The sequence below is a fragment of the Rhipicephalus microplus genome, chromosome 10 (genome assembly GCF_043290135.1).
Source record: "Rhipicephalus microplus isolate Deutch F79 chromosome 10, USDA_Rmic, whole genome shotgun sequence".
NCBI classification, from domain to species: domain Eukaryota; kingdom Metazoa; phylum Arthropoda; class Arachnida; order Ixodida; family Ixodidae; genus Rhipicephalus; species Rhipicephalus microplus.
The window spans coordinates 4,862,825-5,007,003 of NC_134709.1; the positions used below are offsets into that span (position 1 = coordinate 4,862,825).

The window sequence follows — 144,179 nt, forward strand, 5'->3', positions numbered from 1 at the left end:
TTTACTGAGGAGTGCAACTGGTTTCACTTTTTCCCCCTTAGCAATTGATTGCTAAAATGCTTCAAGGAGGTTGAAAGAGATATAGAAAAAGACGAGAAGAATAAACGGGGCACTACCCTCTAGGAGTACGTAAAACTGCCCTTCCGAGGCAGGCACAGCTGTCGGTAGCAGTGCGGGGCTTGTGTTCTCGGCAGCGCATACTTAGGCACCAAATGGCTCCCGTGCAGTCGCTGAGAAATGACCTTCTAACGATAAGCTTGCAAGAGGCCGCTCCTGTTTGTGCTCGCCCGAGGAGGCTTTCAGAAGGCGCAAGTTGGGGGGGGGGGGGGGGGAATGGGAGAAGACTTTCAAGAAACGGCGACGGGGGGGGGGGGGGAGTTGCGTTAAGCGCGAACGCGATAACGCGTTCTCTTTCAGGTGCTGAAAGGAACCGGTGACGTCATTCGTTGGCACGGCTGGCGAAGGCGCTCGGTGGTGCTCTAGGCTAACGAGCACCCACTAGCAACATGCCGGCTCCGTCGAAAGCGGGACCGACGTTGAACGAAGCGTTTGAGCCTTTTTGGGCATTCATCGCAGTGTGAAGTGTATAAGCACCTCTCAGCTCGGCGTGGGTTTGTTTTGGAACAGCGCGTCGACGTTGTGGATGAATGGGCGGACGTCAGCCGCTGCTCGCGCTAATTAAAGAAAAGAAGAAGAGTAAATTTGAAGGCTCATTTTCTTTGTTACACACAATAATAATGAATACTAATGGACAGTGATGCCAAGGAAAGTGTAACAGATGTTATTAGTAGTAAATGTAACGCAGATGTAAAGAAATAAAAGTAGACGAAAATATATTTTACCGCTTGTAAACTGGGAATCCACGGCGTTCGAGTAAATCTTATGTTCTACCAACTCAGCTACAGCGGTAGTAAAAAAAAAAATCAAAACGTGAGCCCTTAAAGTTGCATTTATTTTAGTGATTGTTAGCAAACGTTTCGTTTTGGCAGACCCTTCAAGCCTTCAAGTAATATGCAAGGCATTATTAGTCAGCTGCCAGCTCGTGAAAAGATGATGTGTTACGTGATGCCAACAGGCAAGAAAAAAAAATGTTTTCTGCACTGACCGCAATGACAACTGGTGGCGCTCACTGGCACTCCCATGTTTAAGTGCGCATGTATACCCCATAATGCAAACGGAGGGATAGCCGCCGCCACAGCTCAGCTGGTAGAGCAGTTGGTAGGGCGTTGAAGGTTGGTGGTTCGGCAAGCTCCGGGAACTCATCGCAAGTTTCGGTTTCAAGGAACTTGCAAGCTCGTAGTGGTTGCCGGGCATCCGAAGATATGGTTAACTGGAGTGAGGTTCGAAGCATTTTGGTGAGTTTGATCTATCTATCTATCTATCTATCTATCTATCTATCTATCTATCTATCTATCTATCTATCTATCTATCTATCTATCTATCTATCTATCTATCTATCTATCTATCTATCTATCTATCTATCTATCTATCTATCTATCTATCTATCTATCTATCTATCTATCTATCTATCTATCTATCTATCTATCTATCTATCTATCTATCTATCTATCTATCTATCTATCTATCTATCTATCTATCTATCTATCTATCTATCTATCTATCTATCCATCTATCTATCTATCTATCTATCTATCTATCTATCTATCTATCTATCTATCTATCTATCTATCTATCCGCTTACGTTGGGTGCTCTTGTGGTCACCCCCTTAACTTGGCATGAACCGAAATTTAGCATGGGAGGGTAATATGATTTGACGAATAGGACGCGCTGGTCAAGACATGAATAATGGCCACTATCCCGTCGTGTACGTCGTCAAACACGTCCCGCCAGACAGTGGCACATACCCACGGGCAGGTATGTGCCGCTGGTATGCGGGTATGTGCTAAAGGTGATTGACACAGTAGCTACCCAGGAACGATTAGAACACACATGTGCAACTTTAACGCGTAAACGTGAAATAATACTCGGCATCGGTAGCGTCGACCCAATGAAGGCATAGAATAGATGTCAGTGCTAAGTAAAACCTGACATAGGCAGCGTAGAACCACCGACGAATGCAAAGAATAAACTTCAGGGTCGCCTCGCCGCGGCGGTTTAGTGGTTAAAATACTCGGCTGCTGACCCGCAGGTCGCGGGATCGAATCCCGGCTGCGGTGGCTGCATTTCCGACGGAGGCAGACATATTGTAGGCCCGTGTGCTCATATTTGGGTGCACGTTAAATAATTCTAGGTGGTCGAAGTTTACGGAGCCCTCCACTACGGCGTCTCTCATAATCATATGGTGGTTTTGGGACGTTAAACCCCACATATCAATAAACTTCAGGGTCCCAGCAGGAATCGAATTCAAACATTCTGCGTGGCATTCAAGCATTCTACCACAGAGCTACGCCGGGTCTGAGAACTACTTTTTAAATAGACGCTAGTCTTCGTGAAACGTCAATAGTGGTTGCAGTACTGCGTACTTAATTTTATAAAAATAACATATCTACTCCCTTGATAAAGCCGTCAGGTCGGGCTAACGTCAGTTGTGGTCAGTTACCATGCGCTGAAGTTGATCGATGTAGCAGTGTCCAGGGCCGGCATCAGCGCTTCATGTCAGCTTCTGGTTTTGCGGATACGCATGTTCCAGTTGAGATCGTTGCGCAAGTGCAAACAACTGGTGATATAAACATCGGCAACTCTTCAACATATGTCTGTGCGTATATTCAGCGTCATATATTCATATATTCAGCGTCATCTCATCAGGCGTCGCTCGATCAACAACAACAAAAATACGCAACATGGTCACCTTTTCATCGCATACTTCGCATAACGTCGATTCCCTGGTACGTGAAATCTGCCTTTTTTTCGCTTTCTCAAGTTCTTATGAATAAAAAAATTCAATACCCTTTTAAAGAACTTTTTTTGTTTATATGTCTTTTCTTATTCCATATCTTGTGAATTTTAAATCAGGAGTAACGCGGGGATCCACGTGCGTTTGTAGCGCTTGCTTCCGCTCCTTATCGTCCCTCGCTCAGCGATATTAAAAGTTGGATCGTGCTCAGTTATCTCGCTTGGTTGGCGTGTCAACTACGCGAAAGATAAAGACAGCAAGTTCAAGCGGACAGAGAACGGAAGCCGCAGTGAGCTACGCCGAACAAGTCAACCATGCATTCGTCGAAAATAGCCTAATCGGGCAACACACGTTTTCCGCGGCGATGCTGTGTGCTAACCCGGGGATTTCTTGTTCCGCGAAGGTTCTTCGGCGTTTCGTAAACGCAACAGGTGAGCACAAGAATTTGGACCCATTATTTGATCTGGTATATATTTTGCACGAGTAAAAATGACTAAATTTCCCACTTCTCTGTAAGCCTGGCTGTACTGACAGAAGTGCAATGTCAATTGACTAATTGGTGAAGATGGCAGTCATGTTTCTATCGGGAAAATGCGTTTATTGAACGGCTTGAATTCGAGTTGGCTCGGCTGCTTATAGTTTTAGCTTCTTTTACTTTTGGCGTGTAGTTGTAATGATGTCAAGTTATTGTAAGCTGCTTCCTGCTCATTAAATTCTTGTAGCCGTGGTTTGAAAATTTGTGAGTTTTTACTTCTAATAGAGTAACTAAAGTACACGTGACGGACTAAATGCTCCTAAAATTATTACGGAGAATGTAGATGAACTCAGCGTTTTGACACGTGAACGTTTCTTTGTCGATGCAACGCTGTTGCCCTGACGAAGACAAGTCCACTTGCCGAAACACTGTTTCCAGCGACGTTCTTTATCGAAAAACTTCCGATGGCTTCAAGGCTTGTCGTGCCTCTGAACTGCAGTCTCGTTTGATACTCAAGTTCGGTAAGAAAACTATGCGAGCCGTCGTAACAAACGTGATTGAGTCAAATACGACGTGCCCTGCTCGCGATTAATAATAGTTTTCGCATTTTGGTTCGGATATCCTAGGTTCAACGTTTGCCCATTTTATCCGTATGTCAGATGTAAGTTAAAGCTGCTTTTGTAGACTCTATTTTGCAGCGCATGCACAACTACCCAGATATTTAATGTGAAAGGAGAAAGGACAACGCAGTAATAGGAACCGCATGGTCATGTTAGGGTGTGTGTGGGTGCATGTATTCATAAAATGGTGAGTTAGAATTGAGCTGTTATTTTAGGTGCAAGTCCCCTTAGGTATCGGCTTGTCGGCGTCTTCTATTCTCTCTGCATTTCACGTAGTCACGGTTCATCATAGAAGTGGTTATGCACCTCAGTGGGTAAATCCTACTATTCGCCACCTTTCCACCACAGATGAAGAAGACAACAGATGACACAACAAATAGCCGACGACGTTTGTGGAGCAGAAACTGGACATGCAGGGAAGGAGAACAATCACCACCTAAGCCTCATTGTGACGCTGTTTGCCGCGGATGTCAGTGAAGATGGAACACCCATCCCGACGTGCTTTACCCCTCGCCAGTTTTTTTTTCCCCTTTTATTGGAGGTATACCTCATTGAAGTAAAATGACACAGCAGAGTGTCGTAATATTGACGGAGACAGTAGCGGCTTCGACGAAGATTTAGTATTTTCGCTCGATGACCGCGCTTTCGAAAGTGTGTTAGTTTTATAAATTCTGGTTTATCGCATTCTTCTGCACTTTTTCACTTTTTTTAAAGGAACATTATTATTGTTCCTATCTAATTTCTCTTTCTTTTTTTAGCAAGCGTTGTAAAAAAATTATCTATTATGAGGTACAGTGTGGCCAATCCCCCATGTGGGTATGAGCCAAGATATCCTAGGCGACAAGACAAGACAAGAAAGTGTGATAAGAGCGGTAGTTCGAAAATGCAATATTACAAAAAGAAATATTGCGACGCCACGTAAAAGCAAAAAAAAGGGGGTAAACCGGATTAGTTCTGTTGAAAGGATGACAATATTGAAGGTCGTTTTGAAAATTCTGCTGTAACATTTTGCTCGAGAAAGAGCTTAATGTCGAAAGGCGATACGTTGGAGGAGAGCTTTGGACAATAAAAACGTTGAAACGCTTTATTTACGTGCTTGTCAGAGCAGTGCAGCGCTCTTGTTTTTCAAGGAGCTTGGTGCAGCATTAGAGCTGGTGGCCTTTTTTTTTTTCTCGAAAAGTGGTGACATAAGTCAGTGTAGAACGTTGATATAAATGGTGACGGCCTCGCAGGGACGATGTCGTCTTCGATCGAGTGCGCTACTGCCACGCCTTTCGAGGCCGTAAAATGCGAGGTGACGGGTGGAACGTGGCAAACATGGTGACGACGCCTCTTGTCTCAAAGATTTAGGGTTCTGAACTTCAAATTTCCACGCAAGGAAGCAACGGGCAGCGACAAATATGTAGATAAACTAAAAAGAAAATGGAAACAAAAGCCAGGGCGGAGCCCTGCGTCGTTGGAACCGGTATAACATGAAAGTAAAATGTGTCTTTACAGAATTAGTACTTATTAGGAAGCTTCTTACGCAGCTTAAATATGAGAGCTTCGAAAATGTATGTTCGTGTTTGGCAGCAGCGTTTGACGTAGATACTCCCACGTTGACGCCTGTCGCATCAACATCGTGACGACCAACGCCCACGATCATGGTCTAAACGTCGTGATAGCGTAAGTTTTTAATATATACCTGAACACAGCGTTTCGTTTATACGGCACAAAGATGACTCCAGCAAGCACATAATAAACACTTGTACTCGATGTACTCGAGAAACGGCACTGTGTGCGCTGCCAAGTACAGTTGGGTAATCTGGCTCGTGCACACTGTGCTTCAGCTACACGCGAAGCAGGTATTCGCAACTTGAGCGGTGAATGCGTGCTGGCGTTCCACGTCCCGCTGGCCCTGTATCAAGGCGCGACAATCATCCTTTGACAGTGTTGCATTTCTCTAGCGCTTTCTGCAGCAGTTTTATTAGTCGGTGGCGGGGACGCGCGACACCGTTGGTGACTCTCTCTCTCTTTGTGTGTGTGTGTGTGTGTGTGTGTGTGTGTGTGTGCTATGGTTTCCAACATTTAGATATGGCATGTCGCAGTCTGAAGACAGAAACTGTTTGTCGCAGATAAGCTATCTCTTAGCCGCAACTGACATTTCTTTTTTAATTAATTTTGCCCAAATGTTTAACTACTCGCAAAGCGAAGGGAGATGAGGATATGATAATAATTGTTGGAGTTTAACGGCCCAAAACCACCATATGATTGTGAGAGATGTCGTAGTGAAGGGCTCCGCAAATTTCGACCACCTGGGGTTCTTTAACGGGCACATCAATCTAAATGAACCAGCGTCAAGCATTTTTATCTCCACAAAAAACTTGGTCACAGCAGCCGAGTTTCGATCCAGCGACCTGCGAGTCAGAAGCCGAGTGCCTCAACCATTAGAGCACTGTGGCGGGTATACATATAGCGAAGTGAGAAAGCTTGTGGAAGGGCGCATGGTATGTTTAGAAATGACCATGACGAACCAACGAGGACACCGTTTGTGTCGGCTACTCTTGTGCCTATGTATGCATGCCTTAGCTTCTTTCATGATCAATCCTTACAAAGGACACAAAGGCGCTGAATCGGGCTTATTGGTAATTCATGATTGCAAAGACGCGAGAAACGACAAACGAACACACAGAGACATGATTTTCTTTTTTTAAGAGAGAGGCTGCTCTTCGTCGAAGCTCTCGCGAGTGGGAATCTCTGCAGATCGTAAGGTCGTGGTGGATTTACCCCGAGGAAGGGGGTAAATCCCATTACGGATATGTGCAGCTTCTCCCCACCACTCCCAATACTCTCTACTCGCACAACCCACCAACACGCCAATTTCTTCTCCCACGAATCCTACCACTTCAGTCACCCGCTTCAATCACACTTCATTCTACCTTCTTCGTTCGATTTCATTCAACTCCTTACCACTACGCCCGCTACTGCTCCCCCAATACCACCACTTCAGTCACCCACTTTATTCTACAAACTTCGTTTCATTTTATTCAACCTCACTCGCCCTCTACTGGTCCCACCGATCCTCTGACATTCCATCAGCTCTTCATTCAATCCACTTTATTCCACTTCGTTCAACCCTATTGCACGCCACCAGCTACGCTGTCTCGTCCGCCAAGTGGAGCTGACAATTTTTCGCAGTAGCAGATTTCCGGTAAAATCTTTGGTTGCGAACTTTCGGCGGGGCTCGGCTGACCTGCACAAGATCAAAATGCCATAGCAAGTCAACCACGTCGATACGAGAAGGGAACGCGTGATACGACAGCCTGAGAGTACGGGGTAGTCCCTCCCCGAGAAGAAATGTCCCCCGAATTCGTCTCGTGTTCGCTGGCCCGCGCACAAGCTACACGGCAGGCAACCGGGACGGTGGTCAGCGACGAGTCCTCGGGGAATTGTATGCGCGCATTGCCGCGTCCGCTGAAGCGATAGAAAGTTTGCCGACGTTGGCGCCAGCTACTGCGGTTTCCTTACCAAGTCTGTGTGTGTTGTGTAGGAGGGTGCCCGTGTACTGATTATTTCGCGACAATTTTGCGCTGCTTATTTCATTTTCGGCCTTCCCACTCCGCAGAAGGGGCCTGTTTATTTGCCCGGCGCCGGGTGACGGGGACTGGCCGGCGCCGCGGCCGGCCTTTATTGCCTTATTGGCCGCGCGAGAATTGCTCTGTTGTCGCACCCCGCAGGCGCCTCACTGTCAAGAAGCGAGGCGCTGGCACGCTTTTCTTTTTCTTCATGACGTGTCTTGGCTCCATATCAATGCTTCTTACATTACATTTTTTTCTTTGCATTTCCCCAATCGCAAGATGACCTCGAGATATGATATTCTGTATTTCACATCTCCTCTTCTTCTCTCGTTTTCTCTTTGTCGTCTCACTTTCTATTACATTGTCTCTTTACTCTTACTTATCATTAACCTATACGTATGGATAAAGAAATAGAAGTTGAAAGACTCCTTTTTTTAGAGGCAATATAATGATAACGAACAGACAATGATGGCAAGGACAGTATAGTCGGTGTGATTAGTAGTAAGTGAAATGTAGTAACGAGGATATAGAGAGATTCAAATTCGCGTCCTCTGCTTGGCAGCCCAGTATTGTACCAATACACAACGCCGATACTTCGAACTCTTTTGCAAACTGTGCAGGCGTCCCGTTCCGTAAGGCACCGTGTTAACATGCGTTTTAAAGTGATTTAGAACAGTGAAGTAGCATCTAGGCGTAACACAATGCCCATTGCGTAAGGAGTGAATCGTTGAGTTTTCCGACCTATTTGATGAGCCTTCCGGCGTAATTCTTCATCGTCATAAGCCACACCATCAGCAAAGGGTCCATAATACCTTGCAGGTGTGTAGCGGCTACCACGCTTTACCGAAGAATGGTGAATAATGGCATAGTGTATGCTTCCCCACTTCACAAGGATTATGATGAATTATGGCGTAACGGGTACCATGCACCTGCACTTGTAGTAGGTACTCAAGAGCGTTTAAAAATGTTCTATGAAGGCCGCTCTTCTAGCTTTCGCTGTGGCTTTGCTGCGTTTTCCGCGCTGGCCTAAAGGTATTTTTTTTATTCGCCCTATTATGTTATATACTTCGTTCTTCCTTACTTGGTGCCTTTAGATATCTATCATCCTTCATTACTTCCGCTTCTTCCACGGGTTCCCTTTCCCGATGTTTTATTTCATTTAGGTTTTTCTTCTTCTTCTTCTTCGTCAGCAAAGTCCTATGGATGGCAAACATCCGGTCGTCGCGGTGTCATGCCACGGCCTCCTTTACCTTGATGCCGGTTGTTTGTCTTGCGACCGCTAGAGCCACTGTGTCAACAAATGAGCGGTAGTGGCCTGTATTCGACTCGCGTATATACGGCACTTCTTCTAAGTCCCAAGCTTCTTCGGGCAGAAAGAAGCGTGCCCGCTGGTTCACCTTGTTACAGCTACGCGCGGAGCACTTTAGGGGGCCGGGCTGCCGACATGTAGTATTGCTGCCGTACGCTGTAGTAGGTCATACTAGGCAGTCGTACGCTGTCATATCCTTGCGTATTCTGTGATATTCTGTAGCATGCCGTAGGGTGCTGTAATATGCTGCAGTACGCTTCGTACGTTGTCGTATACTGCTATATGCTTAATTTTTAGCATTAAAATGTTTTATGCCGGCGTTCCTCAAGACTTCAGTGACGTATTTCTGTCACGGAAATGACGTCGCAAATGTACACGATCGACCGCCAGAGTCACTTGCGACAGCCAAAGCCACTGTGAGAACATGAGTGGGGGTTGCATGTATCCGAGTGGCGTAAATACGTCACTTCCGCCAAGTTTCAAACTTCCTCGGAAATGAAGAATCGTTGCTAGTGGTCCACCGTATTACTATTTCATTTCCTCACAAGTGGCAGTTTGGCTCTGTTCCGGTTGCGCTAGATCACTAAAGAGTGTGTGAGGTTCGCTTCCTCGGGACCTCTCGAGACTGTACACTTTCCTTACAGTGAAAGCTGTTATTAGATAACAGTAACAGGCGTTTTCGGCACCGTAGTTGTCCGCTGCCGCTGGTGCCCATAACTATTATTGCGCTAATTAAGAAAAACGAAATTTATAATAGAAACATCAAGGACACAATGGAATATGAACCCGGGTCTCTGCGTAGCAGCCCGGTATTCAAAGCCACCTCTGTGCTTGAAATTTCTGCGGAAACAGACCCTGTACAGGCTTCATATCGGGGATTCAATCACAGTAATATAACGTTTTAGCAGAGTAAAATAAATGCGAATAACTTTTAACGAGTTGGTCGCTTTTTCCTTTGAACCCATTACGATAGGCTGAGTTATATTTCTTCATGGTCAACGTTCACCGCATCAGCAAAGTGCACACAACGTCTTACTAATCTGTAGCGGGTGCCCCGCTATTGCTTGAAATAACGAATAGTGGTGTAACAAGTCCTTTCCCACAGCACAAAATTAGGATGATTTATGACGTAGTGGGTGCTAAGCAAGTTTTTACTTGTAGTAAAATGAAGTCGAGAGTTCGGTGGTTACTCGTCTGGTTGGGATGAAACATGATGAAAAAGACTAAGTACACCGACCAAATAAACGCTTTAAAGCTTCTATTCGAAAGCCTTGTTCACATGGGGAAGTTTTGTGAACAAAGCTTCTGGAAGCTGAAACGTTGTTTTCTTTTTACCTTTTATTTTGTATGTGCACTTCATTTTCTTCATCATGTACTTGTAGCCTCAAGAATGTTTAAGGTAAAAAAAAAAAAAGACCTAGAAAGACTGCTTTTTCAGCTTTCTCTGTGCTATGAATTCTGCGCATACCAGGTGCTTTTCTTGGTTGTACTTATTCTGATAAATAGACACTTGTCTTCCTATAATTCAGCACAGTATACCCATATAGCAACATATACGGTATACGTTCAAGAGTTGCTGGAACTCGGAGAAATACAGTGACAAGGGTCACGTGTGATATTCAAAGCACCGCATCGTAAAGTGGACCTCGTTTCGATAATACTGACGCCTGTGCTCTGATAGGAGCTGTGCTACGTTTCGTCATACCATAAGTTTTCCCTTTAACTCATGGTATGGCAATCTTTTTAGGAGGGGTGGGGCTATGGCTTTTTTTAGCAGTCTGCGCAAGCGTCAAAGAATGTGTGTCGTCCAAAATTGGTGTACCTTTTTTTGTTTCTTTCTTGTAATAAATTTGAATTTCAAGTTAGCGTTCGTGGTCATGTCTACTCTTCTATCCTTGCATTTTGCGCTTCAAATTTGCTCCTTATTATCTTACAAACTCGTCCAACTTTCCGCGCTTCTATCTCTTTACCGACATTGTAGTCGACGTTCTTGGTGAGCCGATGATGAGCACACAACTGCTGCTCTTACAAAAAAAAAAAAAAAAGAAAGAGGAGGAAGGGGGGCGTCTAGCTACTAGCACTTGACTCAAAAAAGCCGAAAAATGGAGCCTGGACAAACAACGGCCACCTGCACATGACACCGATTTTCACAGTGTGTGGTATTGACCGAAATTTTTATTCATTATAATTATTTACAATTATGCCGGTCATTTTTTGTGATTTTTAAATTTTTTGATACTGACGATTCCATCAGGAATCATTACAGGAAGAGCATATTGACTTGTTACAATATAACAATATAATAATAGAAGATTAATAATTAATAATATTAATATTAAGTATTAATATTAAGTATTATTAGAAAACAGTCAATTACGCGAAAAGAAGATACTGGCAGTTTACAAGAAAAACAACAAAATGTAATAGTTCATCATAACAACAGTACATCCTTATTTAGACTGATTTATCAGCGCAAAAAAACGGGAAATTTAGAAAGACACACACACACAGCGCTGTGTGTGTGTGTGTGTGTGTGTGTGTGTGTGTGTGCGTGTGTGTGTGTGTGTGTGTGTGTGTGCGTGTGTGTGTGTGTGTTATACAGAAAAATAAAAGGTGGTTAAAGAGGTATAAAAAACAGAAAACTTAATTAAGAATACAGTGATGAAAAAAATTGTGAAAATAAAGCGAAGTGGCAATGTGTAGGATAAACGTAACTATAGGTACAGCATAATAGCAAAACATATATATACATAAGTACTAGTAAGACAAGTAGATCATAACTAGGCAGCGTGTAGCTGATTTTCAAGCAATGTTAAGAATGAGGATAACGTCGCGCTTTTCAGGATCTTCTTTATTTTTCTATGTTATCACGTCTATAAAGTCAATGTGACCGGAATAATGATATATGTAAATCTTATTCTGCGGTGAAACTTGATCGAATGTGCTTAGCGCACCTAATTGTGCCATGTTGCCATGCACTAAGTGTGCTGTCTGTGAAGCGTAGGCAGGTGCGAGGCTTTAGCACAGATGATATCAGTAGCCTGCTTTTTTGACGGGAACGACAATGATTGACCAAATGCGCCTGAATTGTCTCGAACTCAGCGTCTTAAAAGACCATTAGCGAGAAGCACGAGACACTTTCGCGTCCAGTTCCTGTTTTCCGTCCTCGTTTTGTGCGTTGCAGTCTAATTCATGTCTTATCGACACGCCCAAACACTCGGCTTCTCCATTAATTGGAAATTTCTGTACTTTCCCAGTTGTCTCGCGTCTCACCCATGAAGTTCCCTTCTCCAAAGCATAACTCAATCTACCCGCTATTCAATGTCAATACTTGTAGAGTTTGCAACGGAAAATTAAGAAATAAGGAAGAAAACAGGCCCGCTGAAACACCTCGCAGCGTTCAGCGTAAATTAGTATGAAGTGGCGCTATCTGAACGTGTGTACGTAGTACAACTTCGTCTGTGATACCGTGGTTTTAAGCTTGTCTGAATTGCGCAATACGTCGTGTAACTGTTAATTGCTTGTGTAGTAGCTGCAGGAATCGTTACCTCGTGTAGAAATATTGGGTGGCTTTAGTGTTAAAGGCTTCTTTGTATGTTATGAATTCTACAATAAATGGCAAAGCTCTCTTGACCGATTTGACATGTCAGCAGGCTGGCTGCAACTGCGCTAGAGAGTAATTAGGCGAATTTAAATGAGCGTTGGGAGACCTCGGTGCTTGATTACGCAGCACAGGCCTGTCGGAGGCACGTGGTGCGGCTCGCAAAACAGGGAGTCGTTGTTGGCTGTAAAAAGCAATAGCGAATGGCCGCGGTGGGCATTGTCAATTAAAAGTTCTTTCGTCCGCTGGCAGGAGCCAAACTGTCTTACTGATTGCTGCGTGCATTTTCGTCCCCATGCGCCGTGTTGTCTTTTTTTTTTCTTCCGGAAGCCCATTCGGCCTTATTGTGGCCCTTCCGTTAGTACGACCCCGGTTGGCATCTCTCGCAGCGTTTCCTATTAGTGAAGTGCGCCGGGCACTTATCGCTCTAATTGATTGCGCAGTCATGTGAAGAGGAGGAAAACGCTAGACCTCTCTTTTTCCTCTCGCACATTACGCTAACAAGCTGCCGAATTTTATTTTCTGCCACTCCGCTTTATTCACTGAGAAGAATTAAGCGATTAAACTTTAATTCTGAGCAGGCGCAGTGTGCGTCGTAAATGTTCCAACACTTTATTCCAGGTAGCCGCTGGTCATCACCGTCTCTCCGAGCTCGTTGTGTCGCGCTGCACTGATTTTTGAAGCGCAGTTCTTCGGTGCCCACTCCTGCATTAAGCAGCGCAACTGTTGCTGTTGCCGCTGGTGGCGCAACCGACGGAGGTGAAAAAATAAAAAGAGAATAAAAAATACCAAGGACCGAAAAGGATTTACACCCTGACCCTCGGCGTATAGTATCCTACCACAGAGCCACGCTGGTGCTTTAAATACGTTCGCAAAAGGACACTATAAAGGCGTCATGTCGGGCGAGAAATAGCGTAAACTTACGTAATATAGCGTGCAGAATGGTAAGATAACAACCATTCATCACAGTGCTAATTGCGCAACGTTCGTCTGCTTTGATACCTCCCATTCACAGCAAAGTGATGAGCTGTAATTCGTCATCATCAGATGGACCCATCATTAACAAAACGCCCGTTATAATACCTTGTGTCGCGGGTACCTCAATTCTCCGAACAAAGAATAATAAGAGCGCAGGGGGTGTGGTCGTACTTCACAAAAAGTGCTTTATGGTCTAGTGGATACCTTGTCGAAAGCCAGAACTTCAAACACTGTACGCCTTGCCCCAACACGAAGCTGCGCTCAGAATTCCCATAAGGCAGTATCGTAATCGCCGCAGGCGTTTTTTGGCGCCGGGCATAGACGTGGACTTTACACACTGCACATAATTATTTTGTACTTCTGCGGGTAACTTTAATGTGTATTTCTAACGACAGCATGATATTATATATCAATGGCTGCCTGGACATATCGGTATTACCGGAAATCAATTAGCCGATGATGCAGCCCGCTCAGCCCATGAAGGAACCCGTGTAATCCCGATTCCTCTATCAAGGAATGATGCAGCAAGACAACTTTACCTGCTGGCTCGAGATCTCACACGCACATTCTGGTCGTCTACCAGCTTCCAAAGGTGTCAATTTTATGAACTGGATCCTTCGCTCAAGCTAAAGCTACCATCACAACTTTCCCGCTCCGATGCGACACTGTTATGCCGCCTTTGGTTGGGTGTTGCATTTACAAAGGTGTACTCCTTTCGCATTGGTATGGCAGACACTCCTACATGCGACTACTGCGGAGATGAAGTAGATGAACATCGAACACGTCCTGTGCAGCTGCGCTTGCTACGACACACAGCGATGCCAGCTCCGGATGGTTTTGAATCAACTTGACCCCGGACCATTTTGTGTGCAGAAGATACTAGGACCTTGGGCATCTGCCTCAGTTGCGCAGAAAGCAACTAAAGCACTGCTACTTTACCTAAAGTCAACAAACCTGAGCGACCGCCTGTAGACTGTGTGTGCTCCCCGAGTGTGCTCGGGATTGTGTGTACCTTCTCATCTCTCTGCAACCTCTTTTCTCCCCTTTATCCCTTCCCCAGTGCAGGGTAGCAAACCGGATGTGCGTCTGGTTAACCTCCCTGCCTTTCCTTGCATCTTTATCTCTTTCTCTCTCTCTCTCTCTCTCTCTCTCTCTAACGACAGCTAATACAAGAGACATGTAAACCCACTTTTGAAGGTGTAATGCGAAAAACTCGATGAATCGCGTTCTCAGAACCGTTTTTAGATGTTTCAAGGCAACTTACAATGAGCTTTATGTTGCAGATAATGTATTTTTGGTGGGCGTCACGATGGTTACAAGACATTTGATGATTACACGAAGTAAAAAAAATAGACACCAGTATTTTTTGTTAACGCGAATGCATTTGATTGTCGGGGCGTGTCAGGCGTCTGTCCGTGTCGGCACGCGGGTCTTTTCTCTGCCTCGGTCTCTCTCCCATAGCAACAGCTGTGGTCGCAGCCTCGCCCCTAGCGACCGGAGCAGGTGGTGCGGGTGCAGCAGCAGAGAGTAAGTGGAGAGGAGGAGCGCGCCCTAGCTTGTGAGGGGGCTCGCATTGCAGGAGCTCGGCCGAGCTCCCGCGTGTGTGCAGAGAGTGTTGGAGAGGGCAGTGCTTCGCCTCTCCTCTTGCCGTTTGCTTTCCTTCCTCAGCCCCACTCTCCCGTTCGCTCGCTCGTACGTATACATAAATGGAGTGAAGCGCGCGTCTCACTCTCGACCGTTCGCTGGATGATGAATGTGCAAATAATTGGTTATGGTACAAATCCTCGTCTTGTCATTAATTTGCGCCATTAAAATTACTACTCCGTGAACTCACGGTGCACGATTGCCTTCGGATAGGTGGGAGCAATTTGTAAAGTTTTGTATTAGCCTTAAAGTTAATCATTAAGTTACTTGGCCTCCGTGTTCTCGGAAAACAGAAAGCTATAGCGTTCTGTTTGGCACGAAAGAATGAAATAGCATTCCCACGAAGACGCCGAAAAGCCTGCCAAACACTGATCGACAACACAAACGAAACACGTCGCTAAACGCGGTGATTTTAAGAAATGTTTCACTGTAGCGACTCACGGGGAATGCACTGGGAAAGCTTTATTTTTGTCCTGCCGCGTAGTGGGCTTCTTCTCTCTCGTAGGGACTCGCTCGGAAGAATCTTGTTTTCAGGGAGCGAGTCTAGTCGGGCTCGGGGGGATGTCTTTAAAGATGAATACTAGGACACCCACAGAAAAGCTGGGAAGGGGCGAAGCACGTAGGGAAGGCTGTTTCAGCTCCACAAACCTGACAACTTGGGAAGGGGGGGAGGCATACTTCGGCGAACTCACTCATGATTCGACTCATACGTACTCACTCAGACTCAGATCGAGCCTGAGTTTGAGTGAATCGGGATGAGTAATGTTTCGGTGAGTTTGAGTCTGAGTGAGTCCTGCTCAGAAAAAAATTCCTGAGTCTGAGCGCGAGTGAGTCGAAAGGGCAAAATGTATTTAATGAGTACGTCTGAGTTAGCCCCACAAGTTTTTTTGACCTATGTGGGCAAGCATCCAATATTTTGATAGATATTTCTTTGACGAGGCACAAGTGGTGCCTAGTAAGCCTAAAAATGGACATGTAGGGAAAGGTATACCCGCTCCACCAACGTCATCGGAAAACTGCGTCGAAATGCAGCTTGCTGTTCTTGTTCATCCTTCTTGTTCTTTTTCTCTACATGATTTATTTCAGTCCTGTATGGCACGTAGGAAAAGGTGTTTCAGCTCCACAAACGTCGTCGGCTATTTGTTGGACGAACTGTTTTCGCCTTCTTTGTTTTCATCGTACTGTGGATGAGTGGTGGGATTCGGCCATCGGGATACCTGCCCGTTCTTCTGGTAGGCCGGGACATCAGGAGACACACGACAGACTTAGACTCTAGGGTATTTTGCACTTACAGCCTGACTGCATCATAGTTTTCTTGCACCTACTGCATGCCTCTAAGTGAATAAAAACCATTCCAAACGCCACCTAAGTGCACATTTGATCATGTATCTGCACGCACAGGCCCGTCAACAAGCTCGGCTGAAAAGAGGCTTTCTGCAACCGCGAAGGAGCGGTACATTAGTGTCACATCGTTTTAGAAGATGCCTCCAGACTGGGCGTGCGTCGCCATTGTTTTTCAAGCAAACCAGCACCGCTGAACGCGTGCTCACGACGGCGTGGCGAGTGCTAAGCTCAGAACGGGCCCCGCATTTCCTCTTTTTTTGTGTGTAGATTTTCCATCTTTCTCCTCACGCGGGCCTCATTAGCCCGATCATTTCGTTCGCTGCTTGTGGCGCACCGTAACTTTCACTCTTCTCATTTGCGCACGCCGCCTGCGCTTCGTGGAACCGCACCGGAAAACTTGGAAGACTGGAGTGCTTCTGAAAACCCTCGGCGCGAAATGCCGTGGCGTCGACATCCTTCTCGTGCTTCCATGATTACTTGTACAAGGAGATCATGATTCCTGTAATGTTTCTCACTAGTCGAGGCACTGAGCATTTTCGCACTTTCGACGAGGAGTGCAAACAAAGCGAAAGTGATTATATTTAGTGAGTGATCAACAGCTCTATAGAAACCAGAGCACAGATAGTGAAATAAAGTCGGGGTAGTATTGAGGCAGGTGCATCTAGCAACTCAAACGAGGTCAGCCCCGCCGCGGTGGTCTAGTGGCTAAGGTACTCGGCTGCTGACCCGCAGGGCGCGGGTTCGAATCCCGGCTGCGGTGGCTGCATTTCCGATGGAGGCGGAAATGCTGTAGGCCTGTGTGCTCAGATTTGGGTGCACGTTAAAGAACCCCAGGTGGTCTAAATTTCCGGAGCCCTCCACTACGGCGTCTCTCATAATCATACGGTGGTTTTGGGACGTTAAACCCCACATATCAATCAATCAATCAATCAATCAATCAATCAATCAATCAATCAAACGAGGTCAATGCTGGCGACTGCGTTGTTTTCAGGAAGAGGCCGATTCCGTGGCGCTTGCGAGGCCTATATTAGGCGCCCACGCTGCGTTCCTCAAAGGCCGGTATGAGTGGAGAGAGCACACCTTGTGAAATATGCAATTAATGACTATTTTTGCACGATATATGTTCAACATAAATGAATTTGCTACAGTAGAAAGAAAAAGTAAAGTGTTTTGAACATTGCATTATTTGATTAGCTGAACCGCGTATACCTTCTCCTGGTTTCTTTGGAGGCTGCTACAAAGCTTGGCTCTCAAATGGAACGCCCTTTCGCGCTCCTGTCGTTGTTTTTCTTGTGATTTCATGTTTCTTTTTATATTTTCTTCGTTTTTATTTTCCATAACTCATGATACCGCAGAGGTCTCCCTCACTCGTGACCAGAAAGCGTGGTCCCAAAAATAAATCCACCGCGCGCACGCTATGAACCACGTTCACTGTGCACTCCCGTTGACTCCTCGCTAACTCGTTAATTTTTGACTCGCAACTTTCGAGTTTCTTAGAACTTCTTTCGCTATTTGTTTCTTGTTTTGATTGGGATAAATATGTCTAGTTACTAGCCCACTGAAGGAATAAAACGAATGCAATAAACAAGCGGTACCACATCGCACAGTTCTCGTTGCGGAAGCTTCAGTTTTTATCGTGGCCTGCTCGTGCGGTGTGGTGCTTCCCGAGTTCTCTACCTCCAATCTTTCGTGCTCCAAGTGTCCTTCCTTCACCTTTACTCCAAAGGAAGCAGGGGATGTCTACCAGATGGTTTTCCAACTGGATGTCTCGTGGACGTAAAGAAAACCGGTGGGTCCTCCCGGATTACTGCAGCCGCCTGGCTTTCAACTTCATTTAAGTGCGGATCCCTTAAGGGGGGCAGGCTGTCGTGTGCTGTCATTGTTATTTGGCGTAACGCATGCTAAACCACATATAGCATAACCAGCGGCAGCGTATTGAGAGTGCGCTAGCGCCAAAGACAAGTCTTCTTCCTTTTGTTTTTCGAGCGCCTCAGTGCGCACTTTAGTACTATGGCTACGAAAACAAAACAACACAAACCACGTGTAAAAATTGCAACAAGAAGCAAGCGGGAAATAGAAGAGGAGAAAGGGAACAAAAGAGATGTAAAATAGTGATACCCTGAAATGAAGAGCAAAACACGCGAAAAATCTGAAAAAGAAAACAAGAAAGAGAGGAGGAAATAAAGAGGCAACCAAAGTGGCCATTTATGCTGAGGGTTTTTTTTGAATAAAATGAAAACGCGATTTCGTAAAACAATGTCTCAACGCACGCCATCGTAGCATCCATGTACTTGGAAGACCATTACGCAGAGTTTCCGGTTCCGCTTATAATAAGTGGATCTGGGCTTCATTTTTCTTGTTTACGAGTCGCTTGTAGAATTTTCGCATCGCCTGTTGTGCTTTTGTGGAGCTTATTTGCACTTTCGAAGTAAATCTTAGGCGTCTACAAGTCCACACTATATTGCGGTTTGCTCTATTTTGCCGGCATCATCAATGCCAGCCGTACGTAGAGTGACGACTATTAGTGGTCGAGTGATGAGTCGCTCAACTACTGACGTCACACGTGACATCTGTTCTAAAACCGCAAGCCGCCAAGCTGTTGAGCTGCGAGCAGACCCTGCATCTATACTTCGAGTAGATGAGTGTTGAACTCCAACATACGTGAGGGGAATCAACACGTAACGTTAACCATGCACTGGCATTCAGCCGAATTGAGACTACCCTGGAGACACAAGTAAATGTGGGCTTTCCTTCAAAGTGGGACATATGTTGGCTGCGCATAATAAAGCGATACTTTTTCAACTCCTCTTAACTGAGTGACATTTCTCTATCGCAAATGACAGTTTCAAGAATGGGAAAACTTGTCCAATTTTAGCTTCTTGAGGGCTTCTTCGCGAAAGTCACGCCGCTTTTTTTGGGCTTATTTTGTGATGGTTATTTGCTTGTTAGCTTTGTAGTACCTGGCAGCTCTGCCGCTACGAAGCAGTAATGCTTCATACCAAGTTTACGGAACTGTGAATGCGTGAATTTAGAAGTGTGGCGTGATATAAAATGTGGCGTCAAGTCTGCGAGCACATGCGTGACACATTAAACCCACTTTCCTCAATTACCATATCGTTGTTAGGCTATGGGCTAAAAAAAATAAGGGTGTCTATACTGCACAAAGACAACTGAAACTGAGGATCAAATGAGCCTATACTAGTACACTTTTATATGCAAGCTTGAACATGCCCATACACAAAAAAGTAGTGCGCATTCTTCGAAGTTATAAAATCTGGGGAGTGGAGAGGCATGTAGGAAAGGGTGTTACTTCCCAAGTAGGAAAGGGTGTTTCAGCTCCACTAACGTGAAACCTGGAGAGGGGCGAAGGCCCCGCCGCGGTGGTCTAGTGGCTAAGGTACTCGGCCGCTGACCCGCAGGTCGCGGGTTCAAATCCCGGCTGCGGCAGCTGCATTTCCGATGGAGGCGGAAATGTCGTAGGCCCGTGTGCCCAGATTTGGGTGCACGTTAAAGAACCCCAGGTGGTCAAAATTTCCGGAGCCCTCCACTACGGCGTCTCTCATAATCACGTGATGATTTTGGGACGTTAAACCCCACAAATCAATCAATGGAGAGGGGCGAAGTTTGCGGTGTGTTGAGAGATTTCGTTATGAGGCACTGTGGGGTAGAGTATTTCCGCTCCACTTATAACATCGTCGGAAGGCAGCTTAGGTGCTTCTTCTTATTCTTCCCTATGTTTAAGCTTCCCGCGGCATGAAAGGGAGGGTGTTCCTACTCCACTACCCTCATTGCCTATTTGTTAGGCCAATTGTCGCCTTCATTTTTCGCGGACCGGTTAGGAGTAGTGCCATGGATATACCCTTTTTGTGGCGCATGTACCCGTTTTTATAACGTACCGGGACAACATGACACGCCGTTACGACAATGGATCCTTACAACTCACCCTAAGGTTCCCTTAGGTGCTCACCCTAAGGTGCCTCGCACATAAATGTATGGCATAGGCCCCCATTCCTGGATTTACCATTGGGTAATGCTCCTCCTGGGCTTGTAGATGCCAACATATTGGGCGCACCATTTTCGACAATCCCAACGCTCCGAGTTAACGATCGTGTGAGCCAAGCTACATTCGCTACACTGTTTTTGTGCCATTGCGGCGTTACGATGGGGCAACTGTCCCACAGAGTGGGCACGCCGATTAAAGTGAGTCGATTCGCAAATGCCGAATTTTGTATTACTACCCCTATTTCATTGAGTACTTGGAATGTTTATTGTCTTTTTTATTATATATTGTACTTTGTTTCCCATGCCCCTCCGGCTTGGGCCCTTACTTGGCCCCGCAGTGTGTCGTAAATAAATAGAGGAATAAATCTTTGTACCGATTCTAGAGACATCTCATTACTGAATGACGCCTTACCGGCTGAAGACCTGCCAATCAGGCGCACTCTATTGCTATAACGAGAAAAAGAAAAGCTTATACAGAGGTTTGTTTTATTTAAAAAAATCTTATTGTTCATGAAATATATTTTTCGCACCTATACGATATTCAGGTGCCGGTTTCTATTTTTTTATAAATTCGTAACAAATAGGGCTAAATACACTGTTAGTACAAATGGGGTGTCATAAACCAATGAGGTATACATGGTGCTACAGGTTCTGAGTTGTGCTAAGGATGAACACACACAAAAAATCATTGACACATGCAGACGTCTGTCGATTCAACCTCACAACTTGCTGAACATGCTCGTCAAAAGAATGACGTGCATTAAAGGGATTACAAAATGGAGATAGGCGATTACCGAAAGGAAAGGCACCGCTTTCTGCTTTCCCAAACCATTTATTGCGCCACACTATGGCAAACTTTTTCTCGCTTCGTTCGGGTTGCATTACTCGGTGAGGGCGTTTTTATTTTGTCGCTTGTGCGGTCGCGGCAGCCAACTCTGTTTGGCATTGATTCGTACGCGGCTGAACGATACTGAAGCCTCCGCTATTACATTTTTTTTCGTCTTTTTTTGAGAAGGTATTCGTCTGCGACATAGGCGTACGCAAAGCCGTTACGCTTATGTCGTTTCTCGAACCGACATCAATGGAGAGATTTTCATGTTCTTCTTGCGCACGAGGAATACGAAAGCTTATTTCTAGCTCGATTTTTCTCTTTTTCTCCTCTGCCGATATCTTTTCTGCAGGCGCTGTTTTGAGAGTACTGCACTCAACAATGACTTGCTTATGTCAACTTCCCTGTGCCGTATATACTCGTGCATAACCCGTCCCCTTGTATAGCCCGCTCTCCGCACTTTCAGATGCAAAAACATGAAAAAAAGAACCAGAACGATAGCCTACGAGATTACGCACAGTGGTAGGCTTGCCATTTCGCCCCCATATCGGAATCCATCCGGTACGTTATCGGGGGTGTGTGGCCTACTTGCGGATTTCGTTTTGCATAGTGTGCCACGTCACTCTAACGTCGTGTGGCAGAGGACAATCAGCTCTGAAACCACACCGACGAGGTGAGCTCGTCTGACAGTCATAAGACGTTGAATAGGGAAATAAAATTTTGCCCCGCCGTGGTGGTCTAGTGGCTAAGGTACTCGGCTGCTGACCCGCAGGTCGCGGGTTCGATTCCCGGCTGCGGCGGCTGCATTTCTGATGGAGGCGGAAATGTTGCAGGCTCGTGTGCTCAGATTTGGGCGCACGTTAAAGAACCCCAGGTGGTCGAAATTTCCGGAGCCCTCCACTACGGCGTCTCTCATAATCATATAGTGGTTTTGGGACGTTAAACCCCACAAATCAATCAAATAAAATGTTCATGCTTATGACATTTTTTTTAAAAGAGCCAATGCACTTTTACTAAAACTCAAAAACGCACCTCTTCGCTACTGATAATATGGTCATGCCTCCTCAAGCAACTTTTTGCCAGTATGTATCTCTCCCCTAAATACCTCAAATCTGTATTGGGGCTGAAATTTACATAGCCCGATATTGACGGTATTGAAGAGTAATGACTTGATTGAAACATTTATATTCGGCTTGAATTAGCTCCTAAAATAGGTCTCCAACGATTCGAATGTGCAATTAACAATATTTTTTGATAAAAATAACATTCTTGTGCTTCCATCGGTGCCGTACTTCGGCGCATGGGCGTGGTGGCAATTACTAGACTTGAAGAGCGAGTGGTCCTTCCTGGCAAAAGGCGCACTATTCTGGACTGCCATCAGTGTTTGTCTGTTCTTCACTTTTGTTGAAGGGCCCCGCCGTGGGGATCTAGTGGAAAAGGTACTCGGCTGCTGACTTGCAGGTCGCGGGATGAAATCCCGGCTGCGGCGGCTGCACTTCCGATGGAGGCGGAAATGTTGTAGGCCCGTGTGCTCAGATTTGGGCACACGTTAAAGAACCCCAGGTGGTCGAAATTTCCGGAACCCTCCACTACGGCGTCTCTCATAATCATATGGTAGTTTTGAAACGTTAAACCCCACATATCAAGCAACCGTCTGTTGAAGGCCTTGAAAAGTCGTCCAGCTGTTCTTCTTCTGAGCTCGTTTTATGCCATGCTGTTTCGAATCACTTATTCTTCAAGGAATGACATCTTCATTTCATAAATGTATTGTTTCAAATATACCACGTTAGAGCAAAAAGAGGACAGAATACTGCAGCGCTAAACTCGAAAATAAACACAAAGAAGCAAGAAAAAAAAAACACGATGGCAATGTAATTAGAACCTAAATGAAACGGATGGCATGAAACCATGGTGATCTTTTTGGTCGCGACTGTTTGACGCAGCGCTGAAGGTTTAATGAATGTGGCTCACTTTGAAATAAAAATAGCATTTGGCTCATTTTTTTATCAGAAACTGCCTTTTCGACTTCACTTCAAGTCGGGAATTGCCCACTTTTCATTCTAGATATTTTACAAGGTAAATATACTTAGACGCTTTTTACGCTCGATTGAAATGCTTGATTTCGGCTCCTGCATATGGCTCCTAAAAAAAAAAAAACGACACGGTGCGTTGATGGGGTGCTCTCGTTCAACGGTGATAAGGCATTGAATAGTGGAATGAACTGTTCGTAGTTGTCATCAGTTGTTTTTTTTTTTTTAATTATTCACCACAGTATAGTTGCAGTAGTGCTATACAGTCGGTTATGTGTTGTTACATGCCTGATTCGTGTATAAACCACGCACGCGGAGATTTGATGAAAAAAAGTGGGGATTGTACAAGAGTGTGTACGGCATATATTTTTTACGTTCCGCATTTTCTTGAGATTAGGAACGGCGTTGCGAAGAATCTCGCAGTTCTTAGTATGGTCCCGACTGTTCATGCATGTGTGTGCGTGCTGGATTTTTGTGAGCATCCAATTTCGTTTTATTGTCCCTTTAAAGACGCCTCAATTTTCTTCTTGAGGGACTCGCATCTCTGCGTGTACGTATTTGCGCGGTACACCGTCGGTTTCTGTCCGTCGATAAGACTTTGGGTGTATGCGTGCGTACGATGAAGTTGTGCGTTTAGGTGCCCGGTTTACGCGCAAGTGCGTCTGATATGTGCTTGATATGTGCGAGATATTTTTTTTCTGTGTTCCAGGGAACGCCGTATATAACCAGACGCTGCGAAAGAATTAAGCAAAGCCCACCTATTGCATATTGTTCCCAGCCCCGCCGTGGTGATCTGGCTAAGGTACTCGGCTGCTGACTCGCAGGTCGCAGGGTCGGATCCCGGCTGCGGCGGCTGCATTTCCGATGGAGGCGGAAGTGTTGTAGGCCCGTGTGCTCAGATTTGGGTGCACGTTAAAGAACCCCAGGTGGCTGAAATTTCCGAAATCTTCGGAAATTTCGACGTCTCTCATACGACGTCTCCCATAATCGTCTGGTGGTTTTGGTACGTTAAACCCCGCATATCAATGAATAACGCAACAGGTACACTCATCTTGTCATTAAAATGTCAGGGCATATGCATAGGCATGCTCAAATGATAGCTGTTCTGTTTCCAACAATTGCTTACTCACTTTCTTGGCTAATAAAAGAAGGCCGCGAAATGCGAAAACTGACACGTGACTAAATGCTGCGTGCATCGGAAAGCAGTGCCGTCAAACAGGATCACTGTGAGCTAGCATGTCAAAATTTTGCTCCCACCTTTTGCGGGTGGGGGGGGGGGGGGGCGTATTCTCGCATTATAATTTCCAAATTGCGTGTTATCGTTATCAGCCGAAAAAAATGAGTACGTAATTAGTTCACTGCGGAAACAGCACAGTTACATGCCATTTGAGGATGCCTCATTGGCATTTTAAGGATTAGTCTTATATGGGTCGAGTTAGAAACGTACTATTAACACTAATTAACTAAACCTCTATAATGAAAAAATAGTGGTGGCTACGAGAGTATACTATTCAGTAAGTGTATTTGGCGTAGCGACGTTCCTCTTTTTATCAATAGTGCTGCGTGATATTTGGGACACCCTGTATATGCAACCGGGAACCATGTATTGTTATCAAACACGGTATTATAAATGCCTTTATCTCTACCAGCTATCGTATTCCGTCTGTGATTACACTGTAGAACCAACCACTTCGACGATGCGGTTGACGACGATGCTTTGTTTGTGATAGCGCCCCTTTGATCACCGTGCAGTCTGCTCCAATGGCCCGACTGTGGGACGCGTCTGTCGCACTCCCCTCGCTGCTCAAATGTCGTCGCCGACAAGCGCGCACCAGTGGAGCTTCCTCGTGCTCCTGAAAATTCCGCGAGTGCTTTGAACTTTCCAATGTCGAGGCGCGCGCGGTAGTTTCAGAAGTCGGCGATCATTTCCACTCACCCCCTCAACCGGAACGAGCGCTCCATCCCCTCCTCTCTCTTTTTTAAACGTGCTTTCCACTCATTCTTTCAAGCACATGCCAGATGCGCACGAGTACGGGCTCAATTCGGCACCGCTCTAAATATACAGACGTCAATCGATTGACTTCATCGCCGTATGAAGTTGCAACTCACTTAAGCCGCGTCGCTGTGGCCGTAATCCACTTTGGCTCGCGGCTGCTTCCAATTCCTCTCGCATCACGAATAGTTTTGAAACATAATCGATGTGTAATGCGCGCTAGAGAACACGGGTGACGAGCAGGTGGGCACAAGCGCGGACTATCAACTGCAGGTTTAACTTTCGCACGCTACGCTCCACCATCAAAGCCTTATCACATATCCCGCAACATTGATAATCAGCTAAGTTTCGCTCGTCAGTTCGGCCGAACCCAAACACTTAATGCATCTGCGCTAACACGTGTCATAAGTCAGTGAATGACCTCCCTGATGATGTAGTGTGCAACATAATCACTCGGGGGTTTAGAAGTGACAATTTACGACCGTGTTAGCTCTAAATCAATCTTTTGAAATCGTGTTTCACAGTACATAATGACACGTTGACCTGTTCAAGTATGTATAGCACATGATAAATGTCTTATTGATGCAGTGCTACGCCTTTGTTAGCTTTCTCATTTTGTCGTCGTATAATACTTGGTTTTAGTTTCTTTTGTTGTTTTTGTGTTTTAGGTAAAAGGTATTGTTAAGTCCCCCTCCCATGTTAATACTGCGTGGAGTCTCAAAGGTATCTATAATTAATTAATTAAGAATAAATGTACGACTGAAGTAAGTAAAAGAGAATTTGGCGTTTAGCAAGCAACAAAAGAAAAGATTTGTGCACGTGATGCACGAGACAAGAGCAAACTGGTTAGCTTTAAGAACTTTTTACCACGCGCGCTCCGATCGCCGCCCTGCTCTCAATTTTCAACAGCAGTGTTGTTTGAGCTGAGCATTGGCCCGTACCCGAAGGTCGCGGGTTCGATCCTTGCCGTGGTGGTCTCATTTCAGGGGATGTCAGAGGCCCGTATGCTGTGCAGTGTCAGCGCACGTTCAAACACCGGAAGGTCGAAATTTCCGGAGCCCTCCACTATGGCGTCCCTCGTTTGGAAAGGTTTTTCGTTGCGTGAAGTGAAGCACGAACATAGGAAGGGACATATGTACACCACACAGCGCTACTTGTCTATTTTCAGAACGAGGCCGCTTTTAAACCTATTTACCAGGCAGACAGATCAACCCGTGGGATCACTCAGATCACACAGTTTAAAAGCAGTCTCGTTTTGAAATAAACATGTTGTTAGCAAAGCGCTGAGTGGTGTCTATATGTGCCTTCTCGTGTCCGTGCTATGCTTCGCGCTACGTCAAATATTTTCCCATACACCGCCAACAAGCCCACATGGCTACTCTCGTCGACTACATTCCTCATAATCACATCGTGATTTCGGGACGCAAAGCCCTCACAGATATTATGTTAAAGCCGAGCATTGGTCCGTGAGGGGTCAATAGAAATGATAATGATAATTTTTAGAGGATTGGCCCCACCCACTCAGAGGGATCGGCGAAAACTCGGAGGGATCACACAGTCTGAATTTTAAAGTTCTGGAAGAGCTTGCACTTACTATTATGAAGCGTTAATTACACTATTATACCTAACACTTTAGGCAATACATGATTAACCACGAAACCTCGCATTTTTATTTTAGTTTCCTGGATATAGCCAGCTTTTAACCAGGACATGCTTTATAGCGTTATTATATAACAATATATAATAATATTGAATAATAATATAATAAATTATATAATAAATGTTATTATATAATAAATGCAAATCTTAACTTACACTGTGTTACGTAACTTCCAAATGATCAAAGTTCATTTTACCAGGACGACGAATTGTGAAAATGTCCGTGATTCATGCAAGCAATAAATATATTGCACGAACGCGCGAGTGCACCCTTCGCCCTCTTCTTCACATAAGCTGTGGCGGCACGAATACATGGCTTATGCGCGCTGCTAGGAACTAAATGAAGTGACCACACACACACACGAAAAGACAAACACAGGGTGATTTGGGTGCTAACAATTGCTTATTTTTGTGCCACAAGCATCCTTTTCATATGACATCCTCTCGTATTGGTGAAAATTTAAGGGCTCATTTTCGTTGCTGCACTCGTTATTAATGAGAAATAACAGACAGGGAAAGTACATGGCATGTTGTTAGTAGCGATTGTATTGCAAATGCGAAGAAAAAAAAAGTGGAAAGAATGATAACTTGCCGAGGGCAAGTACTGAACCGGCGACCATCGAATAATATGTCCGATGCCGAGAACATTGGACGCGCTTTTTTTATTTTGCATGTGCCAGTACTAAGAGCTTAGGGTTCTTTTGGGCCAAGTTAATTGATTGATGAATTGATTGATTGATTGAATAATAAAAATTATCATACCTCTTTGGTTGCTTAATGGGAGATTCACTAAGTTGGTGATTTTATTACAACATGTTAGACGACATTCAGTGGCTGAAAATAATTGAGTAAAAGTTACATTACATCGTCCTGTCAAAAGTTCCCAGAACCCTGTCCCCTGTATTCCTAAGGCAGCGTTGCCTAAGAGTTTTTGACGGACCCTATACTTCGTAAAGAAGTGCTTTGTAGTTACCCTATGCGCGCCAGCTATTTTTAAGCGCAGGAATGTAAAAGAGTCAAATTGTATCGCAGCGCCCGGGGAAAAAAAAAAGGGGGGGGGGGGCAACGAAAAGAATTAAAAGTGCGTGCGCTGGCTGCCAACTTAAGATGACTGCCAAATATCTTTTTCTGTCCTCCAGACATTCTTGGCCCTGCGACAAGCACACCACGTTTGTCTAGTGGTTAAGGCACTCAGTTGCTGAACCGCAGGTCGGGGGATCGAATCCGGCTTGCGGTGGCCGCATTGGTCGATGGAGAAAAAATTGCTTGAGCCCCGTGTGCTTAGATTTATGTGCAAGTTGAATCCAGGAGGTGGAAATTCCCGGAGCCCTCCACTATGCGCCTCTCATAATAATATGGTGGTCTTGGGATGTTGAACGCAAGAATTATTATTATTATTATTATTATTATTATTATTATTATTATTATTATTATTATTATTATTATTATTATTATTATTATTATTATTATTATTATTATTATTATTATTATTATTTTACGGTGGCTTGGACGACCAGGCTCGGAACACCTAAAAACGAGAGATGACATACACATTGTAAAGCTTAAACGTTATTTTTACTGCATTTCCAAGCAGACTCGTGGTGAACTGGTAGAACACCAGTTCGTCATGCGAAAGACCTAGGATCCACCCTCACTCGGAGCCGTATTTTTTAAATGCGAATGCATTTCTTAGTCGGGCTATGTCGGGCGTTCATCGGGATCCGTCCACCGCCCTCTCCCATTGCAACAGCGGTGGGCGCGCGTGTCCCTAGCAACTGGAGCCCCCACCATGTCACGCTTTGGCGTCGGCAACTGTCAGCAATCAACAGATGAGGGGGGGGGGCGCACCTTTTAACCGGGCGCGCTAGCTTCTATAGAGCTGGAAACGCATACAGTGTTTCTCGCGACAGAAAATGCCACTCGCGGCGAACGGCTCTATTAGCTGTATGGTTTAAGAAAAAGAAAAGAAAACATTATTCTTCAAATGCTTGGCTCTCTCGTGCAAACGCCGTTATGGACGCTACGCAATACATTCTCATTTCCTCATAATTCCTTTTAGGTAACGCATAATATGATGTTTTGCTCGTAATGAACGACGCCGGAATTTTCGACTCACCATGCCTCCCGGGGGGGGGGGGCATGCAGTACAATTTGATACATAATAAGTTGTATGTGTTCGCATGTCAAAAACTTCACAAGAGTAACAAAACATTCTAAATTTCCAAACAATGCCTTTAAAAATAACAATGAAAAATAAATTAACAGATAGCTAACTACGAATGAAAAGAAGTGGCGCAGCATAACAGCAAGTATTGCCTATGAGGAGTATAATGTAATTGCAGCCACAACTACATAATATAATACAGCCACGATATAGCTCCGTCGTGATACGTTATGTAATCAAGAGACAAGCGTGTGGCAGTGCTATATGAAGACAAACGCACTTGGATTGAAAGGCACCCGTGCACAAGATTATAACAAGAAAAGAAATAAAATAAACTAAGGGTAGTGCGTGGAGGAATGTTTGTTCAACTGGAAGCAAAACGCATTGTAATCTATAAGCGAAGCAAGATGCTGTCCGATGGGTGGCTTGAGAGACGGATAGCGCGAAATAACGGTGAAAAGTATAATGTTGCACCGCACCATACAGGTGAGTGGAGCTCAGAGTGTTGTGCAATTTTTGTGATGTGTATATAGACTTGATTTGGTTGATATGTGGGGTTTAGCGTCCCAAATCCACCATATGAATATGAGAGACGCTCTAGCGGAGGGCTCCGGAAATTTTGACCACCTGGGGTTCTTTAACGTGCACGCGATGTGTAGTCTATAGTGACAATTCTTGAGAGGGAATGACCTTACGAAACAATGATAGCAATGTAGTATCATGGCGAATACTTAACGACTGAAATGATATAGTTAAGTTGTCATCTGCGTGATAGTGGACTGGGCACTGTGAAGCGGCTCACCATACTCTGAATGAATTGTAGTGCTTCAATTGGGTATTTCTGGTGAAGTGAACAAATAGGAGATGGACAATCAAAATTCGGTCGTACGAAAGTTAAATATGCAAATTGGTACACGGCGCATGTTCCGGCGCGAAAATTCTAAGGATTTGGATGTATTTGCGCAAATGCAGAATACGCGCTCTAATCAAGATAGTAATGATAACTAACAGACAGTGATGCCAAGGAAAGTATGTGTTATTAGCAGTATGTATTGTAAACGTGAACAAGGAAAAGTGGATGAAAAGATAACTTGCCACCGGCAGGGATCAGCACAGCATCGGATGTGTTATTCGAAGGCCGCAGGTTCGGTTCCAGCCGGCGACAAGTTGTCTTTTCGTCCGCATTTTTTTCTTCTCATTTACATTACGTTTATTGCTTCTGATGTCACCTATGCTTTCCTTGGCACCATTGTTTATTAACAAAGAAGAACGGCTCCTTATATTTACCCTTCTTTCCTGACCGTGATAGGTCATGTGGCATGTGCACGCCTAGCACTCATATTGTACATTTATCTTACATTACCAGCGGCCACTTCTTGGAGGCATCGCCTGAACTGAACTATCGAATAGTTTTAAGGCGCCGTAGAGAGAGAGAGAGAGAGAGAGAGAGAGAGAGAGAGAGAGAGAGTGTGTGTGTTGCGTCGCGTTGCGTTCTCGTTTCTCTGCAGTTGCCGTGGAACGCCGAGGTGATCGTCGAATAAGGTTTGGAATAAGTGGATCAATTGAGGTCGAGGAGTTGAATCGAGTGCAATCCCACGCCTCTCGTGTGAAACGAGCGCCAATTGGTTTCAATTACGGCGCAGTGACGCCAGCCGAGAGGATGTTTTGACGGCCCCGTGTGGTGTCACCCTAACCGGGCTCGTATACTTTGTGGGGCGCTGCAGCCGACGCTGCAGCAGCTTTCGGCGAGTGAATTGAACCTAAATTTGACGTCTGGCTTTGAAGGGGCAGCTGACGTGCGTGCATTTCAACGAACGCTTCTTGGGTGCCTTTTACTATGAGATTTAAAAGGATATGGGATAGAGCTTGTCAGCATGTCTTCATCGGTGCGAAACAGTGCGAAAAAAAAATGAATACACAAAGAGAAACGGACCGGACCAAGCGCTCAACTGCCAAACATGCGCTTATTTGTGCGAACACGAATAAATACGCTTTTGCCGTGAATTGAGGCGTAGTTGCATTGAAAAAAGCCCATGCACCGTATTCCCTGCGTTGTAAATAACTTCCAAGTGAACTAGAGCCAACAGTTCTAGTTTACTTCTAGAAGACTGCGCGTGCGCTAAAAAAAAAGGCCATGACCTCGTGACGATAATACACTCCCCCCCCCCCCCCCCAATCGCAAGACCTCTATCTTTCCAAGAAATTCAACTTCTTTGTTGAAGTGGTTGACAGATGTTTCACTGACGCGCTTATCTGGTGCATACCTATTAGTCCCGGGAACGAACACAGCTGGAGCGGCAGTCGGTGCGAAGTGACGTCATGGCAAGGAATCGCTTGCTTCGCGGCTGAGTATTGCCTTTTTCTTCGCTCACTGTGTACCCGCTCTTATGCGATACGGTGGTGATTGCTGCGATTCAAATCTATCTAGGTAGAAGGTGGATGTTTACACTGCTAGCGAAAGTTGAGTGAGCTGCAGAAAGTTGCGATAATCTGATGGGCAAACTCCCGTCTGAACGGGAGACTCACTGCAGAAATTGTTTCGCATTACAGCAAGTCATTTGTTGTTTTCACCGCTTACGCCAAGAAGTCAGTGCTGAAAATCTTTATGCTGATGATTCTAATGTCATTACAACTTGACGTACACTCCGGCATTAGATCATGTGTCCCGAAGAAGTACAAATAAAATTAGAATGTTTTCGAATTCACCAACTACATCGCAGTTTTTTATGCAGATTATTTGGGTGATTTGAGAAAGTTGCGCTTTTCGCTAAAAAAGACGATATAAGAATCTCCCATAAAAATGTTTTAATGCATGTTTTAGTTTATCCAGAATGTTCGACAAAATTATACGGCCACACAAAACGTTGAGGGAAATGCCGAGATGTTGGTGTACCTAAAGTAAATATTTCTTCTAAACAGCTATGGTCACCCGGAATTATGTGGCTCTTTATTTCAATCTGTATGAACTGCTGCCCCGACCAAACGTCGTACCATTTGCAAAGCAAGCGATTGAAATTCGAAATGAGCGTTGTGAACGGTTTTGATGCCCTCAGTGGCGTGGTCCACGCGGCAATTAAAACGCCTTCGCCTCATTGAGTCAGTGTCTGGTATTGTACGCCATACCCACATACAAGTTCGGGTGTAAGTTATTGATTGATTTGTGAGGTTTAACGTCCCAAAACCACGATATAATTATGAGAGAGCCTCGCCGCGGTGGTCTAGTGGCTAAGGTACTCGGCTGCTGACCCGCAGGTCGCGGGTTGAAATCCCGGCTGCGGCGGCTGCATTTCCGATGGAGGCGGAAATGTCGTAGGCCCGTGTGCTCAGATTTGGGTGCACGTTAAAGAACCCCAGGTGGTCAAAATTTCCGGAGCCCTCCACTACGGCGTCTCTCATAATCATACGGTGGTTTTGGGACGTTAAACCCCACAAATCAATCAATCATTATGAGAGAGGCCGTAGTGGAGGGCTCCGGAAATTTCGACCGCTTAGGGATCTTAACGTGCACCCAAATCTGAGCACACGGGCCTACGACATTTCCGCCTCCATCGGAAATGCAGCCGCCGCAGCCGAGTATACCTTACCCACTAGACCATCGTGGCGGGGAAGTTCGGGGTAATCAAATGCAAGAAAAATCAGTTTACGTGTACTAGGTAAACCGGTATGTTTGCGAGTGCAACAACGCCGTTGCTACGATGCTGCACTCGAAGTACTGGCTTCTGCAATTAACTTCAACTCGTTCTTTAGTGAGGTGAAGCACCAAAATTACTTCGAGGAAAGCCTGAAACTATACATGATGAGTGCGCGAGTACATAATGAAACAAACACGACAGCTGTGAAGGCATTCTCGGCCAAGCGCTTTAGAGATACTTTGTGAGTCTCGACACCACTAGGATTTTTGAAACTGTGCGTAGAGCTCGGTCACAGGCGAAAAAAAAACAACAATACTGTCCGTGGCCAGACAGGCGCACGTGGTCGATACAAAAACTTTTGGAAGAGAAAACATCTTATCTCTGAAAGGAATCGTTCGTGAAGACAGCAATATATTATGTAAATATGCTATTTTATGTGTAAATACCATGACTCGATTATGGGACATGCTACAGAATAACTTTGTATCTAAGCCCTAACATATTCTTGCTCTTTACTTGCGTCGGAATGCGTTAGCCACGGCCGAGAATCGAACCCATCCTCGAGCTTAGCAGCGTGACAACACAAACCTCATCAAAGTGTGTACGGCGGAGCACGGTAACTGTTGCCGATTGTACTGAACTAAAGTGTTTCATCGTTTTAATAGGAGGATTATCGATGCTGTCCTCGGCGTTCATCTGAAGCTCGAGTAAAGCGAAAAGCGATCGCAGGCAGCGGAACAGCGCACGATGCGAGCGCATGTTATCTATAGGCACGCCACGGCAAGTGTCAAAGCATCCTTGCCGTGACGTCATCCACGCATCCCACCAGGCGGCACCCCTACGAATTCCCGGAGCTACGAGGCTTCGAGGGTTTCAGGTGGCCTTTGGTCTTGTGCTCGCTCTACACATTTCTGCTACTAAAAATAGGCTTCCATTTTTCGGCACATGTCATACAATGAACTAGCAGGTGATTCCCACTGTCATATTCTTGTAACTTACAGTGTTCTATTGAACGACTGACTATTAATACATCTTCCAGATTGTTCCGGCTGTTGCGGCTGCATTTTCGATGGAGGCGAAAATGCTGTGGCCTGTGTGCTCAGATTTGGGTGCACGTTAAAGAACCCCAGGTGGTCGAAATTCTCGGAGCCCTCCACTACGGTGTCCCTCATATTTATATGGGGATTTTGGGGCGTTAAACTGTCAGCGTTAATCTGTCAAATACATCTTCCAGGTTGCCCCACATAGGCCATACCAGAGGTCGGAGTAAATTCATAAATCACTTCCGTTCGACAAGGTACGTACGCGCGTGTTTGTTTCATGCCACATCCATTCTTATTTTCTCCCGGGCTAGAGCTGGCGCACCAACTCGACAACTTATACTCCGCTGTTAAAATTGCGTCATCATCGAATCTTCCTGCCACCTTCTTTAAGACCCGCTACAAGCTCGTGGACATATGATATTACCTCAAGTTTTCGCCTCTCCTCCTTCTGTTTCTTTTCCGACAGTGGTGCTGTTACGGTGGCATACGGCTTTCAATGGTTAATCTGCTATAGCCTGGAGTTATGCTTGTGTGGGAAACCTGCATTTCGAAGATGGTTCACCTGAAAGCAGAAACTATCTATTTTAGTGGCAAGACTTGGCAGAAGAAGACTCAAGCATGACACTGCAATGCCCATGATTCCTCACAAGATTTGAGTGACAGAAATCGAAAAGCAACTGTTGTAAAAAAAGGCAATGTGGTCTCTTGATTGAGGTATTTTTTTTATCGTATATATAACTTTATGGTAACTACCCATTACCTGCAGTGGTAACTAAGCGGTTGTGGCATATGTCTGCAAAGCCTTCATGAGGGTGCGGGCTCGATATGCGGCCACGCCAGTCGCATTTCGATGGGGTGAAACGGAAATTAAAAAAAAATGCACGCCATCAAACACAATCCGTAGTCCACCCTTACAAGCCCTGCCGCGGTGGTCTAGTGGCTAAGGTACTCGGCTGCTGACCCGCAGGTTGCGGGATCGAATCCCTGGTGCCGCGGCTGAATTTACAATGGAGGTGGAAATGTTGTATGCCCGTGTGCTCAGATTTGGGTGCACGTTAAAGAACCCCAGGCGGTCCAAATTTCTCTAGCCCTCTACTATGACGTCTCTCATAATCATATGGTGGTTTCGGGACGTTAAACCCTACATATCAATCAATTAGTCCACCCTTACAACGTCAACTGGGTATCAACTTGAGCTCGTTTCCTATGATGACACCCCTACAATGTTTTTCGAAATGATATAGTAATGTCAGCGCTTGAAACTCTCCATGGTCAGAGACGCGTATCTGTGCAGTAGCAACGGGAAAAAGATTACCACAAGTGATCAGTAGCTGGAGCTAAAGTCCCTGAATATTTTTCGGAAAGTACCGTAGTTCTTTTAACCGAGCCGCCGTGACCTCCTCTCCCGCCTCTCGGGACGTCATTCGCGAAAGGTCGCGAACACCGCACGTTATCAGCGTGGCATGGAATTCTTTATATGAAAGTGGCGAGATCCCGTGACCGTTCTGGAGAGGATGTGTCCTGTCAGGAGACGACGCTTGGCCTGTTGAGGGAAGATATAGGAGCAAGCACCAGAGTAGAGGAGTGTCGCCGCTACTTTCTGTATTAAGGGGCTTTAGCCAGAGCCGCAAGATTGCGACATGCGTTGCTGTTGGTCACAAGCACGCCGATAGCTAGAACGGCAAGCACATTCCATTTTCCAAAGCAGAGGTGTACGGCAGACCGGGGGAAAGCACCTACCTAGCTGTTGGCCCTTTCGAAAGCATATCTTAAAGAAACGCCGGTTCATTGCTTATCCACTGATATGGCTTCGCACACAATTTCTGTTTTTCACTGGAGTTGTGAGCAACCGTAGATTTATTGCAGTTACCCCGAAAAACCATCTTGTCTCATATCTTTTCACCGGCCACCCCTGCTTTGGAAAATGAAATGTGCTTGCGATTCTCAATATTGGCGCGTTCGGGAGAAACAGCGCCGCGTGTGGCTATCTTGCTGCTGCATCAATTGTTCACTTGTGCCAATCTTTTTTTTTTTCCTTTTGAGATTGTACCATACTGTACTTCGTACGGTCGCAGACGTGCATGTATATATATACGCCATTACCTGCGTGTTTACAACTGACGCCTTTTTTTTCGATCATTTTGCTTGTTTAGCATGTGCAGCACTTTGCGAGAATAGATGGAATTCTTATTTGGCGCCTATCTCTCTGCGTTGTTTTTTGTTTGTTGTTATTATGCTTTACTACAGTGGTGTGTCGGCAAGCTTCGGTTTCGTCCTTCGGCATGATTCCACTTATTGCGCCTGCAAAACTAATGGCTGTCTGGTTTAGAATCTTTCAAAAGATGACCAATTTGCTACTATATCGTTCATTGCTCCCATGTACGTGATTACACCTGCTTCCTTGCAGGCGCTGACTGACACTCGATGCTGATGTGGTTGCGTTTCCTGTTTCGGGGACTCGCAGCAACCGTTTCCGTCTCTTTGGTAGCAAGAAGAATAATTATTGTAGGTTACGGACTTGTTTTTACTTTCTGTGGGTGCTCTCACAACTACGCACGCCGGTATCTTTGCTCCAATCGCCGCTTGATCAGGCCCCGGAACCTCAGCGCTAGTTTCGGTTTCAAAGAACATGAATGCTCGTAGCGGTTGATGGGCATCCAAAAAATTAGGTTGAACGCACTAAGGTTGTTGTGAATGTTCGCAAATATTGGTTTGCACAAGTTTTTACAAAAAAAAAATAGATGCCCATAAAGAATTTCTATTTTATTTGTGGGTTTTCGTATTCCTCATTTCGTGAATTTTAAATCAGGCGACGCGCGATAAGTGATTGACTTGCGTTCGTAGCGCTTGCCTCTGCTCCTTATCGTTTCTCGCTCAGCGATATTAGAAGTTGGATCGCGCTCAGTTCAACTACGGTAAAGATCAAAACAAGAAGTTGAGTCGGGAAGAGAACGGAAGCCGCAGTGAGCTACGCCGAACAAGTCAACCATGCATTCGTCGAAGATAGCCTAACCGGGCAACACGTGTTTTCCGCGGCTCTGCTGTGTGCTAACCCGGGGATTTCTTGTTCCGTGAAGGTGCTTCAGCGTTTCGTAAAGGCAACGGGTGAGCACAAGAACTTGGACCCATTATTTGATCAGGTATAGATTTTGCACGAGTACGAATGAGTAAATTTCCCACTTCTTTGCAGGCCTGACTGGACTGACTGAAGTGCAGTGTCGTTTGACTAATTGGTAAAGACGGAAGCCAAGCTCCTGTCGGCAAAATTCGTTTATTGAACGGCTTGAATTCGGCTCGGCTACAAGGTTTTAGCTTCTTTTATTTTCGACTTGTAGTCCAGATGATTTCAAGTAATTATAGGCTGCTTCCTGCTCATGAAAGTCTTCTAGCAGGTTTGAAAATTTGTGGCTCTTTACTTCTAATAGCGTAACTCAAGTACACGTGATGGACGAAATGCTCCTAAAATTATTACAGAGAATGTAGATGAACCCAGCGTTTTGACACGTGAAAGTTTCTTTGTTGAAGAAACGCTGTTGCCCTGATGAAGACAAGTACACTTCCCGAAACACTGCTTCCAGCGACGTTCTTTATCGAAAAACTTCCGATGGCTTCAAGGCTCTCCGTGCCTCTGAACTTCAGTCTCGTTTGGTACTCAAGTTCTGTAAGAAAACTATGCGCGATAATACAACATACGTGATTGAGCCCAATGCGACGTGCCCTACTCGCGATTATTGATAGTTTTCGCATTGGTTCGGCTATTGTGGGTTCAACGTTTGCTAATTTGTCCGTTTGTCAGTTGTAAGTTACAGCTGCTTTTAGAGATTGACACTTTCGCACAGCGTGTATGTCTGTTTTTTTATACAAAACGTGCCATAAAAAAGTTCATTTTGTTTGTGCGGATTGAGTTTCGTTTTACTGAGAAATCAGTCAGCTTAACTTTCGCCTTTTCAGAAAACATGAACAAAATTTACAGAAGAAAGATTAGGAAAATTTTACGAATGGCCGCATTGCTGAAGCGGCCAGCGGACCTGGTGGTAGTGGTGGTTAGGAGAGGAAAAGGCACCTAGTTTCTGCAGCCCGTTGGGGAGCACGGTGCAGTGCCCGAAAACACGCACGAGCGCATACGCTTGCATGCGAAGTGGGAAAGGAGGGCTTTTGAGGCAGCCCTCCTCTTCTAGATCTTACCTCTATTTGTAGACCTCATCAGTGACGTCAGAAAAAAAATTTCTGTCCGTGATATATTTCTAGTAGAATGCCCGGCAGCCGCCAGTGGTAAAAGCGGCGCTGCCGAGAGTGAATACATGGGACGGTTAGGAAGTATCCGCCACCTGTCTTGACTGCTCGTGAGAATCTGATTCAGTAAATGTCGGACCGTCAAACGAGGGAGTACTCGAGAGCTAGGACTCGGATGTTGATGAGCGAGCGACATCTCAAGATGCTGCGTGGCAAAACTGTGCTGTCTGGACTAAAACTGACTTCTCCCTCCGCATTTGCACTTGACGCCTCTTCGTGCTCTTGTTTGTTTACCATCTGTCCGTCTATGAAGCACACAGGACATTCATCACAACGAATAATTTTCGCAACGTACACGATGAATTCATCACAGAAAACTATCATCTTAACAGGTATGTACCCGCGAAATTGGGTAAATCCCGCTAATCATCACTAATCCACTGAAATTGAAGAAGGCACCAGTCAGTTCAACAAATGGCTGCGAAGCGATGTCAGTGAGCCGAAGACCCCTGAGTACGCACAATGAGAGAATGCTAAGCGGTAGCGGAAAAAACAACGGTGGTTTCGAGAATACCCCAAAGCGATGGCATGTCTATATACGCCAACAGTGACATGACCATAGGTCTGCAAGAGTTGCGAACGCTAGGCTTCATTGCGAGTTCGTCTCTGGAGTTTGGAAGTTCGTGTCGTGTCTGTGACTGTCTATGGTTTAACTCGAACTTGCCGACGCAGAGGGTCAACGTAGTAACAACCTCGCATCGCCTATAGATAAGGCCTTGCAACAGCCTAGAAGCCACCTATAAAACCGGCATCACCTAGCTAAGGCGAGGACACAACCTGGAATGGTGGCATATCCAGAAGGTGGAACAACGGGCCGCCCCCCTCCCTCTTCGGTATTTGTTTCCCCATGGTATACAGAGCAAAATTGACCACTTTAAATGCCCCCCCCCCCCTCCCGAAATCAACGAGGTGCTCTTCAGAAAAAATTTTCTACCTACTGCCCTGTCCTATAAGCCACCAAATTAGTCTTCATAATCGTTCAGTATGACCATTTCAAACCTTGCGTGGTTTAATGGACGCTTCTGCAACTTTTTATACAACCGGGATCGGTTATATTGTTATTTAGCATTTATCTTGCACTCATCAATAAATTACGTCTACATGGCAACACAAATAACTTTGTCGTCAATTTTATGGTCCCCATAAGAAAAATTACGACACCACTTTTCTGAAGTATATTGGAATAAACAATTTGAATGAGCAACAAAAAAATTGCCTCTGGTGATCGTATTTGACGAAAATTTTACCCTCAAAAGTTGTTTGTTTTAAGCCAGCGCATTTATTTTAACGATATCTTGCCTCAACACATTAAACATTAGCCACACATGGCTGTGGTGATTACGAGTCTAAAATCGAAATGTAATTTATAAGGATACTTGATTGCGCCAGCTGGTATTTGTTCATTGGTAGGTTATTGCATGCGCACCGCTTAGAAGATCAAGACTGAAGCATATGAGCGCAAGCTCACACTTTCAACTCAATTGATTAGACGGACACATGATGCTTTTATACAATCGTGTTTCAGAATCACGTAAGAACGAACCCAATATATTCTCGTTCACACAAAATTATTTCAAAAAACTAAACATTGCCATACCGATAACCACCCATGCCAAGAAAAAAATAAATTCAATTGACAGTTCCCGTCTGTGTACGGGCGGTTCAGTCTTCGCTCTCTAAGTCATGCGTAATAACATAACAATTGAAAATCGAGAGCGTGAAGCTTGCAAGAAACGAAACTAAAACATGCGTATAGCGCTCGCGAAGGGCGCGCAACCGCACAGCTTTGCACGACGCCTGCTGCGCCGCGTTGGGAGCGTTTTCGGCATTAAGAACTATTCTCCACTTAAAGCCACGCGCATTCGCTGCTACTGCTTGCTCGCATGTTGCGGCTGCCGCGGCGAACACTAGAGTAGCGAACACGTGAAGCCAGTGCCTGCTCTATTTTTAAATGAAGAATAGAAGAGGCACCGGTGAAACCTGCAAAAACGAAACCGAAAACGTGCGTTCAGTATCGCTTCCGAAGAGCGCGCCACTACGCGGTCTATTACGGCGGTTCTTTCGCCACGTTTTGGCGCGTTTCGCACTCTTCCTTGTTTGAAGCCACACACGTTCGCTGCGCTAGCTGCCTGCTACTGCTTGCTGATGCTGCTGTTGGTGCGGCCCGGCGGCGCGGTGTATCGAACCTCTCCTCCCACGTAGAAACGCACATGACTTCGCTTCCCCGCGAGCGCGGAGTGCGCGAAATTCGTCCGTTGGATTTCGCCCGTCTCGGAGCACGGCGCGCGTGTACGAGTGGCGTCGCCGCGGGCCCGTCGGACCCGCCGAAGGGTCTTTCCTCCGCACGGCGGTGACTGACGCGCTGCCTTGCACTATGGATTACGGTATTCCTGCTGTGTTGCGTGCATCGTAGACCCTCTCGTTTGGCCGTTTTCAGTTAGCTTTGCATGGATGTGAGCTCTAGGGCCCCGGTGTTGGCGCCCGCCTCTTCGGGTGGCCATCTACGAGGTGATACGACGACGTGATTGTGTGTGCTTGTGTGTTGTGGTGGTGTGTGTCGTGGAGTATACGTAGTCGTCCCGTTCACTTCTGTGGCCGACTGCTCTCTCGAAGCGATGTCTGCGAGTTCGCCCAAGATGCACCGAGCCCAGCGCGGTCCCCGTCCGGTGCCCACTAGACTACCCCTCAAAGGACGTCGGCACACCCTGGCAAACGTCTTACGGTGAGTTCGCGAACAGGTGATTGATCACATGGGCAGGCATCTAACTCTCTCGGACGCCCCCCACAATACAAGGCGGACATACGGAGGCTGTATCGCGTTGGATGGAGTGGCATCGTCATGTGCATGATACTCATGTTCGCAACGTTTACCGGTTGTCGCCTCTGTGAATGCGTCAGACGCTATCCTTCAACGGGCCCCCTTTAAGTGACAGACACAGCGGGTGATTGTAACGTACGCGGTCTTCGCGTACGCTAAACTGAAACTGCCTGTTGTTTTGGGTTGACCGAACACCGGCAAGTTCTTCTGAGCGTCATTTTTATAGAGTTATTCAACGTATGCAACCTTTAATATGACGCCCACACGTGAAAAGGGCGCTTCGCAGAAGACGTGGCTGGTTATGCGCGAATTCTTGAAATGAGCATTACGAGTGCGTCAGTTTCGCGCTCCCGTCCATTGGCTACCATGTGTAGATGTAGCGTATAGATGGTTAAGACCAGTGCGCCATATAATCCGACCATAAAATAAAGAACTAATTTACAGAAGGGAAACTGTAGCCTAGAGTTGCTGTGTAACTCTACTGTAGCCTTGACAAGAGTACAAAAAAATAAGCAGCGGTAGCGAATGAAACTACCGAGGGCACCCAAGAGATGGCGCTAAATTAAGAGGAAGCGGGAAACAAAATTTATCGTTTTGTTTTCTTTTAGGTAGAAAAATAAAGCAAATGGCCGCCCTTTTTATTCCGTACCGGTAGCGTATGCGTCTACGCGGTTGCCTAGGCTGTTTTTTTCGTCTATGGCTAGAGTAATATGGCTATCCTTTTTAACAGAAGTGGATGAAAGAGACCGGGACTCGTGCAAGGATACCGGTGTCGCTTACGAAAGCGCCCTTCGGAACACAATACCTGTGCGTACAAAAGTTACACGGAAACGACAGGCATTTATTGGCAGCTGGCACCAGTAAAAACAATTCACGAGTGAGTACGGGGAACAATATTGTTTATTGACAGCAAACCAACAATCATGTTTCAATGCAGAAGAAAAGAAAACTATCGTGTTAGAATGACTATCGAGAGTTCGCAAACGTCTTCGTTTTCAGAGGGAAAATGAACTGTAAAGCATATCTCGTTCGTAGGAACTATCATTACAAAACAGTCGAAAAAATCAGCATGAGGTGCTTCAGTGATAGCTTCGAATTACAGCTCCTGCTTTAGCCGAGCATGGCTTAACACCCCCCCCCCCCTTTTTATTGTATTACGACATAGTGCGGGCAAGCTGAAGACACACAAAAACAAAATGCTAGAAAGAAAACGGAATATTGAGGACCACGCCAACTATCGGATGAAAACTAACTGCGCACATGCGCGTCAGCTGCGCATGTTTTCCGCTTTGTCACCGATAAGAGAATCCATTGTAGAACTCGCGTGACACGGCCATCGCTAAACAAATTTAGTGCTCAGAAGTACCACGCACAACGCAGAATTCAAATGTCACCCTTCAATTGTGTAAAAAAGAACACTTTTTGCGAAAATGATGGCTCTTATCGCTTTAAATTTTGAGCTTACAATGGTGCCTCTGTCGGACTTTCTGGCGTCCCGGAGGGCAGATTTGAACGGAGCCACCATGGTTCTTATTTAGCTTTTCTAGCCCTCTTGGGTGACGGGTGGAACTTGAGCCTTTTCGAGGCCTGGCGGGACGCTCGCAGATATCGCAATCCTCATGTCAGCGCACGGAACGAACATCGGAAGTGCCGTAAAGTTTCGTCGCGTATGGATGATTTTCGCAGTTGCTTTTAAGCGCGATTCGTCAAAAACGCTCGTCATTCACCGTTCCCGTGTGGCTGATCTCGTTGATAAGGCAGGTGGAGCGTTGATCTAACCCCCCATTGAAGCTCGAAATAAATTGAAGAAAAAAAAGCATAGCTGGAAACTATCTTGGAACGAGTATCTTGAAGGGCCAGTTGTTACATGATACTGAGAACAGCGCAAAAAACGGGACCGAGAAAGAATGAACACACGACACAAGCGCTGACGAATAACTGTGTGTAAATTTAGTAAACCTGGAAACATATAGCTAAAAACGAAAAAAAAATCAATAAATCATCACGTTCACATAAGGATGAAAATCCAAGTGAATCACTCAAAAACACTATCTCCCTTTCCAAGAGGGTGAGTAAAGGCTCAGTGACGCTCATGTTTCCTTTTGTCTTGATATGAAAAGCTTTCCTAATTTCGCGCTGTCTTGTGATATCTTGAGAGTATCTTGCATTCATGAAAGAGCGGGGTGCAGCCGCACAAGGAGCAATTGTCTGCCAAGGGGCTGCTCGTTGAAGTCCTGAGAAAGTTTGCGTGCTCTCTCAGGCGGTCGTTCGAACAGCGACCGGTGTGTCCAGTATAGGACAGGACAACGGAACGTCGAACGCATACGTTGATCACGCACGTAGTCTCCTCTTGGAAAAAGAGATAGATTTTTTTTTTGAGTGATTAACTTGGACATTTCGACTCGTGGAATATTTGTTTTGATTTGCATCCTTCTGTGTACATGATGGTTTATTTTATTTTATTTAGTTTTCAGCTATATGTTTCCAGGTGTAATAAAGTTACACACACTTGTTCGTCAGCGCTTGTGTCGTGTGTTAATTTTTTCTCGGTCTCGTTTTTTGCTCTGTTTTCCTCGGTATCTCGGAATACTCAGCGAGTAGAAGGACATCTTCGCCACCCCACAATCAAAGGACGAAGGTGTGCTTTCCTCCTCGCCTTTGCAACTCTTCCTGCAGGTGATATCGCCGCTTAATTTTTGAAGGCACGCGCGCGATGCCACGCGTTGGAGCCTCCGAAGATTTCGCGCTTGTGGGCGACGCGCTGTTATTTCCGCTTGCGCAGTCGGAAACCCAGGAAATAAAGTGAAATCAATTTATCGCGCATGATTGTCATGCGTGACAAGAAAATACGGATGGGCGGCTTCACGCAAAAGCAGCGACAATTGGCATGTGAAAATTCGCCTATATGATAATCAATCGAAAGCATGTGACTTTACAGGCGTAACGAAAATCACTGTTCATGCGTCACGAAGTACATGCGCCAGAAAGACTATATAAAAATGCCATGAAAGAATACGCTCGTTATTGCTTTCTTTTTAAAATGATTTTCAAAAACGTGTGTGGGACCCCATTCAATAAAGAACCAATTTAGAGCAGGTAAACTGTATATCCTTGACACCTGTTCGAAAGATAAGCAGCGGTAACGTATGGAACTACGGAAGGCACCCAAGAAGTGACACTCCGCTAACAGGAATAGTAAACCAACCTTATTGTTTTGTATTTTGTTTGTTAGGTAAAAAAAAGCAAAGGGCGTCCCTTTTTATTCTATACCAGGCGTGTATGCGCGCACGGGAGCGCCTCTGCTGGTTCTTTATTTTATAGTTACTCGTTTTCACCAGATGTGCACGAAAGGGGCCCGTACTCGCGTAGAGCTACGAGGGCCTCGTTATCTTCCGCCGACCTTTGTTTCAAGCGTGTCGACGCTTCCAGCAGCACACCAAAGCTCCCTTCGGAACGCAGTACCTGTTCGTGCGCAGGTTTCATGGAACCGAAAGGCATTCATTGGGAACTGGCACCAATAGAAACAATTTACGAGTGAGCACGGAGAACAATATTATTTATTGACAGCAAACCAGCAATCATGTTTTATTGCAAAAAAAAAAATAAATCTATCGTGTCAGAACCATTATCGAGAGTCCTGAGAGGCAAAACAAACAGAAAAGCGTCTCTCGCTTGTAGTGACTATCACTACAAAACAGTGGTAAAAATCAGGAGGTGCTTCAGTGAAAGCTTCCAATTTCAGCTCTGGCCTTCGCCGAGCACGGCTGAACACCCCCATTTTTTATTGCATTATGACATACTGCATGCATGCGGTCAAGCTGAGGACACAAGGAGGTGGGGTCTTTCGCAAGAGAATCGCGGTAAAGCGAAAGTCGAGAGAAGTGCAGGCATTCGAACACGTGCAGAATCAGTGAAAATGAACGGTGTGCACAAATGCACAACACTGACAGCGGTAACGAGGTCTGAGAGTGAAATGACAGACTAGAAATAAGTATGAGCGGATGGGCAAAAGAATCTACCTGCCGTCGTCGTAGAACTGGCAGAAATCGGTGCCTTCGCCGGTATGACAGTTCCTGCGGCACCATACAGCAGTACAGCAACTATACCTACAGCAATCGTAGTGACTTACAGAAGCGAATAAAAAATGGTAGAAAGAAAACGGAACTAACTGCGCATAATCGTGTCTTCGCCGAAGAAAGGCGGTGCATGTTTTTTTTTTTCCGCTTCGTCGCTGCCACCGATAAGAAAATCCATAGTGGAAGTCACATGAGACCGCAATCGATAAACACATTTAGTGCTCAGAGAGGTTCTACGCAAAACACTCAATTGATATAAAACAGCACTTTTTTCTTTTTGTGAAAACGGTGGCTCTCTTCGCTTTAAAATTTGAGCTTACTATAAGGTGCCTCAAGCGGGTATTATGGCGTCCACGTGGGCCATAGAGTTTCATACAATAATGCCTCGAGAGGAATCTGGCGCTGCGATGGTGCACCCTCATGAGATTTATGGGAAGTACAGGCTTAGGATTGGATCGCGTTAGCCAGTGAACTGTCTTTCGGATCTTTTTCTACAGTTTCAGTATTGTTCTTTGCGTAGAGTGGGTGGTGGGGTGGGTGTAAAGGACTGAAGCTGCGCCTTTGTGTTTCAGATAAGGTGAAAACGGCTAGGCCTCTCAATTTACCGCAACGATGGAGCTGTATAAGTCGTGTTTGACAGTTTAAGCTATAGCGTCGTCCATTCACCGCTGCGCATAGATGTAGCGTCCCATGCCAGTGCAGGATATTACACCGAGATCACGTTTGTTGTTAGTGCGTCTTGCCAAAACTCGTTGAAATCAACTGCAAAAACGACGGCGACGCGAAGTAGACGCACCGCCATGCTCTTCTGACTCGACTTCACAACAAAACGAGAGGTGCGTTGGTGGCAGACCACTCGAACAGACGCTCCTGGCATCGCAGCAGACGAAACGTTGTGTTCCTCACTTAATACCGTGCTGTTATTTCCATAAATAGTTATTGCGTGCTTTCGAGGGCAAAACAAGAATGTTTTGAAATGTTGTAAAGAATAGTTAATTACATCTTGATGCCAAATCTGAAACGCAATGGCAGAGCAATGCAAACTCTGGTGGTTAAATTTGTCCAAGTTTCACTTCTGCCGCCTAGTCACAAAAACATTTTGCAATGAAGTTTACGTACAAAAAATGAAGCAAGTTTCAATGACACATAACTTCGTATCACTTTGTTTTACGCTCAGCGAGCAAGCATCGCAAATCTCAAGAACGTGATCATCCGAAGCAGATCCGAAGCCCTTACTTCCCATGATTCCCATGGCGGTACAAGCGCCGCTGAAGGAGCCTGCGTAGACACTAGCGCCAGATTCCCCTCTAAGTATTATTGTATGAAATTTTATGCCGTGTGCAGATTTGAAAGGAGCCACCATGGTTTTTTCGCTCCCATTCGGCAATGGGTGGATCTTGAAACTTTCCGAGGCCTTTTAAAAGAGGCGTAGACTTGCTTGCCCCATGTAGTGTAGAAGTAAACCTGATTCGGACAGATACCGAGGGCACAACACGTGGTATCTGACGTCCTCGCACGTAAAATATCGCGTGTTTCTAAGGAACGTACGCGTGACGTCCTCCGGAAAGCCTCATTTTGAGTCGTGAAGGGGTTCTGTAGAGCGTTGTCGGTTTAGCTTTTCGTGCCACTCGTATGCACACACGACGGAGTGTGTTGTTTGCGAACCGCGTCTTTGTATATACGTCCCCTTCAGGCGTAAATTGTGATTCACTGTGTACGAATGTTCGATTCGTCTAATGAGTAATGTCTCTTCCTCTTCCTTGGGCACAAGTTGACACTATAGCGTAAGCAAGTTGCGTACACAGACGTAGCCACCGCCACTGAAGGGGATGGTGACGAGTGTGCTACGTGGCGCCATACAGGCTCATGAAAAGAGTGTGCCACACTTGCCGCCATGGCTACAGGTGGCGTTGACTGACACTCCCACGTTTAAATTCACATATAAACACAATAAAGTGGCTGGGGGAATAGCCGCCGTGATAGCTCAGTGGTAGAGCATCGAACGCGTTATTTGAAGGTCGTAGGTTTGATTCCTGCTCATGGCGAGGTATTTTTTCACCCACTTTTCTTTCTTCTTATTTACATTACATTGGTTCTAATAACTTCCCCTATACAATCCTTGGCATTATTGTCTGTTAGATCTCACTATATATATATATATATATATATATATATATATATATATATATATATATATATATATATATATATATATATATATATATATATATATATATATATATATATATATATATATATATATATACTGGGTTTTTCAGGTAACTTGAGCCAGAGTTTAAAAATATGCCGGAACACGCAGTTACGAAGCGACCAAATGCATGTTGCTCACCGTTGGCTGGAGTTAGTCAGACTTTTTTTTTGTTCTCAAGTATTTTTTAATAAGATGTGTTTAATTAACTAACTTCTGAAGGAACGAAGATGGATAAAAAAATCTCAATGAGAAGTTGTAGGTCGGATTGCAAAACGTCCAAATTGATAGTTTTGGACTTTACGTCTGTTAAGTATTTGTTTTTTTCTGCTAATTGCAAATGCCCGCAAAATACAAAAAAAAATACCACGTGACTAACCCGCTCGCGCGTCAGTGCGCACGAGGATTCTAGTGCTCGTTAACGTTCCGCGTACGAACGACATGCTTCCCTCGCAATGTTTCATGACAGCGATAAGCAGTCGCAGTGGTTATCATTTTTTGTGGCCGATAGCAAAACGTGTTCATCTTGAAGCCACCACCATCGTTGCGGCCCTGTCGAGGCAGCACAATGGGGCAAATACTATAGTCGCGTTCGTACGCGGAACGGTAGGGAGCACTAGAATCATTGCGCGCACTGGCGCACGAGTGGGTTTTTTCACCTGGTATTTTTGTATTTCGCGGGCATTAGTAATTAGCAGAAAAATACTACCTAACAGATATAAAGTTCAAAACTGTCTAATCAAACGTCTTGCAAACTGATGTACAACTTTCTCAATGAAATTTTTTATCTATCTTTGTTTCTTGAAAAGTGGGTAATTAAGCTTATCTATATATTCGAAACAATATTCGAAAACAAAACAATAGTCCAACTACAAGCAACGGGTGAGCAACATGTGTTTGGTGGCATCGTAATTACGTGTTCCGGCATATTTTTAAACCCTGGCTAAAGTTACGTGGGACACCCTGTATATAAGTATAGTCGAAAACACGCAGCAGCCATTGTAGCGGAGTATACGTATACTTGTCAGCCGTACAACAAGCGAAGCGCGTCTGAACTTTTCCTAACCGTACGTCTTCGCAATCACTGCTTTTATTTTGTTTTACGAAACCTCAAGGTGACGCATGGTGTGTGCGCGGATGTTAGCAGAAAACGTCAACATTCATTGTTTTATTTTTTTTCACTTCACGATTTCTCTTTTTCATTGTGTCGCTTTTTTCGTTTGTTTTGTTGTACTCCCGCATTTCGCAGTCACGCACGGCAGAGTGAAGCTATTTGCGTCTTTTAAAACTATTGCGGTTTATGTGGCCGCGCATGTGTTTGCGCCACGCGTGGATTGTTTTTGAAGCAGTACTGACACGTATTTTGAATATTTTCAGATTGTTGCTCTAAATGAGAATACGGGTGTCGAGAACGCTACAGGAGGTATTGTGATCGGCGTTCTTTTTCTTTTTTTTTTAATGGTACGTGGGCTCAAGCAACCGCTCGTGCGTATCGGCTTGCTGTTGCCGTTTACAATAAAAAAAAAAAAAGCGGGTTAGCACCGACGCGTTACACGTGTTTCAATAGTAACACTTCCGCTGTCACATGTGCGGTCGGCTTGGAATGTTTACGCTCGAAAATGCGCGCGAGCAGCGCGTCATCACTTTTCCTTGCTTTGACGGATGCGTGCGCTCTTATTGTTTTGCTTTCGAGCTCCGGCCTTCGCGATAAGGCCCCTTCGGCGTGGTTCAACGTACGCAGCCAGCGTTGATATCCCACTTCGCTTCTAGGGCTCACGTTCGCTAGTGCACCTGTGCACGGATTCGAGCGCGGACTTGTCTATGACCCAGTGTTCTTTGTTAGTTTTGTGTCCTCCTGAGTCTGTCATACGTGACGATTTTCAATCACGATAGGAGAAAACATGGCAAAAAATAATAAACAGGAAGCAGCATGTTATTTTTTCTCCAAAGCTTTCAGTTAAGGAGAGTATGCCTTGCACCAAGAACGCACGCACACGCAAACATGCACACACTCCCGCGCGCGCGCGCACACACACACACACACACACACACACACACACACACACACACACACACACACACACACACACACACACACACACACACACACACACACACACACACACACACACACACACACACACACACACACACACACACACACACACACACACACACACACACACACACACACACACACACACACACACACACACACACACACACACACACACACACACACACACACACGAACCTGTTAGGTAAAACCAGTAATTGGTGTAAAATCTTAAAGCTAAATGGCAGTAATTACTCAGTAATTTTTACAACTTGGCTGCCGCTTTAAACAGCGGCTGAAGTATAGTGTACTCAAGTTGGACTGCTGAGCTAGAGGGCGCAGGTTTGATTTACGACAACGGCTGCTGCATTTAGAAGAGAGGTTAAGTGCGGAAAAAAAGAAGGAAAATGCCACTGACCTTACGTTTATTTGCGCGCTATATAACTTCATGTAAGCATTTTTTCCTTGAAAGAAAGCTGCTAATGTACAGTATGAAGAGAAGACGGTTTCCCTGCGGATGCTGCGAGGACATTGTGTTTGTAGCATGTGTGCGGTTGATACGAAAAACAGTGGCTACTACAGTTTTACACTCTCTGGGAACTACTGCTTTAACCGATAAAGCAGCAGAAATGGGTAGGTGGGGGCTTGGGACGAAAACAAAACAAAAAAAATGCCCGCAAACAGGGGTGGGTTGTTTACTCGAGCCGATGTTTCGATAAGCAGTAACCAAAAGAGTAAAAAAAAAAGGAGCGTGAACCAGACCTTCGCGCTATCACAAATCGTGTATCCAAGATGGAGCAATAAATCTGCCCCAGTGGTCCAGGGGCAAAGACACTCGGCTGCTAACCTGTAGGTCGCGGTATCGAATCCCGATCGCGGCGGCTGCATTTGCGATGTAGCCGAGAATGCTTGAGGTTCGTGTGCTTAGATTTATAAGCGCGCCTTAAGAACCCCAGGTTGTTGAAATTTCCAGAGTCCTCCCCTACGGCGTCTTTCATAACCACATCGTAATTTTGGCACGTTAAACCTCAATTATTATTATTATTATTATTATTATTATTATTATTATTATTATTATTATTATTATTATTATTATTATTATTATTATTATTATTATTATTATTATTGTTATTATTATTATTATCAAGAAACCAATAATAATTATAACTAATAAACAATTATGCGAAATAAAGTATAAGACATGCTGTTAGTACTAAATGTGAAGAAAGAAAAAGGACGAAGAGAACTTAATTAGACAGTTATAGTTTAGCGGATAGCGTTTACGTGGTTTACGTGCCTTAGCTGGGATGGTGGCGCCACCTATCGGAGTGCTGAGAAGTAAGAGCAGTGAAAATGAAAAGAAAACGAGAATGTCTACCTGTGTCACCGCGCGAAGCATTGTTACAAGTTTATTTTAGTAACAATAAGAATAAATAAATATGAACTACGCCCCAAACATGAAAACATTTATCTTGTAGTTAGGCCTAAACACGTTCGAAATGGGAAGCTATCTCAAAAATTGCGCCAACTTGTCTGTAATACTATAATACGGTAACGTTAAATCTGAAAAATAGTGCGCATACGGTAAGTGTTACTAGTAACGTACGCATCTACGCATGCAGGAAGCGTGTGGCTGTAAAGCATGAAAAACACTTTCACTGCATTTACAAGCAGAGGAAGTTATTTTCACTGTATTCACAAGCAGAGGCATGACTGTGTGGTAGAACGCCCGCTTGCCACGAAAACTACCCGGGTTTCACCCTTTCCCAGACCCAGAATTTTTATTATTTGTTTTATTTGAATATTTCTCGATTTTTTGGTCACGCAAAGATGATTTTTCGCCCACAACCAACGAAGCGGCTTCATGTGTTGCACCGATCCGTGTGTAGCATATTGAGTGCGTGATCGCGCCGGAAGTCGTCTACTTCGTTTTTTTGCTGAGCACCTTCGTTATAGTCACTTATCATCAGCAAAAAAAAAATGAAAAAAGGAACACTTTGTGTGCTTGGCGTAACGCAGGCGCAAAACACGTATAAAAATATAAAAGAAAGAATCAAGCGCCAAATAGAAGAAATCGATAAAGAGGCGAAAAATGAATATAAATAAAGTCAAGGAAGAAATATAGAAAAAAAATAATGAGAAAGAAAGATGATAGGAAAGAAAGAGAAAGCACAGTATATTTATTCATATATAACACAAGAAGATTACCTTGCTGAGTCAGCCATCAGCTCTCGAATTTTACTAGTCACACTGCCACTTATTATTTAGCTGACACACTGCAATGATTCAACTTTCAGAAGAATTTCATATAACGATTCCACCACAGATATTCAACAAATTCTATTATTTCTCCCCCCCCTTTTTTTTTCTTTTTTGTAACATTGCGCCAGATTAATTTCACAGTCAAAACACAGTAATCATATTCCCCTAATCTAGAAAATCTATTTACTTGCATTAAAAAATTTACTTGCATTAACCACCGGCTTCTTGGCCAATCCCCCTTGGTGGGTGAGAGCCACAAAAGAAAGGAACAAGCAAGCAAGCAAGAAGGCTGCCCAGCCCGCACATCGTTCATGTTTACACCACCGACGTGAAGCTGGCTAAATTACATCAATTCTCTGTTTATCAAAAGGTCCTATAACGAACTGTTAGAATGCTGCACTAAAAGAATCCTTTTTTCCATCGAACACCTTTTTCTTGGCGGGAAGCGGGGGGGGGGGGGGGGGCGGTGTGGCGAAAGAGCCGTGCCAGGAATCGAAAGTGCGATCGATGGGGGTCCCGCCGCAGCCGAGCCCACGCTACCTATCGCCTCTCTGCTATACCTGTCCCATGCGGCTGTGTCAATACAGCAGTGGTTGCGCTCTTCTATAACACGCCGGCCGTGGACGGCAGCTCCGAAAAATACGCTCGTCTTTCGGGGCCGACTTTTGAAGAAAAGTGGAAAGCCCACGATTCATTTCACAACGTCATTTTTTTTTTAAATTGACATTCATTGAATAATACGTGCTCACGTCTCATCACTGCACACTTTGAAGCGCACACGCGAACGCCTATAGTTTTTCTGCATGCACAATATCGTCCACACACCATGCGGGGAGCGATTGTCGATGGTCCACCTAATAGATCATCCACTTTGAAGAGCACGTCTAGTTACTCGAAAAAACGGTGATTCGTGACGTCATGGTGCTCTTGACCAAATCGATGTGCCGAATCGAATTCTCTAAATAAAGGGCAAGAAAGTGAACCAAACGTACTCTAACCGGCCTAAACAAATTTGACAAGCCAGAGCTTGCGTATAAACGTGTTCAGAACGGCGCAAGGTATGCATGCCGACCTTCCTGGTGCTTCGGGTGGGCGGCTTTGTTGAAACTATAATTCAAAAGCTAAGGTGAGTCTCTGCGCGACCTCCAAGACGCGGATCTCTGGGGGGCAGAATTCGTTGCGGTGAAACGCATTCGTTCTTCCTCATTTGGCTCGAGAGTTGTGAAGGCTTCGCGACGTCAAAAGGGCGTTGCGGAAGAAACCCATGGGAAACAGCGTGCAGCTCGCGTAGCTCCAGCCAATCCCTGCAGACAGAGGTGGATAACTCTACAAGGTGGACTCGTCGATAATGGAGGCCGTGGACACCGCCCCAACTTTCACCGAAAAGTGTGGCACGTGTGCGTGTTTGTATCTCGCGTATACCTCCAAAAGCGGCGGCCCGCCCGCGGTCGCGTCCGTAACACGCCGCCAAATATGTATCGAGTGTTATCTTCAAGGCGAGAAGCACCTCGGGGGTTAGGCTTGTCGGCGTCTCTGGTCGTCAGTGTGTCTTGTAGTCACGGTCCATCGTAAAAACGGGTACGTGCCACAATGGCTGAACACCACTACTCGCCACCGGTCCACTAAACATGAAGAAAGCAGCTCCAGCAATTCGCCAGCGACGATAGTGGAGCACGGACAACCTTCCTTATACATGCTCTTGGAGAACGAAAACCGGGCATTTGGGGAAGCAGAATAAGTATCGGAAGAAGAAAAGCTGCACACTGACAAAAGTCTCACTAAATTATATAATCAATTCTGGGCCGATCCCCCTGAGTGGGTATGAGCCATGTTTGAGGCATCATCATCATCGTCATCATCAGTATTTCGACGGCGAGAACACCATCTTCTGCATACTCGGTTTCAGGCTTTGCACCACTAGTGACTCACCGAAGAGGGATCTCTCAAAGCACTGCATGCTTCGCCTTGCCAAGTGTTTTTGTATTACTCCTACTTCCACCCGCGGAGGCCCCACGTGCTCGCGGCCGTGGCTGTAAAATACCGCCACATGTGTGTGTGTTTTATGTTTTGGAAGCCTCGTAAACATCGTAAGCCATTGCGCAGCCGTATATGTATGAAAGTGCTGCGCAGCCAGCGGTCGCAGTCACCCACTGTCTTCTGAATTTACGGGTGTTTTTGTGACGCTGGGGACGTTGTTTATGGGCAGTCAAGGAAAGAACCAAATCGTGATGGAAAAAAAAAAGACCAAAGTAAGTTGGAGAGAAGCGTGTCGAAATAAGGAAAGGAAGATATGCAACTATAAGGCGGAAATCTTTAAGTGGCAGAGATGACAAATTTTATGAGCCCGAAAAGGTAAAGAATGTAAAAAAAATATGGAAGAGGGAACGAAGTGCTGAAAAGTAACGTGAGATGACAAAAAAAAAAGGGGGAAAACGAAATGAAGGATAAGGATAACGAATAAAAAAAAAAACAGCTTTCCACTGAGGGGGCCATGCTTGAAGGAAGTGCTGAGCTGGACAGCCTTCATTGTTTTTCTCTTCAGTTCTCACTTTCTTCCCTCCTCTCTTTATTTTCTTCTCCCCTTTTTATTTTTCCTTTTTCTCTGTTAATTACTATTTATTCCTTCTTCTTTTTTACCTATTTCTTTCTTTTTTTGCTCTTTCTATTTTTCCTCTTTCTGTCTCTATTTCGCGCTTGCTTCCTCTTATCATCATCAAGGTGCATGATGAACTGGAGGAAAAAAAACAAAAAAAAGTATTTCCTTTGGCGCGTTTGTGCACCCAGTATGCTACATGTAGAGCATTTACACCAGGTGACGGCGACAGCGTATGACGTCATATATGGCAGAATACGTGAGTGTGGACCCTTCAAGTGCAGATTCGTATTCATTAGAGCATGTTCGTAACGATTGAATTCTGAGCAGTGCCTTGAGGATTTTTTTTTTTGAAAGAGGAGTCTACAGGAAGTCACATTGCTCTTGTCACATTGCCCGAGAAAAAAAAAATTCAAGGACACGGTGGGGTTTGAACACGGGTCAGCTGAGTGCCAGCCCAGTATACTACCACTTAGCCATGCCGATGCTTGGGACTTGTTCTCAAACTTGCCTTAGGCAGGCTTCATGTTGAGAAAGGAATTGCTTTAAAATGAGTAATAAAGCATTTTAGAACAGCAAATGAACAACCAGGCGTCACACACTGCGAATAGTGTAACGAGTGGTTGTCCAATGCTCCAACCCATTACAAATACTGTTATTGATCAACTATAAACTGTGGCGCATAGCCACTTGAAGCATAATTTCTCATCGTCGTCAGCCACTCCATGAACATTTGGCACATAATTATTTGCAAGCGTTTAGCGGATACAGCGCTTCTCAAAAGAATGACGAAAAATACCATAGCGAATGTTGGTCTGTTGCCCAGAAATTATGAATGCCGTAGTAGGTACCCAGTAAGTGTGCTTGCAGCAGTTAACCAATAAGTGTGTAGAAAAGCTCTGAAATGCCGCTTTTCTAACGTTCGCTGTGACTGTGCTGTGCCATCCGCGCAGGCCTGGCGTTTCTCTAAGGAGCCTTTCGGTAATCCCTACACTCTCTGCGTACGCACGACGCCATCAGAATCGTAGTTTTTGTTTTGTAGGCCGGCATTCACAATGCTACCCTTCTTAATGCTTTGAAAAAGCGTGGTATCCGCGTCACACTTGCGTGGAGTTTTGTGCCACTTTTTCATGCAGTGGTTGACGATGACAAATAATTGTGCCTGAAGTAGGTATGCGCCACATTTATTAAGTGATGAACAAATTTTCTAATGGGTTCGAGCATCGGATGACTTGCTCGTTACGCAATACGCATTGTGTGACGCCCGTTTTTTTTTGTTTTGCTGTTCAAAAGCGCTTTATTACTCGTATTAACGCGACTCTTTCCTGACATCAGGCTTGCCTAAAGTAAGTTTGCAAGCGAGTTCCAAGCATCGGCGTGACTGAGTGGCATAATACTGGGCTGGCACGCAGGGGACCCAAGTTCGAATGTCACTGTGTCCATGGTGTTTTTCTTTGCTGAGTTTTTTTTTCTTAATTCGCGCGATAGTGATGATTACTAACACCGGCGGTGGCGGTGGTCGCGCTGCTTGTGACACGTGTTGTGATCTCATAACAGCTTTGTATATGAAGCATATGATGTTTGATAACTTCGAAGTACGTTTGTTTCTGTTTCTTAAGTGCGGAGCATGTACTTTAGGGAGCCGGGCTGTCGTCGTTGCTTGGCGTAACGCTCTTAGCGTAGCACATTGAGCGCGTGCTTGCGGCGAGAATTATTCTTCTTGTTCTTCGAGTTCCTTGATGATGATCGGTTTTCATCAAAAGCGTAAAACGATCCTTGCGTTTGGCGTGACGTTGGCATAAACACCAAAAAAATAGAAAAAAAAACGAGGAAGCAAGGACGAATTCAAAAGACAGAAAAAGAAAAATAGGAGGAAAATTAGAGTACAAAATAAATAAATAAATGAAGACCAAAAAATAAGAAGTAAACAGAAGAAAGCCAAACACAGGAAAATAAGGAGAATAAAGAAAGACGACGAAAGAAAGAGAAAATCTGACAAACAAAGAAGGGTACACGCAGCTCCGCACTTTCTTCACGCATGAGCCAAGCTGTCTTACTTTTTTTTTCTCTCTCTTCCGTGACCCTTTTAAAAATGAAATCACTGCTTGCCAAGAAAGCCACGCAACAATGTCTCCGCTAAAACGGCGTGGGGCATAACTTCTCTCTCCGGCGGCGTCCCGACAACGCGCACTGCCCCGGAGTGCGTATATTGCAGCCCAGAAGAAGGCAAAGCCACCCGGACCCTATGCAAACACACGTTTCGCATGTGCGCGTTCGGGGAGGAGGAGCGGTGTAGCGTGCATATTGAAAGGGGTGACGGGGGGAAGAAAAACACAGTAACAAAATGTGCTGACTACGACACTCGTCAAGACAATGCATATGCACAGCAGGCGAGGCAAAGAGGGCAGGTGGGGGGCAGGGGTACGTTGACGGTGGAGACAACCTCTCCGGAGGACAAGGGAGTCACCGGAGCTTGAACGCGCAAGAAGACAAAATAAACGAGGAATTAAGGGTAGGCAATTATGGAGGTGGTTCCGTCCTTGTCCGGGATCAATACAGCGCTCTTTCTGGGTGCCTCCTTACGGTGCGGCGAAACAAGGGCACCTGCTCCTACCGTGTTTTTCGATCGTATGCAGCCGCCCGAAATATTGAAACAGATGATTCGTATACTCCTGCTGATTTTTAGTTTTTTTTTTTGTCAACAGGTCTATCATGACCCACTTATCACGGCTGGAAACCCCTTTCAGCGAGTGCGTGATGGTTGTTTATTTGGCGACTTATTTGGAGCGCCCAGCCGTCATTTTGGTTTCAAAGCGCACTGAGCTAGGTATAACTGCCGCGGCGGCGAGGTAAACGCAGTTGGCCACGTGACTTCGCAAAACTATGACGTGGGTGCGAGCGGGTGCCGCGTGGGCGAACCAACACAAACTCGTGACGTTGGATTGTTTACGTTGACAGTGCGTTGATGTCGGCGTCACGAAGTCCTCCGCATCTCGCTTATTCACGCTACATGCAGTTTAATATTTATTGTAAATATACTCTACGCTACATAAGCCCATGATGTTTCGTAAAGGTTGTGTATGTCTCCACATAAATATATCTCACTCATTGACTCGTCTTCAAAATTTTGTGTCAGTGCGCCTTTGGAAGCTGCGGTGAAACTCCTCGTTCTCAAACAGATACAAAGACAACAATGCGCTGTCCATTGCAATACGAAATGTGCAGTGAATCAGCGGAATGAAACAGAGCAACTGAATATAAAGCGTAAATGCAAGTATAGAGGAAAAAAATTCAGAAGGCTTCGCCCTAGTGGCGCCAACCCTGAAGAAAGTGTGGGGTAGGGCTGCCTTCCTTGTTGAGTTCTCTTCCTTTCTTTCTTTCTTTCTTTCTTTCTTTCTTTCTTTCTTTCTTTCTTTCTTTCTTTCTTTCTTTCTTTCTTTCTTTCTTTCTTTCTTTCTTTCTTTCTTTCTTTCTTTCTTTTTTTCTTTCTTTCTTTTTTTCTTTCTTTCTTTCTTTCTTTTTTCTTCTCTTTTTCTCTTCCCTTCCTTCCTTCTTTCTTTCTTTCTTTCTATATCTTTTCACATATTTCTTTTTCGCTCTTTCAAATGTTCTATGCTGCTTGACAGCTGACCTGAAGGTCGGGGGATTGAATCCCGGCCATGGCATTTTCGATGCAAGCGCAAATGCTTGAGCTTCGTGTATACAGGGTGTCCCACGTAACTTTAGCCAGAGTTTAAGAATATGCCAGAGCACGTAATTACGACGCGACCAAATGCATGTTACTCACCGTCGCCTGGGGTTAGTCTTTTTTTTTATTTCTGCCAGTATGCTCTACGGCATCAGTTAAATAAGCCTGGAGTTAGACTATTTTTTGTGTTCTCAGATATTAATTATTTGTGTTGAAATAACTAACATTTCAAAAAACAAAGATACATAAAAAATTCAATGATAAAGTTGTAGATCGGTTTGCAAAACGTCCGATTGGACAGTTCTGAACTTTATATATGTTAGGTATTAGTGTTTTTCTGCTCATTACAAATACCCGCGAAATACAAAAAAATACCACGTGACAAACTCGCTCGCGCGTCAGTGTGCACGATGATTCTAGTGCCCCCTAACGTTCCGCGTACGAACAACACGCTTCCCTCGCAGCGGTTCATGACAGCGATAAGCAGTCACAGCAGTTATCGCTTTTGTAACCGATAGCAAAACATGTTCATCGTAAAGCCACCAGCATCGTTGCGGCCCTGCCAATACAGCAAAATGGGTTCAAATGCTATGGTCGTTCGTACGCGGAACGTTAGGGGGCACTAGAATCATTGTGCGCACTGGCGCACAAGCGGGTTTGTCACGTGGTATTTTTTTTGTATTTCGCGGGTATTTGTAATGAGCACAAAAACACTAATACCTAACAGATATAAAGTTCAAAACTTTCTAATCGACGTTTTGCAAACCGATCTACAACTTTCCCATTTAAATTTTTATCTATCTTCGTTTCTTGAAAAGTTAGTTAATTAAACATATTCAATTAAACAATAATTGAAAAAAATAGTCTGGTTAACTCCAGGCAACGGTGAGCAACATGCATTTAGTCGCGTTGTGATTACGTGTTCCGGCATATTTTTAAACTCTGGCTAAACTTACGTGGGACACCCTGTATATACTTAGCTTTAAGGGCATGTTAATGAAAGAGCCCCGGCTGGTCGATATTTCCGGTGCTCTTCACTGCGGCATCCCTGATAATCATATCGTGGTTTCGGGACGTTAAACCGCGAGAAGCGAGATGGACATCTCCGTCGCAATAAGTGGTTGGACGCTTTCGCCACTGTATGACGTGTGTGCGCGCCGAGTCCGCGGTCAAGGCTTCCGCGCTGTGTTTGCAGAGTTGAGTTGCCAGATGCTAGCGAGCCAAGAAGCAAATAATCACAATAAAGCCCCCCCCCCCCCCAAAAAAAAAGAACAAAAAAAGCGGTGCGACGTCTGCCAAGAAGCCCAAAAGAATAGGAACTTTTATATAATAAAAAAAAACATGTCACTCAAGTAGTAAGGGCGATTGAAAAATTCAATTACTTCAATTACTTCAACTTCAATTATTTTGTGTAGTTAAAACATGTCTGACGGTGAACGAATGTTTATAGGCACTTTTTAACCTTATCTCCAGGGTAGTATCCTGTCGGTTGAATGCAGGTTTGCCAGTACAAGAATAACGTTACCTGTAGATTCCCCGACGTATGCATGTTTGACTTCAACACTCAAATTACTCAAACGTCCTTAACAAACGCGCTATTAGCGAACTACAAGTATGCTATTGGTGAACGGGGTGATCACTTAGATAATATATTTGCTAGAAGAATGTCAGTGACCACCCTCAACGCCCTACCCCGCCTCCCACCCCATGCATCGGGAGGAAAAAAAAATACCGGACAAGTGACTGGAAAATTCTACAAGTGACTCTGCGAGAAAATAAGCACAAATCCGCCTACTCTAAGTGGAACTGGCAACTTTGTCCGGTCGGAGTCCGTGCATTACGTGCACACAAGCGAAACGCGAACGGCGGCGTAACTTCGTACGCGGTCGAAGACGCTGAGCTTTCATGAACGAAATGTAAACAAGGGAAGTGTTCGGTTGCTCAGCTGTGTCGGCGTTTGTCTCACTCCATCGCGTACACCCGTCTATGCACTTAACGGGCGTCTGTGGAAACGACTTTCGAGCAGTGATGTTCTAGGTGCTTCGCACCTATGGCGGCCGTGCCGTTTTGTGCTGTCTTCTTCGGAAAGCGTAATGCTCCATGTGCAGCACACTGAGCGTGCGCTCGCGCCATGGAGAAGTATCTCTGTTGTTCCTCTTGCGCGTCGATGATGATCACTGATCATCATCAGAAAGAAGGAAAGAAAACTAGAGCGCTTGGCGTAACGCACGCAAAGCCACGCATAAAATCGAAAAAGAAAAGGAGAAAACCAGCACGAAATAGAGAGAAATGGAGAAAATTGGGACGAAAGACGAAGAGTGAAAAAGCAACAAATAAATATAAATAAAGAGGAAAAAAAGGTAAGAAAACATGGAGAAGAAACAAAAAGAAAAAAAAAGAAAACGGGAAGAAGCAACCAAGGCTGCCGAGCTTTCAACTTCCTCCAGACTTGGCACGCCTGATGCGAAGCTGCCTAAAGTTAGTGTATGTGCTGAATAGTGTATGTGCTGGTCATAAAGGCCTATGATGGCAAGAATGGAAAAAATGGTGACAGATTGAGGTGGTGAGCCAATGATGGTGACAGTGGGAAATGCTGGGCGATCGTGGTGACGCAAAGCATGTTTTTGTGGATGGCTTCGTGAACAAGCTGGATGACGCTGGCATGAATGAAGTATGGTGGCATGATGGTGTCACACCGGTCCCGTTAATCAGGGAGGTGATCGCCGGGCTAATTCCAAGGGCCGAAGTATCGACCCCCCGAACCGCACCACGAAAGCGTGGACAATTTAGAAGTGGTCTTTTTTGGCGCGCCAGCGGACGCTGGCTGTGGCCCAAAGAACAAGTCAGAGCCGAGAGTTGATAAACAAACAAAATTATATTCTCAATAATTTCAGATCGAAAACAATACACAAGAATGCACACTCCACAATAGTTGCATACAATATGTCACCAATCAAACAACGTACTACACAGTACAATCAGCCACACTTGAAACAACGGACACAGACAACAATACGCACTACAATGCAGTCGCATGCATTGAACAACCAAGACACTGAAAGACTAAAGAGATAGAAAACCTATTCAGTCCAAAGTTCTTGGAACCAAAGTCTAGAGGATACTCTTCCGAGAATCACTCACTCAAAGTCCAGCGTTGTTGTCGTTCCGCAGCCCCCAAAGTTTCTCTTCCAGGAAACCTCGCCGAAGTTTCTCTTCCAGGAAACCTCACGTCTTCAATAGGCCACTCTCCAAGCTTCAAACTTCTTCACCCGAACACGTCGGCTTCACACACGCAGCTGTTGCCACGCGTCTTCGCTCGATAGCGGTAAACACACACTCTTGCCTGTAGCTCGAGTCTTCACCCCTCAGGTGGAAATCATCTTCTTCTCCTGCATTGTCTCTACGGGCAAAACCTTCGCCGACTACACGGCGGAATCCCTACGCGCTCTGGCGCAAACTTCCGTCTTCTCCTGATCTCTCATCTCGGCTGCTCGGTTAAATACCTTGCGCGCGACATTCCAGAAGGTTCTCGTCATTAGAGAGTTTTAGTACTGCGGAATGGTGCTACGTACGCATCACGCAAGCGCCTTGCGTTTTGTGGCGTCGTTTGCCACTAATCGGCTTTTAGTACGCCGTAGTACCCGCGTACGTAACGAGCGTGAAGCGTGTTGCGTCATCTGTTATATCAAAATAGAAGTACGTGTTGTTGACAGCCAATGTGAGCCAATCCAAGTGTTACAGCCAGATTATGGCCATATTTTAAGCAACAGAGCTGGTCGGTGCTTGCCTTCGATGCCGCCATTTTGCAAAACGAAGTCTCGCGCTGTCGCGAACTTGTTCGAGAGCGGCGCGATCACCTCATACGTACGCACGCACGCATCTCATGCGTGGGTACGTAGCTGCTGCGTACGTAACGCGATACGTGCGCGTCGCGGTCTGCGCATGCGCACTACGCAGAACGTGGCGTCCTTGCGTACGCAACGCCGCCACGTACGCAGCGTACGCAGTACTAAAACTCTCTATTTCGTCGGCGCGATACGCAGCGAAGGCTGGGAACAGGGCGAGACGGTTGGAATGCCCTCCGCGGCCGATGACTCAACTCGGTATGACCACGCCCCTTTCGTGCTAGAACTTTCGCGGGCTATCTCGGCCGCCGATGTGGGGTGAGGAGGTTCGTCGGCGAAGCCACGCTTCCAAGGGGAGTGCGCGCGCACGGGGAGCCTTGGATGTTTGTTTTCTTTTTTCTTTTGACCTCCTGGCGTCTCTTCCGCGCGTTACCGCAAGAATTTGGCGGCGCGCCCATTTTTAGCGCTCGTTCTGTGACAGATGGAAGCGCACGTGCTAGTACGTGAAATCGCCATCATTTTTAAAATTTGCCTCTCGAATCAAAAGTAACAAGCGCCGATCATTACGCTATCTAGAACGTTTTTTTTTTCATACTGCGACAGCCTGTATGTGTACATTCACAGCTTCTGTGAATGTAAACGTTCACAGCAGCTGTGAATGTTTACATTTTTTGTGACGTTTGCGATCAATTGCTGTATTGGGGACAATTACGGCTAAGTATTCTTAGCCCTAAATTGTCTTGCTTCAATCCGTGCGTACTGTACATACGTTCAGAATATAATAATAATTGTTAGATTTTAACGTCTCAAAACCACGATATAATTATGAGAGGCGCTGTAGTGGAGGACTCCAAAAATTTCGACCACCTGGGTTTATATTGCGTGCATTTCAATCTAAGCACACGTGCCTCAAGCATTTTCGCCTCCATCGAAAATACGCCCCGCCGCGGTGGTCTAGTGGCTAAGGTACTCGGCTGCTGACCCGCAGGTCGCGGGTTCAAATTCGGCTGCGGCGGCTGCATTTCCGATGGAGGCGGAAATGTTGTACGCCCGTGTACTCAGATTTGGGTGCACTTTAAAGAACCCCAGGTGGTTGAAATTTCCGGAGCCCTCCACTACGGCGTCTCTCATAATCATATGGTGGTTTTGGGACGTTAAACCCCACATATCAATCAATCAATCCATCGAAAATACGGCCGCCGCGGCCGGGATTTGATCACGTGACCTGCGGGGTAGCAGACGAGTGCCTTGGCCACTAGACCACCGTTGCGGGTCGTATACGTCTAGAAGAATGCAATAGCTGTGGTCGGGAGCTGAAGCACTAGCTGTTGCTGTCGAAGGTAACACACCTGTTGTAGTTGCCGATCATAGTGTACGAGAGTGAGTCTATAGCTCTCGTCTTGTCGCTGGCATTGAAACAAACGCGCAGTGTTTCTTGCGCAACTGGCTAGATATCGACCTTGACTCGACTGAATATTGGTTCCGCCCCGTTGTCTGACGCCGACACGCATGGTCTGCAAAGCTCCTCAGCTGTGCTTATATGCTGGCGTATGCCAGCCGACCGAGGGGCTCTTGTAACTTCCTTAAGCACACTGTGCTCCCATCAGTGGTGGTGGCTACGTTTCTGAACGCAACTTGTTTATCGTATACTCGGCGACACCTCATCTTGACATTGGAGCGAAGGCTGTGGAGCTGGAGAATCGGCACATTCTTGTTCCTTCGCAAGTAGTACGGCAGCTACCGACTGATTTTTATCGCGTTTAGAAAATTATATACACAAAAATGTTAATGGGAGAAGCATTTCGATTGTTCAACGTACCCTTTGGTGCAATATAACGAGCACTGACCCCGTAACAATATTTTTCTTAGGGAACTTAAACAGCGCATTTGCGGCTGCACACTGACCTACAATGTTATGGACGCCACCTTTACTTTAGAAAACGGGCGTGTTGTAAAGCTGGTGCTGTCTAAGAAATAGAAAGAAATGGAAAGGCATTCTCGCAAAGTGAACAATGACTGTATTTTACAAACGACTATTTGCATCATGATAAATAAAGCACGGTTTGTTTCAGAAAGACAGATTGAGAAAATTATCAGTAAACTTAAGTACTATTTCTTTATATGATTGCATGGCATGCACTTCGGTTCTGTAGCATCCACAGTGTTGCCTAGAAAAGTTGTCTCTTGGTATAGATGCGTCAACTTGTGGCCGAAAGAGAGCAAGACACGTTGTTCATTAGACGAATTCTGCGGAGTCAGCATGTCTCCACTTAACCTAAGAGTGCTGTTTGTAACTGCGGCTGGTCACCTTGCTGGGCGCACTATGATGTTGGATGTTGGACGGGTTGTTCGACGTGCCGCCTTTCATAACCAATGTTAAAAGTATTGCTTTTCTATTCTCGTGATGAATGTGACCAAAAACCGCACACGTTTAGAGTATAACCTTGTTTTCTTTATGCCAAAATGAAACATGACTGACTGCAATAAAATATTTACATGCTAATTCCAACTAAGTACATAAAGTGACACAATACACCAGATTGCTTAATTTTCTTTTTTGAAGTGTGTGTACGTGTGTGTGTGTGTGTGTGTGTGTGTGTGTGTGTGTGTGTGTGTGTGTGTGTGTGTGTGTGTGTGTGTGTGTGTCATTCCCACAGCTATCATTTCTTTCAAATGATAACTTCGTTGAGCACAACTGCACGCTTTTAGGGCCGATGTGACTTGGCATAGCGGAAAAGCGATCCTACAACCCGCTAAGCCTCTTTCATGGGGAGGCATCTTTCCGGACCACAAGAGATTGCAAGTTTGAAAATTGTCCTGTCGCTTCTTGCGCTCAGCTAAGCACCATCGCGGTGACCGTGTTAGTGATTCTCGCCCCCGGCTGCCCGGCACAGCGTGCCGCGGCTGGCTCGAAACGGTTGAGCGCACTGTTGACAAACAAGTCGGCCGCCGTCTCGCTTGATGGACAGACAACGGAGGAGACATTGAGATCTCTCCCTGCCCAGCTCGCAAGCGAAGAGCGCTCGACTGAACAGCGCGTGAGAATAAGGTCGTAACGATGCTACGGTCTCCGACAAACGTTGACGAACCGGCAGGTCGTAGCTTTGCCGAGCAGTGTTGCCTAAAAGAACTTCGAGGACACTCGAGCTTCGCCTTCAAGAGTAGGATGTGACAGTGTGGTCGGGCTTCAACCGTTCCGTGAGAAAAAGAACATTCGGCTGCGAAACGTTGGTCGTTTCAAACTATCCTTGAATGTCTACTGAATAAGTGCGCTCTACATCATTATTTTTACGTTTGCTCATCGAAGAAGTAACCACTACTTACACATTCGCAGCTGTACACTTTGTAAAAAGTGGACAGCTTTAAGCAACCCACTCGTTGCGCAGTTCTCATGTTTATACGTCTGGTGTTGTTCTAGAATTCCGCCACGCAATATTAGATACGCTAAGAAGACTTCTTTCGCCAAATGACTTGCATATTGCGTCTTTTTGTTGTTTGTTTTTTCTTGTTAGAGTACATTTCAAGCAGGGACGTGGCTCTGTGGTCGAATGCCAATTTGCCACGCAGACGATTTGGGTTTGACTGAATCGAAATTGCGTCTTTGTTTATTTTTTATTTTGTTTAACGTGGCTGTATCTTTATATCAGTTGAGTATGCTTGGAATATTGTCAGTTAAATTAGAAACACGCATCAAGGCTTCGCGTTCTGTCTCCTTCATTCGGCACCGTTTTCGTAGTTGATGGTCGCCGTTACCTTCCAGCGTATACGCCAGGAATCGCATCTGACACGCACTGAACGCTCTCTAAAGCGGGCGTGCTGCCCTTTCTCCGGTTTTCCAATGGAATTCTGCGCAAACGCTGTTGTCCGTTTCAAGGCTCTCTGCAGCTGTAATATCTTTAGCGCGGCCTTTTCTTCGAAGCAATAGTGCTTGGCGTCCCTTTCTGATATCCATTCGGTATACATGGCATAATATCAACAAAAATTGTTGCTTCAGCAGCTTTAACCTTCTGTTAGTGTTGAACACTGAATGTGGTTTGAATCACCTGCTCCTTCGCGACCTTTGAATAAGCAGCTGAGCACCATAACCGCTGCTTCACAACAGCGTACGAAAACAAACACACAAACAAACAAACAAAAATCAGTAAAAAGAAGTAAAAAAGTAAAAAGAAATAATCTGAAAAGCCGTTACGCATTGCACTTGAAAAGCTTGTTGGTGCGTTTCTAAACCTGATGGCATTGATAGCTTCGGGTTCACCGTTACTTGAAGGCTGCAACGAGTTGCAGGGTTGACGTCTTGTGGTTTCATTAATTCTGGAGCTTTACATTAAAAATATGCGACACAAAGGTGAACATATCTCACGGAGATCTGTTTGGTTGTGTAAAAAATTTATATGAATAAACACTCCCCATTCACGATTAGTGTAATGCTTAATATATTACAATAAAAAACTGGCCCTATATGTTTCGGTACCCGTTCGGTCTATTCTTGAGGGTGACTGTCTGGCCGGTTCCGAAGAGGAAAAGTCGGTAGCTTCGGAGCCGGCCAGACACCCACCCTCTTAAGAAAAGACCGAATTGGCCTTGAAACGTAGGGCCAGTTTTTTTTTCCATTAAAATATTTGACCGAATCGGGCAGGAGAGTCGTTTTTTTTTCGCATAAAGCTACGACATTACTAGTAATGAGTGCGCGGACTAATTTTTACCATCAAAGTGAACAAGTATTTATATGTGAGCACTTCTACTACACAGTAATTAATAGATGATTACTGATGCACACTAACAACCAATTTCATTGAAGGCAGGTCAACAGGTTCATATCTCAACCAGCTGACCGTCACAACAACCAAGGTAGATTAAAAGAAAAAGAAAAACAAGGCTCGAAAGAAGCTGAATTTCGGCATAATACGGCGCAATGTAGGTATCGCTATGACATTCCCTCACCTGTTTTTTTTTTTCGATAAAACTTGCTTCTAGAGTTTCACGAGCAGTTTTTTGCATACTTCTGCCGAAGAAGTCACCGGCAACAGCAACAGGAGAGGAAAGTTTTATTCATTTGACGCATTTGTATAAAATATCTGGAGTTGTATTCTTAGCTGTAACTAAGTAAGTATACAGCAACAGTACACAGATTATATATATATACATATAATGTACAGAAACGGTTGTCTTCTAATCATTGGTGTGATTAAATTAAAAATGAACATGCCCTTAGATCTGCGCTTCTTCCATTGCTACTAAGCCAAGTGAAACACGTCGCCCCATTGTTTTCTTGCCTGTTGCCACGTCGAGGGTCCGTGCAAGTGGGAGGGGGGGGGGGGGTTTCGACGCTGTTGCAACCGAGCCTTCAAGGCCCATTCGAGTTGTGAGCTTGCGATTCTGGGGGCGTATCGAACGGGTCAGCTTTGAACGTCCTCGTGTTGTGCTATATTTCTCCCGTCGGCCTCTGTGTTTGGCCATTACCCGTTCACGAAGTATTTTGCAACAACCACCCGCTATCTTACGAAAGGAGCTTCTAAATGGCGATCGATTGTCGCGGCGCCAGAATAAGAGAAAGAATGAAACGATTCTGCCTGCTTTTTATTATTGCGATAGCAATTATATGGGCACTCTCGGTGGTTTTCTGCCGTCACTGTCATGTCCCAGATATGTATATGTATGTCTATACATGAGAAAGTATAAAAGAAATAAATCGTGAGAAAACATTCCGCAGAACCCTGCCGGAGATTATAACCAGTGACCCATTGTTAGCTAAGGCTTATTTTGTGTATACCTGTGCGTCTTTTTCGAGGGTCCTTCTTTGTGCTTCAGCGGTGCGCAGCAAGTAACGAGATGCTTGCAGTGCTTCGTGTGATATTGCTCTTCTATCGCGTTCACCGCATCGCCCCAGCGGCCAAACTGTGTTGTATTTATTTATTTATTTATTTATTTATTTATTTATTTATTTATTTATTCATTTATTTCTAAGGCGGAGCACTTTACGGGGACAGGCTATCGTATACTGTCGTCGTCGCCTGGCGTAACGGAGTCAGAACTGCACAGAGCGTAGGCAGCTGTGAGCGAATTTAGCGCGCGCTCGTGCCGGAGAGAAGCCTTGTTTCTCTTGTTGTTCGAGTGCATTGATGATGAATTTAACGCGTCTTTTTTCACTTGTTCTTCCAGCGCCTTGATGTTTCAGAGTGCGGACACATGGCTAGGGAAACACATCACAAACAACGTGTAAAAATTGAAATAACATTTAAGTGAGGAATATGGAGAGGAAAAAAGGGAGTAATAGGAGAAATATATAAATATTAAGAACAGGGGATACTAGGAAGAAAAAGAAATGGAGCGGAAAAGACAGAATAAACTGGAAACGAGAACAGAAAAAGACAGAGGATGAAATGACGAGTAAGTCCTAGACAACCGAAGCAGGCTGCCCAGTTCTGCACTTTCTACAGGCTTGTCACTCCTAATGCAAAGCTGCCTGAAGTGTTTCTTTTTTAACTATTCCCCCCCCCTCTCTCTCTCTCTCGCACCCGTATTATTCTTGTGCAACAGTCGGCAACTCGGAAGAATCTCGACATCGCCTGCCGCCTTTTCGAATGCAGTTTTAATTGGATGGGAGGCTGATTACGAAGCTCTCGGTGGACGCATTCGTTTCAGCCTGTCTAGCGGGGCGCAGCGCGACCTCGGAGGGCACGACGGTACACCCCTGGTGAGGGGAGAGGGTGTCACCCAACATTCGGAGCCGCCGCGAGCCACGTGTCTTGTCTTGAAACGAAATGTGGGTTGTGTATAGGGTCTGGCCGAGGGAGCGCATGCGATCGCGGGTCTCTTCCTTTTTTATTTCTCTCTGTAATGGTTTATTTAGAACACTAATGAAATTGTCCTAGGGGACACGTCTAAAGACAAACATCAGATTCTTATACAAACACTTATCTGGTCTACGTAGCGAATAATATTGAGTGACTTATATTCACTGATTGACAGTAAATGAGCGAGCGAGCGAGTGAGTGGGTGAAGTATCAAATACTATTTAGGCGAAGGCATATAAGCATTATTACGGTCCACCTCGATGGCAGTCCAGCCACCGCATCTAACATAGTCGTACCTTTTACCTTGTGCTCAGCACTGGAATACCCTGGGACATGAGCCACCATAATTGTCGCGTAAATTAAGTAGTCGTCCAGCTGCTTGTCTTTCGCTCGGTAAAAAGAATCTGGTTTGATCGCAGCGTGTATGGATGGCATATTGCAAAAGCCTTCACAACCTTCTCTGCAGTGCTACGAAAGAACTATGTTAACAGAGATTACCGAAGATTGACTGATCGAATAGTCACGCAGCTTCTTTTCCTTGCGAGGCCATGTACCGAGGGTAATACGTGAATTGTCTTTGTGTCACAATGTAGGTTTAGCACAACGGCGTGTCTCTTAGCGTCCATCTTGCCCTGAAACAGCCCTGAAACAATAAATAAATAAATAAATAAATAAATAAATAAATAAATAAATAAATAAATAAATGAATCACTTTATTGTCCTGTCGTCGCGGTGCGTCACGTTTTCTCGGTCCATCATAGAAACGGCTACGTGCCACACTGTAGGTGCATCCCAGTACTCGCCACCTGTCCTCCAATAGTGAAACATGCGACTGTTAACCCAACACATGGCCGACGACGTTAGTGGAACAGAACATGCCGCAGGGAACTGAGACCGAACATGCACAAAAGCAGAAGCACCACCTTAAGCTGCATTCCGACGCAGTTTTTCGATGACGTTTGGAAACACCCTTCCCTTCATGCCTGGCTTCAGACTCGGCACTACCATAGTGCCCCATAGAAGAAATTCCCCCCCAAACACCGCATGCGTCGCCTCTCCCCAACTTCGACGTAAGCGTACCCTTCTCTACATGCTACGCCCCTCCCCAGCTGTTTGATCGACGGGCTTGTTGGTGTGGTGTCTATAAATGTAGTTTTTTTTACGTCCTTAAAGAAAGATACGTTTCGCAGCGATTAAGCCAACCACTTTGACGCACACGTTGGCTGCGTCAAAGTGGTTCCTCGGATGGTGCTGTCGTGGACATTTCTCCTCGAAGCAGCGGCCGAATGGGCCGGCGCGCGTCCCTGGGATGTCCTTGGCAGGCGTCGCTTAATGCGGGCCCGTATTTAGAGGCGCGCTCTGGAATTCATTCGCCGCCGATCGACAAGACGGCTGAAGAAGGCTGGCGTCCCGCCGCCGTATCAGCCTAATTGGGGCGCCCACCGCGCGCGTAGCGGTGGCAATTAGCGACCGCTTAGATCGGAAGCGGGCGACTCCGTGTGAGGTCGCTGATGACGCTCCGAGACAATGTTCCTGCTTGTTTCGATCGCCGCGGCTCGAATTAAAGACACGTTCCGCAAGAAAGGGTGCGTGGGCATACCGCAGGTGTTAGCGTGCGTCATCGGCGATTCAGCGCGACGCTCCGTGACGTATGTGGTCGAAAAATTTGCATGCTAAGAGCTGTCCTTTTTATACTGTCTGCTCTAATGTCAGGCCCAACAAGTAGCTAACGGTAACGTCATGCTTCAATAACGTACTATTTTCCTACACATTACCTCCCTCTGACTTCATTTCATAAGATAGACATTAATTTACAAATAACTTCAGCACGAACACTGCGCGAGCATTTCTTCAAACCATGCTCACGCAGTAAGCGAGAGTAATGTCTTTCTTTCTTAATTTTGGTGTTCATGTGACAACTTTTTTTATGAAAGTGTAATAATTGTTTTTCTGGCATTTTGTGTTCTGAATATATGTCTTCAGTGTGATTTTATTTTATTTTTTTTTCTGAACATGTGGGCTATCGTTACCTGCGTTATATATGTAGAGGTGGCCGCGGGCCTCTGTTTACTCGCAGTCTCCTTCATCGTTGATAGAAAGAAAAAGTTGTATTATTATTATTATTATTATTATTATTATTATTATTATTATTATTATTATTATTATTATTATTAATACACCTATTGCTGTATTGTTTGGCCCAACAATTCGGTTCACAATAACGTTATGCCTCAATGATGTACTAATAAATTTTGATGTACTACATGGTAAAAGAACGATGTCGTTACGAGCCATACCGTAGTGACGGGTCCTGATTTTTTTTTAACCACGTGAAGTCCTGTAACGCGCACCTGAATCTAAGTACACATACGTTTTCTTGCACTTTAGTACCATAAAGACGCCGTCACAGTGGCCGAGAATTGAACCTATGAAGTCGCACTTAACAGCGCAATTCAGCCGTGGAACCATAACGGTGGGTGGCAGTAATTTTGCGAACGGGCTTGCGCAGGCTGGCCGAGGGAAATTCCAAGTGAAGAGCGGAGTAATCGCCCTGCGTCTTCTGCCACAGCGCCACGATCAGTGTTGCTCGGCTGCTGACCCGAAGGTCACGGGTTCGATCCTAGCTAGCCGCGGCATTTCGGAGGAGGCGAAATAGCAGAGGCCCGTGCACTTTGCGGTGTAAGCGTGTGTTAAAAAGCACGAGACGGTCGAAATTTTCGGAGTATTCCACTATGGCGTCTCTTATATTCACATCGTGCTTTTGAGACGTAAAGCCCTATAGATGTATCCTTTGCAGTGGTGGTTGGTATACGTTTGTGTACGCAACTTGTTTGTGCTGCAGTTGTGTCCACATGTAGCCAAAGGCGAGCAATATTTATCGCTCATTAGATAAAGAGAACCTTCCTCACAGTCAGTGTGTTCTGACTGATTGCCAGTGGGGCGCGTATGACCGCAGCTGATTTCTTTGGTGAAGAGACTACGATGTTAGACAGGTCGTTTGACTTGGCGCGTTCCAGAGAGAGAAAGAAAGAAATAAAAGGAAGAGACAGGGAGGTTAACCTAGAACTGGTTTGCTACACTGTACGGGGGTGGGGAAAAGGGTCGGAAAGAGGATAGAGATAGAGAGATATAAAATAAATTAGAAAAAAAATCGCCACATTGTGATCGGAACTCCATGAATGTGGGCGCGTTCCAGAACCCACCTCAAAAGGGACGCTTTTCTTTTTTCGAAATGAATGCAACCAAAACCTAATGGCGCTTACATTTGGAGCCTATGATTTCATTTTATCAATGTAAAAATGGTATCTGACTGACTGCAGAATACATGCTAATTATGATTGCGTGTTTGAACTTACACGAAACAACGAATTGCTCCATTTCTTTTCTTGGAATATTGTGTGACTTCGAAATATGCTCTGTGAACTTGACACATTCGTAGACAGTGTGTCATAGTTCGCGCCTAAAGAGGTTATTATCAATAAGGCCCTGTGCCTCGATACTTCCCGCCAGAACGCGTAGCCTGCTCAGTGACAAATATGGCAGGCGTGATGCACAACAGTCGTGGCATTTAACTTTTAATAAATCTGAAAGTGTACAAATACGTGTGCACAGCTGTACATTTGTACTCTTTTTGAGTCTCTTGTGGTGTTCACGGTGCAGCCACCGACCCGAAGGAGGCAGTAGACTTGCTCGCGGAACATTTTTAATAACTCGGCGATAGCTAACCTTGACATTGGAGCGAGAACCACGGAGGCGGAGCTTCCGCATATTCGTATGGCTCCTCAAAAGTACGGTGCCTCGCGGCTGATTTTGGTTCTACTAGCTCGCATAGTTGGCGCATTTAGAGAATTATATACGCGGCAAATGTCAATGGGTGAAAGATTTTGAGAGTTCAGTGAACATTGTAGTGTCCTATTACGAGTACATTTCTCCTGGAGAACTAAACGGCGCATTTTCGGCCGCACACTGACGTCATAGACGCCATTTTACTTAGAAAGTGGGCGTGCTGAAAAGTTAGCGCTATCCTAGTAATGGAAAGAAAAGGAAGGCATTCTTGCGAATTGAAGAACAATTGTATTTTACCTGAAACATCACCCTACAAGGCAGCACTTATTTCAGCGAGGCAAATGAGAAAATTATCCGTAGACACTAATTTTCAGCGTGATAGTAGGCATGTACTTTGGGCCTGTAGACTCGACAATGCTGTCAAGAAAAGTTGTTGAGGCGTTATAGCGAAGAAATTGGCTCGTTGTAGCGCATCAAGATTGTGTCGCCTCGCTCTCTATACACCGCTACACCAGTCAGGCTCCCGAAGCAGTCGACAGACGGTGTAACGCTGTCATTCAGACAGACAGCTTGTGCAACCAAGCTTGGGAAAGAGCCAAAGGCGATCAATTGTGGCGTCTCAGCCGTCCACCGGCGTTTGGCAAAACGTCTCGTGTTCGCCAGAATGGGCGTGTGTGAATATTCGAGAATTTCGAATAACAGATCGAATAGCGTTTTATTAGATTAGATGCTTGAGTCGAATGCTGCATATGCGAAATACGAATATCTTCCGAATACTTTTCGAATAATCGGCACCAACAGTAATAAGCAAAAAAAGCGTAGGTCGGCGATCTTATTCATGAGTCAACTCACCTGGACTTACTCGGACTCAGCCCCGCCGCGGTGGCCTAGTGGCTAAGGTACTCGGCAGCTGACCAGCAGGTCGCGGGATTGAATCCCGGCTGCATTTCGATGGAGGCGAAAATGCTGTAGGCCAGTGAGCTCAGATTTGGGTGCACGTGAAAGAACCCCAGTTGGTCGAAATTGCTAAAGCGTGCACTACGGCGTCTCTCATAAGCATATGGTGGTTTTGGGGCGTTAAACCCTACATATCAATCACTCGGACTCGCTCACACTCATATCGGGCCATAACTTTGAGTCCGAGTCCGGGCGAGTAATTATCTTAAGCGTTTGGTTCCGAGTAAGTACGACTGAGAAAAACTTTGATTAGCCATAGTCTCGGTGAGTCTGATCGAGTACTAAAGGCAAAGTATGTTTCATCAGTGAGTCTGAATGATTTCCACATTTGTTTGCCTACCTACGCAAAAAAAAAAAAAAAAACGTTTTTGTCTTTTGTAGTTTGGAATATTGAATTGCTACCGCAGCTACCGAATTGCTATTGAATTGCTATCGAAATGTTACCGAAGCTTAAAATTATAGTGTCTGAAAATGAATGTCTAATCCACTATCATAATCATATATTTATGATTCAGCGCTATTACAGCCGTCTTCAACTTGACATTAAAAAGTGAACGATTTGCGGTGGCTGAAACTTAGTGGAAGACAATGGCCCCACTTTGTGAAGCGAATTACGTCAATAAAATATTTGAAAGAAATTCTTCTGTATATCTAGGGCTGTTTTCGAAAATGGTTGTTTTACCATTCGTATATCATTCGAAATGATATTCGATTCTTGTTCGTACTGGATTCGGTGTCACACTATTTGAGTCGGTCCTAAAATTCACTATTCGTATACCCCTATACTAATACTGTTTTCTTTTTTTTCTCTTTTTCTTCATAGGTGAGTGACTTTGGGCTTTGTCAATGCCATCCACAGTGGCTTTAATTACGTGAGTAGGTCGTTAGGTGACGCAACTTGAAGATATATGAACAGTCGTACGCCTTTGTAAACGCGACTGACTTTGAACAATGTTGAAAAAGCACAGAAGAATGAATGATCAGTGGGGAAACTTTGTTTCAGCATCAACAGAAAAAAATACAACACATGTGAAGCCACTGGGTTCTAGCAAAGAGCCTCTAACGACTTCACAAGGGCCATCACCCCGCTACAATACTATACAAAGCAAAACGGCAGTGGACAATAAATAAATGAAAATAAAAAAACACGTGAAAATAACAATGGCTTATTGGCTTCATTTATCAGTTATCGTTTATATGACATGGTGGGGGAAGAAGTTGCACTTGTAGATTATAACTTCCGTAGTTATACTTTTTAATTGCTTAGTTTAACGTAGTAGCGGAAGAGCTAAGAGCCTGTGGCATCAAGTACGTCAGGATTTGGCGGCCATAGTTTGTACCAGTACAGGAAACGTTCCACGTGTGATTGCTTCGCGCAGCGTATGTTTTTATAAGTGGATTTATGGTGGCGAGGTTTCTATAAAGTAGTCGTTATTATGCGGTATGCATGATACCGTATCATCAGAAGTGTACCGAAGAGGTTCGGCAATGATGTTATTCCAATATCTTCATACATAAATGCTTTGTACGGGCATCTTATAATTCATTGGAGAAGATTCTCATGTTCTTTTTCTGAAGGCGATGGATTTTGGAGCTTGAAGTTCGCCGTCTGCCGCCGACATTTCAATCCGATTTGAAGAAAGGATTGTTTTCTAAACACGAGTGCATTTTCGAATTGTATACAAAGCCTATAGCACGAATCACTCCCCTTCTACTCTACATTAAGAATTTATCCCGCACAATTTAAGATAACGTGATTGAATACCATGTCGTGATTTTCAACAGCGGAACTGTTCATGAAATTGTACCTTGTTCACCCCGTCACCCCAAAAATGCCATCATCATAAATGGGTATGCGCCACGCAAATTGAGGAAGTCCTGCTATACAATTAGAAAGAAAAAGGCAACAGTTAGCTGAAGAAAGGGTTGTGATCCGTAGTCTCCGAGTACGTACAACGCGAGAATGCACGGGAAATGCAATGGCGGCTCCAAGAAAAGACCTCGAAGCGATGGAAGGCCTTCGCCAACGACGACGTTGCTCGTGTCGTGTCTATGGCTGTCTGTGGTTTCACTCGAACCATTCTGCGTGGAGAATCGATGTAGACACAACGTAGCATCACTTAGCTAAAGCCATACAGCAACCTAGAAGGAACCTAGGACCTGCATCACCTAGCTAAGGCCTCGAAACAACCTGGAGTCCAGTAGAGACAATCAGGATGATATAGTAAGAGGACGTAATAGCCCAGAGGAATCTGACATGCCACCAATAACAGCAGGGGAAGTAAAGAAATCCCTGTAGAGGCAATGCAAAGAGGCAAAGCCGCTGGTGAGAATAAGGTAACATCACACCTGTTGTAAGATGGTCGTGAGATTGTCTGGCCACCCTGTATACGAAGTATCTCTTGATGGGGAGGGTGCCAGAATCTCTGAAGGATGCCATCATCATCATAATCTATAAGAAAGGGGACGTCAAGGACTTGTAAAATTACAAGCCGATTTGTGTACTATCCGTTGTGTACGAGCTATTTACCCTGATAATAGCTAATAGAATTGAAAGAACTTTAAAGTTCAATCAACCTTTACATATTCTTCATAGATTGCGAGACGGCATTTGATTCGGTCGAGATGTCAGCAGATATGCAGGCACTGTGGGATCAGGGCATCGACGAAGCCTATACAAGCGTACTGGAAGAAATCTACAGCAGATCCACAGCGACCACAGTTCTCCCATTCAAAGAAGTTTCTTTACTTCGAAATTTTACCAATTTCGAAAAATGAATTGCGTAGTGTTATAAAGACTACAACTTTCAGAATGAGAAAAACTGCTTGGTTTGACCAAAGTGCAAAGAGCTGTGATTTATATCACATCGATCCATTTATTGAATTCAAAATTGCGCTGACATTATATAGAAGTATGGAAACTCTAATTCAACGATTGAGGCTAGGCACCGCATACACAAAACATTTTTTGCACGGAATTGGCAGAGCTGAAACTCCCGAATGCGAATGTGGATTTATAGATGAAGACGTATGTCACCTTTTCATAGACTGTCCACATCATGATACGCCGAGACGCTGTCTTAAACCAGAACTGTTGGCATTCGACTGCAAAACGTTTAGCATGGAGAAACTTCTGGACTCATGGCCAACTGGAGTTTTACTGGTGCAAGCTTTAGAAGCATTAACACGTTTTTTACAAGACAACAGAATTGCTGACAAGTACTAAGAAATGACGAACTTTCATTTTTATAAAACATGTACTTACTATGTGCAGTATCACGTGACACCCATTATATGTGTGCACTGAAGTGAATGACGTGTCGACTGTTATGTACACACGAATGGATACATCTTCATAAGGACCAGACGTGTGCTCTGCTGTTTTTTGCTGATTGGATCGAATATTAACGAGGGACACTATCAGAAACTTCATTCGTTGACTTTCGAACATTTCGTTATAGTTTTGTTGTGATATATTCGTATAAGTGTGTCATTGCATATCTGTGCCCGAGTGTTCTATTTTCTATGCACTGCTTTGTATGTTTTACTTTAAGATACGCGTTCAAGTTTCACTCAAAAGCTAAGGAGTAACCGGCGCCATAATTGTGCGTCAACATCTCCATATCTATCATATCAATAAAAAAAAAACTTCGCCTATTGCGTAAAAAAACACAGATAACTTTAAGTTGGCTTGACCGCTTTACAATAAAATTAAAAATGGTAATAAAAAGCAGGAAGTGGGCTACACAGCGAACGACGGTAGAGATATCTGGAAAGTATCACATTCGCCTTTGGAAAGTATGATGTGTTTTGGAATATAGACAAGGTAGTCATTCAATCTTTATTAAGTATTGTTTATTGAAATTTAGAATAGGAAAGAAGTGAAAGAGATGTAGATGAATGAGAAACGCAAACAAAGGGCAGACCGAACCCTCATCTTAATTGTGGATTTCGTGTCTCGTGCTTCAACAGGAGGGTGGCGGTCGCGATATGGCTCAATTAGTTGAACACCCGGCTGCGTAAGGCAGACGTAGTCTCGGCTTTCATCGGTGGCGCGGTCTCTTTGAGTCCCTTTCTGTTCGTTTTTTATGTTCTTGTTACTGATACATTCGAAACGAGCCGGAAATAATTGTAGTTATTACTGATTCGGTAACCAAGTAAGATGTTGTGAAAGTCGTAGCAAAGTCGTAGCGCAGGCCAAACTGTATGCATCCAGTTGGGGAATATTGAGCGTGCGCTCGCGCCGAAGTCAAGTTTTTTTTCCTCGTGTTCTTCGAGCGGCTTGGTAATGCTATTAACGTAGGTGAAAGAACACATAGCAAAGGCAACGGTATACCATGTTGAGTGCGCGGTCGCTCCCGTGAGAACTCTTCTTCTGCTGTTTCTTCGAGCAACTACAGGTGATGATATTAAGTGCGCACGTTAGTATTGTGGCTAGGGAAACTCGACAGCACAGAACAAATGAGAGAGCTGAAAGAGTAAGCTAGCGAGAAATAGAAGTAGGGAGAAAAAAGGATGAAAAAGGAAGAAAAACAGAAGTGAGTAGAAATATAGAGAATAAAGACAGGAAATGAAAACAGAAACAGAAAAATAAAAAGAGGAAGAAAGAAAAATTGAAGAGGACAAAAAAAAAAAAAGACTGCCCAGCTTCGCACCTCCTTTATGTTTGGTACCAATAGGTCGAATACGTCTCATTTTTTTTTACCTAGTTACGTTCAAGCTTACAGCAGGTTTGAAGCAGCAGCCGCACGCACTTGTTCTTGCTCCTTTTTCGGCGACCTGAAATAGTCCTGCAACGCCGTGTATACGTGTTCGCAGTCTTTACAGTATCGCTGACCGTGTAAATACAGCAGTTCACGAGGAAGGACAAAATGGCTGCCGCTTAATTACCCCAAGCGCACCTTGCCGCATTAAGCGACAAAAAGTAAACTGTCGCTCTCACCTTCTCATTAGCTTAATTGGAATCGGTGTGCCCGTGAGAGTGTGTGTGTGTTGTTGCGTTTTTTGTGCGGTAAAACTAATGCCGCCTGAACAAGAACTGTACTTAATTAAAATGATTTTTTTAACAGAAACCATTCATTCGGTCTTCCATTGTCTACTTCGTGTGGCACTTCCCAGGTCATTATTCATTATAATTAGGGTTCCTTGTTGTCACAGTTTATTTTTCCATGGGAACCATACGCTACAATAAATGCACTAAAATGTGAGCGTAAACGAAATGAATCCTTGCGGTTCCTTTTCAACTCATATTTCAGAAGCCTGGATAATGACGGGGAAACGAAAAATGCAACTTAATCGACTGATATTCTTTTTTTCACATATTTGTTGGAGCCTACAGGGTTAACTCAATGGAATAGATCGGACTACAGAAACTTACCACATTGAGAATAAAACATTCAAAACATGTCATTCACTTAGCCACAGAATAGATTTATGCAAGTATTCTATCTTGGTTCAGAGCATTGACGACTGGAATCAGTTACCTCAATACATAGTCGAATGTTGCTGTTTGCAAAGTTTCAAAAAAGCTTGGTCAGAATATCTGTAATGAAACTGCACTGCTTTTGCGCATGTTTGTCCTTCAATTCTCGTGTCGCAAGCTGCTTGTTGGTTGAATATGTTTAATGCACTACATCAGTTTAAATACGGTTTTTATCTTTTCTTTTTCTGGTGACGTGTACGGGATGAATTCGAGCACGTTATTTTTCTTTTTTATTTATTGGTGACCTGTGTGGGATGCAATATATTTATATTTATTTCTTGTTTTAAAAATTTTGTTATTTTGATACTTCATGACTTCTTGAGCGTACCGTGTGAGCTTTTGTTTCACGTTTGTTTATAACAGCTATGTTAACCTAACTCCTGCCTTGGCTGTTGTGCTTACAGTATTAACAAAATAAAATAATAAAATAAAATAACGTGTCAACGGGCGTACCAGTTGCGTGGCGTTTTCGCAACGCTGCACGTGAAAGCGCGCGCAGTGCACGCCATCAGTCCACATATCGATTTGCGACACGTCTTTTAGAAAGAAAATAGATGGTCGACAAGGCCATTCACGAACGCAGTCTATCGCCCGTCCGCGGCTGAGTGCGCCAACAGTTTTTTCTGAAAGGATGAGACGACGATAAGTGGCAGCGTTGCAGCAACCTGCCTCTTTTGTATTGCTCTGGTATTACGTATTAATGAAATCGAAAGGCTTCGTGGTTCTGTACAAAAGAGAGTCCTTACCGCTGAACCGAGTACGACGTTAGAGCAAGCAGACGGGATTGACCATAGGCATCGGTATGCGCTTATCAACGTCTTTTTATTCAAATGAAAGAGAAGAGGCCCTTTTCATACTCAAGCCTTCTTTTCTCGATGCTATTGACTGCTTTGGACGACGCCTTTTTACGGTGTGCTGTACAAAGCGGCTTTCGGTAACGGTTTTCGTTCATACGTTGAGGAGTTCTCGCATTTTGTTCGCGGAAGTTGCGTCTTAGCGAGGGACCATTGAGAAAAACTCTTGTACCGTAAGCATACGGCTTGCATGTTTCAAATCTTTACGTGCTTGAAGGGCAGTTAGATCCTCTATGACGATGTATTTATAGTCTCTTCGCAAGTATTTGGGACGTTAAGCCACTGATTTGGCACAAAGCACATAAATAAATAAATAAATAAATAAATAAATAAATAAACCGAGAGGTATGTCAGTATAATTATCCTTCAGACGCTGGTGTCGCGAAATGTATGTAAGACGACAAGAAACGTGTCACGTACGTTCTTATCTCATCATCGCTTCTGCCCTTTCCTCCATGACCTCACTCCGTTGTGCAAAAGGCTTCGTTAGGGCAGGGTTGGCCATTACCATCATGAAGGAATGAACGACACTAAATAATACCACATTTTAATAACTTCCTTGATGTGCGTGACACCTTCCCTAGACAGAGGTGACCTCTGAAACGCCTCTACTTAAATTGCGCATACTAACTGAGCCCGCGCACTGCAGCCGAATGCAATCAAGCGCAGTTAACAAAACACTTGCACTGTGTAGCGGCGTCTTTTTAAGAAACCCGGCAGCCCCCGCGAGTTGGCTTATCTGCGCAACACACTTCGGGGAGTGCCTAACGTAGCGGGAAGATGTTGCACGAGGATAACGTGGACTGTCTAGGCGGTTATTTCGAGGACTCGCTTGGTGGCCGGGTCCCCGCTTCTCCTCTTCGAAACTCCGCTCTTTCTTGTTCGCCGCCCACCGACGGACGCGCGCGCGGCGCGCCTTTTTCCTCGACATTGTACAACGCGGTGTAAGTGTGTTCCGTTGTATGTTGTGTCGCTGATAGGACCTTCCGTCCTACTTGTATCGCCACGCCGACCGACCATATACAGTACATGAGCGACTGCACGGTCGGTCTTATCTCCCGGAGACAGGTGCGTGCACTCTCGGTCTTTTTTTCGTCTCGCCGTCGTCTCCGTCACCTACGGCCTCGCTCTCACTTTCTCCATCTCGTACCGTACGGCCGGCCGTAATTGACCACTCCTTTTACGCGGAGCCCCTTTCTCATCGCATAGCTCTGACGAATTCGGCGTTAAGCCTGCAACACCTTGGGGGCCCAGGTTGTCGTATGCTGTTGTGTTTGCTTGACGCAGCGCAGGCAGAACCACGCGTAGCATAGCCACCTGTATGTAGCACATTGAGCGTGCGTTCACGCCAAAGGGCGCCTTGGTGATGGCCATGGTGAAGTAATAAATGCGGACACAACTGCCAGTGCTAGGAAAAAACGGCAACACAAACGAGATATGAAAATTGAATGAGCAACCAAAAACAAGGAATAGAAAGAGTGAGAAGAAAAAAAAGAAGAAACATAGAAATAAATAGAAATAAAAAAAACAAAAAAAAACCGGAAAAGAGAAAATACGAAAACAGAGGAAGAAAGAAACATAAATCTGAAGAGAAACATGGAAGGCTTCGCACCTTAATAAGCTGGATTATTGAGGTGCTACGCCAACGTATTAAGGTAACTTATTAAGCTTGAATAAGCTGTTTTTTTTTTCATTTTACTGACTATTTCATGTTGCCTTGTACTGTGTGGAGTGCAGTATCGAATAAGAATTACGTCAGGAGAGCTACTTATTCACAGCATGCGTGAAACTGCATGTATGATGGCATCCGTTTTGTATAGTCGTGTCGAATGGCGTTACGTGATAGATTTATCTCATATAGAGAAAAGCTATAAATTTGAGGGCTCCTTTTCTTTGTTAGACCCAATAATAACGAGAACTAATGGATGGTGGTGTTTCGCTTAAGCATACCCGCCGCGGTGGCTTAGGGGCTAAAGCGATGCACTGGTAATGTTGGGACCGCGGGTTCGATTCTCTGTCGTAGCGACTGATGATTGCATAATAACTTTTTCGTAGCGACCACTGACACACGGACAGGTAGAAAGGAACGACACCAGCGCTGATGATTGAAACAGTTACAGGGGTAAAACAAGTTAGGAAGGCCACACGGCACGGGCTAGACGTGACAAGCGCAAGTCATTGGCTGGATTTATCAAATCCCACACACGCACACACGCACACGCACACACACGCACACGCACACACACACGCACACGCACACACGCACACACACGCGCACACACACGCGCACACACACGCACACACACGCACACACACACACACACACACACACACACACACACACACACACACACACACACACACACACACACACACACACACACACACACACACACACACACACACACACACACACACACACACACACACACACACACACACACACACACACACACACACACACACACACACACACACACACACACACACACACACACACACACACACACACACACGCACGCACGCACGCACACGCACGAACTTTTTCTCGGGTTGGAAGGGTTCAGGGTTCTTGTGCGAAACACCCAAGAAAAAGCTGCAGCTATTTCTTCATGTGCATGGGTTGCGAATAGACTGCTGAATAGAAGAGGTTAATTTAGGCTTAATAGGTCGTGCTAGGTTCCTAGCTTTAGATGAATCGACGGATGTATATGTTTTACGCACTCACGTTTTTTTCCCGACTTGTTGCAGTTTGTTATTTTCTTCGCTGTTTAGTTCCGAACCATTGTTCGGATGTTAGCGCACCTCTTCATAAAGACCATGTTCTCAGTCTTGCGATTCCTTCCTAGGAAAGGATATTATACACCCCCTCTTTTTCTTTTTCCTAGCGTCACGCGAGGGAATGTGGCCTCTTGCTTGATGACTAGCCGTGTTCCATTGATGCCGAGCATGAAGATCTCTTGTTAGGCCGCTTGCACTCCTAAGTACACCGTGTACACTTTTAGAGCACCGGCACTCCTCGAAACCGGCCGTGATTAATGGAACCTATCGACTGGCGCAGCCTGGCATCCCAATTGTGCACCGTTTCGTTGAAGTTAAATATGTTTTTTTTTTGTATCCCTGTCTTGCTTCCTTCTCTCACTCTTTCCTCCACGTTCCCTCTCTTTCCCATCTTGGACAGATGCGAGTGACAAGGTGCTTAGTTTCCCGTTCCGTGCCGTTCAGATGAGTCGTAACCACTCGAACGTGTCTTTTTCCGTCGTAGATTACAACTCCAGAGTTAGGGTATTCCTTGTTCGTTGTTGTGAGCCCCATGTAGTGGCAAAAACAGATGGGGTGGGATGGGCAGGCGGAGAGAAAAAAAAAACACTGATCAATCGAGTTCCGTGTGGTGGTGTCTGATGCAGTCATTCGCAGTCCAGTTCAGTTTTGTGAGGTCTTACGTAACGAACTTCGCAGCTTGATTGGCCTTGATACACGTGTGGGGCGTGGTGTCTTATTATGAAGCCGAGAAGCTCGGTAATATATTGCCGCGTGACGGCTGCAGTTGGTCACTGCAGACGTGCTATCATTTGTTGCATCTGTTCGTTTTGTTGCACGCATTATGCTACTGCCTGTTTTTTTCTGTATTACGTTTTGTGTGACGTATCGATAAGAAGGGTGACGCTGTTCATGTTTTGTTTGAGAAGAGCGCGCATCATGCAGTGGTGGTATTCCTGTTACGCCCGCCTACAGTAACTCTTGTCGACGTCACCACCGGTAATTTTGGTCTCCTGTCCGACAAAATAAAGTGGCTGCCTCCCGGAACGACTTCTGGCTTCTGGTTCTGGTTTCTGGTTTCCGGCTGCGGCGGCTGCATTTCCGATGGAGGCGGAAATGTTGTAGGCCTGTGTGCTCAGATTTGGGTGCACGTAAAGAACCCCAGGTGGTCGAAATTTCCGGAGCCCTCCACTACGGCGTCTCGCATAATCATATAGTGGTTTTGGGACGTTAAACCCGACATATCAATTAATCATTTACTTTGTATGTATTCTGCATTATGTGGGCATTCTCTTGAGAAGTGCTCAGATTCCGATTTTCTGTATAACGTACAGTCGTTTATTTCTAGTATTTGATACCATTTTTTTTGTGATGAATGATGCGATTTCACAGCCTCCCCTACACGATGTCCAACGGGCTTGTAAAAGTACTTCGAATACAAAATTGATTTAAATAAATGAATTAACCATACCAGACAGACGCTCAACGGTTGCTTCATCACGGTGAACTGGCTTCGCGCATTGCAAGAGAGAATTTTATTTTCGGAGTGAAAATTCAATGCGCCTTATCGTTGCCAGTGCCGCAGAGGCTACCTAATTCAATTGACATAAATTTTCGATGCGGGCTTTCTTGCGTAACCCTGTCTATGGAAAATGAAATGAAAAGGTAAGACCACTTCGACCTAGAGGTCGAAGGGGTCTTAACATTAATGTTACCTCTGCGCTCGTCTTTTGTGTTAGTTGTCGGAAGTTTTTGCGCTGAGAAGTTTAATAATGCATTAGCAACTAGCCCAATCCCAAACTTTACCTAGTGGTGCCAAGCCTGAAGGAAATGTGGCGCTTGAAGCCTTCCTTGTTTCGCTTCGGTTTCTCTTCTACAACGAATGCTGTTATGAGATCACAACAAGGGTCGCTTGCGCCGTATTTGCCGCCGCCGTTGTCCGGAACTACTATCGCACGAAATAAGAAAAGAAAAACTTAAGTAAATGGACACGACGGGATTCGAACCCAGGTCCCCTTTGTGCTAGCCCAGTATTATACGACAAAACCAGGCCACTGCTTGAAAGTCCTTTGCAAACTGGCCTTACGCAGGTTTGATGTCGGGAGAGGAATTGCGCTAATATGAGTAAATAGAGCGTTTTAGAACTGCAAAGGAACAACCAGGTGTCCCAACCCATTACAAAAGCTTCAACCGTAAATCTTCGTCTTTGCGTGTTTGAAAAAGGCTCTCGGAAAAGTCACAGTTTTTGCTGTGACTGTGTACTCTCTTTCTAACCTTTCTTCTGTTCTGTTCCAGTTATATATATATATATATATATATATATATATATATATATATATATATATATATATATATATATATATATATATATATATATATATATATATATATGTGATCTAACAGACAATAATGCCAAGGAATGTACAGGGGAAGTTATTAGAACCAATGTAATGTAAATAAGAAGAAAGAAAAGTGGGTGAAAAGATAACCTGCCGTGAGCAGGAGTCGAGCCTACGACCTTCGAATAACGCGTTCGATGCTCTAACCACTGAGCTATCACGGCGGTCATCCCCCCATCCACTTTTTTGGATTTATATGTGAATTTAAACGTGGGAGTGTCAGTCAGCGCCATCTGTAGCCAAGCGGCGAGTGTGGAACACCCTTTTATGAGCCTGTGTGGCGTCACGTAGCACGTTAACTTATTACGAGCGGGCAGTTGACCAATAGTCCCTGGTATACAACCTAACGGCACCAAGTTATATATATATATATATATATATATATATATATATATATATATATATATATATATATATATATATATATATATATATATATATATATATATATATATATGATTCAAAAAAGAAATTCTGTGGGTCCGGTGCAAATATAATTAAGAATGAAGGAGCACACTTACGAAAATTTGCTAAATGTTTACTCTACGTTTCGGCCGTGACACGGCCTTCGTCAGGATGGCCTTCGTCACGGAATCCTGACGTGGCACGGCCGAAACGTAGAGTAAACAATTATCAAATTTTCGTAAGTTTGCTCCTTTATCCTTAATTATATATATATATATATATATATATATATATATATATATATATATATATATATATATATATATATATATATATATATATATATATATATATATATATTGTCACCCTACAATTGCGTATTGTGAATTTGTCAGATGTCGAAGATTTGCAACGTCTTTTTCGGCACCTGGTGCATAAAGCTGCTCCGACTAGTTATCTTTCGCCCGCCGCCGCAGTGCCCCTTCGTGCTGCAGCAGCACAGAAAGATCCCCTGGATGGTTAATAAGCTTGGCTGGCTGATTAACCACCAGTAAGGAGTGCTCCGGCGTCTTTTTTAAAGTCCTTAGTCTATTTCGGGATACTTCGACGCAAAAATTTCCGTAGGCCGGTCTTTGTGTTGCTCGTCCAGTTGCACAATTCAGCCACGCGGCGAAAGTTGAGGCACCTTCTCATGCCCAGCCATCTTAATTAACTTGCTGCGTTGACACTTGTGAACATTGTCAGTAAAAAAGCAACTTTTATGCAAAATTTAGGCAAACATGAATGTGCAACTATTATGTAGTGTTTCTTTATTCCTAAATTAATAGATACGTAAATTGAAAGACCGCAGCGCTGATTACACTGCGCTGACGACGCAACGCCATGAAAAAAAAAAGCGGGTGTTTCCGACGCTTCAACAAAACTAAACTGAAACGACATGGCGCTGCTACCTACCAAAGGCTCTGCGTTCTAGAAATCATGGCCTCTGAGATTGCGGGCGCGCGGCGGGTTTTAATCTGGCACTAATTTCATTTTTTTTTTTAAATTACTGCCAGATGGCGTTCATATCTCACGCAGCGCCTACTCACCGATTTTCTCGCGCAGAACGTCAAGTTAATGTTTTATGGTCTCTCTCCAAGCAGATGATTACCGTCTTTTTTTCATGCTTCTTACTTACCTTTGTTTGAGTGTCGATCAGGCGAAGGGGCGATGCACCTTAGTGTCTCAGCCTGTCATCGTTTGAGGTCATCATCACGGTCCATTATAAACGTATATGCGCCACGAAAATTGGGTAAATTTCACTACTCGTCACCGGTGCGCACTATGCACGTCATGAATTAAAGGTTAGATGTAATTATTGCCCGAAGCACTCCATTTCGCTTAGCAGTGGTGATAGAATCGCCAAAGAATTTCAGCAAGACGCTCAAGTTTCTTATCTACAACCAGAGAAACAAGCGTGCATATCTACGTGAAAATCATCTGTTTGAAACTCTACTGTCCGAAACACATCTGCAAAGTAATGGTGTGTTAGTAGACCTGTAGCGAGTCAGGCACATTTTCCTGCGGAAATACCCAGGTAGAGCTGAAGCAGATTTCCCTACATGCCCTGCCATCACAATATTTCATTACGTTTCTACCTTGTTACCTCTTTCTGTCGAGATTTCTTCATTCCCTAAATATACTCTTTTCCCAAAAAGTAGGCAGACATCGTGCCCTTCTGTGTGTCAGCCTGCTCCTCCATATTTCCATAGATATATATATATAGGAAAAGGTAGAGACGGGGATAGAGCGAGATGGAAGCATGGAAGAAGATAGAAAGAGATAGAAAGAAATAGAAAGAGGGACAGAGAGCGAGACTCGGAGAGATGGTACAGTGTCCCTTCCTTGACAGGGCTGCACGGTGTGCCTCGCCACACTTTTTTTCGGTAACATGCGGTCATTTCTTGACGACACGGTCCCTCCGCCCTTGATTGCGATCTGAAGCCATCGCAATCGGGCACCGCTGAAGGCAGCACTACGTGCCCCGAATACCACCACGATCGTCGCTCGGCTTGTGGCGCCATGGCGACGAGGCCAGGCGATGTGTGATTGCGTGTAGCCCATGACATGTCGCGATTAGCAGCCAGTCGGCCGTGGAGACCTGTGGCTGTAGACAGCAGAGTGTGCACGACGCACTCATCGAATGGTGGCGCTCTCGTCTGATTCGTCGGATGTGCGCTGTCGAGTCACGCGCGCGGCCGAGCTTACTACGTAAGTCGAACACATGAAGTTTGGGCTTATGTTGCTGTTGTAGGTTTAAAGCTGGGCCTGTTGAACCGTACTGTGGAATAAAGTAGTCTTCGCCCGTAGTGTGGAATAGAAAAAAAAGTCGAATGACCCAACAACCTGAAAACACGTCCATGTGAGGCGTATACGTTCCATGCGGAACACCATGCACTAGCTCACTTCTCAGACCCACGCTTAGTGGTTCGGCCTGTGCCGTAGCTCAGTTGGTAGAGCTCAGGACGCGTCATTCGAAGGTCTTAGGTTTGGTTCCTGCCGGAGGCAAGTTATCCTTTCACCCCACTTTCCCTTTCGTCACGCTTCTATTACAGTTGCTGGTAATAATATTTACTATTCCTTCCTTTGAATCATTGTTTGTGACTAGCCCCGAAATCGCCACTTCTTTCCTCCTTTCTTTCACCCTGTATGCGTGTGTCATTTTCCCTCGAAACCGAAACAGTTCGCGCTAGCGTTCTGTACTACCTGTGATTTTTTTATGTGTCTTCGTGTTGAAACAGCGCGTCGCAAGCGTCAAATATACACAACCAACTAGATTAACTCTGGTTCTTTATGCGAAGAAGGCCCGAAGAGGTGTCAACTTAACAAATTTTTCCGTTTCTGAAAATGTTTCAATTATAATAAAAATATGTGATTCAAGTACGAAGGGGAGTTGAACAAATACTTTAATACTCTTGTACAGCAAAAATATGTGCAGCTGTGAACAAAACTATATATATTTTTTACTTTTAACATTGTCGCGAGGGTAGTCTCCATTCGGTTTCCAGGATATGCACGTTTGCCAGTGCATGATTAACGTTACTTGTTAATTCGCCCAACTTCGACACGCGACTACTTATAGTCATTGGCAATTGGGCTATTGGTGAATGTGATAATAACTGAAATAACTCTGTCCGGGAAAATTCACTTGAGCCCCTCACTTCACCCTGACTCGGAAAAAAAAAAAAAAGGAAGCCCAAATCCGCTTATCATAAGTGGAACTGGCAACTCTGGTGCTTAGGTGCAGCCACTGCAGTGCTACAGGCGCTCACAAAGGGTGCATTAATTAAACGAAAAGCATGCGCTGTTGTTACTACTCGGTTCACGTTTATCTCCACTCTGTGGGTACATACCTGCTATCGTTCGGCGAACGCATCCGTCAAGTCGTGCATTCTTTTTGAGCTAGCAAAGGCGTAACGAGAGATAAAATTAAGAAATACCTACCAACCTGTCACCTATATCCGTCAGACTGGCTTACTTTTGTTTACGAACTTACTAGCTGTGTTTTAAAGAAATCAGTTCTGCTGCCTCTGGCTATTCTTCATATCTACATATGGGGTCCCGTACGGGATTATGCTTGTGACTAACACCTGGGTCGTTTTCGTGCAGTTTATATACTTAATTTTACGTACGTGAGCATACTTCATACTTAATACGCAAGCGTATGAAGTACGTTAACATTTAAGGAAAAAGTTAGAAAAAATACAACCTTGCGATATTCGTTAGCACAAATGCGCGTACTCAGTCTTTTTCTTGGTACCCCTTTCATGGTCATGCTGTATGCCTTGTAGGCGGACGCGAATCCCCGTCAAGTGATGTATTTCACTTTTCGGGCTAGCCTCCTCCATTTTTTGCATGTGTCAGGCAAAATTGAACAATATTTAATTGAATTGAATAGAAACTTACACAAGGCTGAGAGGAAAAGCTTTTGATTGGGTGACTACTCTGCCAAAAGTTTTATTGCGCTATTCTTGGCATGCATCCATGGGCCTTATGAGAGAGTAATGGATCTAGCTTGGTCGATATACCATAAAAGTGTGGCTGCGATACTTGCCCTGATATATTGAAAGAACGAAGTTTTGACATTTCGCGCACCTTGTAACGCGTATGTTCGCTTAAGCTGGTAAATTGACGGGCTGGCTGACAAGGTATATGCTAAGCGAATATCGATCTCACGTCTGCGGGCGACGTGACTTAACGATTCGATCTCCGTTTAGAGCAGTTCGATGCTTTCCATTATTTCACTGTGCGTTGGCGGTGAACACTTAACTATTTGAATTGATGCAGGATCCGTGAAAGCGATCGTGACCAGGATTTGGAGACATATACACGTAGTGATATTTCTCGTTGGAGTCATCGGCGGTCTGCGGTAACTAGTTACCAAGGAAAAAAAAGTTGTTTTGATACTTGCCTTTTTTTATTTATATTTGGCAGAATATGGGAAGCTGGGCTACGTTACAGCCGGCCATCCCAACACCATGAAATTAATGTGCAAGATAAACACACAAGGAAGAAAAACTAAGAATAAAAGAAAACACTAATCAGATGTACATTCGTCAGCACCTTTAGCACGAACGCTCTGCCGAGTGTCCTTCAGCAGTTTGATTGACGCTGGCGCCACGTACGTTTGGGTTCTGTTGTCAAGATGTTAACCATACAAGCCGAGATACTATCCAAGCCTACCGAAGTATTATCTCGGCAAAAGCTCCCAGCACTTCGCGACTGGCATCAATCAAACTCGCCCTGGCCACGCATCGAAGTGTTCGTGCTAAAAGTGCTGACGGCTGTACATAATATATACATTAAATGGCTTATAATGCATGATTGAGCACAGTATATGTATGGTCATAACCCAGTACATATATCTGGATCACATTGCGGATAGACTCCGTACAAATTGTGGCAAGGTATAATATGAGCTAAAGACACTTCATTAGATTTGTGTCCATTAACAAATCATGGAGGGCGCTCACTGCGCGCCTTTGATTATCAGAATGTGGCCACGGTCCAATCATTTTTCGAATTGTAAATTTTCATTCCGTTACGACAGGATGTCGCTGCTGCCATCGAGAGATGGCGCTATGTACAGGTGTCCCCGAATTCCGGGAATGATGTATCGTTCTCGTCAGTTATTGCATCCGTTTAATTAGCCCACGTGACGGACCTCCATCTTTACGCATGAAATGTGGCAGATAAGGGAGATGGCCCGGTGTTGCAACATAGATATTATTGATATCCGTTTTGTTCAGCAAGCCATATGAGCCACAAGTCCACGAGAAGTTGAATACGAAGTCGCAGAGACGGAACCAACAGTGGTTTTTAACGCGCAGCTCTAAGGTGCCCGCGCCTGTGTTCAGTGGCGTTGCCGTCAGGGACGTCAGCCATAGACATGGGAAAGTAACCGATAGGCATGAGAAAAAAAAAAAAAAACTTTACACAATGTCCCGCTTAAGGGAACCATGTGTTGATGCGAGGCAGCTGGCGCTCATCGCGGCGTTGCGCAGGATAGGAACCTGGCGAGGCGCGAAGCACGCAGTGATGGACCGGTGTTTCCTACTGGAGCATACAAATCGCTGCTAATTGGCAATCAGAGACAGAAGGCTGATTGGATACAGAGACCCACAGTCCGCTTTTAGTTAACGCGCGTACGTAGCGAATTTTTATTCTTCAACCATGCGCAGGATAAATCTACCACTGGCACTGTCTTTGCGGGTAAGCTGTCGAAATAAAACACGGTGAATAATATTGCTCCATAAAAAGCTGTAAGCCAGGAGAGAAAAAGGATACCGCCCCGTAGCTGTTCTATGGTATTTTCGCGTGACACCTCATCAATATAATAACGAAGAAAAAAGCATTAGCATCAGGTGTCTGAGATTATAGATGCACAGTGAAACCGTTATCAAGAACTTGAGAAGCTTTTTGTTTATTTATTAATTATCTTTTCCAGAGCAAATGTTCAACGCCCCCACTTCGTGAGGTAGCTTCTGATTAAGAGTAAAGTGCCGTGGGAGGCTCACAACAGAGCGATATTTGTAATGAGCGAAAACGTTCAAAGAAAGCTACAGAAAGTGAGCCGTTGGTATAAATTAGGACCGGCGCAACCTGTTGTCAGGAAGTGCAGCGCGAAGTCTTGCGTAGGGGACGGTGCTCAGTTAATTTACTGTGCATTTCCCCTTTTTTATAGCAGGGCGGTAAAAATATGGTAATTAGGTTTTTTTATAATGAAATTTCTTGCAAGGGCCTTATTCGTTCTTCATAGATTGATCTTGTCCCTCTTCACAGTCATCTTCTCTCTCTCTCTTTTTCTTTTTTTCGAATTTCAGCTAGGATCTAATTACTGGCGTGCAAGGTTTTTCTGTAACAAAAAATTGGCTTCCATGGGCTGCAGCTTGAGTGTTTGCAATGTTAGTTTTGTTTGAATTTCAAAGTTTTTTTAAGCGTTCGATCTCTGCTTGCTCACCGAATTGTTATCGAGCCGTAAAGGGTATTAGTGTTCGCTGGGGCTCAGAGGCTGTCTTTACTGGCAGGTGTTCTGGAGTTAAGCCCGTAATTTCTCGTTTTCTATCGGATCTAATTACGTTATTTTGTGAGATAGACAAGCACTTTACCGTACAATAGAAGACGCAGTAAAATTAAGCTCACTTTACTGCCCTGGCGTGGTGAGGATCCATAAATGTGTAGTTCTGAAAAAAAAAACACACACCTTTTTGCCTCAGCGGGGAGCAATTAAGTCACTGTGAAGGCCGTAGTGACGTATTCTGTCCTCTGACATTCCTGATTAATGAATAGAAAGCTCTTACTACACACGCCAGTGTCAAGTCAATTTTGTAGTCTGTTTTGTCCCCAAATGTTTTCTATAGCTTATTCTTTTTTTTTACAGCTAAGTTGTTGTGAGATCACAAGGGGGAATTTTGGCGCCGTAGTTGTTCGTTACCGCAAGCTCGCGAAAATAAAAAAAAAACGAAATAAATCAAGTATACCTAAAATAGAAGGGGATTTGCTCCCGAGCCCTCTTATCGGCAGCTCACAGTTTTACCACAAAGCCAGGGTTGTGTTTTGAGCTCCGTTACAAACTAACTCTACCTACGTGGGCCCATGTTGGGTAAGGTATTACGTTAACGCGTGTAATGGAGCTTTTTAGAGCAGTAGAGTAGCAACCAGGCGTTAAACAATGCGAATACCTTGAGGGGGTTGTTGAATTCTTCCAACCGATTACAATAGTTCTCGATTCTCATCATCCACACCGCAGTATCAAAATAGTGCACATAATACCTTACAGGTATGCTATAGCGGGTACCATGCTTTTCAAAAAAAAAAAAAAACGGCGAATAATGACGCAGTGGACGCTTTCATAAAATATATGGTTTACGGCGTTGTGAGTAACACGCATGCGTGCTTGTGTTATAGTTGCTGCAACAGCATTTTTCGACCACTTTTGGAAATAGCGGCCCTGATTGGGCAGTGCGACCTGGCAACCACGCTCTTCCAGCTTTCGCTCACTGTGCTGCGCTTTCCGTGCTGGCCTGGTGTTTTTTATTTATATTTTCTTATAGAGCATACTGCAAGGTTAGTTTTTCCGAAGCGTTTCTTGTTCCTGCTTTCATTGCGTGACGTAGTGATCCAGCATATGAACCTTTCATATCTTTGTAATTCCCCCATTTCTCTCTCTCTCTGTGTTGCGTGTCTGCTAGTGTTTTTTTATGCTAAAGGTTTTACCTTACGTTATCTGTTCGCGCTAATGTGCTTATATTGAAATGTGCCAAGAAATGCACGAAGACATACAGAGGGAATAAAAAAACAGAAAAAAAAAATACGGGAAGGCAGAAAGAGAATGAAGCAGAGGATGAAAGAAAAAGAAGGCCGAAGAGAAAGAAAAAAGGCTGCTCAGCTCTGCACTCCCTTCAGGCTTGGCACCCCAAGTGCTAAGCCCCCGTAATTTTTTTTCTCGCCGTGATTTAGAAACTCGCCCAATAGAAGCACAGAAAGATGCCGGTGCGGCAGAAGATACCAGCTGCCCGATTTTTTGGCTACGTTCTTCTTGCAACCTGTTTCCGACGACAGGGGAACCATGAATCTCGGCAGCTCTCGCGGGAGGAGACGACGCTCGGAAAACAACGCACGGCTGCCATTACACGGGCGGTGAAAGTGAATGATGTCGGAGAGAAGAAAAGAAAAATCGCAGCTTACGGGACACGCTATACTACGAATCCACGCTATTCGTACGGAGCCCCGGTAATGGGCTCTATACAGCGCGTGATGGCGTGTGTGTGCGTGCGTGTGTGCGTGTTATGTCGACGAGGAAGTCACGCCTGCCAGAGTGGGCCGCTTTCAAGGACCCGTCCCTCGTGGCTGGCCGCGGAGACGGCGACGTTGTCCTCCTCCCGTTACGTGCTTTTTACGCCGCATGGAGCCACGCTATGGCTTCTCTAAATGCGCGCAGCGTCGGGGAGCCTATAGCATGGAGTTTCCTAAAATATTTATGAAAGGGAACTTTCAGCCACCATGGGAGTGATGGGCAGTACATGGATTTGCGTAGTCCTCGTGCTTGCCACGTCAAATTCCCTAATGGCTTTGTTTATTGTTGTGTTTTGGCGTTTGTTTCGGATAAACAATGCATCGCTGTGAACTTCGTTACCAGGTTTAAATTGGTGAGCCTAAAATGCGGATATGCTGAACTTGTGCTGATCGAACTTCATCTTGTGACGAAGTGGATGCATGCGCACGGAGCCAAATGGAGCCAAAACAGCGAAGTTTAGACAAATCGATGCGTTTCCATGCTGGCTGAAACACCATGCGTTAGAGCCCATAGATGTTAGCGCCAGTGTTCCCTCTTGGTTATTATTAGGAATCTCTTGAGGCTAGAGGACGTCACCTAGGGGACGTTGGCTTTATGAAACTTTTCAAACCTGCGTTCAAGCGGTGCAGGCTTTGCCCACTATCGTGCACCGAGTATTTTTGTAAAGAGACCGCGATTAATCCCTCATAAAACGGAAAATTTGCTCGTTGGCGGTAACCGTTCCGTGGCGTCGGGGACGAGGGACGCAAGAATTCATTATCACGCGATGAAATGACGTTACCATGAAGTCTCAGATTGCAAAAAAATTGTGACGTCAACATTACTTCACAAGTCATATCGTGATGTCGTGTGATGCAACGCCACATGATGCCGTTGTAGCGCCCTCTTCTGGGTGGCGGACGAAACTGGGGAGCGTACGTGCGACCTCATCAGAAGAAAATGTACATGGCGCTCGGTTATACAGGGCACGTGAAGCCATGGCTCTTGTTCCCTGCTCTTTTGTAAAGTACATCTATGACTGAGAAGAAGAAGACGAGTTTTGCCTCGTAGTCGTGTAATAGGTAAATGCACGAAGGACTGTGCGAGGTTTTTCTCACCTTAAACCTTTCGTTATACCAGGTCTATTCATATTGATCCCCGGCTAACAACGCTTTCAATCGTTAGTTTTCGCATGTTAAATTTCTTCATTTTGTACCCAGCACTTCCTAATAGTTAGTCAAGCGACTGAACTTTATTAATAAGTCTGAATTTGGTAGTTTTTGCTACAGAAGTTTTTACGGGTGTGTTGTTGGGAAAATGCGCTTGGCTGGCAAACTTGGCACAAGTGCGTGCTGTTCGTCGTTGTGCTACAGGAACATCGAGGTTATCAAAATAATCTTTACCCTTCAAATATCAAGTGCAGATGTGAGCTTCACAATCTGGCAGAGTTGAGCGGTAATGATTGTCTGAAATTTGTCGCAGCTATTCACTAGAGAGCTCGGGCTTTTAGTGTGAGAAACTTTATTCTACGGAAAGTTATTTCCGAAGGTCCGCCGCATGTATAAAGTGTGGAGGTGGCCTCTCTTCCGTCAGTTTTCGGTAACTTCGGTTTCACTTGTATCGTTACATCAGACACGTGGGCACATACAGTGTCACTAGTCGCTTCTACGGCGGCGGCATTACGCGCGCATGGGGGCGCACCATGCGCCGCTCGAAACTATCTTGCGACCGCACCTCAATTGAGTGGCGACGAGTTTTGAGTCTGAGAATGACAGAACCTCAGCTTCAAGCTCTCATGGCGACGATGTAATGCGTCGTAATGAAACAAGGGCGCCATATTGGTGGGTTTGTAGCGACGGAACATAATTATTCGTCATTTGTAACATCGACTCCATTACTTAACACGTGATTGTTATGAGATTGCAAATGCGTTTTTTAACCTTGTGTTGGAAATTTCCGTGCTCCATTATTCTAGCTATGTAGGATCGAGAATGGGAAAAAGTTAATCTAAATAAATGTCTAGGTTGGCAGATGGTACGAAAGTGGAGCCATCATCTTGCGGCCGCTTAGATGGTGTAGCTTATGGTTTTAAGGAATCTACGTGAGTACTCTTGCGTCATTTTTGTCTTCATCAGTGGTTTGCATTTAAACAGAAATGCGTATATTCGGACCGTATATACCGGTTAATTCTCGTCAGAAAATGCTCGACAGAAGTAACAAGAACGTCGCACATTTTTCTGCTGTTTGAACGTTGCAAGAGCAGCTATATAGAAGCGTGTGTACGAATGTGCTTCGCTGGCACACTTGGTCCTTCGCCTCTTGTGAACGTTTCGACAAGATACCGACTTGTCACTTCCGTAATCAAGACTTGCAGGGATTTTTCGCGCATTCACCTTAGACGACTCGAAGGCAGCTTCTTCTTCTTCTATGTCGATGTATTCGGTCAATCCGGTGACGCAGGCTGCGCCAAGCAGCTTTCCTCCGAACCTGACACACGGTGATAAGTCTACGATGCAGTTTGGTCTCGCGGTATTCCTTAGCGCTGATTCGTTTTCATTCAAACATCTATTCGTCTCTTTAGAGAGATAAAGTGTGGTCTGCAGCGAAGCTAGGGTTCCTGACGAGCTTTGCGGCCTGAGACGCGCACCTCACCGCCGTCTCGTCCGCCATTTTTTTTTTTTCTGAGGTCGCGCGCTCTCTGGTTTTGTTCGCCGCCAAATGGGAGGTGCTACAACGCCATTCTTTGTGATCTGGATAGCGGCTGGATAGTTTTTGTGAAAAACTGTTCAGCCACGTGAAGTATTTAGGCCTACCCATTGATTGATATGTGGGGCTTAAAGTCCCAAAACCACCATATGCTTTTAGAAACGCCGTAGTGGAGGGCTCCGAAATTTTGACCACCTGGGGTTGTTTAACGAGCACCCAAGTCTGAGCACACGGGCCTACTGCATTTTCGCCTCGATTGATAATGCAGCCGCCGAAGCTGGGATTCGCTCCCGCGACCTGAGGGTCAGCAGCCGATGTACCTTAGCAACTAGACCACCGCGGCGGGGCCTTTGGGGTTCGTCCTAAAGCCATTTAAAACGAAGTACACCATTTAATGGTAGGGCACAGGGCACGTCTTGTCTGCAAGAATTAAAAAATCTATATATCTAAAACATAAAAAAATTGTGATGAATTAGAAACACATTGTAGTGCCTGGTCAACAAGTTATAAAAATTAAAATAAAAGCGGTTTTACACTGTACCCGATGTAAATGCCTTTTTTTTTTGCAAATGTATGCTAACTTCAAAAAAAAAAAAAAAAACCGCTTCACCGCTTTCTTCAATGCACAGCCTAACTACAGCAAAGGATGTGGGATGTCGAACTGAATAAAAAAAAGTCATTTACACGAACAGAAATAAGATAACTTGTGTTATTTTTACGGCGAAAAAACTTGAAAATTTCATCGAATTTCTCATCAGAAAGGGGCCGTTGACAACAAGCCACTTGAGTGACTTTAACAGAAAACTACTAACATGTCGTTGCTTCAGGGAGCATGACTGATGATGCGAATCTTCCTGCGCACGTCAGGTCATGCTCGTGTGTGCTACGTTTTGAGGAAGCTAGGATTATCGACAACAGTCGAGATCAAACACCTAAGAAACTATATACCAGAGGCTTATTATATTATTATAAGTAATGGGTAGGCTTGTGTCAGTCACACATCGATTGCACTCGTATCAATCTGAGTTGTCCTTCTTGAATGAACTGCTCACGTGATACCATGTCTGTGGCTACTCTTTCACGCCACTGCGCATGTGTTGAAGCTTGCCTGTTTTTTTTTTTCAACCTGCACCGACAATAAACATTTGGTGGAGCCCGTATGTCTGTTTCCTTCCATCTTTTTCATGTTCCTATATTGTGCCAGCTACGAAATCTTCGGTCAACCGCTGCAGTCTCTCGTGCAGTGTTGGAGCTAAGCCGAATAGACAAAATAAAAAGCGACATTGTGAATGAGAGATGCATGCCCCAAAGATGTCGGAGCAGGTGGCGCTCGTCTCATACGGTTATGTTGAGCAGAATGAGTGCGAAGCCCCGGATCGCATCGAAAGCAGTTGTTCTGGAAGAAAGGCATCCGAAGGGGCCTCGATGGAAGGGAACGAGATCACGACAAAAGAAACCCACTTCGTCCAGTGGCTCGGCGCACCCTTTCGGGCGTTCGCGCATGCGCATCTGGCACCGTGGCCGCAGGCAGTCCTTCTGTGCCGTGTCTCGCTCCGAAGCTCTTTCTTCTACCGTGTTTTCGGAAGGCAATGCACGTTCTCAGCCCGAGGCCCTTCCATGCAACGCAAGCTGTCGACAGGGTCTGTGCTGCTCTGCCATCTGTGACGTCTCATTCGTAGTGGCGGGCTAGATAAGGCTAGTTAATTCGGTCGTCATTTATAAAGGCTACGCACAAAAACTTGCGTGTGTCTGTGTGAGCTCTTGAAAGACGTGGTGCAAGCTGAAAACTCGTTCTTGGTTTCTAGGTTTACACCAAGCCTTTCAAGTAACGATGTACCAACTGGCCCAACACAGCGTATTGTTGTGTGTGTGTGCGCGTGTGTTTGTGTTTATATGTGTGTGTGGCCTGTAGCCATGAATTTTAAACTACCTTTCAAATAGACTCTAATGTTCGTGAAACATCACTTGCGGTTGCAGCATGGGCTGTCCGGCTTTTCAAACATTGCGTATGTACTCTTATGATAAAGCCATTGCGTCGAGTGAACGTCAATTGTGGTTAAGTGCCATCCACTTATGTTGAATTGTGTAGCAGTGCAGGGTTACCATGCTCGCGAGCACCTGCGCTTCGTATGCCAGCTTAGTGCTTCTGGTGCCATTAATATGCATGTTGCGTTTGGCATCGTTACGCAGTTGTAAACAACTGACTATGGTAAAGCACATGCGGCTGTTTAACGTATGTCTGTGCGTGCATTTGTACATATATTTAGCGCCACCTCGTAACGTCTCACTCAATAAAAAATGAGAAGGCATTCACCTTCCCTACGCATGCTTCGAATAAAATTTGATTTGCTAGGTACGTGGGACCGGCCGCATTTTTTTTTTTCAGGGATTGGTTGAAGCGGCACTTACTGGAGGCCTTGACTATTTGAGAAAAGAAACACGTATTTTCATTTTTTCTGTCAAACACTCCCGTCAATGATGAAGGAAGAAAGTCTGAAGCCCTTCGTTGACCAAGCCCTTCGTTGCCTGAAGCCCTTCTTTGCCTGTATTTGTCCCTTGTTTTTCACGAATTTTTAATGTACATGAATTGTTTTCTGCAGTGAATGTATACTGCAGCTGAAGTGTATGTATGTAGAAGAATTTTCAACTGTATTGCCCTCTCCTGCATGGACCATACTTGATCCGCAGTATGTGATAAATAAATAAATAAATAAACACACACACACACACACACACACACAAATGCGCGCGCGAGTAAAAGTACTTGTGCTTCGCATTTTCTATCTTCATCAATTATCATCTCGACCAGAAAAAACTCATTTGAAGTTCACGTCCTTCCATGAAAAATTCATGCGGTGGAAAGGGGGGCTTCGGGCATCCTCTCTGGCTACGGGCCTGGCGTGCGTTTGTGCGGAAGTGTGTGTGGGCAAACTTTTCCGGTGCGCGGCCGTGCTGACCACATTATCGACTCCTACATGCGTGGGCAAGTGCCTGTGCATGTCATGCCGTGCAAAGAAGCCTCCAGGTAACTTTCGACAGTGAATTAGCGCTGCCCCTCCGCTTAAGCGCTCATGCAAAGCTGAATGTCCATAAACGGCACTATAATTTCGTCTCTAGCCTCTCGTTTTGTTTTGTAGCTATTGTTATTTTGACCACCCTGTTCTCTTCCCTCAAGGCAGCGCGTATGATGCGCGTCTCGCTTTATTCCGCGTCGCCGGGCATTGACGTCACCGAGGAGCACTCGGCCACAACACATCCCTGTGGGAAGTTTCCTCTCTCAGAAGCGGGAGATCGTTAGCTTGCGTGTCTGTTGCGCTCGAATGGCGGCGCGCGTTGTTAGACTGTGAACGCAGACTACGCCGCTCTGGTGTGCTCGAATTGGCCTCTTAACATTTATTGAATGATACAAAACAAAGGTATTCAAAACAATGCTGTGTTCAGTATTAGAAAAGAATGACTGCGTTGGTCGCTTGCAACTCGCCAAATGAACTGCTGCGTCCCGCTTAAGCTGCTAGAGGCTTCCGGGTGCACGTGTAAGGGCAAATGCTTTTCTCAAAAGGCTTTTTCGTATGAGTTACATGAGTACACTGCAGGTCCTGACTTCATGAAGGATTTGATATCGCTGTCGTCGCACACCGTACTTGAAATCAAGGTTAAAGCAGCTTCGAACTAGGCGTGTCAAGCCTGAAGGACGTGCGGAGCTGAGCAGCCTTCTTTGTTTCTCTTCATTTTGCTTTTTTTCTTCTCGTGTCTCTTTCTTCTCCTATTTACTTATTTCCTCTGTTTTGTCTTTTCTCTATTTCTATTTATTAACGCGATAGCGTTAGAGAGCTCGTGTCGCAGAAAACCCGTCGCCGGCGTCGGCCCCGTCGGTTGTGAACGAAAAATCGTTTGTGCGTCTGTAACCGAAAAATCAAGTTACCGAGATAGCCGCGGGCGGCCGCTACTTGTCCGCGCGTGCGCGCGCGATCGCACTAAATAAGCTGCGCGTTCGGAGAAAAAAAAAGTGCTCAAGGTCACGAGGCGCGGTAGTTTCTTTGCCCTGCCACCCCTCCCTGCTTAGCTTCCAGCGCTTTCGTCGGGACGAGAGAAGAGATAATGCAAATGCAGCGTGCGACAAACCTTTGTAAGTCCAGTCGCACTGGATGGATTCTTAAAAATTTTTGTGGCGTTGAATTCGTGAGTCAATAAGCTCTTCTAGCGCATTCATTCCATGGTTGCTTGAAAAGTGTTTCAGGGCCCCTTTAACGCATTTTGTTCGACAGGTGTCACGATGAAAACGAGCCCATTCGACGATAATAGCGCGCGCTGATCCGATCTATTGTGTGCGTGTTTGTGTGCGTGCGTGTGTATGTAACAAAACATATTAACAAGTATGCACTTAGCGGTTGAAGGGTGCACTAGGAACCGGATTTCGCTATCTCGTTCAACTCTCGGAAGGCGGAACTTAAGGGTCCCGCAATTTTTTCTTCCTCTCACTTTGTCTGGTTCTTTCTTGCTTTTTATTTTCTGCATATGCTGCACGTGAAGCATTACGCCAAGCCACAATGACAGCGTATGACAGCGTAAGACAGCTTGGCTCCCTAAGGTACTCCGCAAAAAAAAAAAAAATCGCTTGTGGGTTGTTGCTATTTTGAACCGAACATTCCAATAACAAAACGAACTGTCATTTGACTAGTGAAGTACGTATTCGTGGTAAGTAATAATCTTATGCATAAGATTACTAAGGCAAGGTAAGTAATAATTTATAACGGTGTCGACATAAGATGACGTATATAACAACGATACAAAATTATTGGGCAATTACTTTACTCTTGTGCGTCCTTTTGTGGTTGCTTAAATGCCATGTTTTCTGGCACAAAAATCATTCTCATCATAGCGGTACACTACGAAGCCGTGTTTAAGAGACGTCATGTTTATTGGTAGATCAGACCTGAGTTGGTCTTCAGGCGTTCATAACGTGCTTTAAATACCCTTACGCTCACACATGGAAACACATCATCAACAATCACTAGTGGCTTTTTTTGTAGTGGCCCGGTTTTTCCTTGTTTTCAACAATTATGTATGATTATACCATATAGGGGCGCTCAATGCGACTTACAGCGCGGGAGAGCGTTGCCGAACTAGTGAGTTCAAAGACTGCGCATGGCTTCAACTTGTTTTTATTTCAACTAAATTTTATTTTCTTAATTTGGGATCATACCCAAGTAAGAGAAACGCGTTGTGTAATGAAAAAGTTACACATCATCTGCCCCTAGGGGCAGACGTTCGTGAACGATTGTTACGAACCCGGCAAAACGTCAGTATTAGAACAAATGTCATTCCGTACATAGCACAAACTCTAGATATGAACGGTATATATGTGTTCCCCGATGCATTCCGAGTAAGAGGTACAGGAGACACGACTGTGTGGTCTATAATACAAACACAGGCCCACGCGAAGAGCTAGTGATAAACAGAGTACGTTGAGGCAGCCGGCTCGGTTTGGAAATCATTATCATTTAGAGCGTATTCCTTCCGTATGTATTATGGAACGGCACGATAATCTCTTCCCCGAGTCATTTCGTTTTGTATGCGTTGGTCGCACTATTACAAATACTGCCGCGGCACCGTACTGTGAAGGTGTTTTTTTTTTTTTTTTGACTAACCTTGTATACGTTTCAAAGCGCTGCATCTATACTTCATTTCACCACTACCGTTTGAAGTGTGGTAGTGTATGCATGAGGTGTATGATTGAACAAAGCTCCGAGGGATCATCCGGACAACTGTAAATTCCCCCCCCCCCTCCCGTACGCGAGCATGCAAATGAGTGACGACACGTGTGTACAGTATATACCATGTTGTTTTAGTGGTCGTATATGGCATTGAGGTGTGGACTTCGTTTTGTTTTCATTACGACTGCCTTATGTTCAGTGAAAAATGAAATAGTGTCAAGAAAGTTTGCAAAGACGAGGTCTACGCACGTTTTCCCGGTTGTTTCTGGTTGTTTATAGTCACATGAAATACATCTCAGAACATATGGCGATGTCATGCTGCACAAGCCAGTCGTAGTTTATGTTATCCACATTAATGTCACCAGCCAGTATGAATGAGCCGTTTTTGTATTTTCTATTATAGCCTCCCATTGCTCCATCGATGTATATTGCTAGGCTGGCTCGGGGGATATGCGGGGCCAGGTGCATTGACATTAGAACGGTTTCATTTAATAGTTTCATTGCAACAAGTTTGCCGCTGTGACTTGATTGATATGTGGGGTTTAACGTCCCAAAACCACTAAATGATTATGAGAGACGCCGTAGTGGAGGGCTCCGGAAATTTAGACCACCTGGGGTTCTTTAACGTGCACCCAAATCTGAGCACACGGGCCTACAACATTTCCGCCTCCATCGGAAATGCAACCGCCGCAGCCGGGATACGAACCCACGCCCTGCGGGTCAGCAGCCGAGTACCTTAGCCACTAGACCACCGCGGCGGGGCTTGCCGCTGTGACTCTGATTGCTCATTGGTAGCTTGAGATCCAGCGTGGTCTGTGGCAGTTTAACATGAGTCCCAACAACGTTCCTCGGACGCTTTGCTTATTCTGTGCAGATGACTGGAAGGAATTCATTGATGAACTTTTTTCTCGCGTTCATCGACGTCTGCTTTCGTCAGTATGGAGTCTCGCTCGATCTCGTCTGCGTGGGCATTGAGGGAGCGAGCGTTGAGCAAGACTGCAGGGTAAACTCTGTTGTGGGGTCGACGTCTTCTTCAAATGCTCGGAGGTACCTCTACGTCAGTGTCGGCAATCTGGGATCTCGTCCATAATGCTCTTGTACACGCCTCTGTCTTTGTCAGTAGAGTGACAGTGAGTGAGTGAGTGAGTGAGTGAATGAGTGAATGAGAGAGAGATGGTATGACAGAAGACGTCATACCATCATTATAACGTACCTTGCATGTGTTGTGCCGGGATGGCAGAAAGAGATTGTATGGTCTGAAATGCGCTTGTTCATCATCTTCACTAGTGTCATCGTCATCAAGGGACGACGGCGAATAAGGCTCGACTCCAAGGATATTCGCCAATATTACCAGTCTTTATTACGCGCTTGTTGCCGTCATCTTTGCACGGGATTTAGGATACGCTGTGTCCATGTGTATGTCAAAAACTGAAGGTACTACAACGGTTAGATCATGATCATAGGCGTTACTCGCTGCGTTGAAAATGTCACTAGGCGTCAACCTGTGTGCAACCGCATCAAAAGGTGCTATAGCTGCCAAACATTAATACACGTTGTAGAAACTCTGACAATTCTACAAAATAAGCATTACTTCTGTGAAGACACTTTTCATGTTTGGGCTCTACCAACTCGCCAACCTAGGACGAAGGAACGCAGCCACGGGTTTTTTGTTTTCGTTGTTATTGCGGTTGATGCCGTGATGTGGATTCGGGGTTGACGTCGCTACAAGGGTGGGAAACCCTGCCCGTGTGTACATTCGTGCGTCGTTAAACGATAGAGGTTGGTGGGCGTAACGTAACGTGCGTATACCACTTGCGAACATACCATATATAGTGCGGTAGAGCCTTGGCGGTACAATCAAAGTTCATACAAACGTCGTGGCGTTATGAATTTTTCTGTAGTCCCGTCCAAGGCCCATTAGCTTGCAATGTAACGGAGTACGGTTCTTGCCAACCGTTTTAAAGGTAGATCATTTCTTAGTAGCAAGATGTCACGCTTCGGCGTCGGCGCCGTCCACACCGCTGCGTCTCGTGCCGGCCCGGGAAGACACCCGAAAACTGTCGCTCCCCTCCCCCTTTCTCGCCTTGCAAGGCCGACGCAAGCAGCGTCTACTTCACTACCATTTACGCAGGCAGCGTCTACCATTTACTGGCCACCCCACACATGTAAGCCCTTGATCGCGCGTTCGGCATTGAGTTAAAGGCGTCCTTACTTGGCTTTTGCTTGACGTTGCAGGCGACACTTATCCTTCATTTAATAAATAAGAATAATAAAGGCGGAATAACAATGAAGCATTTCCATACTATACCTAATTACGCAGCATTCACGCGATACCCCAACCACCCTGCGACGCATTTACTCGAGTTCCCCCAGTAGGAAGATGCGGGCGGCAATTTTTCACCCCCGGCGCTTGATAAGAACGTACACTATCGCGCAGGTTCGAACAGGTACTGCCCACTATCCCGCAGAAGACAGGGCCAAATTGTGTGCGCGAATCTTGGAGGCCATAATGCTCCAACGCGTGCCTTAGTGGTTATATTGCAGATAAAGTTGGCGTTGTCATCGTGTTTCCACCCAACGCATGCTGCTGTTTTCGAGGCTGCGACGTCGTACTGTTATTACACGTGCTTTCCGCGTCGATGCGAATCAATTGCACCCAATAAGGCGCCCTATGAAGGGTAGATGGGGACCGAAAGAGGAACGTCGCGGCTTAAGAAGCTACGTCTCGCCACGTTAACATGCATGATTTTTGGGGACGCACACAGTGGCCAACTCTTCGATTTTTACGTGAGAGAAACAAGTGTTGGACAAACCTCCCGAGTAAACCTCCCGTTAGTGAACCTCCCGCGACAAAAAAATCACAACAAAAGACAGTAGAGAGAGAGAGATAAAGATGCAAGGAAAGGCAGGGAGGTTAACCAGACGCACATCCAGTTTGCTACCCTGCACTGGGGAAGGGATGAAGGGGAGAAAAGAGGTTGCAAAGAGATGAGAAGGACAAACAAAAGACAGTAGTTCTCCAATTTTCTGCCCTTCATCCATCGTGTGCAAAGCACTCTATAGGTCACTTTCGCTGCAGTACGCTGGTGTCATGCGAAAAAGCGTATTAAAATTAGAGAGGGGCTATGGATAAAGGGTGTTACCAGATGTAGTTCCGCGCACGCGCCGCTTATTTACGACGGCAGGCATCACGGGTGAAATTTTGATAATAATCGTTTAGAGCTGTAATCATTCATGATGTTGCTGAGACAATGAGAACCAATAAATGAAACCGTACGCCAGCTTTCATTTGTCATATCGTGTTAGTTTCAAGGGGGTTAGTAGTGGCGTCATCTCCTGGGACACGCGCCACCACCAGGAGACGACGCCACTACTAACCCCCTTAAAACTAACATGCCAAGGATGACATGGCGCCTTTGAAAAAGATGGGTCCTCCTATCGAAACGTCGGCCAGCCTGTCTGAGGCGCTTCCACAGTTCACCCTGATTATCCCACTACGTTATTTCCTGAACACTTATTTGGGTTGCGTGAAAAAAAACGACAGGCCTGCGCGAAAGGCGCAGCATAGTTACAGCGAAAGCTAGAAAAGTCGCCTTTCAGAGCCTTAAAAGCACTCATTGGGTAATTACTGCAAGCACACTTGCTTGGTACCCACTACGGCGTTAATGATAAAACTTTTTGTGTAGTAGGCTTGCATTCGCTGTGCTATTTTTCGTCATTTTTCTGAGAAGCGTTGTATCCGCTAAACACTTGCAAGGAATTTTGTGCCAATTGTTCATGCAGTGGCTGACGACAATGAGGAATTATGGCTGCAGTGGGTATGTGCCACAGTTAACAGGGAAACAAGAACACGCTTTTGTAATTGGATGGCCCACTCATTGGACGGCCCACTCGTTACGCTATTCGCATTGTGCGATGACTGGTTGTTTTTTCGCTGTTTTAAAACGCTTTGTAAGTCGTACTAACGCGATTGCTTTCTCGATATCAAGCCTGCCTAAGGCAAGTTTGCCGACAAGTGCCAAGCACCGGCGTGGCTCAATGGTAAAATACTGTGCCAGCACCCAGCGGACCCGATTTCGAGCCCCACTGTGTATTTGGTGCTACGTTTGCCAACAACTCACAAGCACCCAGCACACCAGAGTTTCGAGCGCCGCTGTGTTTTTGTGTCTAGTTTCTTTTCTTATTTCGCGCGGTGTGGTTACGGAAACCGGCGGCGACGGCGGCAGACAACTGCGCGTGACCCGAGTTGGGATGTCATAACAGCTTTCGCTGTAAAAAACACTGACGATGAACAGTGAACAACACGGGCGCAACTGTTCTTCGACAGTTTGTCACCGTCCTTCGTCCGTGTTTTTTTCGTGCAACCCAAATATGTGTTCAGGTATGCACCTACTTGCCCAAACTGAAGATTTACTGCTACGTTATTTCCATCTGTCAGCTTCCATCTTGATTTTGGATTTATATTAGAGGATTTGGGAATATAAGGCAATATATGAATGCTCGCCTTATGTGTGCTATACATGACCTGATATTCCATATTCGTGCTTTATATGTGAATATGTAAACACGATATACGAATGGGGCCCATATATATAATTTCAAGCCACATACGGCTGCATATAGATACTTCTACGCATTGCCATGTATAGATCATTTCTATTGCAACGGGTTGTTGCAATAGAAATGAATTCAGTTTGTAGCAGCCATTGTAGTAGTATAGTTTATTGTGAAAATATTGCTGCCTGATATAATGATGTTTTTTAATAGTTTGCAGTCACCCTCGTGCTTTTAACTCTAAATTGACTTCTGTGAGTGGAGGCGTTCAGCTCTCAGCGTATCTGCGCTACCGAATTCGCAGTGCCGTTGAACTGAAAGCAGCAGATGACGGCCCTTGCGGATAAGCGCACTCGCGCTTTATAAGTGTAGATTACTATAGGCGCATGTGTCGGACGCGTGCTCTCATTGTAAGCTGCTGTGGCTGGGCGTAACGCAGCCGGAACCACAATTGGCATAACCATTTATAGCGTATTGACCGCGCGTTCGCGGAAACAAGTCTTGTTTCTCTTGTTCTTCGAGCGCCTTGATGACAAGTTTGGAGCATTTTAGGTAGCCGGGGATCTCATATGGTGTCGTCGTTCAGTGTATCGCAAGCGAAAACGACGTAAAGATAAGAGGAAAGAAAGTGGAAAAAAGCGATAAACAGAAAGCGGGGAAAAGAAAAAAAAAGACAAGATAAAAATAGAAAAACCAAGAAAGAGAAAAAAATGAATGAAGAGAGCAGAAGTAAACAAATGTAAAAAGAAAACATTCAAAACAACGTAAAATGTAGAAATCAAGAAAACGCCAGGCCTGCGCGGAAGGCGCCGCACACTCACAGCGAAAGCTAGAAGAGCGGCCTTTCGGACCCTTTCTTTAAACAGTAGTTGGGTTACGGCTGCAAGCAAACTTGCTTGATACCCACTATGGCATTAGTAAAAAAAGTTTTAGAGTAGTAGGCCGAAATTCGCTATACTATTTCTAGTCATTTTTCTGAGAAGCGTGGTCATTATTCGGATGATTATGGACATTATTCCGACGAGTTTAGACAGAAGATACATATCGACCTTTGCATGAGCTTGGCCTTCTGCGTAATAAAGTTTTTCTTCATTAAACTTCCTTTTGCTGCGTACTGTTGCATTTAATCACTTTGCCGAAAGTACGTCCACTTTACAAGAGTTGTTCGACGTGCCCCTTCGTGCGAGCCATGTGATAATTTTTTTTTTCGCACAAGATTCACATTACCAAAAGTGAATTTCCACTGCATTTGTACATTTAGATTTCATTTTCTTTATGCACAGAATGTCAGAGACTTCAGGATGAATAGATACTTATTTGCAACCTAACTACGATTTGTTTTTATAGCAGGCATAATTAGCATATGTCATTATTTTTGTTACGATAGCCTATTGAGTGCATTGAAATAATGTACTGATATGGCGCATTTACAGACCAAGGTGGTGTTTGAAGGGGCTAAAGTGACTAAGCGTTTAATACTCTTTCCTTGTTCTGTTTTTCATTACAGGTGAGTGTCTTTCTGCTTCGTCAGAGCCGTCCACAGTGGATTTAATTACGTAAGTAGTTCGTTAAGTGACGCAACTTGGTGGTGGCAATGGCCGTAATGTCTTTGTAAACGTCACTGACTTAACTACCGTATCTCGGTCCGGCGCACTGGAGAGATTTTGAAAGCATTGCCGCTCGCTTCTCATGAATAATGATGAATAGTGCGAGGCCCGCCTGTTTCGCGCTTCAGCTGTGACCTTAAGCACAACGGTAAATACTTCGTGGCGGCTGCTCGGCTCCTGACAATGCACGTTGTGGAGTTGGTGGTGCATATTTTTTTTTACTTTGAAAGAATTCAGCGCTTAAATTTAAACACCGGCACCCAGAAAGACGTGGTGGGATGGGTGCTGTGCTCCAAATGATTCATTGAAAGAGAAGTATGCTGCACACGAAGTGAAAGATCCTGGGCGCATGCGCCTTCAAGGTAGAAGGTTTAAAAACCGTTCTGCTTATAATTGCCTATCTAGTAATAATTTGTATTTGCTCGTGCGCAAGAAAACAGAGGAGACACGTATCACCCCTTTGCTTGATAAAAGCTTACTGTATACCCTCACAAAACCATTCGTCCATGCTTGCTCCTGCAAGGTTAACGACAGAATTTGCCACCCAAGACTTCAGAGGATAAATATTCTACCTAAAAGTAAGGACATACTAGATTGAGAGTTTTGGGAAACCTTTCTTTATCAACAATGTGACTGTAACATCGTGTGACAAATATAACTATGACGCGATGTCATTATGACCCATACAACCACACAAATAAATGCGGCCGCCATCGATTGGTACCAAATCTGCAACCTCGAACTTCGTCGCTAAGCTATCATAGCGAATGACTTGGGGTCGCACGACACTGTGGTAATCGGAAGTCACGGCAAAGTTATTCGCCTTTCTAGCGTTTTGATGGTGGTGCTGTTTGAATTTATATGATTCTATATTTGAGACAAACCCGTAGCTGGTTAGGGCGGAGGGGGGTGCCCTAGCCGCACCTCTACCGGTATTCTAGTGGAGGGGGTGTTTTAACGAAAATAAGTTTTGAAAATTGCTGTTTTCATATAATAGTCAAGGTTTTCAAAAGGAGCCCGACAAAAAAAAAAAAGTCACGGTCACGGGATAACGTCAGTGCCATTGAAGACGCGTAATTCTATGACTATCGCCATGCAACCACGTGCATAGCATTTAGGTGTGTCTAAGAGCCAAGGTGTATGGCGCAGGTCCAATTCACGCTCACGGTGACACAGTTTCAAAAGGTGCCTCACCGTTGTGTATGTGTGTGTGCGTGTGCGTGCGTGCGTTGCGGAAGAGTAACTCGCTACTATGTACGCAGAGTTCTTCTAGGGGGGTGAAGGTTCGTCGCAGTGCTGCCCTCCCAATTATGTCAATCTATGAGGCTGACATTGCGCATCCCTCTTTGGTGACTATAGGCGGGGATTGTGCCCACGCCTATGAATAGTATATACGGCAATATTAATGAGAACTAACAGGCAGTGATGCTGAGGAATGTATAGGGGATGTTATTAGAAGCAATTCTCATGCCAATGTGAAGACAGAAAAGTGGATGAAAAGATACTTTGCCGCCGGCAGGGACCCAAACTGCGTTTTTCTGAATAACGCATCCGATGCTTTTCCAACTACTCAGGCCGTCATACCTCCGTCCATTTTAGGGGGTATATATGAGTCTAACGAAGAAAAACGAGTTCTTGAATTTCCACTTCTTTCCTCACTGGACAGAAATTGTATTTTCCTCTAGTGTGCCTTTAAAAGGCGTTGCAACCGCGTCGCTCTTCATTCCAATTTTTACTATTGGTGTCCAGCTTTACCCGAGGCACTCTACACTTCGATCTTTCTTTGCGCGTTTGCTTCTTACGAGCGTAGTCGATAAATCCTATTTTGAGCAACCACCCACTTTGCGCGCGCTATATCTGATCAGCTTTAGAAGCACCGAAACGGGCTGTTATTGTGTTTTTCTTTCACGTTCTTTCTCGGGGCAAGTGTATCGTTTCTTTAGGGTGTCGAAGGATTACGCCTTGTTTTCGGCAACAAGGAACAGCGGCATCTTACGAGTCGATAAGCTCATGACCCTTTCACGCCAAGCGTAGCTGTAAATGTTCGCGCGGCTCTAAGTCGGCTCAGAAGAGTTGTTTGTCTTTGAGAAAGCCGCCGCGGCCTGGGCCTCTCAATTTCGTGGCTAAAGCTTACGTCCACGATCGCGCGGATTGGTAGAATTGTTATATATATATATATATATATATATATATATATATATATATATATATATATATATATATATATATATATATATATATATACCGAAGCATAGTGGCGCCAGCTCAGTGCCAGCGTGAAAGAAGACGTTGACGTCCGTGTGTGGCTCGTGCTTGCCGTGATCTTGTTTGTACCAGCTTGTTGCGGCTAACGTTTCTGGAATAATAACCTGTGTTTTTACGCAACCTTGCTCGTTGCATTTGGTGGAAACGTGCTGGGTAACGTCCTGGAGCTCCGCAGCCGTAAGCTACCATCTCAGTCCGCGATGACCGAGCGCGTCGATACCCCACAAGGTTCTTCCACGCTGCCACCTGTCATGTGTGCTGGTGTACTTCGTCTGCGTGACCCACCAGTATACAACGGCACTGAAGATCAAGATGTCGAGGACTGGCTGGCAGAGTACGAGCATGCCAGCGCGATTAACAAGTGGGATGACCCTGCGAAGCTGATTCACGTCATCTTCTACTTGACGGATTTGGCCAACGTATGGTTCACCAACCACCAAGCCGACATCCCCACCTGGTCGGTTTTCAAAGAGGCCGTCACCTCGTTTTTCGGTCGTCCAGCCATGCGTAAGCTTCGCGCTGAACTGGGACTGTGGGGACGATTTCAGCGAAATGGTGAGAGCTTCACGAGCTACATTGAGGATGTGATCAGCCTCTGTAGGCGAGTTGATGCCAGGATGACGGAGGCTGAAAGAATAAAGAACATAATGAAAGGCATTGATGACGACGCTTTTCATATGCTTGTGGCCAAAGACCCACAGACCGTCACGGCCGTGATTCAGTTATGTCAAAGTTTCGATGAGCTGCGCAAGCAACGAGTTTCTACACGTCGCGCTAATACGCAGACAGCTGATATTTCGGCCTTGGAGTGCAAAAGCAGTGGCTCCAACTACAGCGTGTTAATGCCTCAAATTCAACAGTACATCCGGGAGGAAGTTGCTCGACAGCTCTCTCTTGTCGCCACCATCAACGAGACCCCCACAACACTGGACCACTCACTTCGCCGTGCTATTTCCTGTCTCTCTTGTTTTTTTCTTCAAGTTTGTGCAGCAATTCAATTTTTTCAACTATTCAGACGCAAGTTGCCGAGGCTCTCCCTTCGCCCACATCCCCAATATCAGTGGCTACACCGCTGACTTATGCAGAAGCCGTCCGCCGACCTCCTGCCCAACCGCCGCTCTCTTCATACAGTCCAGCCACCAACTACTACAGGTAACCAGTTTCAGTTTATTCGGTAAATCGGCTCATTCCACCACCTCGAGCACCTGTAAACTCTTGGCGTACTCCGGATAACCGGCCCGTCTGCTACAACTGTGGTATTCCAGGACATGTCGCGCGCTACTGTCGTCGCCGTGGATTCTATTTTAATGATGTGCAGCATTCCGGCAACATACCTCGGCCATCAGAATCGCATGTGACACCTGATTCACATGGCCCCCGCTCACGTCGACCAGACTTCAGCCGACGTCGATCTCCTTCACCCCGTCTTCGGTCTCCTTCCCCCATGCTTCGCCGTTCCAACCACGCCCAGGAGTAAAACTAACAGTCGCAGTTCCTGAGGCAAGAGCTGCGCCACCGACGAAATTTCCAAGGCCTCATCTATCGCCCCCTAACGAGATTGCCGTGTTTGTGGACGGTTTCGCCACAACTGCTCTTGTCGACACAGGTGCCGCTATTTGTATAATCAGTGAAGTGTTATGCCGCAAACTGAACAAAGTGACGACTCCACTGGTTGAAATTTCTTTACGCACGGCGAGTTCGCAACACGTGCAACCTTCTGCCACATGCACTGCTCGTGTTGTGATTCAAGGAGTGCTTTACATCGTTGAATTTGTCGTCCTTCCGCATGCGTCTCATGAAATCATCCTGGGATGGAACTTTCTTTCCGCTAATCATGCGGTTGTCGACTGCGCTCGTGCTCAACTCGTTTTGTTTCCATTCAGCACGACATTCATAGATCTCCCTCGTTCACCCAAAAAGGTGATCGTCGCCGCTGTCGTCGTTATTTCTGCTTTTTCGGTCACCGCGGTATCTCTTTTGTGCAACTCCGTTTCCGATTCAACTGCCCTATTTATGCCGTCACAAGAATGTGCTCGTCGCCGGAACCTTGTCGTCCCGTTTGCCGTCATAACACTTGCCGATGGCTCCAGTGCCGTGTACGTGTGCAATCCGTTCCCTTGTCCCGCTACCTTATTGCATGGCGAATGCATTGGGAGTCTTGACACTTATGATGACATCTTTCCTTTCGATGCCCGTTCTGATACGACACCGATGTCCGTGGATGCTGTCACAGCTGGCACCGCGCCCTCACTACCTGACGAAGACGTTCTGTTGCGCAGCGTAGACACCGGCCTTACGCAAGACCAGCGCAATCAGCTCATTCAACTTCTTGACCGTTTCCGCGCCTCCTTCGACCACGGACAACCTCCCTTGGGACGCACGTCAGTTGTCGCTCACCATATCGACACCGGTCATCATTCTCCACTTCGTCAGTGCCCCTACCGCGTCTCGCAGGCCGAGCGTGACGTCATCACTCAACACGTCGACGAGATGCTGCAACGTGGTGTTATTGAGCACTCACACAGTCCTTGGGCTTCGCCAGTGGTCCTCGTGCGAAAAAAGGATGGCTCCATCAGGTTTTGCGTGGATTATCGTCGACTAAACAACATCACACGCAAGGATGTTTATCCCCTGCCACGCATTGATGACCCCTTGGATTGCCTTCAAGGTGCGGAGTTTTTCTCTTCACTGGATCTGCGCTCTGGATATTGGCAAGTACCAATGGCTGAACCAGACCGTCCAAAAACGGCGTTTGTGACCCCTGACGGCTTATATGAATTTAATGTAATGCCCTTCGGTCTTTGCAATGCGCCTGCGACTTTTGAAAGAATGATGGACAGTGTCCTCAGGGGACTTAAATGGCACATCTGTCTTTGCTATTTAGACGACATAGTTGTATTCTCGGCGAATTTCGAAACTCATCTTTCCCGTCTGGAACAAGTTCTCCAGTGCCTTACGGCAGCCGGGTTGCAACTTCAAGAAATGTCGTTTTGGCGCCCGCAAACTCACAATTCTCGGCCACGTCGTTTTAAAAGAAGGAATATCGCCAGATCCTGCCAAAATGCGTGCCGTTGCCGAGTACCCCAAGCCTACTACCCTAAAGAAGCTTCGTAGTTTCATAGGCTTGTGTTCCTATTTTCGGCGTTTCATTCGCAACTTTGCCTCTATAATTGCCCCTCTGACTCAGCTTCTCTCCCGTAGCGCGGACCTCTCTGGCTGGAATTCCCACTGCGATGAGGCATTCACGGCGCTACGCCGGCTACTCATCTCTCCGCCAGTTCTCCGCCACTTCGATCCCAATGCACCCACTGAAATTCACACGGATGCAAGCGGTGTCGGCCTCGGTGCCATTCTCGCTCAACGCAAGGATGGCTGCGACGAGTACGTTGTCGCCTATGCCAGCCGTACACTAACGAAGGCAGAGTCCAACTATTCCGTCACGGAAAAGGAGTGATTGGCTATCATTTGGGCTATAGGAAAATTTCGCACCTACCTTTACGGACGCCAGTTTGATGTTGTCACAGATCACCATGCCTTATGCTGGTTAGCGTCCATGAAAGATCCTACTGGCCGCCTCGCTCGTTGGGCTTTACGCCTTCAGGAATACGATATCCGTGTTGTTTATCGCTCAGGACGCAGACATTCAGACGCCGATGCACTATCCCGTTCTCCACTGCCTCCTGACCTTGCCTGCTTATCAACTGCCATTTGCGATTCGTCATCGTTGAGCATCACTGACATGCCATCCGAGCAGCGCAAGGATCCCTGGATCAATTCTTTGCTCGACGTCCACTCTCACAGTTCGTCAGAAGCGACTTCACGCTCCCTCTCTCGTCAAGCAAGACACTTTGCTGTCCGTGAAGGCTTGTTGTATCGCCGCAATTACGTGACGGATGGCCGTAGGTGGCTCCTTGTAATCCCTCGTCATTTGCGTTCGGACATCTGCGCTGCCTTTCACGATGACCCCCAGTGTGGCCACGCCGGAGTATTTAAAACTTACTCTCGCCTTCGTCTAAGATACTACTGGCGCGGCATGTATCGGCACGTTCGCCAGTACGTTCGGTCATGCACCACGGGTCAACGACGCAAGACGCCTTCTCACAGCACTGCTGGCCCTTTGCAACCCTTAACCTGCCCAGCGAGACCATTCGACCGCGTCGGAATTGATATTTATGGTCCTCTTCCCAACTCTCTTCGAGGCAACCGGTGGATTATCGCCGCCGTGGATCATTTAACACGCTACGCCGAAACATCTGCTCTACCTGCTACCACTGCGAAAGACGTTGCGTCCTTTCTTCTTCACCATCTCATTTTGCGACACGGTGCACCTCGTGAATTACTCAGTGAGCGTGGACGCGTGTTTCTCTCGAACGCCGTCGACGAGCTACTCAAGGCATGTCGCACTGTCCATAGGAAATCCTCGGCATACCATCCCCAAACCAATGGCATGACAGAACGCTTTAACCGTACCCTTGGAGATATGCTTGCCATGTACGCCTCTGACGACCACACTAATTGGGACCAAGTGCTCCCTTTTGTCACGTACGCGTACAACTCTGCGCCTCAAACAACCACTGGCTTTTCTCCTTTTTTCCTTCTGTACGGACGTGAGCCATCATGCTCCATGGACACCATTCTCCCGTACAGGCCTGATGTTTTCGAAGCGACGCCTGTTTCCGAAGCAGCTGCTTATGCCGAAGAGTATCGTCAACTCGCTCGCTCATTTACCGCACAAGACCAATGGCGCCAGAAAACTGACCACGATTCCTCTGCGTCTACTGTACACTATAACCCAGGAATGCTGGTTTGGCTCTGGGTCCCGTCTACCCCTCCCGGTCTTTCCCCGAAGCTTTCGTCGAAATACCATGGCCCCTACCGTGTGGTGCGGCAAACATCTCCTGTCAACTACGAAGTTGAGCCCATTGATCCACCCTCGGACCAACGCGGCCGTGGGCGTGAAACAGTACACGTATCACGCCTCAAACCGTGCTATGACCCCCTTGTCGTGTCCTTTCCCTAGGTCGCCAGGTTGGCTCCTTTCTGCGCGGGGAGTAATTGTACCGAAGCATAGTGGCGCCAGCTCTATGCCAGCGTGAAAGAAGACGTTGACGTCCGTGTGTGGCTCGTGCTTGCCGGGTTTCTGCCTGTACCAGCTTGTTGCGGCTAACGTTTCTGGAATAATAACCTGTGTTTTTACGCAACCTTGCTCGTTGCAATATATATATATATATATATATATATATATATATATATATATATATATATATATATATATATATATATATATATATATATATAAGTATGTTATGTTATGCCGGGGCCACCAAGACCTTGGTGGCGTACTTCTTCCGTCACAAAAATAAGTCGTAGAAATGCGTGCAATCCCAAGGCGAAATAAATCTTTAAAAGAAAAAAAAAAGATTCCGTCAAGCGGAGTCCAGCTCACGACCTTTCGGTTCACAAGATGCTGGGCAGGCTATTAGAGGCCTCTGACCAGCCGAAAAACCCGTGCCCCTTTCATGCCATGCGTCGTTCTGAATGTTATCTATAGGAAGTTCCAAGTCATCTTGGAGGCTTTGTTTGTACTTGAGATTCGGTGCTTCTAACCATGGCTAGGGCATTCTAATTGGCAGCCAGTTTACGTCGACGATCACACAAAACTGTGCCGTATTACCGCTGCCGTATTACCGCCGGAGTATATTTTAAAGCACAGCTCTGGGGCGCCCACTCTACTGATGAGCGTTGCGTCGCCGTCGCCGTAGTTGTCGCCGTCAATGGCCTAATCGATATAAAGCAAGAATTTGCCCATCGGCATGAAAAATTAAATAAGAAACAAAAAATACCCAGGAGTGAAAAGTATTTGAACCTGCAGGCCCCCTTCGTGACAGTCTTACTATAGAGCCAAGCTGATCGTTGAGATGGGATTGGAAAAATACCCTATACAGGCGTCATGTCAGGCAAGGAATCGCGCCAGCCTACGTGATATACCGTGGCAAAAGAGGAAAACAACTACTCGTCTCACAATGATAGTTGCACAACGAGTGTGTGGTTTAATGCGGCCCACCCCGTGCAATGCGCTCAGTCATAATTTTTCGTCGTTATCAGCCACAGGCAGCATCAACAAAGTGCACATAATTCGATACAGATGTGCGGCGGTTACCTCGCTTACCAGCAGATAGACGAGTAATGGTGCAGTGGGTGCTGTTTTCCTTAACAAAGATTGTTACTTACGACGTAGTAGACACCTCGCGGAAAGACAACACTTCAAACGCACTTGGCCTTGCTTCAGCACGAAGCTGCACTCAGAATTCGCATTAGGAGGTATCGTGATATTCATTGAATTTCTTGTTTTTTTTTTATCCAGGCTCATTCTCGTTTTCTTTAATAGCCAACTATATAGAGTGGTCTCTGTGTAATTAATGCGATATTTTTTTTTTCGAGACTTGTAGGTTAAGGAAACGGACTTGTGCGGACGTCAAAGGACGCCCTGCGGCATTTTTTTAGCCTTAACGTTCCACCTAGAAAAGGTCCTTGAAAGAGTAATTTATTCTGAAATCTAAGGCTTAGGTAAACGAGAGGGAAGGCGTAGTGGTGATGATCCATTGAGAAGTAAAAAAAAGACATGGTTGATGCCTGCGTCATAAGAATCGGTGAATGTGAAACTTATCCTTACATATGTAATTGATAGTTTAGTATACATTGATGTAAGAAAGCTTACACAATGCTTGACAGCTAATGTATCGTTTGATGCTTTGACGCTTGGTGATACATCTCCATTGCGAGGACTAACGTCCATGATCCGTGGACGTTAGCCTTGTAGTCAGAAAGCTGCAGAGAGCGGAATCAGAGAAAGAGCCATGAGACCCGTCACTGAAAGGACGCCAAATATTGGCTACAAGGTCGGCAACTCGAGGCAGGTTATCGAAGGCCGCTGCTCTAGTTCACTATAGCCACTGCCTCACTATAGAGAAACGCAACGCGCGTCGTGTGTACACTGTTGGCCGGCAGTGATCTTTTGCGGCACACGAAGGACGGGATCGCGGACAGATTAGTCACGGGGTATGTGACGTAATTTAGATTCCTCCGCAACCAGGTTTTACACGATAGGAGAGACTTAACACTACAAGCAAATATTTCGGCGTTCCTCCCCAAGGATCCCAACGGCGATTTCGGCTTTCGTCGTTTCACACATACATGTCCGCGCGGACCAAAAACGGGGACGCAGGAACGGCTGACGAATGGTGACCTAGTACGCAACCCGCAGGTTCGAATCGCGATTTCGTGCGTCGTGTGAATGCAGCGGAAGATGGAGTTGCATCGAGGCAATGCAGAGCTGTTTTTTATGGATTCTATCAGGGAGGCTGACGCTGCATTGAAGTAGATGCACTTCTACTGAAAACGCGTCGAAGGCGATGGACACGCAGAAACGACGCGTTGAAGAAATCCCCGTGGATGTCGTGGACATCATGCATTAATTGGCCTTGGCAAGAGTGCTATCACAGGACAGGTTTTATACTATATAAAAGGCGCCTTTGAAAGCTACCATTACCGTAATGGAAACGCATCACTGAAGCGTTCGTGAACTGCAGCATAAAACACTTTCATAATTGAAAAAAAAGCTATTAAATTTTTACTTCTTCCTCAGACGGACGAGAAAAATATAATCAGGGAACGCGCGCGGTTGCCGACCTGGGCTCAGTTGTTACTCTCATGTTTCGTGGATGAAACGTTTTGATGTTTACTTCCATTTATTGAAATCGCACTGATGGCCGCTAGCTGAAGTTCACTGTTGTCATGCGCTTCATCATTTATTGCGGACAAGACTACACAATATATGATGACGTCATACGGTGACGTCATCACGTGATGGCGATTTTCGGCATAACTTGTACGCTCACCGCTGGAGGTCAAAATTTCCCGTTTTATTAGATATCTGAGGTTTTCGCCTTAATAAATCTGTACCAACTCGGTGAAATCAACGCGCACCGGACGGGGTGGGTTGGAAGACCATCGGTAACGGCCATGATTCTGTAGGCAATATGAAACATCGCAAACTGCACCAAATCGCCATTCTCACCAACGGAAGCATGTAGCCGCTCCTGCCATGACGTGTCTTCATTCTTCGCTTTGTTTGGGCTGTACAACCTAAGTCAAATCGAGCTGTTTCTCATTCATATTTAGCTTGGTCCTGTGTTGTTTTGTTTCCATTTATATTTTGACATATACTTCCGTCTCCTTTATGTATGAGTGCATACTTGTTACGCTAAAACTTCAACGTCATTAGGACCGGTTTCATATAGTAGCGTACTCTAATGTAGCCTACGTCTATTGTAATATATATATATATATATATATATATATATATATATATATATATATATATATATATATATATATATATATATATATATATATATATATATATATATATATATATATATATATATATATATATAATATAGCTCTTCGCTGATGACGGAAGAGCTATAGTGGGAGCACCTTCAGACCACTGCCATTTTCTTCAATAGTCAGCTTTAGAGGGAAAAGAAAAAGGTGCTGAATTTAAACATTGCATAGAGAAGGCACCGAAAGAACACTCATTTGCATATTTTTGTGATTAAAACTGGCTCTAAAACGATGTAAAATATCGTAGAATACCAAGCGAAAGAAAAAGAGTAAGGTTTGTCGACAGGCGCCCGCGAGGCACAAAAGCTTCCCGTCAACGCTAAATTACTCATGCGTGAATTATGAGATCTTTTTTTTTCTCATTTTAACCTAGAGCATCTAACGTCTTGCTCGTGTAATTGACGTTTTTTTCAGTGCCCTCTGACCAGTATATGGCAGCACTCTCTCTCTCTCTCTCTCTCTCTTGCTCTCTTTTACACGCTTTGCCTACACTGCATGGATTATTGCGGCTGAACATTTTTGCGCGAAGAAATTTTCTAAGACCGTGGCGGCACAAAGTTAATTTGCTTTTGCCAAAGTGTGCACAGTAGAATTATGTATATAAAGAAGAACGGCTATTTGAACTAGTTGGTTGAATTCCAAACACGAAATTGCTGGAAGAATATTGTGCTTCGGAAGAAAAGCTCTTCCAGTACTTTGGTGTTTGCACTGCAACCTCTATTAACATGTATATAAAAAATCAATCTTTGCGAAACTTCAGAACAGCGCTTGAGCTTGTAAAGAACTTTTGTCTAGTTGTGCTATACTGAACTGTTCCGAATTTTTTTCTTCGATCACCTAGTAGCTAGACTTTTTAAAAAACCACGAAAATCTTCAAAGTTCGCCATTTTTTTTTCATGCTAGCTGGGACTCCCTTCAAACGATCTTAATATTGTTGTGGTTTTAGGAAACCTGACTTTTGTACAAAAATATACAGGAGCGAAATATAACCTAAATCTTCCCGAAAATAATTTTGAAATCGGCAAAAACATGCCATTTGTTCCATATTTGACCGTATTTTTTTTTGCTGATGCGCTCTAAAAAAGTTATGATGAACCGACGTTTGATAGACCACTCCATGGTTAAGTAGTAAAGTAAGTCTAACCAAATCATTTTTTTTGTTTTAGAAAAGAGAATAAGTTTTGAAGTAGGCCCTCAGAACGCACCCTACATTTCTTTTGTTTCAACTTCATCGCAAAGCAAGTGGCCGCCCTTTCGGTTGACACTCATGGCAGGAAGCGGCAAGGTGCGAGGGGTAAGGAATTGCGGCTTGAGAGTGGTCGAAAGTCTTGTTCCTTTGATGTCAAGGCCACGACTATTGAGTTCGCTTTACGATCTGAGCTTGCGTGGCGTGTCCATTTGGAAGTATTGAAGCAGTACAGAAGCTTGCAGCATTGTTGGCACATTGTGCTACTGGGCTGTCGTCACTAGTAGTAACAGAGACCGAGACAAACACAGCACATTGTGTACACTTTCTCTTACGTACAGTACAGACGTGAGGCTACAGTGTAAGCTCTTGCTTGCCACGAAAAAGGGCTGGATTCGATCCTCAATCACACCCTGGAATATTTATTATTGATTTCATTTGCACATTTCTCGATTTTTCTGTCACGCGAAAGATGATGATCTTTCGTTCCTGAGAAACGATGCCGACACCTACGCCATGATTCCTGTGAAATGACCTCTTTAACGCTGTCGTGTGAAAGGAGATAAATAGAAAGTATGGTTCCAGTGAATAGTCAGGGAAACTTCGCACCGCCGTGCACAGCGGCGACGGGAAAGAAAAAGATCCAGGATGCTTGAAAGCCGCATCCTCGCGTAGCCCTGTCTCTCCGATACGCGGCTTTGACGTCAGCGTCGAAAAGACAACGGTGGCCGTATAACTGGCGTTGCGGGTGGCGTGTTTTGTTTCGCCCCGACGACGTCGGAATTCCTCGACGAAGACTGATGAGCCCCAAGAAAAAGAAAACACGCCATTCCAAGAGGGTTTCCGTTCTCCGTGCCGCATGACTCGCTTCTTACGTTTTCTCGCCGTTCGCTTTGTGTCGCATTGTTCTTAAAGATCGGAGTTTCTTCGTGGCTCTCCATAGTCGTAGACACCTGTTTGGTCTTCATTTTAACGCGATAGCGTCAAAAAGCTCGTTTAGCAGAAATTCAGGCGTTGGTGTCGTTGTGGGTGTCGGCGTCGTTAGTTGTGAGCGAAAAATAATCATCGTTGTGTGACCGAAAAATGGATAAAAATGCAAACAAAATAAATAAAAAACCTTGTCACAGTGGGGATCGAACTCTGATTGTTAGCATGGCAAGCGGTCGTTCTCACAGACACCCACGCCGCTGTTTGCAAATAGAGGAAAAATAACGCCCTCTGCTTGAAAATGCAGTGAAAGTAACTTTCATGCCTTACAGACACACGCGTCCATATACATTCTTCGCAATACAACATGAGATATTTCCGTAATAATGCGTGCTACAAGCGTACCTTGCCATCTGGCGCCAGAGCGCGGGATTATCGAGGACAACGCAGTGATCAATGGAAAGGAAAATGGTAGATGTAAAATTAGGAGACTGGAAGAGGGCGCAGTGGGTCAGGGAACAAACGGGTGTTAAGGATATCACAGTTGAAACCAAGAAGAAATATACTTGCGCGGGGCGCGTAGGGGTGTAGGCAGGATAACCGCTGGTCATTAAGTATAACTGACTGGATTCCCAGGGAAGGCAAACGCACGAAGGAGACACAAAGTTAGATGGACCAATGAGATTAAAAAGTTCGCATGTATAACGTGGCAGCAGCAAGCGTAGCACTGGGCTGATTGGAGGTATTTAGCAGAGGCCTATGTCCTTCAGTGGATGTATAATTAGCCTGATGATGATGATAACAATGGCGATATAGAGTATACTGCGTTACTTTGTCACGTCGTGTGGCACATGTCCCTGTCAGGCTGAAACTATGACAGATTGTTGACGAATGCGCCGTAAATGCAATATTTTAGTATGAGCTGGGCACTTCGAGGCAGGAAAGCTTCGGTGACTATGATGTCACCCCATAAACATGTCTTGATGAAGCACGGTAATTTTATGTAACTAAATACTTGTTGACGGTGCAGTTTATTGTGCTGCGTCGATGCGTAAAAAATAGGTCAAGCAGTCGAAATACATGAAAGAGTTAGTTATTGGTTGAAACCATTACAAGGGAAAACCATTTTTTCTTGCATTCCTGTCGTTAGCGCAGTCTGCAACATACCGTAAAACACGAAGTGGCCCAACCATAGAGGTCATCACTGATAATACGCTCTACATTACGAATGAATGCAGCATTCTGGAGATTAAATTTTGTTAGGTATTATTCCGCGCATTTCTTCTTCTTTGCTACCTGTACACCAACTGGTGAAAAGGAGGTGCGCTCCCAAATGTGTATCCTCTGCCAAAACTTAAAAGGCCCCTCATCGTCTTTGGACTACAAGTATTTACTGCACTGTTCATTGACAGTCACCAAACTTGGTAGGTGAGCTTCTGTAGGTTGTGCGCGGGTGATTAGTAAAGTTTTGATATTCCCAGTATGCCATAATTTGTACTAGTCGTGAACAGCTATGAGGCTACAGAATAATAGCCGAAGAATTGGCGGATTGGCTCTCTGAATGTTTTTTTTAAAACTCTGTATGCTGCTTCTGCGACCGTATGGTTAACGCTCATGATAAGCACGAACAACGTCCAATAATGGTCAGTGCCTGCTTCGTATAGGGCATGTGTTTGCTGCCTTCCGGGTGATTTTATTGTCCGGTCTTTTCTTTGTTAGGAAGTTTTGTTTCTCCAATTTTTTTTTTGTTCAGAACAGGTTGGACTATATAGAATGGGGCTGTAGAGGCTGGCGTCGAAAAGAAGTGAATACTTGCAAGGAGAGGCTGGACTGTATATAAGGGGGCTGTAGAGGTAGGTGACGGAAGGAAGTGAATACTTACATGTCGGCAAACGCTCGCACTTGAGCTCCTTTCAGACAAGCACAATGGCCCTCTGGGACATCGAGGAGAATTTCCTGTGAGTTTTCCTAACTACGAACGACTTGGAACATCCGAAAGCAGTAAAAAAGAAAAGCGTGTGTACGGCCATATATGAACCTGCAAACAGTCACTAGAAAAAAACAAAACAAAGAAATCACTCACACTGTGGGGCGACGTTGTTTGGCGCCGTTCTCTTCGTTCGTTGCTGTTGTTACACATTCTCTCCTCTAGGCTATGTGCTCTTGCCACGCGCAGCCTGCTTTCCGGGCGAAAATACGATGGCCCTTTTTCCGGTGAGGAGGTGAAATACCTCTATCTTCCGTAGAAATTGTTGGGCCAGTTGGTGTATGTTATAAGACAAAAACAATCTGACGCAAACCGCAAAAAAAAAAAGGTAGGTGAACAGAAAAAGCATCACTCGCAACTAACTTTATTCTCGTTAGGACCGTCTAAATATACCGCGCCACATATGCTCAACAACTGACTACCCGTCACAGCGCAACAAATGGTGACTCCCAAAGTCTCAATGCAGGTGCAAATCTTAAAAAGAAACTTTTTTTTTAATTTCAAACACAGCTGATCGCGGCACAACACTTATCGCTAGTACCGATAATCTGCATACTACATGCGAAGAACAAAATAAGAAGAAAAATATATTTGTATTACCCACGCGTTGTTGTGCCGAATTATAATGTTCAGAAAAGGTTTTCTTAACTTGCACTTGCATATAGAGTGCCCGATTAATGCGATGCGATGCGTAGTGTGGTGTTGTGTACACACCGTCCTCATGTGTGCCCCGTGCAATATTGCGATGGCCTTTCAAAATCAATTACGAGTGACGCTATTTCCTTTCGCATTACGCACCTTTCTTGCAGCCAGGTGTGGACTCAAAATTTCTTACACTTTCCTTGCTCGACCGGACCTCAGCTGACTAACTTCCGGAAATGTTGAATTGCCAGGGACTTGCTTTAGCCGCTGAAGGTGGTTGTGCAGTGGAAAACTAGCTTGACTTGTGTGCTAATAAAATACGTTGTCGGATTCGTTGGTTCATTCTGCAAGAGATATGAGCCCGAAAGGACGAGCCACAAAGAAGAGATGAATATATAAGTGTTCAGTACAAAGAGGTTTATTAAAATAATAATAATATAAAGTCGGGTACACTACAGGCGCGCTTGGAACGCACAAAGTGAGACAGATGACAAGTGCTTATCATAAACTGCACTTAACTCCAACTCACGAACGCGCGAACATACCGATGTCTGGCAAACGCAGTCTGTGCCTTTCTTCTTTTTATGTAAGAAACACCCAAAAGGTCGCGTGCCACGGTGTCCGTCCTGCGGCCCAGGGCCTTCAGTTCTGAGAAGAGTGGCACACAGTCGCGCTCCACACCTGTGGCGTGTTCTGAGGTTTAAAGTGTGATGTTTTTTATTGCGATAGCAATTATATGGGCAGTATAGACGGGCTTTTGCCGTTGCCGTTGCCGTTATGTCCCGTATATTGTTTTAGTTAATTAAATACGGCAGCGCATGGTCCGTTATATTCGCGGGTAATAGCTTCCAAGTGGGAGTGACGAATTCGGCAGAAGCAGAGCTCAGATAAGCCTGCCCATCTCCGTCGCGGTGCTTGCGATAAAATCCCGCTGCCTGTTAGATCATTCGTGGAGCGTCAAGCACAGAGTGATACCCCCCCCCCCCCCCAACCGCCTTTAACGTGCATAAAAATGCGAGGAGGAGGGGGTACTCGAACAGAAGAGTGTGAACCTTGATTTTACGGGTGCGGTCGCTATGCCTCGCACGCGCGCTATCTCGCTATTTCAGCATCCACAAGTGGGTGGCCTTTATAGTCATCTACGGGCTGCGCTCTCAAAGCGAGAAACTGTACGAATAGTTTCTCTGGAACGGCCCTATTAATTTAGAGCAGCGTTTGTAGAGTTGCGTGAGAGCGGATCCAAAAAAAAAAAAGCTAGCTGCCAGCATCACTTCGTATAACATTAGAATTTGTTGCTATCGCATTCATTGCTTTCACCCCTGCTGTGAAGCTGTGACCCCCCCCCCCCCCCCTTTTTTTTTCTCGAATAAAGTCAATTGATAGTGAGCGATGTTGCCATAGTCTACTCGTCTTGCGTCTCGCCCGTTTCCCTTCAAATCTATACCAGTCATTATTTATTCTGCTCACTACTGAATAAACTTTCCGTTGTTGCGCGCCCTGTGTACGTGTGGTTCTTCATCGTGTTGTTCCTTGTCTTCCCTGGAGATGTTTTGTTGCACGAAGACACATATTTCTCGGGCACGCTGTCACTCAGGTGTCCTGCTCTTAGACAACGTGGGAAAGACTGAAGGAATAGGCTTCATGCTTCAAGCAAACAGCGCGAAACAACGAAGAGTGCCGATTTACTACCCGAGCTTGGTTCCGCAAAAAAGGAGTGCATACACGGATTGCGAACGGATGTGAGGGAGAACACTGACATATAACACTAGCATTGGCTGCTTATCACACTGTCATATGTCACTGCTTATCACTGCTTATCATATGTCACTGCCATATGTCACTGCTTACTATATGTCAGTGTGACATATCACACTGACATATCACACTGGCATTGGATGCTTGATGCATGCTGAGGCTAGCTTCGTGACGTTATAATTTCTCCCAGTTTATTTCCTTCACCCACGTGCTGCTTCGACACGATCTTGAATCGTGATGACGATTGTGCCTGCAGGTAGATGGCATCGCGTGGAAGGCTTGCTGACATTTACGTTCGCGAAAAGCGTCAAGTATAGTCTCGCGGTGGCATCAGCCTGATTTGTGGACTCCCAAACGAGAATAGCTTCTCCGTGACGCGCGACTCGACTCGACTTGCCGTGCGTGTAGCGGCCAACTTTATACCCCCCCCCCCCCCTCCTCTTCGCTCCCTTTTGGAACTCCCCTTCTCCTTCCAGTCAACAAGAGCACGCTTCCGCGGCCGACTTCCGAAGGATATATATTTTGAGGGCTCTCAGAGAGATGAGCGGGGCTCTGCACGACAGCAGATGATATATACCTCGGCCCAAGGGTATGAGGCCAACGGAGTTTTGTTTACCACTTCTGCGAGCACCCGCGCGTTACCTCCGCACCAGAGTTGCCCGTCCTTTTGGTTGATATGAGTCGCACTTTCGATGGATGTGAAAAGGCTATAAAGTCGTGTATTTAGACTTAGCTGCACGTTAAAGGGGCCCTGAAACACTTTTTTTCAAGTAACCATAGAATGAATTCACCTCACGAATTCAACGCCGCAAATATTTTATGAATCCGTCCAGTGCGAGTGGAGTTACAAAGTTTTGTCGCATGCTGCAATTGCGTTCTCTCTTCTCTCGCCCCGACGAAAGCGCTAGACGCTAAGCAGAGAGGGACGGCAGGGCTACGGAAAAACGTCACGCGCACCTCGTGACCTTGAGCACTTTTTATTTTTTCTTTGAATGCGTGGCTTTGTCAGTGTGATCGTGCGCGCACGCGTGGACAAGTAGCGGGCTCCCGCGGCGATCTATGTAACGAGCGAGCGCACCATGTTCAAATCAGCCAACGGCTGATAGATGGGCTTGCTACGTGTGATTTTTGGTATATTCCGTGATTTGTCAAGAGAACAGAAAGCAATTTCTAGCTGACTTCGATAATCTCTTGTGAATCCCAGGCTGCGTGCGGCTCACGTGTTGTCGGGAGCATCTACTATTGATCGGCAGCGTTTTCTGACCATGCTCAAATAGTGTTGCAGGGCCCCTTTAAGGAAACCCCCGTGGGTTGCCGGACCATCCACTACGGCGTCTCTCATTATCATACGCTGGTTTCAGAATGCTAAACCCCAGAAATTAATATTATTAAAAAATTGGCAGATCCCACGCACCATAGGAATCGATGTCGTGTGATGCATGCGGAAGGAACGTGACTTTGACTTGGTCTTTTTCTTGAGCGAAACGTTACGAAGTGGCGCGAATGAATATGGTCAGATGTTATACGCACATACATGTATGTTGAACATTCGAATATGTTTGATATAAACAGTTCTTTACGTTGCGTAATGATGCCAAAAGGAAGATATATCACTAACACCGCCAGCGGTAAGCTTGGTACTGGAGGTTGGTAGCCCTGATTAGTGCTACTTAGACAAACCCCAGCAAAGTGTGCGTACATACAATTGAGGCTAACCCGACGTGACGCCTGTATCATAGCAGCACATATGCAAAAGTATTGAGACTGTATAGTAGTGTAAGCAAACTGTGTGCTATTGTGTGTGTGTGTGTGTGTGTGTGTGTGTGTGTGTGTGTGTGTGTGTTTTACTGTTTTGGCTGCAGAACTTATCGATATGGAGTTCCCGAGGTAATACGGACGACAACCTTTCCGCAGCAAAACAGTTATAACAGAACCGAACAGTATTGATACACATCTAAGGTTTATAAGTTTAGATGGGCAGCACTGCAACCACCATTGACGTTTCACCAAGATTACGCCTCTCTAAAGTGTTTTTCTGTGTTTTTTAAAGGAGTTGTGAGGCTTGGCGTGGCTCTGTGCTAGATACTCGATTGCCACGCAGAATGTTTGGGTTAGACTCCAGCTGGGACAGCGACATTTATTCTTTGCATTTGTCAGATCAACACTGCCGATGTCTGCTTTTCTAACACTCTTACGTTAAAATTACCAGTGTTAGTTCTCGCCGTTCCTGGGTATCTATAAACTGTCTAACACTTGTGGCACATACTCACCCGAGGTATACGGGTATGTGCCACACAGGTAGATTAGATTTCCTGCTGTACGCAAAGAAATGCTTCGCATTTAAAATGAACGCCACGAAAGCTATTCGAACTTATGGTATTTTAAAACAATTACATGCAATTGAAAGCGCACCAGTAATAAAGCGAACAAGTGAATAAGATAACTATAATATCATACCACTTACATATCAGTAACCAAGGCACTTCCTCTTATAATAAGCGGATATAGGTTTTTTTTTGTCGTCGAGTCACTTGTAGAAGTCGCTTGCACCGTTTTTGTTCTTTAGGGGGGGGGGGTGCTTGTTTGCATTTTCGATTTCGAGAAAGTATAATTGTTCTTGTGATCATCACGTTTTCCAACAGTGCGGTTTTCGATGACTTTGAGCAGTTTAGTGTTGAAGTCAAGGATTCATTTACGGAATGATGAAGTAACGTCAATCATGCACCGGCGAATGTGCATTAGACGAATGGCGACTACTCTGATGACAATATTAAAATAATACAATCTTTCGTTCGTAGTCCAGAGGGCCCGCGATGTGGCGGTCAGGCTTGTCTAACTGTCCCAACGTGAGAGCGACCCGCTGCGTGTTGAGTCGTGTGCCTCAAAACTTACAGTAAAGTTTGGCATCCACACATCGAAAATTCCTTCCATTCCCCTTCGTACTGCAGTGTTATTTTTTCAATTGTAACTAAAATATTTTCAAAAATTGAAAAATTCATGACATTTCTGCTTTTCTCTACTTCTTCGGGGAAGTCGAGGCGCTCTTTCGGGCTTTTTGTGTGGTGATTCTTTTCTTGTTAGCCTTGTAGCATCTGACAACACTGCATCACTGTCGGCCATAGCGTTCGGGCATAGCTCCATGTTTTGCCTAATTATTTGCACGTGTTCTGGGTAGTCTAGTTGTGGATAGTAATTAATTGGGTAATGGGCCGTAGTTGGTAAGAGCCCGTGGTTGTTCACACCAATAAAAATTCCTGTTGGGCGAGTTGGTGGTGTATACAAGAGACAAGTTTTCAGCGCAATAGAAAAGGAAGGAACTCGGATAAGAGAAGGAACACACAAGAAGAAACGACCATATCGTTTAAAACCATTTCTTAGCAATGTGACGTATATCTCAGCTGTAACTTATTATTAAAAGAAAAAAGAGAGCAATTAATTTTGTTTTTTTAGTTTCCGACAGGTCTTGGCGACCTTGTAGGTGCTTTATATTTAAAGCTTTCTCGCCGGTTGAGGCGGGGCACGTTCGACCGGCCTCGAGGGGCCATGACTGCGGGATTGTCTCCCCGTTTGGAGCGGCGTACAGTAACGAACACCAGTGCATGGGGTTGCAAAACGTGGGCACAACTGTAACTAGAGGACGCGTACGAGAGGCATGCAGTGCCAAGATGGCGCAAGAGCGAATGACAGCCGGGCTGAGCTGTCAAATGGCTCTTCGCCGGCCTCGTGATTTCACGTTTTTCACGCATGCATAAGTGCAGACAGACGGACGGATGGATGGACAGACAGACAGACAGACAGACAGACAGACAGACAGACAGACAGACAGACAGACAGACAGACAGACAGACGGACGGACGGACGGACGGACGGACGGACGGAGAGATAGATAGATAGATAGAGACAGATAGATAGATAGATAGACAGATAGATAGATAGATAGAAGCCAAAAGCGCTTGCAGTACGCAAAAAAAATGATTTTGTGATTCTATGAACAGCAGGAGTCTTTATTGTTCTTTTTCTTTCCTCTGAGCAGCGAAGCCGCCATATTCATGGCGGCTTCGCTTTCGTCGTCACTGGTGCGTGACGAAGGACTGGGTCCGAAAATAAAAGCTCTCCTCGGTGCCGAAATGAAGAGCGTCCAGTGTGCTCGCTCCATCTTACGCTTTTTACTTGGCCTTTCAGCCACAAAGCAGGGCGTTATATATATATATATATATATATATATATATATATATATATATATATATATATATATATTGCATCCCTTTAAAGTGCTGCGCTTAGGGAAAGCTATTGGTAGATGAAGACTCAGTGCCGGTCGACAAATAAGCAGACACGCGAACACAGTGCATAGCCCGACAGACATGCTATCTCAACGAAGCGCTTTTGTTTAGATGTATATATATATTTTATTTGGGCGTCGCACATAACAGGATTTTTGCGCCAAACAACAACAACAACAACAACAACAACAACAACAACAACACCAACAACAACAACAACAACAACCGTGGTGCCCACATTTACGTTGGAGTCGAGAATGCTTGAAGGACGTGTACCTAGACTTAGGTGCACGTTAAAGAAGCCCAAGTGGTCGAAATTTCTGAGCCCCTCACTACGCGTCTCTCATTATTATATACTGGTCTTGGGATAATAAACCGCATCAGTCAATATTACAGGCAAAAGGAGAACTTAAGAATCCTGACTATGGGCATACCTCTCTGGGGCAGCAGAAGCGATGATTTTGAAAGTTACTAGTCAAGTTTGAACGTAATCAATAACGCAGAAGATTGTTGCTGTTTACAGTAATAACAAATACAGCACTGAACATAATCAGAGTAATGACGTAATCACAGTAAGAACATTATCACAAGTGTAGCAGGAACACGAAAACATAGTCACTGATGTAGTAACTGCTGATACTTAGTAACAGTAGCACTGTATAATATTTTATAATGGTCACCTAAATCCTTATAGTTATTGAAGTCACACCCAGATCAGCATTTTTACAACACTTCCGAATCCAAAGCGGTAAACATGTGAGAGTAAACAATTGGGAGTCTCGGTATTGTGAAGAGGCCGACGCAAGACGAAAAAGGCGCCCTGCGTGGTTGAGTGTGTTCCTTTTCGTCCGTCGTCTCTTTTGCGACGTCTATTAAGAATCAAGCATCGTGTCTATTATTAGTTCTTTTTTTGTTCAATTCTTGAACTTCTTTACAAATTCTAGCTGCTTCAACAATGGTAGGATGCTCATTGCATAAACACGTAGTTTTATACTTCGTAGTTTTATACTTAGTTTCTCTTAGGAATCACTTCTAAAAATTATTTCGTTTTGAATACATCGATGACCGCCTACAGTAAAGGACCGTAACTCTTTCAGTTGCAACCTATTGGAAACTATCTCTAAACTTTTAAAATCGATAGAACGTTACGAAAGGCATTCGGCAGTCTATTGCAACAACAATAATAAAAAATGTCAATACAGGCCTGTTGTAACTAACCCCAGTTCGGCTATATAAATACTAATTTATTCTGATGTTGATGATGTAGTGTTTTGGCAATACTAGGATGAAATCTCGTGCTATGAAAGTGTAGTGATAGTTCATTTATATTCCTGTCCATCTTGAGCATCGAAAAATTGCTTTTCACATGGCTCGCAGCGAGCGGCACGTCAAACGATTCATCGCGAACGTTAAATTTTCTTCATCACTGTGATGTTATGTAACAACTCGTGCACTGCAAAATGAAGTTGAATGTAAAGAAATTTATTGTGCAGGAGGCTCAGTTTATGCAAAGTTCGAGATGTCTAGCTCTTCCTTAGCCTCTCGTTGATACAAATAGAAACAACAAGTGGCATACACAATTGTGTGCATGTAGTGTCAGTGGTTTAAATTTGGCGGGTTGCTGCTTTTGTTCATTAGTTCTTTAATTAGGTGCTTAACGGGTTTATATGTATTGAAGCACGGCGTTGGCGGACATGCTATTCTAGTCTTTTGATACATGGACGAATATCAAGGAAGCACTGAGCATCCTAAAAACAGCGTGAATAGCGCCATGCACTCTCACATGATGCAACATGTCACTTATGCGACACGCGCATAGAAGGCAAACATTTTATTTATTTAGACAGATCTATCAGTGCAAAAAGACGGAACTCTTAGAGATGAAACACACACTCGGTGCTGTGCGTGTGTTTCTTTTCGAAACGTTCCGTCTTTTTGCGCTGATAAATGTGTCTAAATAATCATGAACCAACTCGCCCAAGCAGCAGTTTTAGCAAACATTTTAATCCTTAAAATTAACGCTGACAACTAGCATAAAAATTATTTTTAGGATTCACAATGGTTGTCTTCTGACTTGGCAGGGAGGCTTGGCCAAGTTGGTTCATGCTGTGTCCCATCGGAATTTTGCACTATTTTTTTCCCACTTGTTCTCCGACCCCTTCTGCGAAGCGGTGCGCTCACCACATTCAGTTCTAGCGCTACCATGCACCGCGTTCTTGCAACGACATTTTTTGCCATTCCACAGCCCACCATACTGGTTCTGAGTGCCTGGGTCCACCCTGCACAAAAAACCAGTGTTAAGATGAGCCTACTTAGCGGAGTCATGCTGAGCGATACTTTAACTTTTGTACGGTGTGATCATTCGAGTGGTTCTAACATTTACGCTGTTACGAGTACAGTTTACCATTGGCAACCGTTTGATCTGTGCCACCTCTTAGGAACACTGGGCGCCTGCCGTAGAAAAACCGATATGAAAAAAAAAAAGGGCTGCATCATGTAAGAAACAGTGCTTCAGCTCCACCAACGTAAAACCTGGGCAGGGGCGAAGCATCCGATGTGTGCTGGTGTTTCTTACAGCAAGATCTTGGTTCTACATTTCTTTACTCGCCACCGTTCCATTACCGCACCGTCACATTGCTGATGTGTTTCGAAAAGTATAGAGTTTCAAATAGATGACTTTACGTGGAGATGCATGTTTGTGTTTCGGGTTTTAGGTAAGAAACTTGAGCGCTCTGGTTAATTTCGTTGGGGATTCTAACACCGCTGCTAAGCCAAACATTTTTTTATGCGCTAACGATAAACCTTTAACACATAATATTTGTAGTACGGACCGGTGGCAAGCAGTAGGATGTATTCAATGTTTGTGGCGCATACCCACTTATTATCAACCGCGGCGACAACAAGACACGATGGCAGGCTGAGAGCCCTTTGCCCCTATAGACGGACGGACGGACGGATGGACAGACAATGAACATTAATAAGGTTCCGAGGGGCGACTAGCCCCCCCCCCCTCCCCTCCTCCTCCCATTGGGGAAGAGCCGCCGCGTGCAGCTCCCATGTCAAAACGGGCAGACACCGCCCGAAAAAAAAAGAAGTGCTTCTTCGTAATATTCGTGAGATGAAAATAAGATTTCCTTTTCCTCCCACTGTCAGGCGCACGCTTTCTCAATACACGCGTAGTGGTTGCCGAATTGTTTTCCTCTTTTTCTTTATTCCACAGATCTGAAATTCCTCACCGCATTAGACAGTGGTAAGGCTCCTCGAGCATTGCGAAAACCCATTTCGCCGAGCAACGGCACCTGCTCGTCTTTTTCGGTTTCTTTTATTCGCAGCGCCCAATGAACGGTCGGGTTTTGCTTCCAGTCATCCCTCTAAGGGTGCGCCGATGCCGGCGTAAATGGCAGCGATTTGTTCAAACTGTGCTGAAGGAAAAAATTTCGGGTGACCAGCTTTTTTTTTTTCGTCGCGGAGTGGGTTGTTCGGGGCAGTTGGAAGTACGTAGTTGTTTGTTTAACGCTCTATAATGTTGCCTTGCTTTTGAGTACGGAGCACTATAAATGGACGGGCTGCCCTATGCTGTCGTGTGCTGTCATTGTCACTTGGCATAACGCGGGTGACCTGTGCGAGTCGGGTGTGGGTCCTAAAATTTGTCATATACAGTGTGATTACTTTAATGATGGCTTGGAGCAGGTTGTGCATGCGTTGGAGAAAAGTGTTTTTATATTAGGCCGTATTGCTCAAGGAATAAGCATTTGTGAGTGAGCGCCGGTCCTGTCTAAGTGTATCTTCGTGTTTTGGTGGGGCCGTAAATTTGGTGCAGAGTCAACTATTGAATAAAGACGTGCAACAAAGAACGCCGGAGCGAGTACTGCTCTGCAAAGCCACGTAAAGCATAGCCCGATGTAGCACACTGAGCGCGCGCTGGCGCAAACAAAAGTCTTCATCGTCTTGTTGTTCGAGCATTTTGATGATACCAAATGCGGATATTACTACTTTGCCGAGGGAATCACGAGAACAGAAACCACGAGTAAAAATTGAACGGTGAAGTAAGCGAAAAGTAGAGAGAGAAAGTAACGGAGAAAATGGGAAGAAAATAGAAATAAAGAGAAATATAAAAAACGGAAAGAAAGAACGGAACGAGAGAAAAAGAGAAAAAAGGAGGGAAAAAACAGAAAACAGAAGCGAAACAAACAAGGCTTGCCAGGTCCGCACTTTCTGCAGGTTTTTGCTTTTTTAAAAATTTATTTGGATCAACGAGTGACCAGGTTTCGGTCCCCCCTTCTCTAATACAGGGTGCGCCGGTGTCCGCTTAAATGACATAGATTTGTCTCAAACGTGCCGATGGAAAAAAATTCGGGTTAGCATCGCTTTTGTGGCGTACTGGGCTGCCAGTGGCAAGTGCAAATCGCGATTTTTATCACGCTTCTCAATTTTTTTGGAACGTATGTCTTCCCCTCCTCTGCAATTTTCCTCCTTCCGAAGAAGTTACCATTTATATTGCATCGAGCAAATTTTTTTTCTGCACAGGCTCATCTTAACTTGTTTCTATATTTTTGTTTTTCTATTTCCTTGAGTTTATGGCGGAGTGTATGTATGCAGACTGGAAAAATAAAACACATTGGGGGGTTAGTCATTGATGTCGTATGTGTGCTTTCTTCGTCCCGTATTTTATTGAAATTCTACATTTCTGCCCCGCATTATCAATAACGACATAACTTTCTCTAGCTTTCCCTGGTGTGACAACGTAAGAAAACTTCATGAAATCGCGCACACTGTAAAAACAGGCTGTAAAAGTAATTTATTGCAGCTTACGGGTCGTAGCATTCGAAGGGTGTGGCAAGAAACAGTGCTAAAAGAAGACCGAGTAGCAAAGCTGGAAGCGTGCGTAACAACTCTTCGATTGCGATTAACTAGGATAACTGAAAGGCTCGCCTTGTCATTATTATCATCATCATCATCATCATCATCGTCATCATCGTCATCATCGTTATTATTATTATTTATTTGTAGACAGACACATATGGAAGGCAGGCAACGAACCTGCGGGTAATTACCCGCCATTTTTACGACCTAAGAATGTCATAAATGAATCTTAAAATTGGCAAAGCTTCCAATAAGCCCGTAAGCCTTGATGTCGCGAAACTTGGCAATTCCGAACACTACTTTGGTTGCCACCAGGCTGTTTCGAAGCCTTAACCCTACAAGGATCGATGCACGTCGTTTCTTGGTTGCTTCTTAGTCGGGGCTAGACTAGGTGATGGGATAATCAGGGTTAACAGTGGAAGTGCCTCAGACTTGCTGGCCGACGTTTCGATAGGAGGACCTATCTTTTTCAAAGGTACCGCGTCATCCTTGGCGTGTTAGTTTTGAAGGGGTTAGTGGTGATGTCATCTCCTGAGAAATGACGTCACTACTAACCCCTTTAAAACTAACACGCCAAGGATGACACGGCACCTTTGAAAAAGATAGGTCCTCCTATCGAAACGTCTGCCAGCCAGTCTGAGGCACTTTCACTGTTAACCCTTATTATCCCACTACGTTGTTTCCATCTGTCGGCTCCCGTATAGATTATAGAGTAGGTGATGCAAGTTTTTTCTACGTTGATTCTCAGCGCAGAGAGGTTCGAGTTAACGCAGGCAGTTACAGACACGACACGGATGTCCAAACTCCGGATAGAGTTATAATTGGTGCCGAAGTCAAGCGCTCGCGCCTGTCATAAATCCACATGCACGTCATCGTTGGCCTATGCCTTCCAACGCTTCGAAGTCTTCCCACAGCCGCCGTAGCCTTTTCCGTTTTCCAGTATTCTCTCGTTGTACGTACTCGGGGTCTTCGGCTCGCGGCCGTCGCTTCGCAGTCATTTGTTGGACTGACTGTTGCCTTGTTTATTCTTGGTGGACTGGTACTTACTCAATTTATGTGACCCATTTCCGCTTATGATGATGATATTTTTTTGTTACGGGATGAACAAGGAACGGTTTCTTGAACAGCTTCGTTGCTAAGAGGAAAATAATGAAATTTTCTGAAAAAACATTCGACACAGATTGGAAGAGGGGGGGTGCGGTTCACAAATATTTCGCATCTCTTGCTGCACGAAGATGAACGATTGAGCTGCCACGATGGCTGTCCCGATTTCCACTTCGTTGCGCGCACTTGTGCGGGTTTAGCAAGTGTATCCCGATAATATGCTCGCCACAGGCACTAACGGTCGCAGCTGGAGGGACGAGAAATGGCGGAAACACTTGCTCGCTAAGTAGTTACGTTGTGGACGTTACCGAATGAAAACTGATTTACGCGTTAGTCGCACTTAAAAAAAAGGGGGAGCCAGCTACGGTCCTAAAGTGCCTGTAATTTGAAGTGATGCGTTACTGTTATTTGTGACAAATATTTTCATCACTCAAATGTTATTCTTACTAAAATATTGTCTTCTCTTTCGTGCTCTATACTTCCTGTTACAAAAATAGGTTTCCTTATAAATGTTTGATCAGTTGTTCTCTATTTCAACTCTGTAAACCCCCCCCCCCCCCGCCATCTTTATGTGATGGCCTATTTAAGGTACTTAGAAGTCAACAAATAATAATTATGATGGTGAAAAAGAAATTAAGTGAATGGACAATTGGCCAGAACGTTTTATTAGATTTTGGTAGAAATGACAGGACCGTAAAATGCAGTGACAGATCTCGGCGTCATTTTGGCATTGTCAGCAGGATTCGTATTTTTAAATTGTAATAATAATAATAATAATAATAATAATAATAATAATAATAATAATAATAATAATAATAATAATAATAATAATAATAATAATAATAATAATAATAATAATAATAATAATAATAATAATAAGCTGACGTACTGCATATGCTACCATTATGTCCTCGCTTCAAAAAGCTTATCGGAGTGGATGCGTGACTCACTCCATCGGGGAGCCGCGGAAGGATCGTATTTTTTTCTTTCATGCCGTCTAGCTTTCCATCTGCCAAGGCTGTCTCCTTCTTCCGGCTTCTAATTGCGAACCCGTGGGAGTCTATATATACGTGACCAATACCTTCTCCCTCGCGAGTCTTCTTCGGCGGGGCCGAATCCTCGCCGGCTGACTGCGCTGCCGAATGGCATCGGTTCTGTATTAGACGAGGGATCCGGTGCGAGATCGATTCGTGGGGCGGAACTGGTTTCTTCCCGTAAGCTGCAATCCGCTTCTCGGCTCCTCGTCAGCTACTGTATATCTGGAAGAATTTGGCACGCTTTTCGTTCATCCGTAATTGTTTTTTTTTTCTAAACGAGAGAGCAAGAGGGTAGGCTTTATCAGTGGTCGTCCTCGGCATAATTTGTTGCCCTCACTGTTGCTAACATGATTTTGATCCTCGCCAGCAACTCCATGAACGGAAGTGAAGAGCGCAGTTTGTGGCACTTAATAACTGCTGAAGGAAATGAGTTTAAATTATTTTATTCTTTTGTAGCGTGGGTCTCGTTCTGGCAGACTTGATGCATTCAGGTCGTATGCGAGGGATGACTGGTCAGCAGCCATTTCATATTAACATCACGTGCTACGTGATGCCAGGAGGCAGAAAAAGAGTGTTCCACATTCGCCGTCATGGCTACTAGTGGCGCTAACACTGCCAGGTTCAAATTCTCGACGGAGGGATGACCGCCACCGTAGTTCAGTGGTGAAGCATCAGGCGTGGGTTCGGTCTTTGCTAGCAGCAGGTTTTATTCTATGCCGGGGTCCACCACCACTACACTGACGTATTTCCGTCACGGATATGACGTAGTAAAATATACACTAAAAATGACCAAGAAAAATACACCAGAACGTAAAATTCAAGTGCTGCAGGAGTCGAATTTATACTGCCTTCCTTGCTCCTGCAGTGTCGTGTTGCAAAATGAATTGGCCACAAAAGACATGTTCTCCAGCGTACTAACAGCGAGATACTTATATCCAGCATTTGCCGTTGCCGGTGCTCGAAGCTCGTTGGTTTCAGCTTGATTTTGTGATCATTAGCGAGATGGCGCGACCGGCTCAAAGAACGCGCTTTAAACACCGCCGCCCTGCGCGATGCTCGAGCACGCGTGCTTATCTCACAATGGTGGCTATTGATACGTCTTGTGCTCTCTCCGCAAGTTAGGGAGATTCATTGATATGTGGGGTTTAACGTCCCAAAACCACTATATGATTATGAGAGATGCCGTAGTGGAGGGCTCCGGAAATTTCGACCACCTGGGGTTCTTTACGTGCACCCAAATCTAAGCACATGGGACTACAACATTTCCGCCTCCATCGGAAATGCAGCCGCCGCAGCCGGGATTTGAACCCGCGCCCTGCGGGTCAACAGCCCAGTACCTTAGCCACTATACCACCGCGGCGGGGCAAGTTAGAGAGAGCTCAAAAGTAATTTCGCTAACGGCACCGTCCGCTTTTCGAAAGGCGTGCGCCCCTCACACAAAGAAGTTACAACTGTACCAGTTCGCGCTCGTCCTTTGTGTATATTTGTACGTTAAGCAGAGCGCTTGAAGTGTCCACCTATGACAATTGTCAGTTCGCGCTTGTTCTGTGCATATTCTTTCCGTGCGTTCTCTCCTATTGAGCATAGCGTTGCATGCTTGGAGGTAGTTTGCGTTCTTTGCGTGACAGCGCTGTTTGTTGCCAAATCTGTAATTCCTTCGCCCTTGGTGCAACGTACAATAACGACCGAGGCAAGCGGGCGAGTACAATAAACGCTCAGCTATTTGTACAATAAACGCTCAGCTATATGTTTGAAAGCACACGTTTCACGTTCGCCCCGCCACGGTGGTCTAGTGGCTAAGGTACTCGGCTGCTGACCCGCAGGCCGCGGGTTCAAATCCCGGCTGTGGCGGCTGCATTTCTGATGGAGGCGGAAATGTTGTAGGCCCGTGTGCTCAGATTTGGGTGCACGTTAAAGAACCCCAGGTGGTCGAAATTTCCGGAGCCCTCCACTACGGCCTCCCTCATAATCATATGGTGGTTTTGGGACGTTAAACCCCACAAATAAATCAACGTTTCACGTTCGTTTTATACCGACACCCCTGACAGAGGTTGGTTGGTTGGTTGGTTAATTGGTTGGTTGGTTGGTTGGTTGGACCCAATATGAATGGCTCAACTCACCACCGGGGGGTTCTGCAATAAATCGCGCGGCACTGGGATTTTTTTTCAGCCACTTTTCTTTCTTCAGATTTACGTTACAATTACCATTAATGACATCCGATATACTTTTCTTGACATAATTTGTCTGTTACTTTTCAATATTATAATAACTGCTTACACCACGACGTCTCAGGTGGGCAGATTTTTAATTGCCCTAAGTACGCGGCAGCGAACAAACACTGCGCACCCAGACAATGATGATGATGAGGCAGGGTGAAGATGATGATACTTAGCGCAACGTAAGATGACAATGTTAATATACAGATGAGAAAGACGTGTGTAGGGTAGGGTGGGATAAAATGTGACAAAAGCTTGTAAATTGTGGATAATGATTTTCATTTCACTTCTTACAATTAAAAATCAATACAGAAACTTTCATTTGGGGGAAAAGGTATGTGCTACATAAATATTGTCACGTTGCCACCATTTAAAACACTATTTTAAAGATAAATAAAAAAAAGCTCCAATTGTCCTATTTTGCCCAACCTAAGGGGCAAACGAGACGCTCCGTGAGGCAAAACAAGACAGCCTTTAAAAATTTATTGCTTTAGTTTTTTCGCAGCAGAAAGACTTGAAATTCACTTTCCGAGCCATTACGCATTCTTAAAAAGTCCACTTCTTGGACTTCACGCGTTGAATCTATAGACAAAGCGCGCTGTTGTGTGGCTTTGAAACTCATTGCAAATAAAACACCTCCAGTCTTTCTTTGTGCTAATGTTGTTTCTTGTTGAACGCTTGCATCTCATTGAATTATTCAATACTTGGATGCTAGAGATGCTTCGACGTATCTTCTTCACCTTTTTTTTTTGCCACTTTGATGCAGAATTGCTCAGGCGTTTTATATCTTTCAACCTCCTCCGCCGGGCTTTGCGAGGCAATGAATTTAAAACTGTGCTAGATTCAGGTTTTTTAGGGCTTGTTTTTATTTCATTTAGTGTATTAGATGAATGTTGTTGAAATTTAATCTCAATACATGTTTGTGAGGGACCTGACTTGGAGATTCCGTCATTTTTTATGCGTCTTTTGATAGCATCTTTGGGAGCAGTGCGAATGAAAGGAGTCTTGTGGCAATCAGTGAATGGCAATCAGTGATTTTTCAGGTCGTTTGCGTCCCAGAAAGTTCTATATAATGTTCTCTTGTATGTCTATATCCTTCTAAACAGTGAAATATAACATATAGTTAGTGTAAGTTAATGGTTCAAATAATAAGACTTCTCTTTAGGGCAAGTGGATGCTTTTTTTTTGGGGGGGGGGGGTGGGGGGGTGGGGAGGAGGGGTTTTGTGTCGTTCACATGTCAGATTTCAAAAAGAATTCAGCTTTGTTGACGACCACCAAACGAACTACACTGTTGGTTTTATGTAGAACCTAGTCTAAAGTAACATAATAAATATTTACATTTCTGTACTCACGCAGGAGTAGCTTCATGGAGGGATGCGAAAATTTGGCCGAGCAGAATTAAGTCCCTTTTTGACGGGTCAGGAACGTACTGACATCAGCCACGTATTTTTTCCCGAATGAGCGCTGTAAACAATTATCAACATTTACACATGAAAGGTGAACAAGGACCAGTACTTATCGCAATAAAAGAGAAAGAAACAAAAGCAGTTTTTGTGTTAGCTACAAAAACCGGCAAAGTCAAAATGTCGTGTTTCGCCCGTGTCTCATTTTACTCCACCGTGCCCTAATAAGCGGCCGCGCCGCGGTAGTTGCAGAGAATGTCTGAGGGTCCCATCCGCTTTATCTCACTAGTTCTAGTAGACAATTGCATTCGACGCCCCCTCGATGGTATCTAATTGCCGCTGTGAGCTCCTTTCCCGACTATAGCTCAGAACTGATGCTTTTATTTTCTTCACGTCCTTGTACTTAATCTCTGTCGGTAAATTTTGTGTCAATTCGGCCCCGTTTTCGAGAAACTTACAAATAATTAATGCTAGGCTACCTGTCAACCTATTTTTCATGTATAATACATGGGGGCTCTGTGAGACGTCTCTGTCAATTATTACCGAGGAACTTGTACGATCGGAGGTAAGGTTCCCCGTTTATTGTTACGCTGTAGCTCTCTGTTGGTTTGCCCGTAAATGCCACAAGCGAACATATCTCGGAGGAAATTTACAGACTCAGTTTACGAAGGTAGATAACAGCTTGATCCGCTGCTCTCTGAATCTGTGCTTGCGGCTGTAGACGTGTTACTACAGACGTCCAAACGCAATTGTCTTCCGCGTACATTGACAATCTGACTGTGCTTTGCAAGTGTTCACGGAGATCGATTAGCGTCAGGTTGAACAGCATGTATTTTTCTATAGGTGTTAACGATGCGAGAGAGCCAAAGTGAAATCAGGCTCAACCGGCTTTACTACTTGAGAAGCAACTCACAAACCTCCGCCTCCGCAGCCCGACGGCGAAGATAAGTTGTCGCCGATTATAGGCCTTGCAACTACTGCTGCGCCGTCTGCGCACTCTGCAGCTTTAAAACTGCCAACCAATTTTTCGAGCAGTCCGCCATTTCGACCTTTTATGCATCCGCTGCAACTACGGGCATCGCATAAAACGTTTCCTCTGTTTCCCATCATACTATAGACGCTCCTCCACGGTAGCGAGGAAGAAGAGAGGCGATGCCGAAACTTCCGCATGGTCATAAACGTATATCGTGGCGTCAGCATGTCGCTCATCGGCTAAATTGACCAACACGCAACCCTTGTAGAGACGACAGTGTAGTTTCAAGACCAGCATTGTCCCATCGGTGCGGCGTCATAAACTGGAACGCTGGGAATCAGCACTAAGATGTTATGCCATTGCTGCGTAGCGGCTCCGCTTGCTAAGCGTATGTCGTTCGAGGATCAGGATGGTAGCAACATAAATGTATGGTGTCTCGCCATTTTTCGACGTTGTATCGGAACAGTGGCATAACTGAAAGAAAGATTAGGCTGCGGCTGGTTCGTTTCTGGAAAGACTTTCCGGCACATAAACGCATTACATTTTGGACCGGCCTTACTGCCTGACCGTGTGCCCTATCTCTGTTTAGTCGTGGAAGAGAAGCGCTATAGGGAGAGGCAGTTTCACGTTTTTTTTTAATTTTTTTGTAAAGGGGGGCAAATTTACTCTTATCTGTGTTATATGAATTAATGTGTTGGTGTTCGCGTGGCGTAGTTTCAGCGCATTTCTTTGGTCGAGAACTTTATTTGTAAGGAGCATTTTTCCAATAAGAAAGTAGCTCTTCTGTACTGATTGCGATAGAGTTTTCTTGCGTAGTTTTTCAACTGCTTTCCTATTGCGCATTTCTTTAACAACCATAAAAAATTGATGTGTTCTTCTAAAGCACACCTGTTCAGCAAGGCTTTGAAGATTTCATGCGTTGATTATTTAGCGTTGATTACCTGTTTGGTGGTGGAATATGGAAATGAGGAATAAGCCTTTGTCATCCGCCATTTTTTTCCGTGATGTGGACAGGCAGGAATCGCTAGGCTGTCTTGAGAACACAATATTATTTAAAACTGATCTTTTCGTCGTGGTCTAATGCGCTTAAGCTTTTCCATAACAAGATAGATGATTTTTTTTTACTTTACGCTCTATGTGGCCGTTTTTTGACAAAATGTACCATATAGCACAGGCACAGTTTTTCTTGTGGGGCATTTAAAGGCCATTTGCACCTTTTTAACAACAATAGTTTTTCTTCAAAAGAGGGTTGGAAGATAGAGTTGCAAGGTTATACTGAACTAATCAGCAAATAATCATCACAACAGAAGCCAGAAAAAAAGAAACGAGAATTCAGTGCGTTTTTACATTCTTAAAAATTTTTTAGTTATAACAGAAAAACGTCATTCATGAAGGGGAGTTTGGGAAGTCACCTTAATTATTTTTTTGCAGCATAAATATCTCCATATATGAACGAAATCACACATTTACTGATTCAAAATTCCCCCAATTCGGTTGAATACAGGTTCGACACTTCATGATTAACGTTACCTGCTTATTCCCCCAACGCATGCTTGACAAACACTCAACTACTCAACGTCATCTACACGCGTGATGATCACTAAAATAACCGTATTAACAGCATAATGTGTGTAGGCCGAAAAAACAAACAGACGCGACAAGTGACTGGAAGCTTCTGCAAGTGACTCGACGAAAAAAGAAACTCAAGTCCGCTTATTATAAGCGGAACTGGCAATTCAGGAAGAAGACTTATATCAAGTGTGCTACTCGGTAATCTATAGTCAGTAGAGCTTCATGAAGAATTAAGCTTCTTTATGCAGAAGCTTATAGCATAGTTAGCGTCAGACCTATCCTATAATGCATTAAGGATGCCGTTAAGCATTGCATTCGCAATAATTTAATGCTAGACCTTTAACTTACCGCTCTTTTTTGTATAGTTTCTGGATATTGAAATGCGTAATGCACAGAAGTAAATTTATTGCGCGTGTTAAAATTTGGTAGCTACCATCATCAACGCGTCATCTTTTTAGGGGTGAAGCTCCTTATAGCGGCACCCGTTTGTCCCTCGTAGCCGTCGTAGTATGTAACAAGTATAACATTTTGACCTCCAAGGTGGTGCTGGTGAGAGATTTCTTCTGTGCGTTGTTGAACAATAAAAAATAGTGCTCAATGTACATGTTAATGGGGAATGAGAAACAGGACCATTCGGCTTTTAGTTAATGCGCACGCTGCGATCCCCCTTAGCAGCAATTGACATGTACATTGAGCACTATCTGACAAGAAAGGGTTGCTTCGTTATACTCGATGGGTGTAACCTCCCTGGTTTTAGAAAGGTTTAGCGAGCGTTGGGCCGCAGTTCCATGAATACAGTGAACTAGTATATACCATGAACTCGAGTTGGTTAAAGGTGGGAAGTAGACCCGAAGCGCAAGCCGTAAAAAAGTGTACGTGTGCCACCTCTCGTTTAGTCCTTGGAATGTCCGCTGGATGGCGATGCTTCTATATAGGGAATATATAATGAAAAGATGCGAGATGGTGGTACTTGGAGTGTTGAATAGATGGGCGAACGGACACACAGCCAGATGCATGGATGGACGCACGAACGGACGGAGGGGCGGATGCATGGACGAACGCAGGGACGGACGCACGAGCAGACGTACGCACGGACGGGTGGTCGACACATGGACGGTTCAACAGACGTACGCAGGAACGGACGGAAGCAAGAACGAATGGACGGACGAATGCTTCGCCCCACTCTCCATCATTCACTCCGTGGATATGCTGTCAATTTTTTTCCGTAATTTAGCAACGTAACCTTTAACATTTATGGTAACGTTAGTTGTCACGTTACTTGTTATTTGTTTATTTATGTATTTATTTATCTATTTACTTACTTACTTATTTATCTATTTATACCGTCAGCATATTTTACCGGCTCTTAGGAGTCAACTTACATCATTGTAAACAGAACTGTGCATAAGCGAAACATTAGAAACCTTCTCTACTGGAATGCATACAATATGACAGCACATATAAAAATACATATATCAAATCTATCATATTTGAAAGGCATGTAGTTTTAGCAGAGAAATTCGTCAGAGAAACATTAGAGAAGGCATCACTGCTGAAACACATATCATAATAGAGCACATATCGAGCGCGCAATAAGTATCCTAACCTAATTACAAAGCACGCAATTTTTACATGGCATAACAATCTGAGCC

At 45.0% G+C, this 144,179-nt stretch overlaps 2 long non-coding RNA genes across 2 annotated transcripts; both read left to right on the forward strand.

The window, feature by feature from the left end:
- Positions 1-3,100: 3,100 nt before the first annotated feature.
- LOC142774163 (uncharacterized) lies at positions 3,101-5,037 on the forward strand. The gene is made up of 2 exons (XR_012886343.1): positions 3,101-3,286; positions 4,299-5,037. It is a non-coding gene; the product is annotated as an uncharacterized LOC142774163 (long non-coding RNA).
- A 35,052-nt stretch (positions 5,038-40,089) lies between these two features.
- On the forward strand, positions 40,090-74,274 carry LOC142774164 (uncharacterized). The gene is made up of 2 exons (XR_012886344.1): positions 40,090-40,750; positions 73,936-74,274. It is a non-coding gene; the product is annotated as an uncharacterized LOC142774164 (long non-coding RNA).
- Positions 74,275-144,179: the final 69,905 nt, after the last annotated feature.